The sequence below is a fragment of the Dioscorea cayenensis genome, chromosome 12 (genome assembly GCF_009730915.1).
Source record: "Dioscorea cayenensis subsp. rotundata cultivar TDr96_F1 chromosome 12, TDr96_F1_v2_PseudoChromosome.rev07_lg8_w22 25.fasta, whole genome shotgun sequence".
NCBI lineage: Eukaryota > Viridiplantae > Streptophyta > Magnoliopsida > Dioscoreales > Dioscoreaceae > Dioscorea > Dioscorea cayenensis.
Window position 1 is genome coordinate 15981362 of NC_052482.1, and position 144179 is coordinate 16125540.

The 144179-nt window shown below is 33.7% G+C and overlaps 8 protein-coding genes across 11 annotated transcripts; 4 read left to right on the plus strand and 4 right to left on the minus strand.

The window, feature by feature from the left end:
* The first annotated feature begins 3514 nt into the window (after positions 1-3514).
* LOC120274113 (DDT domain-containing protein PTM-like) lies at positions 3515-15963 on the plus strand. Of its 2 annotated transcripts, XM_039280873.1 has the most exons (10): positions 3515-4690; positions 4778-5377; positions 5725-5867; positions 6051-6832; positions 6953-7235; positions 7323-7447; positions 7552-8018; positions 8870-8898; positions 14250-14867; positions 14973-15963. In XM_039280873.1, the coding sequence occupies exons 1-10, from the start codon at positions 3663-3665 to the stop codon at positions 15167-15169; spliced, it is 4272 nt and encodes a 1423-aa protein (XP_039136807.1). In that variant the 5' UTR covers positions 3515-3662; the 3' UTR covers positions 15170-15963. The 2 variants fall into 2 exon arrangements, with proteins under 2 accessions (XP_039136807.1, XP_039136805.1); XM_039280871.1 differs by having other exon boundaries at positions 5725-6832.
* Positions 15964-41488: 25525 nt separating this feature from the next.
* On the plus strand, positions 41489-43310 carry LOC120274171 (polyadenylate-binding protein-interacting protein 2-like). 2 transcript variants are annotated; one of them, XM_039280942.1, is made up of 3 exons: positions 41489-41633; positions 42551-42876; positions 42964-43310. In XM_039280942.1, exons 2-3 carry the CDS (start codon positions 42564-42566, stop codon positions 43125-43127), a joined length of 477 nt encoding a protein of 158 aa, XP_039136876.1. In that variant the 5' UTR covers positions 41489-41633; positions 42551-42563; the 3' UTR covers positions 43128-43310. The 2 variants fall into 2 exon arrangements, with proteins under 2 accessions (XP_039136876.1, XP_039136877.1); XM_039280943.1 differs by lacking the exon at positions 41489-41633 and having other exon boundaries at positions 41958-42876.
* Positions 43311-49610: 6300 nt separating this feature from the next.
* LOC120273206 (uncharacterized mitochondrial protein AtMg00810-like) lies at positions 49611-50144 on the plus strand. The gene is made up of 2 exons (XM_039279840.1): positions 49611-49737; positions 49843-50144. The coding sequence occupies exons 1-2, from the start codon at positions 49611-49613 to the stop codon at positions 50142-50144; spliced, it is 429 nt and encodes a 142-aa protein (XP_039135774.1).
* A 2300-nt stretch (positions 50145-52444) lies between these two features.
* LOC120273437 (ubiquitin-conjugating enzyme E2 20) lies at positions 52445-54831 on the minus strand. Its single transcript, XM_039280065.1, has 6 exons — positions 54555-54831; positions 54339-54366; positions 53194-53421; positions 53049-53112; positions 52884-52943; positions 52445-52789 (listed from the first exon to the last, which is right to left on the minus strand). The coding sequence occupies exons 1-6, from the start codon at positions 54683-54685 to the stop codon at positions 52740-52742; spliced, it is 561 nt and encodes a 186-aa protein (XP_039135999.1). The 5' UTR covers positions 54686-54831; the 3' UTR covers positions 52445-52739.
* A 22520-nt stretch (positions 54832-77351) lies between these two features.
* LOC120273420 lies at positions 77352-81889 on the minus strand. The gene is made up of 9 exons (XM_039280050.1): positions 81691-81889; positions 81538-81611; positions 81389-81458; positions 81232-81289; positions 81086-81147; positions 80025-80332; positions 79838-79871; positions 79624-79743; positions 77352-77841 (listed from the first exon to the last, which is right to left on the minus strand). Exons 2-9 carry the CDS (start codon positions 81583-81585, stop codon positions 77651-77653), a joined length of 891 nt encoding a protein of 296 aa, XP_039135984.1. The 5' UTR covers positions 81586-81611; positions 81691-81889; the 3' UTR covers positions 77352-77650.
* Positions 81890-82772: 883 nt separating this feature from the next.
* On the plus strand, positions 82773-86939 carry LOC120273829 (ribosomal RNA-processing protein 17). The gene is made up of 4 exons (XM_039280549.1): positions 82773-83002; positions 85060-85165; positions 86196-86313; positions 86431-86939. The coding sequence occupies exons 1-4, from the start codon at positions 82869-82871 to the stop codon at positions 86664-86666; spliced, it is 594 nt and encodes a 197-aa protein (XP_039136483.1). The 5' UTR covers positions 82773-82868; the 3' UTR covers positions 86667-86939.
* Positions 86940-89853: 2914 nt separating this feature from the next.
* LOC120274033 (hexokinase-3-like) lies at positions 89854-98763 on the minus strand. The gene is made up of 9 exons (XM_039280778.1): positions 98404-98763; positions 97032-97182; positions 96773-96952; positions 95077-95151; positions 93136-93291; positions 92949-93047; positions 92723-92850; positions 90424-90505; positions 89854-90333 (listed from the first exon to the last, which is right to left on the minus strand). Exons 1-9 carry the CDS (start codon positions 98673-98675, stop codon positions 89980-89982), a joined length of 1497 nt encoding a protein of 498 aa, XP_039136712.1. The 5' UTR covers positions 98676-98763; the 3' UTR covers positions 89854-89979.
* Positions 98764-119270: 20507 nt separating this feature from the next.
* On the minus strand, positions 119271-126623 carry LOC120273759 (pentatricopeptide repeat-containing protein At4g20740). Of its 2 annotated transcripts, XM_039280461.1 has the most exons (4): positions 123771-126623; positions 119964-120390; positions 119724-119850; positions 119271-119607 (listed from the first exon to the last, which is right to left on the minus strand). In XM_039280461.1, exon 1 carries the CDS (start codon positions 126586-126588, stop codon positions 124432-124434), a length of 2157 nt encoding a protein of 718 aa, XP_039136395.1. In that variant the 5' UTR covers positions 126589-126623; the 3' UTR covers positions 119271-119607; positions 119724-119850; positions 119964-120390; positions 123771-124431. The 2 variants fall into 2 exon arrangements, with proteins under 2 accessions (XP_039136395.1, XP_039136396.1); XM_039280462.1 differs by lacking the exons at positions 119271-119607; positions 119724-119850; positions 119964-120390 and adding an exon at positions 122933-123536.
* Positions 126624-144179: the final 17556 nt, after the last annotated feature.

Sequence of the window (144179 nt, forward strand, 5' to 3'; positions counted from 1 at the left end):
GATAGTGTTATAGTTGAAAATTCAAAAATGTCCAAACACTGTACAAAATTTGAAAAACAGAAATATGAGAAATCAAATGACAGAAGGTGTTGGAATTTCATAAATAGAATAAATTTTTCAACAAAGTGTATTAGCAAAATTTTAATGAAGAACAACAATATAATTTAGAGCTGGTTTGTTGATCACTTGAATTAATGCTCAAAATAATAATTATCGTGGATTTGATTCTTTCAATATGTTATCAAAAAAGTTATGAAATATATCATTGCTTAATTACATTGATTTTGCCTTTTTATTTATTTTCAAAATATAAATTTCGTTTTAGTTTTGGGTTGTTTTCTACTGGGTATTTTTTTTTCATTTATAGTTACTTTGTAAGTGTTCTCTTACGTATTCTAAGAATAATATGATAATTTATTTAATTTAATTATTTTGTTTATATTATATGTTTATATGCAATATTGCCAAAATTCTATATCAGTTTTGTTTAATTTTTAATTGTTTTGTTACTATTACTTGCATCATTTTATTAAATTGTTAATTAGAAAAATTTTGGGTTAATAATATAGAAAAAAATTCTATTAAAATTTATATTACAAATAAAAATACATATCTTAAAATTATTACAATTGCAAAAATCCCACCGCATGATGAGAGAATCTAGCTGGATATAAACATGCAATGAAAACTATAGAACTATAATTAACTCCCTCAAATGGAAATTGTTGGCATATCTTGATTTTGAAAGGCCTTATTAACATTTATTGCATAATTAAATTTTTTCAATTAAAAATATCATATTTAATATAAACAAAAAATTGATTAACAATTTGCTCTTTTCCCTTCAAATTATTTATTTTATGACTAACAAATTATATGATAAATAATTTATAATTCTAAAATAATATTTAAAAATATTTTTATTAGAGACGATTGAACCATTTAACTCGAGACTGATAGCCTAAAAGGGTTTGATGTTTGAGCTATTCTAAAAACTATATATATATATATATATTCCAAACAACATACAAACTATTGGTATACATTGTCCCACAAAATAATTTTTTAAATAATTATAATTGGTTTGAAATAATTTATGGAATATTTATTACAAACAAATAAATAGAATTTAACATTTCCCATGACTAATATCACATTTAAAAATCTTCCTTTAAACCCTCAATGTAAATTATACAACTACTTTAACTATATGTGGAGATATAGATATTTTAAACAAGCCCATTAACACTATTTTTAGAAAATAAATAATGAAAAAATAATAGACAACTAAGGGCGTGTTTGGAAATGTTTTAAGTTTTTTTTTTTTATTTTTTACCGTCAAGCGAATGATACTATGATTAACTCTTATACAAAAAGTAAGGGTTTAACTCCCTGTTAAAATATGGTTGAGGATTATTTACATGATCCCCAAACCCTAAACCCTTAAAAACAACTACTTGTCTATTAAAAAATTATATACTTTGAAAAAATTATTAAAATATAAATCACACATCAGAAAAATTTATAAAAAATACACAACAAGAATGTATAGTTTTTAAACAAATAGAAAAACCGTGGATTCAAACCCTCCATTATGATTCATTGTAAAAACGAAATAGCAACTCTCATATCAAGGATGGTAATAATTTATGATTTCATTTAAATTATGATGACAATAATGATTTAAATAATAAAGGATAATATCTTATTGAAACATTGTGCTTCTTACATTAATTAATTCATTATGAAATAAAAATTTTTATATTAAAAATAGAAAATAAACTTTTACCAAAAAAATTCATATAAAACATTTTATATGTTTATATTAAATAAAAGGCAATATGTTATTTAAAACAATGCTTTTTATATGAATTAGTTCACCATGACATTGAATATTTTATATTAAATAAAATAAAAAGTAAAATTTTTTAAGAATAAAATAAGTCATGAAATATTTTCATTAGTATAAAAAAAATTTTAATCAATTTTTTAAAAAATGTGCATACCCACAGATTTCAACACTTAACTTTTAGCTCACAAAGAAATAAAATACCAATTTTTTTTATTGCAGAGATAGTTTTAATTTAACTTTGCTTTCAAATTTTTAAAATAATACTAGATTCACAATAATACATCAATCTAATCCATTCTAATATTTTTATACAAAATTCATAAATTCGTATATGTAAAATTTCATAAACTTTGTAAAATTGAAGAAATCATAGTAGGTTGCTATTGAAATATATTGTGTTTAAATACAACTAAAAAGACCAAATTTTTTTTGTTTTGACGAAAGAAATTTTTTTATGATTTTGTAAACATTGCATGTTTGTTTTTTCTAAATAGAGAATGAAACTATTGTGCCAAACACGTTACATATTTTTTAATAAATAAATAAATAATAAAAGAAACAACAACAATACCGAACAGATCCTAAGATTCATTGAAAAACTAGAAAAGTAAAGTTTTTATTTTCTAGATAATATGGGGAGATCAATTTATTAAAAAAAAAAATCCAAAACAAAAATATTGTTTGCGTGTTGTTTCAAGACAAGAAACATTCTAAATTATACAATAAAATATAACCTAATAAACAAAAGTTATCAGTGGACTACTACAACTACAACTACTAATACTATTAAAAGACAAAAAAAGAAAACAAGTATAAGAAAGCTATCCCCCTTAACTTCCTTAACTTCCTTTCCCTCCATGCAAATTTTCAAATGGATTTCCCACCAAAACCCAAACTCTCTCTTTTGCCTCAAAAATTCTAAAACCTCCAACTTGCCCTCTCTCTTACTATTCTTCCACAAAAATCACAATTAATTCCTCAAAAATCCAATTTCCTCCTTTTTCTTGATACATATATTTATAAACTTTCAAACTGGAGAAAATTAAAACATCTAATTCCACAAATTTTCAAAATTTTCAACACCTAAAATTAATAAAAATAACGACATCTATAAATTACATATGATTATACTAAGATTTAGCTTAAAAAACATAAAAACGAAAGAGAGATAAAATAATTTAGTACCTTGAAAAAATTTATGTGCTTGTGAATATAATTTTTATGACTAAACTTGTCGATAAATTTATAAATATACTGAAAATACATCTTGATTAACTTTTAATAGATAAATGATTTACTTGCTAAAAAATAATAAAGAGCATCAACCTTGATTCAAAAATTTATATTTTACATACTTACAAATATATTTATTATTTAGTAACAAATTTCAAAAAATAAATGGTAAAATCAAACTGTTGGAAGGGAGAGATGCAAATAAAAAAAAAAGGAAAAAAAAAAAACTCTGAAGCTTCTTCTGAGTACCCTCCCCTCAATTAAAGTGTTCCGCAATCACATCTTAAGAAAAACAGGAACTCATTAGATTATCTACACGTGGCATCGTACTTCACAATTGAATTATCACTGCAGTTGGATAAGGGTATCGGATAAGTCTTATTATGTTTCTGCGGGACAATTTTAGTGCCCGTTCCTCCTAATTGTCCCCGTTTGGCCATCGGATCACGCCTGCAAAAAGACCAGCAGAGAAATCAACGAAGCGAGAAAAAGAGTTCCAATTCGTGTTTCGTTCGTCGAAGCTCCAAACCCTAGCGATTCCCTTCTTGGATCGCCTCAAACCCTAGCTCTGGGATCGATGGAGCTTGTGGGGAGGACGCTGAAGAAGGAGTTTGCTGGCTTTGGGACCTTCACCGGCGTTGTGGAGTCGTATGATTCGGCGGCTGGGTATTTTAGGATTGAGTACGAGGATGGGGACTCCGAAGAGGTGGATTTTGAGGAGATCGGAGAGATTTTTAAGGGGATGGGGGAGGCTGTGCCGGTGGGACAGATGAGGAGGAGTGCGAGAGGGCGGCGCCCGAAGAAACGGCGACGGATCGAGGTGGGTTCGGGGGGGTTGGGGGTTGTTGATTCTGTTGAGCTGAGTGGTGCCCTAGATGTTGTGAATGCTGGGGTTTCTGACGGGGGTTTGAGGGAGAATGGTGATTTGGGGAGTTTAGGAGAGGGGCAGATGGATATTGAATGTTTGGATGGTGAATTAGTTGGGAAAAAGCTTGATTTTGATGGTGATGGGGAGTTAGAGCAAAATGCTAGCTTGGAAAAGGGCGACTTTGATCACATGGGAGAGGGCTTTCGAGAGAACGGTGGCAATGAATTGGGATTGGATGGGAATCATGGCGGTGAGAGCACTTCTTGCAGACTGGAGATGGAGGAGCAAGTTCCCAGGAGGAAAAGGGGTAGACCACCAAAAGTTGCTTCTGTTACGCCTTTGAGAAGGAGTGCTCGTAAAGCTTCTGTTGCTTTGCAATCTCCTGATGATCCTGCTGTTGCTAAGGATGGACCAGTTTCTGAGCATTCTGCTTGGTATGGGCTACAGAATGGTGTACTTTCTGAGGAATTGAAGCCACTGTTGCCATCTTCGTCTAGTGATTTGGGTTTAGATGGGCTCGCTGTGCTTGATTTCTTCTCCGTTTATGCATGCTTAAGGTCTTTCAGTAGGTTGCTGTTCTTGAGCCCCTTTACTGTAGAAGCTTTTTTGGCAGCACTGAAATGCACTTCGGCTAATTCTTTGACTGATTGGATACATTTCTCCATCTTGCATTCTCTGAAACCACATTTAGAGTCTCTCGCGCTAGAGGGATCTGAATCAGCAACAGATTGTCTCAGGTAGGCTCTTCATTTTGTTCTTGTAGATGAATGAGATTTAATGTTTTTGTGAATTCATTATTAGTGAAACTAGCCTTGCTTTTGTAGGAGTCTCAACTGGGAACTTTTAGACATTGTTACATGGCCTGTTTATCTTGCTGAGTATTTACTAGTTCATGGTTCACCTTTGAGCATGGGTTATAAGCTTACTGATCTGAAAATCTTGAGTGAGGGATACTACAAACAATCTCCTATGGTAAAGCTGGAAATTCTTCGGTGTTTATGTGATGATGTGATTGAAGTGGAAGGCATAAGGTTAGAGCTCAATAGAAGGATGATGGAGTTTGACCTAGACGTGGATGCTGACAATAAAATGAGCATTGATAGACAAACGAAAGATTTTATGAAGACTGACCCATTCACTCGTGAGGCATCCGAAGAAACAGCTGATGGGAATAGTGATGAGTGCTGTCTTTGTAGGATGGATGGTGTCTTAATTTGCTGTGATGGTTGTCCTGCCGCTTTTCATTCTAGATGTGTGGGGGTGGCGAAAGATCTCTTACCTGAAGGAGATTGGTACTGTCCTGAGTGCATGATTAAAAAAAATGATGAATTGGTTAAGCTGGTCAAGCCTTTCCATGGAGCTGAGTTCTTGGGAATTGATCCTCATGGGCGACTATATTATGAGAGTTGTGGCTATCTTTTAGTGTATGTACTCATTCTTATCTTTTAAATTAATTCGGTATATGCCTATGTCATCATAATTCTGTTTTTATGTTTAAGACTACTTTGCCTGAGTTCTTATATTATTATTATTATTTTTGTCATTAACATACTTCATGGAGCTGTTTCTACATTGCCTGCTATCGTTCATCCTTAGTTCATTTGTTTTTCTAGATGATCTAATTCCCTGAATTTTGTCAAGTAAAATATTCTTTTAGTCTGTACATCCTCGGACAAACTTGCCTGTCTGTTGACTTGAGTTTAACCTCTATTTTGTGAACTTATTGTCAAGATTAATTTGTCTTAAATTATAACTCAGGTTGGATCTGCAGGTCTGAGTTAAATAACACAGTTCCCTCGTACCATTATTACAACAAGAAGGATGTTGCTGCTGTTATCAGAGTGTTGAATGCATCTCATGCCTCTTATTTTACCATTATAAAAGAAGTAGCAGCCTATTTTGATGTTTATACTGGTAAGTCTTCTCCAAGCCTTGATCATGAAATTCCCAACATAAGTGATGCATTGAATGTTCAGATGGTCTCTCAATCTTTGTTAAATTCAAAGGTTGAGTCTATTAATGATGAATTATCTGAAAAGATGGCAACTGTAAATTCTGCTCAAGAAAATTGCACTTTGAAAACCTCCAACCTCACAGATCTGCCCCAGCCTGTAACCTCAAACCAGTATATGAGCATGGCCCTGCCTCCTGCTGGTATAGGAACCTCTGCAGAGATCACTCATGATGCAGCCTGTGATAAAATCCCTCAGAAATCTGGTGCTGACTGTTCTGAGGATTCTACTAGCCCTGCCAAGGAAGTTGTCGCTGTAAAACCAATTCACCTTGCTGTTGGGCAAAAAAAATGCATTGGGTTTCCAGGAAGGGGCTTTAATTCAGTAGTGAATGAGAAAATGGAATTTGAATCTCGTCAGTTGAAAGCTGACCCTGCTTGTTACCTCAACTGTTATAGTTTTGGACGATTAGCTTCATTTATTGCAGAGGAGCTGCAGCATAAGGCATCTGAGTGCTATGATAAGGAGTCAAAGAAGCATTTGGATGATATAAAATCAACTCAGCTGAGGGCAATAGCAAGGAAACACAAAAAGTTTTTGTATAGCCTTCCAAAACTCTCTGTAGATGTGGAAAAAGAAAAATGTGGTTGGTGTTTTTCATGCAAAACTTCTAGTGATGACAATTGTATATTTGGAGTTGCTGATGATAAACAATTCGACTGGTCTAAAAATAGAATAACTGGCCTTAGATCTGAAAAGCAAAAGAAAAGGCATATCGTCTCTGCAATACATTATATTTTATCAATTGAAGATCGTATCAGAGGTCTCTTGTCTGGTCCATGGGATAATCCGTATTATAGTAAATCCTGGCGCAAGTTGGTCATGAAGGCAACAGATGTTGCCTCACTTAAATATCCACTTCTTAGTGTAAGTACTTGTGCTGGATGAATTTGTGAACCTACTGACATTTGAATCTATTTTATTGCATTCTTGGTTTCTCTTGTCTTACTCCCTGTAAACTGACTTGTCTGAACAATTTCTATGCAGTTAGAATTGAATTTACGGCGTGTTGTACTTTCAGCAGAATGGATGAAACCAGTGGATTCTGATCATAGAGTTGGCTCCGCTTCTCATGTCTTGACCAGTGCAGCTCATGACCGCTCAAGTAATCGGAGACATGCCAAGAAAAATTGCTCTGGTGCAGAATTTGATTTCTCCAATGATGTTTCATCATCAGGTATTTACTGGTGGAGGGGTGGGAGGCTATCACGGCAAGTATTTCGGTGGAAGATGCTGCCTCAGTCCTTAGCATCCAAGGGTGGTCGGCAAGGTTCTCTTATCTGTCTAAACAAAGTTTACAACCTTTTGATTTGGCTGTGTTATGGTCCTCAGTGTTCCTATCATATATTTTTTGCAGCTGGATGCAGAAAGATTCGTGGTATATCTTATCCTGATGGTCTAGAGTTTGCAAAAAGGAGCAAAAATATTGCATGGAGGGCTGCAGTTGAGATGTCGGAAACTATAGCGCAATTCATCTTCCTGGCAAGTATTTGTTTACTTCTTTAAGAGAAATCCTTGTAGTGCCTGCAACACATTTTAGCTTGCAGTTTAGAACTCTTGATTAGTTTTCTTTGTTTGTCTTTCAGGTAAAAGATTTCGATTCCAATATAAGGTGGACAGAGCTCACCAATACGCAAGTTTTCTCTCAGTTAGCCAAAGAACCCAAGAAATCATCAAAGCCCTTGAAAAAGGTGACAATCTGCAAAAAATCAATGGAAGGTTTGCAAGTCAAGTATCTACTCGACTTTGGGAAAACAGATGCAATTCCTGCTATTGTCAGTAGATATGGAGCCATGTCGGATGAATCCACTGATGGAAGGAAGAGATTCTGGCTTAATGAATCTCATGTTCCTTTGAACCTTCTGAAGGTTTTTGAAGAGAAAAACCTAGCCTGCCTATCAAAAAAGAAAGACTCTGACATGGTTTTGGAGGAGGAAAACAAAGATAATGTGAAGAAGAGAAAACGATCTGATGGGCTTGCCTACCTCTTCATAAAAGCAAAAGGATTCGAAAAACAAATCTGTGGGTACTGTAACAAGGATGTACAGATCAGGTACAATGCTATGAAACCCTCAACATAAGCATTGAAGTGATATATCTAGCTGGTGCATGAGAAGAATTGTTCATTAACTAGTAGTAATAGTCTTTTGATTCCTTCTCTTGTTATATTAACATTAAATGTAGGGCTTTTCTTTAATTTATCAGAGATAAATACTTGTTGAACTCCCAACAGTCACAGCATTTTGATTGTTCTGTAATTTGACACTGGTATAATATTATTTATAGAATTCTTTTGTGCACTATTATAATGAACTAATTGTATCTATTATCAATCGGCTCATTTATATATATACATATATATATATATATATATGATTAATGTGTTCATCAAAAATCATATATTTTTCAGTTTCGGTTTCTTTTTATCTGTTGTTTTCTTTTTAAAGAAATTGAATTACCCTTTTTTGGTCACTGCTTGAACTCATGAATTTTCACTTGGAGAGCAAATGGCCCACTAACTCTTCTATTAGTTGTTGGACAATTTCTAAAACTTGACATGTGTACTTTCTAGAGTGCCATTGGCCTTTGCTGTGTCCAGTTAGTCAAGTGCTTGATGTTTAGTTTGATTGTGATTTTTGCAGCCCTGCTCTATTACCTTTTTTCATTTATTAGAGATTTAGGCATGTAGAGTTTGTGTGTTGTGATCCCATTTCTGTGTATGCACCTTTAACATGGCTTATATGTGTTGGACAAAACTTTATTTAGAGAATTAGTGAAAATAGAAAGGCTTTTGCTTTCTGATCTGCTCTTATCTTTCAGTTTCTAAAGTGCAATTATTTATGTGTTAGATATTTCTATTTGTTTAAACTAATCATCTACTAAGTACGTCTTTTAATGGCACAGGGACGCTGTGAATTGCCAACACTGTGATGGTATGTTTGTTGATTTTCCCTTACATTCTATTTATATTTTTATAATCATGCCAAACTTTTGTAAACATTAGTTTTTAGGTTGCTTGATACATTTTTGCATGTTAATAAAGGTCTTGATACAACAATTTGCTTATTTGATATGAGTTGATATAATTTTTGGTAATTGCTTTGAATTCTTTAGATCTTTTGTGTACTGTTGCAATGATTTCAAGTTTATTATGTGATATCTATAAATGCAATGTTGTGCATTATTACTTTTCATCATGTTCTTTTGCTTTGTATTCATCATTGTAACAACAATGCTATAATTGAAGTTAAGTGAGATTGGTTTGGTGGTGATACATGGTTGACTAAATGCATAGCATTTTGTCGTGTTAGGTGTTCATAGTGAGACTTCAGTAGAAAAATTTTATTGGCTGATCATCTTTAGAACTACATGCTATCATTCTTATATTGACTTATTGTTCGTTATCATGGAAATAAGCCTTCTAAAATATTAATTTTAAACTAAATTTGCCAACTTGTAGATGGTGTGGAGTTATACTCAATGCCATGTGTTGAACAGCTTCTATTTAAAATTAAATTTTTTTTTCTTGTGGATAACAGTGGACTAAATATACCCAGCATGGCATTGTGGCTTTCTAGTTTGGGCAGAAATTGAGCCATTTCATTCTTATTGAATGTGTAATATAGTTTTGAAAAATTAAAGTATGAGTGATGCAGAATATGGGCTGCTATTATTTTTTGCATGGTTTAAGTTTAGAAGCTGTCTAAGAATTAAAATCACATGTTTTTTTTTGCCTTGTATGCCAAATTTGGTGAGTTTGTTTTGAATTTTATTATAAGTTGAAGTCATCAATAAGCGTAGAAGTCTAGATTTATCATATTTAAAATCATTGTTCGGACAAGATCTCTAATCTTTAGAAAAAGATAGGTGGATTTTAAGAAATCAATCAATGAATTATTCTCAGTTTTCTTGGCTTAATACTATGTTTTGAAGTGTTGGTTGTCTTTCTTATGAGTGTGATTGCTTAGATTCTCTAGGTGTGATTCTTTAGAAACCCTCAGTGTGATTGTCTGTCATATCCTGTGCCATTGAGATTAATTGAAAAATAAAAAAAAAAGATTAGAAAAGGGAGACATGTATAGATGTAAGAAAAAATTACATAAATAGGGAATTGTGGTACGGTACTCACTATAAATCATTGATAATAAGCATGGTAATGTGACTCTTGTTTGGGCTGAAGCTGGAGCTTTTCATTCTTTTTGATTTCGATTTTATGATATATATTTTTTTAATTTTTAATAAGACTATGAAATATATTAAGAAACAACATTGTTTAAAGAAAGGGGAAAGTTTTATTTATAGTAAGGAAAAACCATACTGGTGCTATCATTGATAATGCTTAAATATTATCTCATTCATGTGCACTAACCATCATTCCAGTTCAAGAATTAACATTTAGAGCCTGTTCGGTTGCCAAAAAAAAAAATGTCATAATTTTATTATGTAGGAATTGCAATTGATTATTACAGAAATTATGACATATTTTATTCTTACAGAATGAGTGTTTGGTTAACAAAATAAAAAAAATTATGGATACTGACTGATCGGTGACCGGATTGCCGGTGGACCGGTGGCCGGTTGCTGGAAGCAAGCCGGACGACTGGCTTGTCATCAGAGGTCGGCAGGTCGGTGGACTGATGGCCGGTTGCCGGAGGCCGGCCGAACCACCGGTGGACCACCGAAGTGCCACCGGAGGCTGGTCGACTGATGGTCGGACCACCGATGGACCAGTGGCCGGTTATCGTAGGCCGGTCAGACCACTGGTGGACTGTTGGCGTATCTCCAAAGGCCTGCCGGTCGGTGGTCGGATTGCCGGTGGTCCTACACATTGGAGGCCGGCCGGCCGATGGTCGGGCTGCCGGTGGACCGATGGTTCATCACTGGAGGCTGGTAGGACCACCGGTGGACCACTGTTGTGTCATCGGAGGTCGGCCGGTCAGACCTCCGGTGGACCGCCGGCGGGTCGTTGGAGGCTAATTGGATCGTTGATGGGCTGATGGCTGGTAGCTGGATTGAAAAGAAAGACTTTTTACAATAAAAAAATATTAAGAGTGGAATATTTTTTTATGCTATAATGCCTATATCATGTCATAATTTTATACTCTAAAATAAATACTCAAACAACCAATATAGCATAATTCTCAAAAAATGTTAAATTATGCCATAATTTTGGCCTATCCAAACAGCCCTTAGTAATAATGAATCATTCCAACTCATGCAGAATTCAAGATGGTTTTACTTAAAATAAAATATCACATACATGGGCAGGCGTATGGACAAGTTCTGTTGTAGGTAACAAGTAACAACCATACTTCTTATTAATCATTGATAATTCTCAGAGAAAATACTATCTCTTTTCCGTGCACTAACCATTATTCCAAGTTGACACTTAACATTTAGTAATGAATCATGCCAATTACCTTAGAATTCAAGAAAGTTTTACCAAAGGGAAAATATCAGATGCAAAAGCAGGTTTATGGAAAAATTCAATAGTAAGTAACAACCATACTGCTTATTAATTCATAAAGAAAACGCTATCTCGTTCCCGTGCACTAACCATCATTCCAATTCAAGACTAAACACTTAGTAATGAATCATGCCAATTAGTGTAGAATTCAAGAAAGTTTTACCAAAGGTAAAATAACAGATACAATTATAATAATATACAAGTAAGAATTCAAATAGCCTAATTATGTTAACTGAGGACATGATCCTAGCTTTGAGAGGCTGAGAGCTTCCTCTTTGTAGTAGTCCTAATATGAGGCGGAGAATGTGAATTTTGGGGAAGAGTGATGGTGGACTAATAAGCCAGGGCCATCACCTTAGCAAGGGTAGAAGTGTTATAAAATCAGAAATGTGTAACAAAGTAGATTGTGATACAGTGGGAGTTTGGGACAAGAGATGGGATGTGAGGAACCATTTATAATACAAGTTTGGGATGTGGGTGTTGCTAGAGCCAGGTGGGAATTACGTGTTGCTTGCGGAAGATGAGGTGACATATTGGTTGATTTTGGGTGCTATTAGAAGAATTTGTGCACTTCGGTCCTGAAATGTTTGCAACAGAAATGGTTGTGCTTGGTAGGGTTGGAGCTGATCTATCCCCAATTTTCTAAGATAAAACACATCAAAATTAGATTATTAGCAAACTGAACTAGTTTAGGTTGAATGAATTTTGAAACTATGTTTAGGAACTTTGGTGGATTGGTTGTCTATATATGGGATTCACAATAGTCCTCATGAGGAAAATGTCCAACCCAGTTGAAGCAGAAAGAACATTTAGAACTTAATGTCTAGCGACTGTGTTATTATATTTATTTTGTCTTTTTTTCCTTTTCTTTTTGAGAAATGTGGGATTTTTTTGGTCACAACATGTCTCAATTCTTCAACCTCTCACTTGGAGTGGGGTGTTTCACCAACTCTTCTATGAGAAGGTTGGTCCAAGAAGCAACATTTTCTAAATTTATGGTTTGAAACTCTAAGCGAAGCAGTGATATTTCTAGTTTGATAGGGAACCACCTTGGGACTTGTTGGATTGATTGAGTTTTGCTGCTCCTTTGCTTTAAGAATGATGGAAAATTAAGCGTTGCTAAGAGAATGTATGGGAAGCTAGGACGAGCATCCTTTGATAAATGGCCTTTAGAAAACTTGCTGGTGTTGGTATCCACCCTTGGCCTTAGGATATATGCTAAAGCCTGAGTTTTGTTTGTAGTACAACGCCAGTTTGACACTGCTGTTAAGCGCCATTGATTTCGTAACCTTCATGCTGGAAATGCAGCTCATTTTGCCATTTTAACTAGCATAAATACTATATATATATATAAATAACTGGCATTGGCCTAATGCCAATAAATTAATATTCTTGAGTATCTAAATTCTGCTGCACAGTTGTTTAGGCAGTTTTAGTAGCTCTGCTAAACATGGAATAAATAAGAACATACTAGTTAGGTGGTGTTTCTTGGATGGAAAAGCCACTACTTCTGTCTAAGCCTCGTTCAGGATCCGATAAATACATGGTTTTTCTCATATTCAATAACTTCTGAGAGATTTTATGGAATCACAAGCTCTTTAAGGTTATTTCGTGATAGTTCAGGGCTGGAAGGTTTGTTGATTGGTAAGTCTGATATTCAACTTTTGTATAAATTGGGAAATTCTCTGATTAGCTTCTTTCCTTAGTTATTTTTTGTCATCAAGATTGCATACTTGGGGTTTCTTTACTAGCATAGTTTATATTTCTAGATAATTACCTAAAAGGACCTAGGGAGGAGCACTATCTCTTCCCTGCCAGTTGGCATTGAGGTCTTGTTCAAACAGTTTATTATCTCCGTAGAATGGGAGGGGATTGTACATGCAAATTCCTCTAATCTCTCTTCCATTTTGTTTGTTTAGAGGAAGGGTTATTCAACACCCTTGTATTGGTTATATTGTAAGTCCAAGACAGATTCTGCATCTTAGGTTTAGAGCGCAGAGAGATGGTAACATGTCATTTCTTTGATAGGACTGTGGAAGGCACATCTGGTCGGACCTTCAAAGGTCAATATTCAAAGGATTGCCATCTAGAGCAGTTTGTATAGCACGCAGAGGACCCATTTATCCCTTAGTGCTAGAGTACAGGGAAGATGAGATATGACAAATGAATGTCTGGGTGTTCATGTGAGAGCCCCAGGTATGAGAAATGGGGAAAGTAGATTTGAGGGAAAATTTGTAGTCTTTATCAGCTAGGGCCTTGCCAAGCTTGTCCGCAGTAGGGTGAAATTGGAGTGATTGTACCAAGTAGAAGTAACAACCTCTGTTGGGAGATCATCCTAGCTATAGTATGCAAGATTCAATCATTGAACAATAGGTCTGATGGTCTTCAATATTGAGGCCTCCTACCTTTCATCAGATTATTGAGGTGTTGACATTTCCTTAGACTTCTCCAGGTACCAGATATAGATGCATTGAGTTTAACACACTGGGGATGTCTCTGTGATCTGAATCATGTCTGTTTGATAATAGCTGGATAAATCGAAGTTTACCTATTTCTTTTAGATAATTAGTGTTTTTGAGCATATCTCTATCTATTGTTTCCTTTTTCTGCATATGATTTTTCTCCTGGAAGTCCTGTGCAAACACTGAAATCAATCAATAATAAGGTTTGCTTTGAGGAATCTGTATCTGATTCAGGTGGAAAACAAATTTCGGGCATTTTAATTTTTGGCATGCATTTTGTTTGAGGTATTCTATGTCTTATGTAAACTGTTTTTCTCTTTACTATTTCTTCACATGGATTGCAATTCGGCTGCAGGTCTTTTACACAAGAAACATTTTAGAGTGCCTAAAGGTGCTATCACTACCACTTACACATGTACCAGATGCAAGGATAAATCTTCTGTGAAGGCAAAAGCTCAAGATGGCAAAATAACCAATACAAAGGCAAAAGCCCAAGATCGCAAAATAACCAATGGAAAGGCAAAAGCTCAAGATCCAGTTATAACACATGTTAAGGCAAAAGCAAATAATCCTGTGACTAGGCCCAAAAGAAGAAAACTTTCTTCAGGCAAGCAGTTAGTGGTAAAGCCAAAGAGAAAAAAGAATGTAAGTCAGAAAAGTTCTAAGAAAGGAAAGAGAGTAATTTTGAAACATAAGAAGAAGCGTCTTGGTTTTGAAAACTGTGAAGGAAAGAGAGAACCAATTGACCCTGGCATGCATAAGAGGAAAAGAACAACGATGCATTTTTCATACTGGTTGAATGGCCTTCTGTTTACAGGAAAACCAGATGATGAGCGAGTGAGGAAGTTTAGAGAAGGAAAAGTTTTGCTGCCTTCCCAGTCTATGGAAGTCCCTGATATGCAACCTCTATGCTGCCTTTGCAATGAGAAATATAATTCAGGAGCTATTTATATTTGTTGTGAAAACTGTGAAGGTATGCGCTGGTTATGTTTCAGCATTCTGTGGTTGCTTCTTAATTACTGCTTGATAGTTTATATTTTGCACTTTTCTTTCATCTCATTTCAAATGTGCATTGCAGATTGGTTTCATGGAGATACCTTTTCACTTACACTTGAAAATATCAATAATCTTATTGGTTTCAAGTGCCCCAAATGCCGAATGAGAAGCATCCCTGCGTGTTCTTTTGGTGAAGCTAGGTTAGTTGCTGAGAGTAAGCCAATGAAAGGCAACTCCAAAGAAGAGGTCTTGGTTGTTAAAGTACAAGGGCAGTCTTGAACATTGCAACTCTAAAGGCAGTGTTCTTCTCATAATTTACAAAAGGGTTCACTGGTATGAGGAACTGAATTGGTAATGCATGCCCTAATGAACAACTCTTTGCATCATGTGCTGAAAATTTTGTCTTCAAGATAAACAAGCAGTCACCTAAAATTCTAAGCTGAAGCCAAGCCTGCTCGATTACAACATCAAACAGGATGGGCTCGGAAAAACCGGTAGATTTCCAGAAACTTCTGTTTGTTCAAGCACCTGGCTAGCTAACATTTGACGGACTAACTAGTAACTTCCCTGAACATTTCTTTCCTAGCTACTGCTCGAAACAAATTTATACTGCAGACTGGAGGCATTAGATTTTATCCAATTTCATATTCCAACTTTATGCAGAAGATTCTTGATTTGAGGGTAATCATTTGTTACAACTCCTATTTACTTCTTTGTCTAGATTTTGCAGTGTAAGATGAAGACACTACTCCAGTGTTGTTTTTTTTTTCTTTTTTGTTTTAGATGAAAGCCTCGGTGTTGTTTAGTGCTTTCAGTTAGCTCAGTTACATCGTACTGCTTTCAAATGTGAATCTTAAGGTTGAATGTTGTTCAATGGTGCATTCTGGTCTGTAAATGAGATTCCATTGTTCCATTCAGGATTTCTGACCATGTTGTTACAGGAGTTTATTACCTCACAAAGTTTTAGGAGGCTATGAATTTGTTGAGGTATGTTGTCTGAAAATGTTCTGGGCGGTACTTTGGCCCAGTCTAATGTAACCAAGTGATTATAATAGTCATTCTAGTTCTCTTTATCTTGTTTGTTTTTTGTTGTATGAGTCTCTCTGTTATTTTACACTCTGGTGTGTTAGAGATAATTTTGTTTTTATTTCATGTCTATTTTTGGTTCAGTTTCTCTGATTTATTTACAAATTTCTGATTTTTAATATTTTATTTTATTTTTAATTGTAGCCTCATTTGTTGTGTAATGCTTTCTTTCATTTTCTCTTGTAGACTGGTTCTTCTTCTTCTTCTGATTGTGTGAGTAGTCTGCTTAATGTTTTTTAAGCATTTCAATTAATTATGATTTTGAAATTTAGATACTAAATGTTATTATTTTTGCTTGAATGGCGTGAGTATTAGTTTAGATTATTTTCTTGGAATTTTTATTTGAAGAGAGCAGCTATAGTTTGTGTTTATTAAAAATAAAGCTATATATATAAATATACTTTTAAAATAATAATTTTTTTTTCTAAAATTTTTAAAAATATACTTATGAAAATATAATATCATTTTTCGTGTATATGCCATTTATATAAAAGCCATTTCTATGTCAAATGAAAATAAACAAAATAATATATATATATATGTAACATATTTAGATATTTTAAAATTAACACATGAAAATCAAGATCCAAGGCACATTATTTTTCTGTCTTATGTGCAGATCTGAAAACATGGACCTATTTCTGATGTTACTGGACTTATCCAAACAACTTTGTGCTTGTTTCTTCTTGTCTTTGGCAGATTTGGTTACAAATGCAAGAATTTTATTAAATATTTTCATAATTAAATATGAGATGAATATGATGGTAAGTAGATATCATTTACTCTAGTGAAAATTGTCAAAAAAAACTTCTTAAGTTTGTAATATTGCCAAAAACACCCTCTTAATTTTGTAATCCCTAAAAACCCCTTTTTTTTAAACTCTATGTTTTTCAAACCCTTAAAGCATGTAACGGTGGTTACCGGAATGATTTTTAAATTTTATGGACGAAAATGCCCTTGCATGAGGAGTCGTGGCTATAGCCATTTCGGCGGTTTGAGAAGAAGTGGGAGGTTTTTCTTAGGGTAACCCCAAGAGACGAATTTACTGGAGCCGTATACTTGTTTTTTCTCAACTTGCGTCTTCAGCTTTTCCCTTTCCGAAGTTGTCTCTACCGGCACATTCTCTGTAATTTCAGCTTTTCCCTTTCCACCGGTGTCTCGAACGAGAAGTCCCGCGCAAGTATTCGGCATTTCATCAGTTTGCAATCTAAGGTATTGATTATGGTTTTATATTAACTATTCAGTTACAAAAAAAGATTTTTTGGTTTTGTTTTGTGGTTTTGTTTTTATTAGAAGATATTGAAGTCTGCAAGGGGGATTTCTCGACTGGGGTTTTGTTAGTTTGCAGGGCAATTTCTCGGCTGGGGTTTTGTTTTGTTTTGCATTTTCGTCTGTATACACTATCGAAATAGTTTTTTCGATTGTTATAATTTGTGTAATGTTTATAATGTACGTTTCCCCTTTCATTTGATATGGTTGCAGTTTTACAAATGAGGTTTACGTTTAATAAATGAGAGGTTACCGTTTACATATTGTTGTCTCTGTTTAAGAAACTATGATATCTCTATTTAAGAATTGAGAGGTTACCGTTTAAAACCTTATATTTTCGCTTAAACATTTGTAAATACTGCTGGCTAAATGTGTTGTTATTGTTGCAGGCTTATGATTATGGCGATCAACATAGTTAATGGGTGATGCTACTTGATATCGCTAGTGGAGACCTTGGCTGAATTGAAAGTTCACATGACCCCTCGACACTGGGAAATCATCCGAAGGACACTGTTTGCAGCATTTACTGAGCTGGAAGCTATATTCCAAGAGAGGGTCCTTCTTAATTCTCTATTGCAAAGGTACGATGGCCGCACTAATAAATTCAGGATCGGAGAAAGCCTGTTGAGTTTCAGGCCTGAAGATGTGGTCCTCGATCTTAGTCTGCATTGTGATGGAGACGTAGTCGTGTTTCAGAAGAAGAAACACGCTTAGCTTTCGAAGAGAGGTATTTATCAAAAACCTACGAGAGACACAGACTCCATCAAGAGCACTCTTGAGCAACTCGTTGGACAGAGGGGAGAATAAGAAAATTTTGCCAAACTCCTGATGGTGTACCTCATGCTCGGTTCCGAACTGGATCATTGATTATGTCGATGATCTACTTGGCATGGGGCGATACGCATGGGCACGGGGACACACAATTGGCTTATGGAGGACATTCCACAAGCAGCCGCTCGAGTGTAAGCTAGATGCACGGGGAAAAAGACCAATACAGGGTATATTAAGTGTTGCTCGGTCGCGCTTAACATCTGGTTTTATGAGCTGACCGGAACCGGAAAGAAAGTCCGTTTGAGCAAGATCCCAAAGATGCTGTGCTACGGTCAAAATACTTACCCGAAGTAAGCGACGATAGAAACCAGTTTGTCATCTCTCGAAGGAAAAGAGGTAATAAATAATGAATAATGTGTTTAACAGTAGTCGTTAATGATTAAACATATTATTTAGCGTTTAACTATGTTTATTTACTGTTTAAAATGTATTATTAAAAGTTTAAACATTTTGTTCTCTGTTTACGTTTATGCTATAATGTTTAAATATATAAGTTAAATGTTTAAATTTAGTTTTTATTGTTTAAACTGAATGATTTCGCTAAGATTGTTTGGTTTACATATGTTAGTTTCCTGAGCTGGTTCCGGCGAATGCTGATGAAGATATATTTGTTCGAGCCAACCGACATGTGGATGCTATTGCTCCTTAACCACTTACTCGAAGACAAGATGAGAGGGCAACCTCTTCCGTGCGCGCTCAACACCGTTCTCCTTCTTCTAGCCCAACACGCGCACGCATTCCTCGACGCCGGAGAAACCCTCCCCTACCCCGCCAGATTGCGACACCCCCCGACCACGATAACGACAATCCCTTTTATCGTGGCAGCCCCGCTGAAGGCACTAGGCGACGATGTCACTGCAACTCTTATGCAGGCGTGCCAGATATTGATGACTGGGTTTCCTCGGCTTGTCGCTCGGGTTGAGGCATTGGAAGGACGGTCACAGTCGACTGCACCGTTCCTCTAAACAAATGAAGCACCCGGGATGAACGAGACATCAGAATTTGACGACGATGACTTCATCAGGATGGTTATTCCAAGACGTCCACGTTTGAAGAGACTTGCAAAAAAGAGGAAAAAAATAATGCCTCTGTATCCACCACCGCTGATGATGAAATAACAGCAGCACCATTGGCGGTTGATGCTGTTACCTTTGATGACATGGCCGTCACGATGGAGGAGATCGTAGATGATGTTGTCATTGCCGCGGTTGATAAGATCGTTGACTCTATTGTTAACGAAATCCCCGACCCGGTGGAACCGGCGACCGATAGTGCGGCATCAAAGATGGACACGATTCCTGAAGAACAAGAACCAACTAAGATTGTGTCTCTCGTTGATGTTGTTACCGTGGTCACGGTTGAGGAGATCGTTGACTCTATTGTCAACGAAATCATAGTCTCGGTGGAACCAATAGCCGACATTGCCGCATCGAAGGCAGACACAATGGCAACGAAGGAAGATGCTGCTGGTGCTAAATACTGACAACTGTTAACAACAGTGTTGCATGATGATCCCAAAATAGTTGTTGACGAGGGAACACCACCGCAATGGCAATGAAAGATATGATCCTTGCCAATCAAAAATCAGACGAAGTTCGGAAAGTCTTTATTCCGAAGAAGAAAAAATATGTTGGACAATCGCACCTCAACAAATACGAACAGGAGTTGATAAGGATCTTCCTCAACTGCCTTATGGAAAAGTAAGTTTGAAGTTTTTATGTTATTGTTTAAACTTATATGTTAATTTTTAATTTATATATATACCGTTTAATTATTTGCAATATCATTTAAACATTTGCTATATCAGTTAAATAGGTACAATATAATTTAAGTATCTCTGTTACTATTTAACCGCAGCATTGTCGTGTGGAAGAATGACTCTCTCAGCAACACACGGTCCAGACTATTCACTCTACTTGAGAGGAAGGAGATGGTCTCAGACGATGTGATGGACGCTTTCGTATGCATAATACAAAAGTCACTGAGTATAGTGCCATATCCTTATATGAAGCGTGCCTCCATCACACGACCACTGGTGCTGTTTAAGTCAAAGCAGGACGACGCACACGAAACCATAAATGACCACTTCCATGTTGTGGTCCTTGACAATAACAATCAAGAATACATGCATTATTCTTCATGCCAAAGCAAGGAGTAAGATAAAGACGCGTTAGAAATGGTAAGTTCTTTAATAAATTGTGGTTGATTAATGGTGTTTGGTAAATAATTAGTATTCTAATCTCAACTTGTATATCTCCAAAGCGGAGGCTATTCGACATTTGTATCGACATTTGTATCCCATTAGTTCACGATATTGAAACCCCACGACATAAACAGGGAAGTGTCGACTGCGCCGTCTATGTCATGCGGTTTATTGAGCAATTACTCGTCGATAAGAAGCTACGGCTACCGCAGACGGACGCCCCTTATCTAAGATTAAAGTATGTTTCCCGCATACTTTAGGAGGGGAGGGCAGCTGACATCACTAACAAAGCGGCGTCTTCGAAAGTGGGTTGATAAAATTCCTTGTTTTTGTTTGTTTTCAAATGTAAACCAGTTTAAATTCAATTCATTGTTTTCGAAGAACATGACAAATTTTTTCAATGTAAATTTACTAGTCTCTATACTTATATACTTGACTCTTTTTTTTTTAACTTTAAATTTCATTGTTTGACTTACAGTTTCATTGTTTAACTTTCAATTTCATTGTTTAAATACCAGTGTTTTCGTTTAAAATAATGTAGTCACTTGTTAAAATAAGTATTGTCTGTTTAAACTGACAATGTCTCTATTTAAATATATGTGTTAGCTGTTAAGAATAAGAGTTTCACTGTTCAAAAATCAGCTTATTTACAATGGCTAGCAGCTGCAATGTAACTCGCGGACATCAAAGACTTGCGACTCGACCCTTTTTTGTCTAGGACGCCCAGGTTGCGTTCTCGTCACAGGCGGTCACAGACGCAGTTCACGATTTTCGTCCATAAGCTTGTCATCGTCAGGTATGGGGAATATAGCTTCCTTATATGCCAGTTTGTAATTGTTAACGGTGAAGTAGCCGCTAATAGATCGATGAACATTGGTGTCTGTCTGCATTATTGCAGCACAAGCGTGTTTACACGAGATACCATAAACTTGCCACTTGCGATATGAGCATGTTCTGATGGCAAGATCTACAGAGTTGCTGCACTGGTTAATCACTTCATAACGATCATCGACACAACAACTAACATGAAGATTTCGGGTATACTCAACAAGTATCTCTACCTTCAAATGTATGTCCGGGCATAAGTAGGTCTTCCATTTGTTCGCTTGCTTATGGTGGTTGCATAACATGCGCATCAACTTGAACCTGTACAACGTAGAACACAAATCTCAAACAAGCTTAAGCAAAGACATTGATAGTTTAACATAAACACATTTGGTTAAACACTATTATTATAAGTTAAACAATGAGGTCGATAGATAAACACAGACAATAATATATGAACATTTCTAAAATGTTTTAAAGGATAAGACTAATTCTTAAGTGTAAATCAACATTCGAATACCTTATGGAGTCGACCATTTTTGTCACCAGTAAATGCCGAGCTTGTTTGATCCAAGCATTGAAGGACTCTGCGACATTTGAATACATCTCACCCCAATGTTCACCTCTGAATAGATAATTCGACCAATGTTCCATATCCGATTTATTAATCAACCAGTGATGGGCTTCGGGTGATGTGGCCTGCAGTTCATTCATGATATCATTGAATTTTTTAGCCGTGGATGCCCACGCAATACGAAAGTATATAGACTAGCACGCCTTGCTCAATGCCTTCCCAAGTCTGATGTTGGCTTTTATAAAATTGGCCTTCAAGTGACGAAGACAGTATGCATGTGGAGAAGAAGGGAAGACTCTCGCAATAGCGTTCACAAGGCAATTGGACCTGTCCGACACGAATGTAATTATCTCATGATAATCTCTTTCCTCGTATATAGGATCACCTAACTTGGATATGAACTAAGTCTAATTGGCATCGGTCTCGTTGTCGACAATACCGAAGGCGACGTGGAAGAAACCATTGTTTCCATCTTTGCCTGTGGCACCCAGTAGAGTACCCCGATACTTTCCAAGGAGGTGGGTACCATCAATAAACAGCAGCGGCCTGCAAGCCCTCTTCAATCCCACAATACACGCTCTGAAAGAAAAGAATGCACATTTAAAACGATCACCGTCTCTTTTCATAATCGCAATGCTTCCGGGGTTTATCTCAACCACCTTATCCACGTACCAAAGCAACAAATCATAGCTAGAGATGTCATTGTTGTCGAGGACCACCGGGGCATACTCTTTTCCCAACCAAGCCTGCTTGTATGGAATTTGGATACCATGTTCCCGCAACATGTCCTTCTGAATGTCGATGGCTTTGTACAAGGGCCGGTCTTTGAGTTTCTGAATCACTCGAGCGCTTACCCATTTTTTGGACTCTATTGGATGTGAGGCCGATCCTAGTCCACCACTGCAAGTGTGTGAGGGGTTGATTGTCTTTATTCTGAAAGCATTTTAATTATATTCTTTTGATGTATGAAGGCGCCATTCACAACCAACGGCAGCGCATTCCACAGTCACCCGGTGTTTTTTCGTTCTTTATGAATTTGAAGTCAAAATTCCGTTTGATTGTAAAATTTCAAAGTGCGTCCCTGAAATGTTCAACGCCTTCAAAACATTGTCCGATATCCAACGACAACACCTCAGAATGATCTGACGAGGAAAGAATGCATCCTACACCGTCAGGATTGCCATGGGGTTGACCTTGCGCGCTCGCAGAATCTGATTTCCTGGCAACATTTCAGTTTAAACGAAAAATATCAACATTTTAAGTAGAGATAAAATGTGTTTAAATGATAAAATCAAAAGTTAAATGTTAATACAAATATGTACATAATGGCAAATAAATTAAACGAAGAAGATAAAGTTTAAATGAAAACGCAATATATTTAAACAGAGATTAGAAAAGTTAAACACTAATGAACTTATACAACTAGATAAACATAATAGAGGAGAATCTTATAACGAGAAAAACTCATTTTCAGTAGGATTCGACAATGGCACATCGTCTGTCTCGACAACAAGATCAACTACAGCGCATTTGAAGATGGAGTATACGTGACACATCCGCTGGAAGTCGACATCGTTTTCTACTGGATAAACCGTTTTATATCCATCGAGTGTGATAAACTTCACCCTCACACGGGAAACATCGAGACCCCATCGCTCACATATCTCAGCTAACACCAACTCCCAAGAAGTAAGCACCGTGAACATTAGTACTCTTCCCTTCTCGTTGTATCTAACAATAGCACAAAAACTCTCCATAATATAACGACAGAACTCAAATCGAACAAACCAAATGAGGAGAAGAAGAAGAAGAAGAATAAGATGATGTAAACAGCCTTCTAAACTTTGTTTCACAAAAAGCAAGCAGAAAGACAAACAAAAAAAAGTTCACAATTGTATGCATAAAGGTCAGATATGATGTGATTGGGTGGTATTTTTCCCACCATTTTCAAGGGAAAAAAAAGGTATTTCATAACATCGACCCACATGAAGTGGCCGAAAAGGGGTAATCCCAAGAGACAATCATTAATGGCGCCGGTTATACTTTTCTTCCTCTTTCCAACACTTCAGCTTTTCTTTTCTGCCGGGCATCCTTGGCTCGAAGTTCTTCTTCGCTTTCCATATTGTCATCGCTCGAAGGAAAGTTCTCACCTTATCATAAGTCTTTATTTAAATGTCAAACTACTATGTTTAACAAATGTGATTTAGTGTTTAAACTATTGGTCTACTGTTTTTGACTTTTTTATATCGTTTAAACACATATGTAGACCGTTTAAATATTATCATTTTACTGTTTAAAAATATATGTTATTGTTTAAATTGAATGCTTTTACTGACATTGTGTTCATTGAGCAGCTTGTTCACTGTTTAACTAGTTTTGATATCATATAAAGAGATACGTAATGTGTTAAATATTTTGATTTAACTGTTTAATGTTATTGTTTAAATTGAATGCGCCCCCGACGTTGTTTAAATGTCATTTTCATTGTTTGATTTTTAAGTTTATTTGTTGAAAAACTTTGTCTCTGTTTAAACAAAATGTTTAAGTAAAATGTTAAGAGAGAATGTCTCTATTTAAAAATCAAAAGTTGACACTCAAATAAGTTTGTTTCATTTAAACTAATATACACATTTACAATGCCTCTCTTTAAATATCAAAAGTTGACACTGAAATAAGCGTGTTTCATTTTAATATTTAAACATTTACAATGCCTAGTCGGACCTTGGACACTTGCGACTCGATCCTTTTTCGTCTATTAAGATCATCGAGACCACGGCTAGCATGAAGATTTCAGCTTTCCTCAACAAGTATCTTTATCTTCGAATGCTCACGGCGGTTGCATAACATGCGCATCAACTTGAACCTGTACAACGTAGAACACGAACACTTAAACAATGTTAAACAAAGACACTGATAATTACATAGAAAAAAGTATATTTAAACGAAGAGCGAGATAGTTAAACGCCGACAACGATGTTTGCACATTATGGAAAAGATTTTAAAGGATAAGAACAAATCTCAAGTGATAAATATCAATTCTGTCTTAAAGGATGTGTCACGGTCATCCTCTTTTGGAGAATCTTCCGCAATGAAGCAATAGTGAAAACTTTCTTATCTTGCCCAAGTCGAAATGACCGCTTAATTGCTTCCCCGTCATCCTCCGCTGGGGAATCCTCCGCATTCAGGCAATTACGCGAGCATTTTGATCTGGGCAAGAAAAGATAGTTCAAGTTGTTGATCTCAAAAATGTGGTCTGGCTGAAGCGAAAATCCTGGACACATGAAGAAGAAACTCCTTCGAGAAGAAGCAGAGGAGGAGGAGGAGGGAGTGTCCAGGGGAAGGGGTATTTTTTCTCATTTATGGTGTGAAGTCCACAAGCCGGTTGACGCTTCAGATCCGAGAAAAAAAAGGGAAACGCACGGGGGATCGAGCTTTCCTCATTAACGAGGAAGGGGTCTTCCGATATTTATGTTAAGTTTAAGAATATTTAATGGCGTCATTAATTCTTGTGCATGGGATACCATATACTTGCCATCTGTCACCTACCAACACTTCAGTTTAAATGGAGAAGATAAATATTTTAAGCAGAGACATAAAGTTCTTAAATAGTAAATTATCAATTTAAACGTTAATTCAAATAGTTACATACTGACAATTATATTAAACGAAGAAGACAATGTTTAGATGAAAACGTAATATATTTAAACAGAGAATGGCATAGTAAACAGTAATGAACTTATACAACTAGATAAACATAAAAGAGAAGAATCTTATAATGAGAAAAACTCGTTTTCAGTAGGATTCGACAATGGCACATCGTCTATCTCGACAGGATCGACTACGACGCATTTGAAGATGGAGTACACGTGACACATCTGCTTGAAGTCGACATCATTTTCTGTTGGACAAACCATTTTATATCCATCGGGTGTGATAAACTTCATCCTGCATGGGAAACATCGAGATCCCATCGCTCACATATCTCAGCTGAGCTAACACCGATTTTCAAGAAATCAGCGCCGTGAAAATTAGCACTCAAATCGAAGAAATTCTCACCTTATCAGGAAACCCGCAGAATTCAAATCGAACAAACCAAATAAGGAGAGGAAGAAGAAGAAGAAGAAGAAGAAGAAGAAGAAGAAGAAGAAGAAGAAGAAGAAGAATTGACAAAAAGCAAACACATGATGTTATTGGGCGGTTTTTTTCCAACCATTTTTAACGGCAAAAATGAAATTTCATAACATGGACCCATTTGAAGTGAACGGTAGGGAGTAAAAGGGAACTTAAACAATAATGAAAGGGGTGTCCGGAGTTTGGCAAAGTTGGAGGAGCTATTTAGGAACATTTGAAATTCACAAGGGGTAAACAGTAATTTTTCCTTTACTTTATTGTATTTCAACTTACAGTAAATTTAACTATAAGTTGAAATGTTATAAAAGTGGATGAGATGTAAGTCTACTTGTATGTAAGTGGAGTTTTTACATCAAACCAAATAGTCACTTAAATGTAAAATCACTTACATTAAAATTACTTAAGGGTAACTAAACAACCTTTTGATTAATTAATTAATTAATTAATTAATTTAAATGATATTTTTACATAAGAATTTTTTTATAATTTTTCAAAATGACGTGGATGTCATATTAGCATCTATGTTAGAATTCATATCATTCTCTCTCTTCTAATTTTTTGAAAAACAAAAACTTAAATTTTCTTGATTAGTAAAACTCTCCTTGAACTTTAAATTAGGTTTGCAGTTTAAGTCTTAAGATTTAAGGTTTAGTATTTAGCATTTGGGATTAAGAGTTTTATAATTTGGGTTACATAGTTTTATAGCATTTAAATTTAATATTATAAGGTTTTTCAAATTGAATTTGAAGTTTATGATTTAAACATCATTTGAAAAATCTAGTATATAAATATAAGATTGTGTTAATAATAATAATAATAATAATAATAATAAGGGAAAATTACTGTTTATCCCTCATGAATTTCAAATATTTCTAAACAACCCCTCCAAATTTTGCACACCTCGGACAACCCTTCCGTTATTGTTTAAGTTCCCTTTTACGCCTATCAGTTACTTCAACTGGGTTCATGTTATGATTTCATTTTGCCCTTGAAAATAGTGAGAAAACAGCCACCCAATCACATCATGCCCGACTTTTATGCATACAATTTTTGCATTTTGCCTTCGTGCTTGCTTTTTGTTAAACAAAGTTTAGAAGGCTCATCATATCCTTTTCTTCTTCTTCTACTCATTTGGTTTGTTTGATTTGAGTTTTGCAGGTTTCCCGATAAGGTGAGAATTTCTTCATTGCTCTAACTTTGATCATTCTGCGGGAGAGAGTAACAATTTATAAAAATACAGGTTTATTATGGAGAGTTTTTGTACTACTGCTAGATACAACGGAGAGGGACGAGTGCTAATGTTCACGGCGCTGACTTCTTGGGAATCAGTGTTAGCTGAGATATGTGAGCGATAAGGTCCCGATGTTTCCTGTGTCAGGGTGAGGTTTATCACACCTGATGGATATAAAACGGTTTGTCCAATAGAAAACGAGGTAGACTTCCAGTGCATGTGTCACGTGTACTCCATCTTCAAATGCGTTGTTGTCGATCTTATTGTTGAGACAAATGATGTGCCATTGTCGCATCCTATTGAAAACGATTTCTTCTCGTTGTAAAGTTCTTCTCTTTTATGTTTATCTAGTTGTAGAAGTTGATTATTGTTTAATTATCCCAGTTTCTATTTAAATATATTAAGTTTCCATTTAAAAATTATCTTCTCCACTTAAATTATTCTATTTCTGTTTAAATATTTGTTTTAATGTTTAAATTTTCTAGTTATCGTTTAAAAATTTTATGTTTCTACTTAAAATATTGATCGTTTTTGTTTAAACTAAAGTGTTGGCAGGAATTCGGATTCTGCGAGTGCTTCTGTTCCACCTCATGGTGACCCTGACAGTGTTGCATGCCTTCCTTCCTTGTCAGATCAATCTGCAGTGTTGTCATTGGATATCGAACAATGTTTTCAAGGCGTTGAACATTTCAGAGACGCACTTCAAAATTTTGCAATCAAATGGAATTTTGACTTCAAATTCCTAAAGAACGAAAAACACTGGGTGACTGTGGAATGTGCTGCCGATAGTTGTTAATGGCGCCTTCATGCATCAGAGGAATATAATAAAAATACTTTTAAAATCAGGACAATACATTAGTCATACACTTGCTGTGGTGGAATTGGATTGGCGTCACTTTCGAAAGCATCCAAAAAATGGATAAGTGCATGAGTGATTTAGAAGCTCAAGGACCGGCTCTTGTATAAGGCCATCGACATTCAGAAGGACATGTTGCGGGAACTTGGTGTCCACATTCCATACAAGCAGGCTTAGTTGGGAAAAGAGCATGCCCGGGTGATCCTCAATTGTAGCGACATCTCCAGCTACGATTTGTTGCATTGGTACATGTGGATAAGGTGTTTGAGACAAACCAGACAGTATTGCGATTGTGGAAAGAGACGGTGAGCGTTTTAAACGTATATTCTTTTCTTTCAGTGCGTGTATCGTGGGATTCAAGAGGGCTTGCAGGCTAGTGCTGTTTCTTGATGGTATCCACCTCCTTGGAAAGTATCGGGGTACTCTATTGGGTGCCACAGGCAAAGATACAAACAATGGTTTTTTCCATGTCGCCTTTGGTATTTCGACAATGAGGCCGATGCTAATTGGACGTAGTTCATTTCCAAGTTAGGTGATGCTTTATACGATGAAGGAGATTATCAAGAGATAATTACATTCGTGTTTGATAAATCTAAGGTCCTTGTGAACGCCATTGCGAAAGTCTTCCCTTCTTCCCTGCATGCATATGGCCTTCAACACTTGGAGGCTAATTTTATGAAAGCTAATGTCAGACTTGGAAAGGCATTGAGGGAGGAGTGCTGGTCCATATACTTTCGTATTGCATGGGCATCCACGGCTAAAGAATTCGATGATACCATGAATGAACTGCAGGCCACATCACCCAAAGCCTATTAGTGGTTGATTCATAAATCGTATGTCACTTTGGTCGAATTATTTGTTTAGAGGTGAACGCTGGGGCGAGATGCATTCAAATATCGTAGAGTTGTTCAATGCGTGGATCAAAGAAGCTTGGCATTTACTGGCGACGAAAATGGTCGACTCCATAAGGTATTCGAATGTTGATTTATTTAACGCTTAAGAATTGTTCTCATCCTTTAAAAAGTTTTCCTTATTGTGCACAAATCATTGTTTGTTTTTAACTATCTGGCTCTTCACTTAATTCGTATCCTACCATTTAAAAATATTTGTTTTTGTTTCAATATCAGTGTCTTTGCTTAACCTTATTTAAGTGTTCGTGTTCTGTATTGTACAGGTTCAAGTTGATGTGCATGTAATTCAACCGCGTGAGCAAGTAAACAAATGGGAGACCTACTTATGCCCGGACATACATTCGAAGGTAGAGATACTTATTACGGAAAGCCGAAATTTTCATGTTGGTCGTTGTGTAGATGATCGTTATGAAGTGATTGACCAGTACAGCAACTTTGTAGATCTTGCCAATAGAACTTGCTCATGTCGCAGATGGCAAGTTTATGGTATCTTGCGCAAACAAGCTTGCGCTGCAATAATTTAGACAGACACCGACGTTCATCGATTTATTAGGAGCTACTTCACCGTCGACAATTACAAACTGGTGTATAAGGAAGCTATTTTCCCTATACTTGACAATTAAAAGCCTACGGACGAAAATCACGAACTGCGTTTGCGATCGCTTATGACGAGAAGGCAACCTGGCCGTCCTAGATGAAAGATGATCGAGTCGCAAGTGTCCGAGATCCGCGAGTTATGTTGCAGCTGCTGCCACTCGTCCGGTCACAATCATAGATCTTGTAATGAAATTGTCGCTAAATAAACAAATATTTAAAAAGAAACAAGCTTATTTGAATGTCAACTTTTGATATTTAAACAGAGACATTGTCTCTTAAACATTTTACTTAAACATTTTGAGAAACAAAAACGACATTGTAAATAAACAAAAAGTTAAACAGAAACTCTTAGAATTTAAACAGAGACAATGATATTTAAACAAAAACAATAATATTTAAACAGTGAAACAATGTTATTTGCACGGTAACTCTGAAAGATAAACAGAAAATTAAGAATTTAAACAGAGAAACTCAGATATTAAATAGTAACAATGATATTTAAACAAAAACAATGATATTTAAATGAGATACAATGTTATTTACACTGGAACTATGTTTTGCATAATTACATATTAATCTTTTTTCACCTCGGTCGACCAATCCCCTATCTCAGTGATGCCGACTGCGCTTCCTTCCTTAAGTATGCTGGTAACATACTTTAAGCGCAAGTAAGGGACATCCGCCTGCGGTAGCCGTAGCTTTTCACCGTCGAGTAGCTGTTCGATACACCGCATGACATAGACGGCACAGATGACACTTCATCGTTTCTACCTTGGGGTGTCAGTGTCGTGAATAAGGGGATATGTTATAGTCGCCGACTCGCCGAGGTCCATATCGACACAATAGTCGAATAGTCTCTGTTGTCGAGATTTAAAATTTGATGTTAGAATCCCGACTAAGAGAGCGCTATTTATAAAACTCTAGTTATCAAAGCACTTACCATCTCTCCGGCGTCTCTGTCGTACTCCTTACTTTTAGCAGAAGTATAGTGCCTGTATTTTTGCTTTTCGTTATCAAGAACGACCAAATGGAAGTGGTCATTCATGATGATTGGTGGAATGATTATGTCAACATCATATAGGTTACGCGTGGCATCCCCCATCATAGTGAGAGCCGTTTTATTCGCGTCCTCCTGCTTAGACATAAATGGTGCCAGTGGTCACGTGATGGAGGCGCGCTTCATATATGGATATGGTACTCTCATTAGAGATTTATGGATTATGCAATTGAACGCGTCCATCACATCGTCTGTCACCATTTCCTTCCCGTCCAGCATCGTGTATAGGTTGGCTCGTGTAGTGCTGACATAGTCATTCTTCCATATGACAGTCCTGTGGTTAAACGGTAAAAGATAAACTTCAATGGAGACAAAATAATTTAAGTAGTAACTCATAAATTTAAACGGTAACTTAAATATTTAAATGGAAACTAACATAGTTAAACAGTAACTCATAAAGTTAAATGATATCATATATATTTAAAGTATAACAGAAATACTTGATACTTACGAGTCCATCCATCAATTCATGAAGATCTTTAGTAACTCCTCCTCGAACACGTCGAGGCGCCCCTGTCCAGGCTATCATTTTTTCTTCGGTCAAAAGTTCGTCCGCACTTCCTTGTATTATTGGTTGGCAAGGACTATACTGTCAACCGCAGCACTGGTCGTTATTTTTTCGCTGATGTTTCCTTGCCCCTCGTCAGCAGCATCTTTCGGTTCATCGCTAGGTGCTGTTGTTGACGGTTGTGGGAGAGTCTCCCTTCGATGCGGCGGTAAAGTTCGCCGGTTCGACCGAGACAGGAATTTCATTGATAATGCTATCAACTATCTTGTCAATCGCAGGCATGACTGCAGCATCAACCGGAGACACAATCTTTGCTGGTTCTTTTTGTTGAGGGATTGTGTCTAGCTTCAACGTGGTACTATCGTCCGCTGGTTCCACCGAGATGGGGATCTCTTTGGCCATCGTATTGACTACAGCTGCAGCTTCTTCCGGAGCAATTTTCTCATACACTGCGGTTGTAGCCGGCTGATCAACTGTAGGTGGTGATGCTATTGTTTCATCATCGGCCAATAGAGGGAGAGACATTATTGTTTTTCTTCTTTTGGTGATTCTCTTCAAACGTGGTCCTCTTCGATCGGCCATCCTAATGATGTCTTCGTAATCAAAATCCGACGCCATCCCACTCACGTCCTTGGTTGCATTCGAGCTTTTTCGGGTGGTGTCCGTGTCGGTGCTTCATTTGTTTGTAGGAACGATGCATTCGATTGTACCCATCCTACTAATGCCTCCATCCAAGCAATAAACCGAGGGAATTCGGTCATCAGTGGCTGGTACGCTTGCAATAGACGTGCGGTGACATCATCGATTAGGGGGGCCATAGGTGTTGGGGGGAGGGACTATTGTGATTGGAGGGCTGTTCCGGTAGAAGGGGTTGTTGCCGTCTAGGGAGGGGGTGTTTTGGTCGGGCAGGATAGGGCTGGGCTCTTCTGGAGGCGAGGAATTCATGTGCGGGTTGAGCTGACATTAGGTGAAAGGCGCCGAGGGCTCCTTGAAGAGGATTGCCTCTCTTCCTGCCTTGGAGCCAGTGGTTCGGGAGCAATAGCAACCCCCCGGTGGATGGCCCAAACGAAGATTTCTTCATCCGCATTTGCCGCGACCAGCTCAAGAAACTAACATAGTTAAACAACACAATATCAATGAAAGCATTCAATTTAAACAATAACAAATGGTTTTAAATAGTTAACTCAATTATTTAAACAGTTTACTTAAGTTTTTAAACGATATCTTAAATATTTAAACAGAAAACCGCTATTTAAAACACTAAAACATATTTTTTAAACAGAAACGTTTGATATTTAAATAGAGACTCATGATTTATTACCTCCTTTCCTTCTAGCGATGACAACATGGTTTCTATCGATGTTTGCTTCCAGTAACTATTTTCACCATAGCACAGCATCCTTGGGGTCTTGCCAAATCATACCTTCTTTCCGGTGCCGATCAACTCGTTAAACCAGATGTTCAGTGCGACCGAGCAACCTTTGACGTACCTCGTGTTTGTCTTCTTCCCGGCGCATCTCGCTTGTACTTGAGCGACCGCTTATGGGACGTCTTCTATCAGTCACTTGTGCATTGCTTGCGCCCATGCATATTGTCTTATGGCAGATAGGTCATCGACATAGTCAACGATCAAATTCGGAACCGAGCAGGAGGTGTTTGGGTAGAGAATTGTACACATAAGGTACACCATCAAAAGTTTGACAAAATTTTCTTCTTCTCCCCTCTACTAAACAAGCTGCTCAAATGTTCTCTTGATGGAGTCTCTATCTCTCGTAGGTTTTGGAAAAATACCTATCTTCAAAATTGGAGCATGTTTTCTTTTTCTTCTGAAATACGACTTCGTCTCCATCGCAATGCAGCCCAAGAACTAGAGCCACATCTTCGGGCCTGAAACTTACCAAGATTTCCTCGATCTTGAATTTGTTGGTGCGGCCATCATATCTCTGCAGTAAAGAATCAAGGAGGGCCCTCTCTTGGAACACAGCTTCAATCTCAGTGAATGCTGCAAACGGTGTCCTCCGGATTATCTCCCACTGTTTTCTACTCATGTGAACTTTCAACTCAGCCACAATCTCCACTACCGGTGTCAAGTAGCATTTGCCATTAACTAGGTTGATCGCCATAATCATAAGCCTGCGACAATAACCATACATTAAACAATATTTAGATAAATTTAAGCAGAAAGTAAAGTTATTTAAACGGTAACCTAAATTCTTAAACGGAAACATAAATTTTAAACAGAAACAACAACTCTTAAACAGAAACATCAAATATTTAAATAAAATCCCATTACTTAAACGGAAACCTCATTTTTAAAACTGCAACCATATCAATGTAAAGGGGAAACCTATATTGTTAATATTACACAACATAACAATCGAAAAATCTCTTTCGATCGTGTACACAGACGAAAATGAAAACCAAAACAAAACCCTAGCTGATAAATCTTGTGCAGACTTCAATATCATCCAATAAAAATAAAACCACAAAACAAAACCGAAAAATCTCTTTTTTCTAACATTATCGTTTATATAAAAAAAAAAATCATAAACACAACTTCTTTAATGGCGTCCACCTCGGCTCAATACCTTAGACTACAAACTAATGAAATGTCGAATACTTGAGCGGGAATTCTTCTTCGAGACAATGGTGGAAAGCGAAGTTCTTCTTCGAGACAAGGATGCCCAGGCAGAGACAATTTTAGAAATGGAAAAGCTGAAGAGGCGAAGAGAGAAAAAAAGTATAACCGGCTACAGTAATGGTTGTCTCTAGGGATTACCTAAAAAAATAACCCCCACTTCCTCTCAAACTAGTAACATGATTGTACTGCCACAACTTCCCATGCAAGGGGCAATTTCGTCTATAAAATTCAAAAGTAATTCTGTTAACGCCGGTTATAACCTTTGGGGGTTTGAAAATCATTGACTTTAAAAGGAGGGTGTTTTTAGGGATATACAAATTAAGGGGTTGTTTTTGTACATATTACAAAATTAGGGGGTGTTTTCTGGCAAATTCCACTAATAATAATAATAATAATAATAATTATTATTATTATTATTATAAACTTAATTTGTGCCATTAAGAAAATGATGGCAAACAAAAGACGACAATAAGCAAAGTTTTATCCATGTTTGTCAATGGAGAGGCATGTGTGGTGAACTCATCATACATCACCATATATTTTATATATAGGGAGAAAATATCAATTGCGGACTTTCGTAGAACGTACGGAGTTGAGCACAGTAATAATTGTGGAGAGCACAAATGCATAGACAGGTTAATTAGGTTTAGTTTGAGATAATTAATTTTGGTTTTGGTTTTTGTAAAGTTGTTGTGGTTCTAAATGATTCAGATGAAAATATTGTGAATTTCATTTTTACTGTGTTAGTATTCATAAGTATAATAATACTATTAAATAAATAGTGCATCACCGTTGAATTAAAATCCAACGATTGATATGAACTTTCGTAGATTTTGAATCTACAAAACATGATACCATATATATATATATATATGAGTGATTTAATAGTGAGCATTGACCAAAATATTTAATAAAATATAAATATTGTGTAAATAAATCACTTATTAATCCGGGAAGATTTGCTTAAATAAGTCATTCGTCATTCACTGATCTTGCACTATCATCTCATGCAATGTAATATATTCATGACTTAAATGTATTTAGGATCGTCTGTGTATGAAATAACAATATTATTAAAAATTTATATTAAGCTTATATGAATGTGAAATATTGTAAAAAAATCTTTTATTCTAACATACTATTAGTTTTTTAAAATTATTATTATTATTATTATTATTATTATTATTAAGGCTCGTAGTCTAAGAATGGTTTTTAGATAACAAATCTAAGTCATTGAATGATGGTTATAAAATTCAATATGCGCTATTATTATTAATATCATTATTATAGTATTACATTTAATCTAGATCCAACGGAACATTAAAAAAATATGAAGTTTCTGGTAATGAAAGGTTCATGGGAAAGAAAATTTTTATAAATAATTCTTGTTAGAAATATCAGAAGTTTCTGGAAAGCTTCGAGACTGCAAAAAAAGTATAATTAATTTTAGCTTCAATTATATATATATTGATTAAAATATTATCATATGATTTGCCATTTTGTTGATGTCAAAAAAATTATTTTTCTTTATAAATAATAATGAAGCTTTCAATAATTAGCCTAAATTAGGTGTGCATGGGCCCACCACCAGTGCATGAACAAGGCCAATTCTGCCGGCTTATTGCCACATTTATGGGCATTAAATAACTTCAATAATGAAAATTAGACGAAAAGACACAAAAGTCCTTTTGAAAAATCAACGGATTTATAGGTCCCTGCAAAATTTAAAATTTATGTGTTTTACTTGACAAAATTATCTATAAATCTATGTAATTTTTCTTTCTATCCGGGCCCTTGACAATTTAACATATTTTTTTCAGATTTTAAAGTTGAAAGCCTAAGCCTTAAATGTTGATAATTTGTAAGGTTGTGTCACCTAAATTCCACTTAACAATAATGATACAAAATAAAATAAGTGAGTAGAATAAAAAAGAAACAAAACACTAGAATTTATACATGTTTGTCCATAAATGCGATATGTCATATTTTCTGCTACTACTGCAGCATCCACTATGAAGAATTGTTCAAAAGTACAAAATTACACCTCACACACTCTCTTTTGTGTGTCACATCTCCGAGAATACTCAAATGATTTTACAATAATTTTGCTCAAGAACTATCCCACTCATTCTCTTTTGATTTCTCCCTTATGTGTTAATAAGAACACTTATGAACTTAGACACACTTCATCATCTAAAGATCTTCCTTTTTTATAAGCAAAGATTTTAAATGAAAAACACATGGGTGGCTCCTGCTACACGCAAGGGTGGCTTCAAAGTCAAGAATAATGGCTGCGAACCATTAACATATCTTCAAGGTTAAAATTAATGTCTACTAACCATTAACATGAGTGAGTTTTTTTATTTTAATTTGAACACATGGGCAACTAGATTTATCTCAATTTTTTAACATTAAACTCAATCAAACTTTGCTTCTCTTTGGGGGCCTTCTTCTTTTCTCCTAATTTATCCATAATCCCCAACTTTCTATTCTTCGTATTAAAAATCCGTAGTTTCTTACATTACACCTTTCATACTAAACCTTTGCTGAAAATAATCTAGCCTTGGGAGTGTCGGAGGCATTTATTGAGTTCGAGCTTGTCATTGAGCTTTTTTTTTCCTCTTCATATACAATTGATCAAATCTCAACCATACAATCCGAATTAAATCTCATCGAATAGTGCATGTCCTCCTCTAGGGTATTTTAGTCTCTTTCTTATTGAATTAACAGTGTTACCGGTTATTTGAATTAGTAAGTATATATATATATATATATTTAATAAGAAGAGGTGAATTAGAGATATAATAACAATTATGAGGATCATGTGGGAATTCCATTAACTTAAAAAGGGTTTTTTTTATTACTTTCCTCTTTTTACTTTTTATCTTTTGTGTATAAAAAAACTTGATCACCCATTAGCATTTGCCATTGCGGAAGCTTACCATGTCCTCAGGCAAGCCATGAGTAAGCTCACCCTAGCTTGCAGGTGCTCTTTGACATAGAGGTTTCCCACGAGGTCAACAAACTCTCTTGTCCTCAGTAAGCTATGTGTGGTTTGTTGCCTTCGTCAGACTATGCAAGTTTACTTTATGGGGCTCGGTGAAAGTGTTGTCTAACCTTGTTGAGTGAGTTTGTTAGGTTAGATTAACTTTAGCTAGCCATGTGGGTCCCATTGGGACAAGGTGGAACCCCATGCTTAGGGGAGCATGCTCATGACTGGAGAAAGCAAACGCCATTCCAGCAAGCCTTGTGTGGCTCCATAGTGGCAAGGCGAGTCTGCGTGGTTATGTAATTTCATGGGACAAAGTGGTTTTCCCTTAGCCTCTTGTAAACTATGTATAGCTAAGTGAGTCTCATTGAACTCTATTGGTCACAAAGAATTCTATTGGTTATTGGGAGCTTACAAAAATAAGAAAGAAAAATGAAATAAGTTTAGGCTTTTTTTTAAGAAATAAAATAAGTTTAGTTAGAAGTGAAATAGTAATTTATAAGAGAAAGAGAGAGAGATGTTTGATGTTGTACTTTTATTTTATTTATTTATTTATTTGACAAATAAGCGACAAATACCTTTTTTAAGAGAAACATTTATTGGATTCGATCTCAGGTATTCTTGGAAATGAACCGTGAGCCCCACCCCTTAATTAAATCCTAGCCGTTGATTTTGTTTTTAGTTTTGAAACCCTAGCTGTCTTCACCTCTTTTGGTTTTAGATCATTGTTTAGGGAAAAAAGAGAGAGACCTAGCATCATCTCTTTCTATCCCTATTTGCGGGTGGTGTTGGCGGCGAGGACGGGAGACAGCTAGGGTTTCACTGCTATTGTTGAGGTTAGGTTCTGATTTATTTTGCTTATGCTCTTTCTTATGATTGCTTGTGACATGATACTAGTTAGGGTTAGGGTTTGGTTTGGTGAGAATTTTGATTTGATTTAATTTGAGGATTCAGAAATTTGTTGTTAGTATAGCAGAGATCCCTCTTTAATTTTGGGAGACCTAGAGATTAATTTTGGAGAAGATCAAAATACATAATTTGTAGATATTAATCTATAATAGTTTACTACAAAATTTTAGAATTTTTGTAGTTGTACCCTGTAAGATATAGACTTTAAATGCAGGTGCCTCGGGTAGGATTTCTGTGCAGGCCTTTAAGTGTTTTTTATTTATGTTATGGTTTTTGAGTCTAATTTAGATTTAGATTTATATAAGAAAGTTGTAGAAGATGACTTTATATTTATCTCTGCCAAAGTTTAGAATTTTTACCCCTGTAATTTGTGAGATATGATTAAAATTTCTGTAGATGTGCTTAATAGCATTTCTGTAGGAAGTATGAAGATTGATCACAGAATTTGAGGATCTTAGAAGTTGAATCAGGACAAATGTTTATTATGAAAGTTGTATATTTTGATGTTATCTAAAGACATGAAAATTTTCAGATTTTATACGCTTGTAGTTTACGAGATGTGAGTTTATTAGTAAACTATCTTGGATGGGATATCTGTTCAGAACATCAAGATTGATGGGTATTTTTGATGGTCATAAAGATTGAATTGGATAAGGTGAAAAATAGAAAAGTTGTTTATTATTAAGTTATCTGATTGTTAGTAAAATATCTCTAATTTAGAGTCATAGATTGAGATATATGCATGTTTGAAAAGGGTATGTCGGAATTGCAAGTCTGCAGGAATAGCTGAGCATTCAAATAAATGTTATGCATAGAGTAGTGCTCTAAACCATGTGAATTTTGGATATGTCATAATCTTGGTTGTCTAATATCCTTAGAATTTATAATTATATTATTTGGGAAAAGATAGACAAACTTATTGTTGATTTAGTACTCATGGGTCATGATAGAATTTTAATATGACCCTTGAAAATAACCAATATTTGGGAGAGCAAAGTGATAGCTTGATCTTTTGCATTTTTATCTTTCATTCAATTTTTTTTGCTTATGTTAAATGGATTTTTGATATCTTTGGAAATTATTTTCAAATATAGGGTATTATGAGGAAGGCAACTTGTTAAAAAAATACTGATTATTTTGATTTATATTTTGAATTATTTATTTATTATTATTATTATTATTATTATTATTATTATTTTGAGAATTACTTTAAATTATTTGAAATTTCGAGTTAATATATTTTTATTTTGGATTAAAATTATCTGGAAGGTTTAAATATTTAAGTAAATTCGGATTATTTAATTTTTAAAAGTTTATATAGTTTATCTAAATATGTATTATTTAAATTCTGAATTTCAGATTTTTTTTACTTAATTTTTGATTGATTATTATTATTATTTTTAAATTATCTGTCAAGTTTATTTTGATAGGTGGACGCCCGACTTGTCATCCACATCCTCATCCACGTTATTATTATTTTTAAATAAACTTCAAAATTTAAACCTTAAAAATCTTTAAATTCTTAAAATTAAAAAAAAAATTATAAAACTATATTTAGAATCTTAAACCCAAATACTACAAAATCTATATCCTAAAAATCTAAAAACTTAAATCATAAATAATAAATCTAAACCCTAAACCCAAAATCCTAAGCCCTAAACCCTAAACCCTAAACCCTAAATCCTATGCCCTAAACCCTAAACTGGAGGGGGTTTGTGATTTCCAGTTTAGGGTTTAGGGCGAGAGTTTTAGGTTTATCATTTACAAGTTTATTTTTACAATTAAATATTTAAATTTAAGATTTAGATAATAAAGAAAAATTAATTTTTTTAAAAAAAGAAGAGATAAAAGACAGAATGACGTGGATGCTGACATGATGCCAACTTGACATCCACGTCATTCGGGAAACATATTCGGAAAATCTATTTGGTAAAAATATCATTACTCTTTAGTCATTATTATGATAATCGAATAATTAATACATCTTTATTATTGAGTATTTAAATAACTTTTAAAAATAAAATATGATATTTGTTTGCTCTCATATAACCTACTAAGGCATACAAGCGGATATTATGTTTATGAATATTGTAGGCATGATTTTTAAATTATAAGGATAGAATAGTACAAAAAAGTGCAAATAGTTTCGTTAATGCTTTTCAATTCTAACTAGTAAATAATTGAAATATATGATTTAAATTATAATAAGATTTGTATAAAGTTCATATTATAAGGACACTAACTCTCTTCTGTCATAAGCTTTTGGTTAAAGGCACTGGCTCTATTTTCTAAAATTTAATTTATGATATTTTTATTATTTGAGTTTAAAACTGTTGGCTACGGTGGTGCTAAAAACTATCCTGTGTGAGAGTGTAACTATGCAATTCAACTCTTGTATCATCCAGTTAAAGCGTATGATTGGATGCTTAATTCTTGACCATACACATACTTTTAATTGTATATGTGCTTATTACAATTGTAAAAAAAAAAAAAAATTTCTATGCCAAAACTTAAAAAAACTAATAGATCAAGTCTTTTTTTCCAACATTCATTGATTAAGTTGAGTGACTACTTTATAAATAAATAAATATAATGAATGACCAAAAACATACCCAACTTTCACATGAGAAATTTTTTTTTGTTACAACGTATTTTTCTTATAAAACCCTCTAAATGTTATGTAGAATATGCTCTAAGATAAAAATAAAAAGATAATAATTAAACCATTTTCTATATGTTCTTATAAAAGCTAGAAATTTTCACCGACCACTGATTTTAGGTTGATGCATTCATTTAATTACATATATATATATATATATAGGGGGGGAGAGAGAGAGAGAGAGAGAGTGTGTGTGTGTGTGTGTGTGTGTGTGTAAATAAATGATATATGATGTGATGCAAAGGTGGTGGGAGATGATGAAAATGAGGCGCACGAAAGAGATTGATGATTTGAGCCTTTTTTACCCACTCCAATAATACAATTCTCATTCACAAATCATTTTTACCAGTTTTATAAAAATTACCATGAAAACATCTTTTCTAATTAATTTCATTCTATATATGATACTTCTCGTATGAATTATCCTAAATAAATTTAACTTAAAAATTAAAAGACTGACATATTTAATAATCCTCATAAAACATTTCCCTTGATCTTTCCATATGAATCAATATCAAGGAAAAAAAAATCTATATATCCTAACGGAGACATGAGGTTAGTCCAAATAATAAAAAAAATAAAATTATTTAAATAAATAATTTAGAGTTGAAATGTGTGAATATAAAAAAAAAAACACTTTCATAAAAGATTTATTTTTTTTACATTAAACTCTTAGTTCTTTAACTCCAAAATAGAGTTTATGGTACTTAAATAGTTTTGAATTTGAATTTTGTAATATAAAAAAATAATTTTTTTTTCTAAAAACTCTATCTTAATTTTAGAACTCCCAGTACATGATCTTAAGTAGTTTAAAACCTTTAGTTTCTAGGAAACAAATGAGCCGAAGAAAAAAAAAATCCATATGTATATATATATGAAACTATTAAAATTATTATTTCTAATAATAATAAGATACAAGTCCAACAAAAATGGTGATAGACTTAGAAAGATTATTAAATATCTTGGTCATTAGGACCACTAATCAACCCAACAACTACTTTTATCATGGGAGACCATGTGGAGATCTTATCTTAACTCATCCATAAACTTTTCTCCTTTTTATTCCCCTTTTTCTTTTATAAAAAGAGAATAAAAAAAAATCTTGTCCATTAAAATAAAAATTTTTGAGAAAAAAATACAGTAAAGATTATTTGCATAAATATATTTGATTCTCCAATTTTTTTTTTTTAAATCTGATTTTTTTGGTTTTAGGATTAATTGAACATAAAGTGAAAATTAATATGTAAAAGTGTGGGGCCTGAACTGAAAAATAACAAGTAGCCGTTGTTTTCGGAGAACAAGTAACCAAAGCTAGAGCTTTGGAATCTCCGAAGCTAAACCTTCTTATCAGTTTCTTCTTTCTATATAACTCTCTCACACTGCCTTTGCTTCTCTTCACTGCTTTTCTTCTGAATCTTCTCCTTCTTCTTTTGTTCCTGTTTGGAGGAGCTGGTGTGGATCATAAGGTGGTAATTTGTGGTTTATTTGCTACAAACTCTGGAGGATCTTTTTGCCCATCTAAATACTAGTAGAGATTTTGAATAAAAGAGGCTTTTTTATTGGTTTGTTGAGTTTTCTGGTAGATCTATGAGAAATTTATGTTCTGTGACTGGATTTGTGTTTTTTCTATGTGATTTGAAGATAGTTGTTAATAAAGTTTCTGTCTTTTTGTTATTATTATTTTTTTTATTTTGTGTTTTTCCATCTCTCTTTTGGAAGTCAAAAGTGAAGGAAATGGTCATTTGTTGATTCTATTGGGAAAAAAATTCCTCCTTTTTACTTTGATGTTTTTTTAGTGAGGATCATCAGATCTTTTACCTATGGAATATAACATGGTATTGTTGCATCTCTTAGTTTCTTTTGTTCTTAGTTTTGATCTTTTCCAAGATGATGATTTCCAGCCCCTTGCTTTGTTATGACTTTTTTTAGTTGTTGTTTATTCTTGTGGTCATTCATATGTGTTTCACTTGGTTGTGTACATATATTTTGCAAGATGATTTGAAGAACTCATCATCCTTTGATTTCTTTGATTGAAACATTAATTCTCTTCATTCTTAAAGTCTCTTTTTTTTTTCTGAACATGATGGTTTCAAGACTCTTCTCTTTGAGATCTCATCTTTATATAAGTTTATTTATCCTATTTGTTGAGGTATTATTCCTCATCCTTGAAGTCAATCATAAGTATTTTCCTTGAATTTCATGGATTCCTTGATTAAAATCAGAGTGCTAAACATTGCTCTTTAAATCATCCATCCTTGAACTCATTCACAAGTGTTCTCCTTGATTGTTCTATGAGTTATTATCTCTTGTATGAATTTGCATATATAAACTATATACTTGTTAAAGCCATTCATAATAGCTGTTAAATTGTGTGTTTGATTAGAAACTACAGCAAGATGAGTACCATGGCAGTGGCCAATGGAGGAGTAAGGTCCACACTAAACCCGAATGCGCCACTCTTCATCCCTGCATCATTCCGGCAGGTGGAGGACTTCTCGCCGGAGTGGTGGTTTCTAGTGAAAACATCCCTGTGGTTCCGTGATCATTGGATCAATGAACACCAGGATCAAGAAACCTTTGATGGTGGCAATGAAGATGATGATGACACTGAATTCTCAAGCTTAGAGGAAGAGCTTGAAGAGGTCATGCTTGAAATGGAAGCTGCAGAGCAAGCAACTTCTTTGGCTTCTTTGAAGAAAGACAAGTCTGGTGGGTGTTGTCGAAATTGTTATTACTAATTGTATAGGGTTGAATTGAGGGGAACTAATATGTTTGGTTTGCATCCAACATTGACAGATGCAGATATTACGGCAATGGTCAAAAGCTTAAGCTTGGAAGTGCCCGGGAATGGTAGAGTGTCGCCGAGGACATCGTTTGAACCGGCTAAACACAAAGAGAAGCCATTGAAGTGTTTGAGCCCAAAATGTAGCCCTCGGCGCATCATTCAGCAGCCTCGTTAGATTTGCTTGTTTGTGTTGGTTCATGGATGGTTTTCAGGTCACTTTTGTATAGAATTAAGATGTTGTAGGGTCTAGTGTTGGAGTAGTGAAAGAAATCCAGTGCTTTTGAGCTCTGTTCATCCTAGTCTTTGTTAATGGTCTTTTGATGATTTGAATGGAACTTATTTTGTAGTACTTGTGTTAGATCTTGTTAAGGATAAGGATAAAATATCAAAGAATAATTAAGAAGGATTAATTGGAGAACCTAACATTAAGCTGTCAATCTTTTCAGGGCACTTTCACAAATTTTATAAAAATAAATTTTTTGACAAATTATAAAAACAAAATTCTTGTACAATGACATGTTTAGGATTTCTATATGACCAATAATAAATTTACATACTAAGAATTTAAAATAATTAATAATAAAACAGCACCTAATAAATAGAGTAATTTGGTTTAATTGCAATACTGCCTCTCTCTCTTAAACCATGCATGTTCTTTAACTTTATCATGCCATCATCATCTTCTTCAGCTTCTAGAACACAGCAGCTTTGATTAGATACATAAACAATCTACAATTTGATTTTGTGATGAGCAAAACTCCAACTCAATTTCTTGATCTTTCATCAAATCATGGATCTTCTGTTGCTTGATCCCAATGTGATTGCTGAGACCATGAAACAAGGACTTTTTTGACATAGCAATTGTAGCCATGTTATCACAAACAATTTTTTGTCTTCTTTTATTATTAGTGCCACAACTCCAAAAGTATCTTTCTTAATTGCAATGCTTGTGTAGCTTTCTACTTATTGTTGTACAGTCACTTGAAACCAATGTTCCTTTTTTTAAAAAAGTAATAAGCTCCCAAGTTCCATTTTTCTTAATGGAACATAATCCTTCCACAGCTTCTTTATACAATCAATTTGCAACTAATGTACAATAAACTATCTTATCATAACCATCATCAAAGAGATTATTGTCTTACCACCAACATAATCCTGTAAGTACATAAGCAATTAATGTTGACATTATGGATGACTAAAGGCTTCCTCGACATTGTACTACACACCATCTTATGCTATTATCGTGTCTCTATTGACAAGTGGCGTTGTTGATGATGAAAACAACTTCTTTTTAATTGACTAATCCAAAACTACATTGTGAGGGAAGGTAATATCCATGTTAATAATTACTTCGTTAAACTTTGGGTTATATAACCTTACCTCTGTCTCATGACAAGGTCCAATTAAAATTCGCTTTTCTACCTTACCATTCAGTTTCTACATTAACAAATTCAGAATATCTTTGTTCCTTACTAAATAATTATGGCACTAAGTGTCAAGTAAACATTGAATTTGCATCTCCAGTCACAGATGTATGGCAAGCCAACAAAAGTGGCTTTTTATTATCTATACCATGATTTGCAACCTTGGCATAATGTTTTGTACTTTCTTATTTCTCAAAATAACATTCACAGATGTATTGAATATACCTCATGTAATTATAGCATTGAATATGAGATTTACACTCATGATGATATTACCCACATTTTTTTTTACACTAATGGCATTGAACATTAGATTTGTCTCACTTCTGATTAGAATCATTATCTCCTTCTTCTTGTGTATAATGCGTTCTAAAATTTTTGAGATGTTTGCCTCCTTTGCCTTGTCTAACTTCAAATTAATCAATTTATCTTAACACATACTTAATCAAATTGTTGCTTTCTCATTTAGACATTGCTCATGTGCTTCCAATGGTCATCACAATAAGATCATTTGACTCCTCAATAAGCTGCTACCACATGATTAAGCCTATCAATCAATGTCTAAAGAACTTTCTCTATAACTTTTATTAGCTTTAAAATACAACGGTTTCTTTATTGTATTCTTAAGAGTTGGTATTATTTGTTTTATAATTAATTAAGCAAATTTGATGGTGGTATGAGGTGTATATCCTATTTTGGTGGTTGAAGTATTTTAGTTGATAGGTGCAAAACTAGGCGACTTTTAGATTGATTGATTAATTGATTGGAAAGCTAAATTAGAATGGAGTCTATCTTTGGTTGATTGGTGATTTAAATTGGGCTAGAAGCTACTTATGGAGATTTGGCACCTCGATATAGACTAATCACATCCTGGGTTGAAGAAGGTCTAAGGTTTCGGTCGTTCGCCAATGAAAGTGGTACATGTCAAATGATGGCTATCTTTGATTTGAGCTATATTTGGCGAGTGCTAAAATGAGTTGGGTAATTGAAGATTATTGTTGATTGATTGACGATTATATTTAGTTAACTGGAGATTACATTGAAGATGATTGAAAGCTATATCGGGCTAATTGAAGAAACACCAAGTTTGTGTGTTTGATTGAAGACCATGTTTGGATCCTACTGATGTGTTTGGTGGGTGAAATTGTCTAAAGGTTTGGCCAAGATTGAATGGAGATTCAGTTGAGTTAATTTGGATGCAAGCTCAACAAGGAGGTTTGGTGTGTGTGTTGCACATGTTGAACCTATAATTATGACCCAACTATTTTCAGTAGATGTTCACAACTCATATCTAACAAGGCTTATGACACTAGATCCGGAGCTACTAGAGATTCAAGACAAATGAGGAAGGTTTGAGAGGCGTTTCATGTAGACAACTATATAAGTCTTTTCTCAGGGGTTTGTGATGCAAGAGAAAGGCCAAAGGGAAAGGTGTGAGAGCATTGGTAGATCTTAAGAGAGATAGCTTATTTTCCATGGTGATCGTGTAGAGGTCTTGGGGAAGCCAACGATTGAGACTAATAGCAGGTTAGTTAATGCGAATCTTTTAGTATAAGAACTTATGTTGACCACAAATATCCTTGTAAGGGAAATGTGTATGTATGTGTCCTTCCTTGATTTGTAAGACCGTTGTATTATATTTTGCCTCTTTTATTAGTGGATTGATTCTCTAGGCTTGGTATCATAGAAATAGGCACATGATACCAAATTGCATTACCAATTTCCGTGTCTTCTTTCTTAGCATTCGCCCTTTGTGATTGGTAAGCTAAAAATTTGATAATTCACACTGACAAATGAAACTAACAACTTGAGTCTCTCAAATATTTCACCATTATATCAATGTTATTGACACATGTTTCTCCAAACATAGGAAATAATCTACTGTAGTTCCACTCTTTTTCTTGCTGCAAAAGTTCATAGTGTTCCTTGATAGGATTTAAACATCCCAGGCATCCCTTGGGGTTATTGGGTTTATACTGTTCTAATAAATTGATAATGTAGCACATTCATTGATATAATGGAGAGCCTCATAATTCTAGTATAACAAACCCCTTTTCTATGATATTCCACACACAACGTTGAAGAACGTTGAAGACTTTTTGTAATTTTGATCTCAGTTCTTCAAAATTATTCTTCCCATCAAACTTGGTGGATGAGCACTATATATGCTAAACCTTTCAACATCTTTGGAATCACCAAAACACATATGTAAACAATTAAAATACCAAGAATAATCAAGATGAATTAATTGGAGAACCCCAATAATTAGTCACCAAACAACGCTCTTTCATATAATAAGAACTAATAGTTTTGTATTGAGAGGTTTGATTAGTTAATGGGCTATATTAGGCCTATATCACAAAACTCTAATATTTCTCTATATATACCTTTTATACTCTTTTCTTGATTGATATCTAAGTTATTTTTCCTATTCTCACATGGTATCAAAGCACTGGGTTAAAACCTAGCGGCCATCCAAAACCCTAGCTGCAGCCACTCCAAACCATAGTCTTCAACAGGCCACTGTCACCTCTACTGCTAGTCGCCACTCATCTCTCGCCGTTTCTGTTGTTCTACTGGCACCTGATGATGTTCCTCAATTCTCACTAGTGATGCCCTTGTCTTGTTGTTTGTCTTTTCATCGTCATGTCTTCGTCTCGTGGGCGTGGTAAAAGCCCCTCTCATGGTGGTTGAGGAGCAGGTTATGGTGATTCTTGGGGTAGGTTTGTGTGCATTTTTTGTCGATGGACGGGCCACATTGAGAATCGTTGTTAGAATAAGTATGGTCATTCGGTAGTGGCCAATGCTAGTACAGAGTTGGCAGATCAGTTACTTATTTTTGGTGCTTAACAGTTAGTCACTATCTCTCAGGCTGACTTTGCGTGGTTCCAGCAGCTACATGACACAGTTTCTCACGCCATAGTCTCTTCTCCTATTTTCTCAGGTAATGACTTTCTTACTTCCAGAGATAGTTCCTGGATTATTGACTCCAAGGCCTCCTTTCACATGATAAGTACAAAATCCTTTTTCCAAAATCTTTCTCCATCTGTTTTTCGTTCTATGGTAATTGCCGATGGACGATCTTGCTTAGTGTCCGAAGAAGGAGTTGTCCAGGCTTCCTCTTAGCTTAAACTAATTGATGTTCTTTTCATACCTGAATTTTTTGTTAACTTGCTATCCGTTTCTGGGATCACTAAACAGTTGAATTATAGTGTGACTTTTTTCTCTTTTCATAGCACTTTTCAGGATCTGCAGATGGAGAAGATGGCTGGTTTGGGGCGTAATCGTGGTGACGGTATGTATACGTTGGTGTGTGATGATATTCCTTGTGGTTTGGCAGCTTCTATTTCGGACACCGAGTCATCACTCATATGGCACTGTAAATTGGGTCATCTTTCTCTTAGTCGTCTTCAGCAGGCTTTCTTGAATTTGGGTCGAGTCATTGCAATGTGAGTCGTGTTAGTTGGGTAAGCATTATCGTGCTACCTTTAAACATTCTACTCTAGTGTCAAGTTGGTTGGGTCATTTGATCTAGTTCATTGTGATGTTTGGGGACCTTCTAAAGTCACGTCTATTTCTGATCATTATTACTATGTTGTGTTTGTTGATGATTTTTCCCGAGTGTCGTGGGTATATTTGTTAAAAGACCGTCGGTCTATTGTTGATGTCCTTAAAACATTTATTTTGGAAGTACAAAATCAGTTTTCCACTGTTCTTAAATGTCTTCGTACTGATAATGCTTTAGGATTTGTATCTTCTACTATAAATTCTTTGTGTGCGTCCTTTGGTATTATTCATCAAACAACCTGTCCACACACCTCTTAGTAGAATGGGGTTGCTGAAAAAAAGCATCGTCACATCTGGGATGTCGTGCGCACTCTCTTAGTAAAGCGTAATGACCCTAGGTATTTGTGGTCTGATGCTATCTTAACTGCAATATATCTTATTAATCATATACCTTCTGCACCCCTAGGGGGAGAGGTCCCTCTATGTCGTCTTCTACCTTATACCGAGTTGTTTCCCTTATCCCCTCGTGTTTTCGGTTGTGTTGGTTTTGTTCAGGATTTAACTCCTGGTTTGGATAAGTTGTGCCCGCGTGCACTTAAATGTGTCTTTATCAGATAATTCCACACCCAACGTGGATATCGTTGGTACCACCCGACTAGTTGGAAATACTATGTGTCTATGGATGTCACGTTTTTTGAGTCTCGATTTTTTTTTCTGACTCGGGTTCTCATGATTTGTTGATTACGTCATTTGATATTGTTCTCCCCATTCCTGTTTTGGTCACTACGCCTGTACCTATGGCTAGTGTGATGCCTCCTCTAGTAGATCCCAATGATGGCTGTTTTGGACAGGTTTATCATCGTTGCCAACGTGTACCACCGCCAGATTCGCCCTATCCGGTCGTCTCCCCAAACGATGCAGACTTGTCTATTGATCTTCCCATTGCCTTTTGCAAAGGTATTCATTCTTGTACCAAACATCCCATCTCACTTTTTATTTCTTACGATAATCTTCACCCGTCCTTCCGTACCTTTACTCTTTCCTTGTCTACTAAGTCAATCCCCAAGAACTACCAGGATGCACATCTTCTTCCACAATGGCAGATGGCAATGGATAAGAAAATGGAAGCCTTGAGATCTCATGGTACATGGGAGCTCGTACCTCGCCCTGCTGATGCCAGCGTCATCACTTATCGATGGGTCTTCTCTGTCAAGCACAAAGCCGATGGTACAGTTGATTGCTACAAAGCCGGGTTGGTGACCCGTGGTTTTACTCAGACTTATGGTGTCGATTATGCTGAGACTTTTTCACCGATTGCTCGTCTGAATTCCATTCGCATTCTTCTGTCGGTAGCTATGAATCGATCATGGGCACTCTGTCAACTCGATTTAAAGAACGTCTTTATCTATGGAGACTTAGTTGAGATAGTGTTTATAGAGCAACCTTCGTGGTATGTTGCTCAGGGGGAGAATCTAGTTTGCTAGCTCAAGAAAGCGATCTATGGTTTGAAACAAAGGCCTCGTGGATGGTTTGAAAAGTTTAGTGTAATTGCAGTTGCAGATGGTTTTCGTAGGTGCAATGTGGATCACTACGTGTTCTATAAGAACACTTTATCTGGATGTGTTGTACTTGAGGTATATGTTGATAAAATCTTGTTGACAGGTAGAAATCGTCAGGGCATTCAGAGAACTAAGGAGCATTTAATGAAGCATTTCGTTACATGAGATATGGGACGACCCAGATACTTCCTTGGTATTGAGTTTGCATATGCCAGAGGAAAGATGACGCTCTCACAGCAGAAGTATGTGTTGGACTTACTTGAGGAGACCGGTTTATTGGGTTGTAAACTAGAGAGTATACCTATTAAGCAGTCATCACCCTTCTAGGAGACATCATCCCCATCTCTCAAAGATTCAGGTTAATACTGGCGTCTGATTGGCAAGCTCATTTATCTAACAGTTACTCGTCCTAATATATCTTACGCAGTTGGACTCCTGAGGCAGTTTATGCATGAGCCACGAGAAGTTCATTGGCAAGGTGTTCTGAGGGTTCTTCCATATGTTAAAGGAGTTCTCGGCAAAGGTCTTCTCTACAAGAATCATGGTCACCTGGACATTGCATCCTATTCTGACTCAGGTTATGCTGGCGATAGAGGTGACAAAAAGTCTACGTCGGGTTTCTGTACGTATGCTGGTGGAATCATAGTTACTTGGCGAAGCAAGAAGCAGAATGTGGTTTCAAAATCGAGTGCCGAAACATAGTACAGATCAATGGCACAGATAGCTTGTGAGATGGTTTGGGTGCAATCTCTTCTATCTGATTAGGATTCCCCATCACGATACCTATGTAGATGTTTTGTGATAATCAGGATGCCATCTTCATTGCAAACAATCCAATATTCCATGAACGTACCAAGCATATTGAGGTTGATTGTCACTATGTTTGTGATATTGTATTGAAGGGAGTCATCTCTACGCCATACACCCAGTCGTCTGAGCAACTGGCGGATATCTTCATTTAAGGGTTTAAGTGTTAAAATTTTTAGTAATTTATGTAATAAGCTAGCCATGTTCTATATATATGCTCCAGCTTGAGAGGGAGTGCTAGAGTTTAGATTACTTAATGGGCTATATTGAGCCATACCACAAAACCCTAATATTTCTCTATATATACCTTTGTACTCTTTTCCTTATTGATGTCCAATTATTTTTCCTATTCTCACATGGACAATGATAAAATTACATGAGTTAAATGAGGGTTTATCTGTATTTGAACATGAAGAAAAAGGACCTTGGATGTGTTTCTAAAATATGTAGTTCTTTTGTCGATGCTACAAGTATAAGTTCATATCTTGTGCCCTTAAAAGGACCATCTTTATATAAACAAATTATTTGATAATTAATTAATATAGAGACTAATCAACCATAATAAAAATATATAAAAAAAATGCTAATTAATGAATCAATAATAATTGTGATTATTGAAGATCTTATCATTTTTTGATGTTCAATCGATATTTAATGACATGGAAGGACAAACTCAAAGAAATCAATAGAAACTAGACTGAAAATTTATAATAAAAGAAAACAACGTAGGAAATATTTATTAAAAAAAATTCACAACTTTCATTATTACAATGGTAAAATTCTTTTTCACAAGAAAAGAAAACTACTTTCAGTGAACTCTTTAACATAGACAGGTTTAAGGATAGTTTAAGATATAAGACTCCTTCTAATTAATGATTGAAAACAAATCATGTGGCTTATCTTATCCAGGCCTTCCATGATATAACCTAACATGATCACACATCTTTTTCATATTGATTCTTTTCTTATTAAGCAAAGCATCATATTTGTTTAAGTTCAAACGTTATATTGCTAGAGTGTTATATTGCCTCATTGAACAAGACTTAAAGTTATTTTATATCTTGTTTTTTTTTTTTTTTTTTTTTTTAAATAAACAATAGAAAATAACATTTTAATAAATAGGTATATTACGGAATTGTGGAATTTTTAAATGTCAAGATGTCATTGAGATTTTGTAAAAAGAAAAAAAAAAGAAAAAGAAAAATGATGTTATTGAGAGGGATACAAAAGACTGAGATGGATGAACCATTTCAGTGAGTAATTTTTTTTTCCTAACAAAGTGGACAAGTTATGTTAGGGACATGCTCAAACCAAGCTCAATCCACCTATCTCCTTACTTTACATGAGCTAATGTTCAAAATATTTCTTTTATAAAAAAAACGAACACTCTACACAGAGATTAGTACTAATAAACCAAGAGGTCATTGGCTTAAAAAACAATGTATAGTATGTCGCTCATCTCATCTATGAAACTAATGCAATTTATTGGCAACATAATGAAAGACTCCAATAATTAAAATAAAGGTTAGAAAAAAAAGAAAAAGAAAAAGAAGAACCAAAAGAGAGATGAGTAAGTTTGCTTATGGATGCCATTGATGCTTTTAATAAACAAAGCTCACATGCCCACAACATCATCTTGTTTTCAACTAGAAAAAAAGACAATTCTAATAATAATAATGCTAGTACTTGAACAATAAACTCCCCCCAATGCCTTCATTTCCGACTACACTTGTTCCAACCAAAACACACACACCATCTTCTCTCTTTCCTTTCATTACCCTGCAAAGTACCCACACCACCTTCTCATAAACAAAGACAATGCTAATAATAATAATAATATTAGTACTTGAACAATAAATTCCCCACAATGCCTACATTTGAATTCACACCCATAATTTGCACTCTCTAAATTTGGAGGAAAATCTTGCAACAGGTAACTTCTACTCATAGTTCAAAAGTTTTTTTCTTTGTTCAAAAAACACAATCCACTGAAATAAAGTGTATGTGTGCACTTCGATTTGTCAACATGTGAAAATCACAGCCATAATTTGTACTCATTTTCCTCCAAAATTTAAAGAAAACCTTGCAACAAACATGATCACATGGAACCAAATCATAGTTCAAAAGTTTTTTTGTTCAAAGAACATACAATGTATGTGTGGCACTTCGTTTGTCTGTATTCTAACATGTGAAAATCACAGCCATAATTTGTACTCATTTTACTCCAAAATTTGAAGAAAACCTTGCAACAAACATGATCACATGGAACCAAATCATAGTTCGGAAGTTCTTTTGTTCAAAGGAAATAAACCATTGCAACAAATTGTATGTGTCCCCTCAAGTCTGGCACTACATATGATCAACGTTCAATAATAACAAAAGAGAACATCAAACCAAATTTGTCACAACAAGCACTTTTGGAATATAAAGTAATATTCCTTTATTCGTCTCAAAGGCTCAAACAAAGATTTGTATATCCATGTTTTTGTATTAAGATTGTTGGGCAGGCTTGTACAGCTTCTCCACCATTTTTCGATACTCTATATGTGGGGAAAAAATAGAAGCTTATAAGATTAAGGAACTACTAAAAATATATAAAAAAGATCATCATCGAAATCAGCAAACAATACAAACCTTCTTGATTACCCCATAATGCTGCTGCTTGAGTGTTGAGAGGAGAGTCATTGTTTGGTTCTAAAAAACAACCATTAATGATATATATTAGCACAAAGAATTACTGAATGTAGAACAGTAGGAAAAACAAAAAATAACAGATGAAAAGAAGAAGGAGAAAAGCACCTCCCAAGAGACTCTGAATGGAGATAAGTATGGTTCTTACATCATAAGCAGAAGACCACTTATCCTGAGAGTGTATGAATGATAATTAGTAAAAACTAGCCAAGAAGAAAGAAGAATAATGTTTGAATTGCTGCAAAATAGATACCTGGAGAATGTCTAGGCAGATGTTCCCATAAACATCGACATTGGGATGGAAGCAGGAGGAATCAAACTTAACTTTGGGAGGCTTGAAGGGGTAGTCATTTGGGAAGGAGAGGGCGAGCTTGTAAACCATTCCCTCATACACTGTGTCCTTACTTCCAGTGATAGTTCCTTTCCAGCAGAAGATGTTGTCACCCTCAGGGAATGCAGAAACCCCTGGGTCTCCACTCATCTGAACACCATCAACAGATCAACTTTATTCACAAGAATTCAATTTTGAAACGCTAATCTGTTGTTTATTATTAAGCAGATGCATGTATAAAAAAAAACAACATTTTCATATTGTTCCTTGCTGATGTTTTAGATTAGGAAACAAATTAACACTGTTGAAAAGCAACCAAATAAATAAAGAACTAATTAGACAAGCGTTCATGCAATGTATTGCTTGTTTTTCATGCAATTTATAGCTTAATGGTCAACATTGTTAGCAAGAAGAGAACAATTAAACTACATTTTTTTTTTCACTTTTTAAGTTTATTCATTAATGCTTACCATTAAGCAAATCAACAAATCAACATTAATTAACCAACTATTCATCCTGTTTATTATTGCCTGATGCTCACCGTCAAACAGATCAAGATACAACATTGTTAGCAAGAAGGAACAACTAAACTAAAAGAATTTTCCACTTTTTATGCTGTTTATTCATTAATGCTTACCATTAGGCAAATCAAGAAACAAATCAACATTAATTAACAAACTTTTCATCAATGCTTACTATTAAGCAGATCAAGATACAACATTGTTTGCAAGAAGAGAACAACTACACTAAAAGAAAATTTTCACTTTTTATGCTGTTAATTCATTAATGCATACTAATAGGCAAATCAAGAAACAAATCAACATTAATTATCCTGTTTATTGCTTCATGTTTACCACTAAACAGATCAAGATACAGATCAATAATTCTGTTCACAAGAAAACAATTACATGGAGCACAACTTAAGTAAGTTTTCATGCTGTATATTGCTTAATGCTTGCGTTAAAGAGATCAAGACACAAATCAAAGGTTGTTCACAAGAAGAAAACAACTAAACCAAAGAAATGATTAATTAACTTTTCATGCTGTGTCTATTGCTTAATGCTTACCATTAAAGCCATGAGTTCAGACTGCAGCCTGCATAGAAGAAAAACCAAAACAAGAAAATGTTAGGCCATAACCAAGAAAACAAACAACCAAGAAAAAAGACACTTCATTTCACCAGGAAAACAAAAGAAAAGAAGAAAAACAACAAAATGGAATCATTAAAAATAAGAAAAGCAGAAATCATCAAAGAAATAAGCAAATCCAAAGAAATGAAGGACCTTTTAAGCACGGATTGAGCGTCAACAGACTTGGCGACAGGGAGAGGCTGCTTGGCTGCAGATTGAGGAAGAGGAGTGGGAGCAATGCCTGGGATGTTATCTTGAACATCTTGGTTCTCTCTTCTAGGCATCTTCTCCACTTCCTTCCAAAACTCAATCAATCAATCAATGAATATCGAAAAAGAGAACGAGAAGCAAAGAAGAAGAAAGAGAACAACAATGGAGTTCTTTGATCTCTTCTTCTTCTTCTTCTTCTTCTTCTTGGCGAGAGAGAACGAGAGAGATTGAGAGATTGAGAGAATGAGAGAAGAGACGAGTTTTGTTTGGGGGTTTTAAAGTGAGTATATGATTTTATTTTATTGTTATTAAATTTTTTTTTGACCGTTGGAGGACACAAGCCCGGGTCACTCCAACGGCTATATTTCAGATGTGGGCCCGAGCTTGGGCCCAGTAAAGAACTGTCTCAGCTGGTTGGCACGTGAGACATATATAGTAAATTTATTATTTTAATTTTTTAGAAATTAAATCATGTAAATATGAAAATTATAGGATTTGTTTTGAAGATTGAATTTTTTCCTTTTAAAAAAAGTGAAGATTTTAAAATGTTATTGTCTAATTATATGGAACTGAACTGTGATTCTTATAGTTTAAAAATTTTAAGCATTCATTTTTAAAATTTTCTTTTTTTTTAATCTATTTTCTTAATAATATTGAAAAAATTTGTTGATAATCAAGAATATTATGATCAAAATATATGACGATAGTCATATGACTCTTAAATATTATCGACAAAAGAAATAATTTAACTAAAGTGTTAGAAATAATTACCGACAAAAGGATTGCATGATCAGTGATGTATTTTTTTTTTTTAATTAAAGATTTTATGATTGTCGTGAATATATAGTTGTTGTATATATAGCATTTTTTTTAAATAATGTATATGATTTTTTTTTATAGTACTCATTAAAGTGATTGGGATCTTTTCCATCTCTTGCTTAACCTTCATTCCTTCACATGATATGTTGGTGACACATAATATCTCCCACAGTAACATCAAGTTTGTTGGCTTGCTTACATTTGCTTATCTGACCATGTTTGAATTTCTTTTTTTGCAATATATTTGTCTGTGTGTTTGTATACTTTTCTGGCCTGCTTTATCTGTTCTATATTTTTTTAAAAAAATTAGAAAATCACTTCCTCACAATGTCATTAAATAGTGGGGATAATCAAAGGCTCATAGTTTGACAGTACTAACCCATTGTAAAAAAACAAGTATAAAACATTTATAAAGTTTTGAGTTCAAGTCTTGACGGACGTAATGATGGTAACCGATCTCCGGTTGGGAGTGCAGATTTACTACTAAGTCTAATATCGTTTGATTGGTGAGACTGTGACAACGTGTGTAGGCTGAATGATCAATTCTCAACCTACACGCATGTCTCTGATGTATATAGAGCTTGTTATTTTTGGAGAAAAAAGATAGTGTGAATATTTTTATTTCTATTTATTAAAATTTTTTATGCATGATTATTTTAATTTTTATATCAATTACCATGTCAAAATATTACATTGGTTAGTTAAATATAATCTAATATTAAACCAAATATATATTTGATAAAATGAATTTTCTGTTGATTTGAATTTTTCTTGAGAGCGAGGCATGGTAAAGTAGGTTTAAAATGATGAACAAAACAAAGACAAGCCTTTTGAAAAAGGAAGACTTTAGGATTTCAATGCCATGAGGAAGCAAAAAATATAATATACAAAAACTACAATTTACAAATCCAGAGCTGTTTAAAATTTTTTAAATCCAAACCCACTATCCTCGTCATATTTAATATTTTAATTTAAAAAATTAATAATATATTTTATACAGTTCTAATTACTAAATGAAGTCAACATAAACTTCTAAAATTGTACATGCCATGATCATAAAATAAAATCATGGACTCATTTCAAGTTGTTTAGAAACTAATAAATATTGTCAATAAACTAATACAAGGTAAAATAATAAAACATATATTAAAAAAAATAATTTCACAAAACTCAAAGAAAATTAAAAAAAATTAAAAAAATTAAAACTTCAAACCTTATCCTCACAAGAAAAGAAAAGAAAATGATTTTTTTTTCTATTTTTAAGTTAAATAGAAAAAAATTCACATTTTTTACAAAGTGAATAAACTACATAAATTAATAAAGAAATAAGGAATACACAACAAGTATAAGAATGAAATACTATAGGGTACAAATATTGTCTGAGCAAAGCAACAAATAAAGCCACCAGTCGTGGAGCATACAGGTGAAACAAATACCACATAAAATTGAACATTACAAAAGCTCAACCTAAAGAGGGGGAGAGATCCCTAGAAGAGCTTGAGGGTACTAGTGCTGCAAAGTGACGCATCGGGTTATCTTTCGTCCATTAGGGGCTACTTGGCATACCTTTCATATGTTCCGCAAACTCCAGGCTTCTCTTGATCTTGATGATAAACTCCTCCAACTTTTGCCATTTTTACTCTAGCACTACAGACACCCAAGAAATAAACATATAAGAAACTGTACAAATAACTGAATAAGCAGGACAAAAACATGCATAAAAAATTCGTCGATTCCTTTCATCTAGATATTCCAGAGTATAGATCTAGTCAGGGTATCCCAAGTTTCCTTTTAGGGCCCTCTGAAGCATTTCCTCCACGGGCCCCACAGATCAATGAGAGAAGTAGGAATATCTGTTGGCCCAAGGTGCCGACAAAAGTGAAGCTAGATTTGCATTGCAAAGGAACAATAGAGCAATAAATGGTTTGAGGATTCAATATTTGCATAACACAGGCGCAAGTAGCAGTTGGGAGCATGTTGCATCTTCTTTTAGCAAGGTTCTCCAAGGTGAGAATCTTGTTATCCCAAGCTATCCCGCTTTAACCTTCCTTGGACCTATACCCTTTCAAATATTCCTACTGGAATAGAAGCGAATACCGCCATCCATCAAGAAGTTATAGAAGGATTTTATATAGAAAATACCACTAGAAGTGTGCCTCCAATGTTTTAAGTCCTTGGACTCTCCATTCAGCTCCATTAGGCAGTCTTCTATGAATACATCAACTTGTCTTAGGGTATTTAGGAAATTTGAAGCAATAGCATTTACCATTCCAAATGGACATGGGGAATCAACAAATGCCTTAGGCTGCAAGTCTTTGGGTGCACGTTCTCCCATCCATCTGTCACACCAAAAAAGAGTGGAGGTGCCATCGTGGATGGAATTGGGGGATACACATCCTGAAAGCTGATAGGAAGCTAAGGAGAACTCCCCAGAAGAAGGATCTATTTGAAGGTGGATTTTGGAAAAGGTTTCAAAAATGATTACATTAGAAGTAGTTGAATTGAATCACCAAGGATCCACACCACTTAGCTCTTATAAGATTTTCCACCATCACTTGCTCAACACTACAACAAGAAACTCAATTTGCGACACATTTTTGTGACATAAAAAATCCAAAATATGTCGCAGATCGTAATTTGCAACATAATCTGCGACACAATAAAATGTGTCGTATTTCAGATGTCACAAATTTTTGTAACAATTTTGAAGACTGTGTCGTAAAATTTGTGACACAAAATAAAAACGTTGCAAATTTAATCGTAATTCATGGATCTTCTGAAACAATATTTACCATTCAATTTGCAACGATATGCGATAATTTATTGCGACACAATTTTTGTGTTGTAATAAATGTTGCAACATTCTTTGCGACTTATTTTGATTATCGCAAAACTTTATGCGTCGCAAATTGTGTTGTAAATATTGAGTCTTTTTGCAACAAATTTTGTGACTCATTTTGTTTGTTGCAAAACTTTTTGTGTCGCAAATTATGTTGTAAATATGTGCGATGTTTTGCAACAAAATTTGAGACACATTTCGATTGTTGCAAATTGTGTCACAAATTGTGTTGCATCTTAGGGAGATATTCTGCGACACGATTTATTGTCGCAAATTATGTCGCAAATTAATTATTTATAACCATGATTATTTATAATAATTTTTTAACTATTTTCACAAACATATTTTAAAGCCTAATTTATAATCCTGCACAACAACTTTTATAATATTTTTCAAAATGAACATTCCGATCTATAAACATCCACAATAACAATGCAATATAAAATATAATAGTTCAAACATCTAATACAACAAACAAATACAAAATGTAATAGTCCAAACATCTAATATAGCAATCGACAAGCTGAGGCTCTTCAACATCCTCCGAAGTATGAGGGGCATGGGAAGCAGACTCTCCAGTCCTAGCAAGAGCATGAGAAGTACAAGGAGTTATCTCAAAGTTTACCTGAATACCTCGAGATTCTAATAGAGCAGGATGTACTGGTTCTGCTGCTTCTGCTCCTTGTATGCTTTCTCTAAAAATTCCAGCTTACTCATAACCTCTGGAGGCATAGAAGGAATAGATTGTTGAGCTCTCAAAGTAGACCACTGCGATTGCGAATGAGAATAATCAGAAGCTATCTCCTCAACGAGGTTTCCCATGCCATAACATTGATTTTTTGCTACCCCGAATATATCCCACTATAGTTTATTGTCATCAATTTGTACCCCCTGGCCTTCTCGAGCTAATATGTCTTGGCCAGCTTTGACAAATTTCTCCTACATAATATAAAGTTAGTCATTATTTATATGTTATGATAAACAAAGTATTAAGTAATTAAGAATAAAATTTAATTTTACACATACATGTGCTGATTGGGCCCCCTGCTCATTCCAACTCCCATCATCCTTTTGATAAACTTCTTTAAAAGCCTCCACCATGGTATATACACACATGTGTAAATAGTTAGCTACTAGAAAATTTTTAAATGTATATATTAAGAAAAAAATGAAAAACTATCTAGTCTATCTCTATGTTCAATCATAGAGATTGAACCACCATGATAAAGATCCCTCAATTTTTGACTGTCAGCTTTTTTTATTCTTCTCACAGTATTTTCTATATTTTGCATCATTCCAAATCAATAGCAACTGCTCCCAAACATTGTGTCAAATCCATTCTGGTCTCTTTCGCTTCTCCCGAGCACGACCTAGATTTCTCCTCAACCAAGCAGCCTTCTTGTTAAACATTTTTTCCACTTCTCCAACATCATGCGGTTACCAAGTAAAATGGGACTACAATAGATAATTAAACTTATGAGAAGTTAATAAATTAAAAAAACTAATTAAAAAATACTTAAAAAAGAGATATATCTGAAACTGCTGCCAAAAACATAGGTAGCCATCATTGGACACTTCCTTCCATGTGTTCCAAGGTGCAGTGTAGTACTTCTTTATAATTCTTTTCAAGATATCAAGCACAGATTTCTTACTACAAAAAAAAAATTATAAGGTTTAAATATATCAATAAAGCCTATATAATAATAAAATAATAAATAAATGATCTTACTGTAGGCTTGACGGGATGATGAAAGTTTTCTGCATCGTTCCACCATCATGTGCCTCTGTACCCTCCTCAAGGGATTCATCTGTTTCTGAGTCAGAACCATCTTCAAGATTCATTTGAACACCATCAGGGGTCTCGTTAGTAGGTAGAACCTTATTGTTTGGAGGTGGGACATATTTTGGAATAAAGGCTCGTGTATCAACCTATTGCGAGGAGCCTCGAGAACCTGTACGCACATGAGCAACTGAAGAATGAGATCTTGAGCTCGTAGTTCGCCGGGAATTTAGAGGTACTTTCCCAGTAGATGGACGAGAAAATGATGGAGTCTGAGAAGCAGTATTTCACATAGAATTAAAATGAAAAAAAATGATGCAACACACTTTTGTCCCATTTCCCTATAAATAAACATAATCAAGTCCATAAAATATCATCAGCTAGGAAAGACCATCAAATAATAACTCAATGAAAATAACACATAACCACTATCTAAAAACAAATCCATGACATTTAAATAATTATAACAAAAACATCAATAAGGAAAACTAAAAAAACACACTGAAAGAAAAATTAATAATTAATTAACAATGCTGCATATGACAAAAGCGTCATAGATTGAGTTGTAAAAATTATACCTACTATCTGACAGTTAATTGTGGTAGTTTTTTTGCATTTGTGAAGTGTTTCAAATTTGAGCACATTATAAGATAAAATCAAACTCTACTCAGTAGGAGATTATTAATCTTAAGGAGTGTTAACTCTTTATCCTTGAAACTCTGAAAACATGTCATTTTATTACTGCCATTATTGGTTTTTGTTTGAATATAACTGAAATGTTTGATATTTTGTTTAGTGGATGAACTCCATTTAGTATGATTTAATGGAAGTTTATTTCTTTATTGCTTCATGGAACCATGCACTTCATTTGGATGACTTATAAATTTGATTGCTACTTCAAAGACATTATTAACAAACTAGCATGATCCAACATTACATTTTTGTTGCTCATGAACAAATCTCTCTTGTAAAGAAATCTGAAGGTAGTCTTCAATTTAACAAACATCAATTGGACATATTTAGTTTGATCAATTTCCTCAAAGTGCACAAAATGAATTAAAAAAAAAAAGAAAAGAAATAATAATAATAGTAAAATTTAGTAATTGTAGCAAGAAAGTTAGCAGATTGGACTACCTAAGAACTTACTATGTTAATTCCAGTGATATTGTAACATTTTGAAGTTTTGCAAAGCTAAATATGTAAGGCCGAATCGTTCGAAAGACACTTATAACCATAAGAAATTGCTACCTCAATTTTTATTTTTTTCAATTTTTATGTCTAAGATTAACTCAATGTCCACTATTTTTATTTATATACATAAAAACATCGAGGCTAGGGAATTAAAAATAAAAGAATACCATAGATAAATAAGTGACCACGCATGTATCCAACCATCTATGCTCATTAATAATTATTCAAAGTGGTACCTTACATCAAATGACCTATCACATCTTCCATCCCATTGACTCACCATCAAACTTCACCAAAACATTGGATAGCATCCAACATCTCTTTAAAGTAACAAAAAGGTTCTCTTTACCCACTAGACTACTAACTGTTGCTTGTGTTTTATATCACTATTTACCAACTTTTTCAAGTGTTATATATTAATTTGTGTCTCTGTGTTAACATTTTAGGCCATCCACAGCAAACCCACAACCTCTCCCATCTGTTCACTTAATGTTCTTTCTCAATATTCATAATGTTTCCCATAATCCAAATGTAAGACATGTTACAGAAATGATTAAACCATAGTTTATTAAAGTTAAACATGTGAGGTAGTTGCTGGTATTGCCACTAGAATTTATATCATTGCATGTCTTTTTTCTGTGGTGGATGAACTTCAGTTAGTTGATTTAATTTCAGTTTAGTGTTTTCAATGCTTATATTGATGTTTTTGTTATAATATGAAAACCAACAACAAATCTCACACCTGAAAATTCTGATTGCTTAGGCTTTTGCTCGGGCTAACATATGCATCTCAGTACCTCCTGGGTGGTGTCCTTGAATGGCAGCATGGTGATATGTGATTAATTGGTTAAATAGTAAGCAATGTTAATTAATAAAGCAGCATTCGTATAAAGAAAAAAATAACTAAAGCAACATTGAAGATTTAGGTAGAAAACTTCTGTTAGAGAAACAAGTTTTGTGAAGATTCAGCCAATCATAATATTTTATAGGTATGATACAAGTAGTTGAAAGTTCCAAGTGTCCACAACTTTATTTGTAAAGCATTGGAGATCATGAATGAACACTGACCCAAATTTTTATGAAAAACTAAAGTTGATATTGAAAACCAGCTCATTGTAAAAAAGGTATGTACTAAAGGCTAAAGGTTGAAGGGAATAACACTGAAGTACATGCACAAGAAGAGTACAGACTAAATGACATAGATTTTTCTCTTTTCCATTGAAAATTTAAGGACAAAAGAGTTTAGACTGAGAAATGCACCTCCTCCTCTGGTTCCTGATATCATCTCATGCAGTGATGCAGAAAAGTAATTGAACAGGCAAAATTTATGTTCCATTTCTTAATGTGAATTTGTATCAGTTTCTAATATTTTGTAACAAAAAAGCATGATGATCAAGTTAAATAAAGAACAACTAATTCACAGGAATAAAAAATCTATTTCACAAGTTCTTAAACAAGATTCATGCTCCATAAATTTAGCTGTGAATTCATGTAAGTTTCTAATATTTGTAACACAAACATGATGATCGAGTTAAATAAAGAACAACTAATGCACAAAATCAAGAAAATCTTGTTGAAACTTAAACAAAAGATCAAAAACAAACCATGTAATCAATAGATTGACTTGTCTGCTCTTGAAGCGCATATGGATGGAAATATCAAGATTGATTTGTTTGCCTTCAGATAACCCATGTGGCCCTGTGAAAAAATGAAATAGAAGTCATCAAACCAACCTCATATTAATATTAAAAAAAGGCTTGATTTTCTTTTATTAGAAGACAAAATTCATAGTAGTTAGCATCTCCAGTGCTCTCCACAAACTCTAGATGGATTGTTGATGAAACTGGCAAGTATGTGAAGTTGGCATGTGTGAATTGGGTCTCTCACATGGAGCCTATGTTGGCTAAGGGCTTAGGGAAGTACCCATTGGAGGCCATAACAAGAAGGATAGCTTCAATGGGTTTTAACTGTGTCAGGCTCACTTGGCCACTCTACTTGGCCACCAATGACTCTCTGACCAACTTAACTATTAGGCAGTAATTCCAAAGCCTTAATCTCTTCGAGTCCATCACCGTTATCCAAATCAACAATCCTTCACCGTTATCCTTCACTGTCAAACCAAAAAAGAGTGGAGGTGCCATCATGGATGGAATGGGGGATACACATCCAGAAAACTGATAGGCAGCTATAGAGACCTCCCCAGAAGAAAAATCTATTTGAAGGTGGATTTTGGAAAAGGTTTCAAAAATGGTTACATTAGAAGTAGTTGAATTGAATCACCAAGGATCCACACCACTTAGCTCTTATAAGATTTTCCACCATCACTTGCTCAACACTACAACAAAAAACGCAATTTGCGACACATTTTTGTGACACAAAAAAATCCAAAATGTGTCACAAATTGCAATTTGCAATATAATCTGTGACACAATAAAATGTGTTGTGTTTTAGATGTTGCAAATTTTTTGCAACACTTTTGAAGATTGTGTCTCAAAATTTGCGACACAAAATAAAAATGTTGCAAATTTAATTGTAATTCATGGATCTTCTGAAACAATATTTGCCATTCAATTTGTAACGATATGCGATAATTTATTGCAACACAATTTGTGTCACAATAAATGTTGCAACTATTTGAGACTTTTTGCAACATTCTTTGCAACTTATTTTGATTGTCGCAAGAATTTATGCATCACAAATTGTTTTGCAAATATTGAGTCTTTTTATAACAAATTTTGTGACCCATTTTGTTTGTCGCAAAACTTTTTGTGTTATAAATTGTGTTGCAAATGTGTGCGATGATTTGCAACAAAATTTGAGACACATTTTGATTGTTGCAAATTGTGTCTCAAATTGTGTTACATCTTGGTGAGATATTCTGCGACACAATTTTATTGTTACAGATTATGTCGCAAATTAATAATTTATAACCATGATTATTTATAATAGTTTTTTACCTATTTTCACAAACCTATTTTAAAGCCTAATTTACAATCTTGAACAATACCTTTTATATTATTTTTCAAAATAAACATTCCGATCTATAAATATTCAGCATAACAATGCAATACAAAATATAATAGTTCAAACATCTAGTACAACAAACAAATACAAAATGTAATAGTCCAACCATCTAATATACCAATCGAAAGTTATAAAAGTATCTACTGCAATAATCCAAAACACCACATTCATTTTGTTGCAATATCATCGACAGGCTGAGGCTATTCAACATCCTCTAAAGTGTGAGGGGCATGGGAAGCAGACTCTCCAATCCTGGCAGGAGCATGAGAAGTACAAGGAGTTGTCTCAAAGTTTACCTGAATATCTCGACATTCTAATACAGACAGGATGTACTGGTTCTACTGCTTCTGCTCCTCATATGCTTTCTCTAAAAATTCCAGCTTACTCATAACCTCTGGAGGCATAGAAGGAATAGATTGTTGAGCTCTCAAAGTAGACCGCTGCGATTGCGAATGAGAATAATCAGAAGCTATCTCCTTAACGAGGTTTCCTATGCCATAACATCGATTTTTTGCTACCCCGAATATATCCTACCATAGTTTATTGTCATCAATTTGTATCCCCTGGCCTTCTCGAGGTAATATGTCTTGGTGAGCTTTGACAAATTTCTCCTACATAATATAAAGTTAGTCATTATTTATATGTTATTATAAACAAAGTATTAAGTAATTAAGAATAAAATTTAATTTTACACATACATGTGCTGATTGGGCCCCCCTGCTCATTCCAACTCCCATCATCCTTTTGATAAACTTCTTTAAAAGTCTCCACCATGGATACCTTGCTGCCCAATTTGGCTTCCTAATATATATATATACATGTGTAAATAGTTAGCTACTAGAACAATTTTAAATCTATATAGAAAAAAAAATGAAAAACTTATTAGTCTATCTCTATGTTCAATCATAGAGATGGAAACACCAGGATAAATTGTTGTAGACCCCTCAGTTTTTGACTGCCGGCTCTTTTTATTCTTCTCACAGTATTTTCTATATTTTGCATCATTCCAAATCAATAGCAACTGCTCCCAGACATTGGGTGCCAAGTAAAATGGGACTACAATAGATAATTAAAACTTATGAGAAGTTAATAAATTAAAAAAATACTTAAAAAGAGATATACCTGAAACTGCTGCTAATAACATAGGTAGCAATCATTGGACACTTCTTTCCATGTGTTCCAAGGTGCGGTGTAGTACTTCTTTATAATTCTTTTCAAGATATTAAACATAGATTTCTTACAACAAAAGAAAAGTTATAAGGTTTAAATATATCAATAAAGCCTATATAATAATAAAATAATAAATAAATGATCTTATTGTAGGATTGACGGGATGATGAAAGTTTTCTGCATTGTGCCACCATCATGTGCCTCTATACCCTCCTCAAGGGATTCATCTGTTTCTGAGTCGGAACCATCTTCAGGATTCATTTGAACACCATCGGGGATCTGTCAGTATGTAGAACCTCATTGTTCGGAGATGAGACATATTTTGAAATAAAGGCTCGTGTATCAACCTACTGCAAGGAGCCTCGAGAACCTGTACGCACATGAGCAGCTGAAGAATGAGATTATGAGCTCGTAGTTCACCGGGGATTTAGAGGTACTTTCCCAATAGATGGACGAGAACCTGACAATTGGTAGCCCTTTTGGTTTTATAAGCAGCAGGACATACAACACAATTAGGATCATTACATAACCCCAAAGGACCAACTATTAAAAACACAATGAAAAACATATGTAAAACAAGTGACAGCAGAAGTTCAGAAAATGTCACTGAAAGTTACCTGTAGAGATAAACATGCCTTTTCAACAATTTTGACTTGTTCATCAAGCAGATATGTCATTAGTAGTTCGATTGAAGTTACTCAAGTGATAAGAATCATGGGAGTATTGCATTTTCATCAGCAATTATATGTTAATAAATATTGGCACCCCTAAAACCAAACGAGATGCTTCCTGACTGCAAAGTTAAGGGATCCATTGCCCCTCCCATTGCCCCACCTGTACACCCATTGATTCGAGGTCATACCATGGAGCATGCCTCAATGCATTGTCATAGAATTCTTACAATTATCATTGCCATGTACAAGAAATCATAGAGTTCATGCACCCATCATCTACCCTTGCAAGAAAAGAAAAAACAAGAAGTCATTTTAAATGCAAGTTAGGCAAAAAATATACATTGGCAAACTACAAATCAGTCCACCAAAATAAGTTACAAAATATAATGCATTTGTTAATACAAGACAAAACTATAAAATAAATTCATAAATAATGTAACTTACATTGGGTCTAAAATAATAATTCATCTTCATTGTCATTTTCCTCATCCTCCACATCTTCTTCTTCTTCGTTTTTATCTTCTTCTTCATATGTTTCATTTTTCTTCTTCTTCTATCACAGTTGTAAGAATTGGCTGACAACTTTGAGATATTTGGTCCACAACATCGGATAGGTCAACAAAGAGATCAATACTATTCAAATTATCATGTAATGATGGAAGAACATCAAATGTAGTAACATCATGTCTAACTTCAACTTCATCGCTTGTTGTGCTAAGATAAAGGGGGCATACTTTGTGTAAAACTGCTTTCTATTAATGTTGACCATACCATACTTGCGGTGAACCTTCTTTCCATGTATTGGATCAAACCATTGACACTTGAAGAGGACAACAAATTTTGGTGTGCTACTTGGAAACTTCAGTTGAATTATTTCTTCCAATAAGCCATTAAAATCACCACTAGAACTTTGGACGCATACACCACTGTTCATAGTTGACTTATTTTCACCATGTCCAAGGGTGTGGAAGTTATAACCATTTATAAAGCAACCTGACCAAGTTTTGACTTGACCAACTGGACCCCAAGCAAGGATGAGGAAGTTATAACCATTTATAACAATTGATCAGTAATTTGATTATCCGAGTTTTGAACCTAAAGTGATACTACCAAGATTAGTTAAAGTTAAGAATATCAATATATTTCGTGATTGAATAAGGAAGTATTCAATAAGAAAAAGATATCTAAGAAACTCACATAACCAATAAACCATTTGGCAAAATGTAGATCGACCATTTTTTCAATGAGTGTGGCATCTAAGTGTTAAAGGTGTGTGACAAGCATCCTACAAAATAAAAAAAAAAAATAGTATTAGTTATGATATTTAATTAACATGCATACTCATTTGAACTCACAAAATCACATATGATACTAAACATACTGGTAAATTGGTTGAGCTTCTTCACAATTTTGTAATATGTATGTATGTGATGCATGTAAATCTTCTTAAGATAGCCATCTTTCTACCATTCGGCCTTGACCTCGAATTGGATAGTTGAAGATAGAGCAAGGTAGAATGTTCTTATCGACTTCATTTCTTCCAACACTCATTCTCTTGTAAGATGGAACATCTTTTTCAAAGAAATGTTTTGCAAAGAATGACATCTCTTCAACAATGTAAGCTTCACATATTGAACCTTCCACATGAGCTTTATTCTTCACTTTTTTCTTTAGTCCATGAAGGAACCTAATATATGTATATATATATATATACATAATTTGAATTAATCTATGAGCTTCAATAATTAAATTGATAACATAAACACATACATTAACTCTAAAAGAGATGAGAAAAATATTACCTTTCAAAAGGATACATCCATCTATATTGAATAGGGCCTCCAATTATAGCCTCATATGGCAAGTGAATAAGTAGATGTTCCATGGAATCAAAGAAAGCTAGAGGAAAATTTTTTTCCAAGTTGCATAATAATATAGCCACATTTTTCTCCAATTCAAATCAAGCAGTGCAGAGCATATGATCTGAAAGGACAAAGTCACTTCAGTTAATGTAGACCATATGAAATCAGGTAATATTTCTCTGTATGCAATCGGAATAAGCCTCTACATAAACATGTGACAATCGTGACTCTTCATATTTTTCAACCAACATTCATTGATTTCAACACATCTACCAAGATTTGATGCATAGCAATCCGGAAACCTTAAAGCCCTCACCCAATAGCAAATCCTAACATTTTTATTTTTTCTCAAGTATACTTTGCCTTTGGCTTACGAGGCACTGTATTGTCAATAGAAACATCAAGTTCAGGGCGATCACAGAGAATAGGAAGATCTTTCCGTGCATTCAAACTATCCTTAGTTTTTCCAGGTACATCGAATATTGCGTCCATGATATTATCGAACACATTTTTTTCAATGTGCATGACATCAAGATTGTGTCGAATCATGTTAGTCCTCCAATATGATAATTCCCAAAAAAAATACTTTTTTTATTCCATTTGTGATCGTTGCCATAGTGAGGGGCCTTACCTCGTGAATCCTCAATGATAGTTTTATATTGTGACACACGGTTGCAAATCTCATCTCCAGTCAATCTTGGAGGTGGACGACTCATCTCTACTTTACCTACAATGAAAGCTGACTTATTTCTTCTATATGAATGATTCATTAGTAAAAATTGCCTGTGACAATCGAAGTAGCTAACTTTTTTACCATAATGTAGATAGAAAGCTTTAGACTTCTCCATGCATATCGGGCACCTAAGCAAACCAGAGGTACTCCATCCAGAAAGCATTCTATAAACAGGAAAATCATTAATTGCCCACAAAAGTGCAGCTCTCATGTTAAACTTTTTACCTAAGTTGATATCATAAGTTTCAACACTAATCTCCCACAAATGCTTCAACTCCTCAATCAAGGGCTGTAAAAAGACATCTATATTCTTCTTCGGATTTTTAGGCCGCTAACAAATTAAAGATAAAAACATATAAGGGCGCTCCACGCACAACCCTGGAGGAATATTGTAAGGTGTAGCAATAACTGGCCAACATGAGTAAGCTTGCCCATATTGACTGTGAGGGAAAAACCCATCAGCACAAAGTCCTAACAGAATGTTGTGAGGTTCTGAAGCAAAACTGAGATAAGTTCTATCAAAATGTTTCCATTTCTCTACATTAGAAGGATGGCACATGGCCCCTTGATTTGTTTCATGAGTAGCATGCCATGTCATATGCAGCGCCATCACTTTTGAAGCATATAACCTCTACAACCTTGGAGTTGATGGCAAGTACCTCAATATAGCATATGCAACCCTTTTATGCATAGGGTTATTAAGTGTCCTTTCCCTTTGTTTATACCTTGGCAACTTACAAAACTTACAGAATTCCTCATGTTCATCACTTTTCCAAAACAACATGCATCCGTCTCTACAAGCATCAATTTTTACCATAGGTAGACCCAAGTCACATATTAACCTTTTATAACTATAAAAATCCTCAGGCAATTTGTTTTCGCGAGGCAGTGAGTTTTTAAATACTTTAACATTCTCATTAAAGTGATTAACAGATTGGTTGTATTCAAATGTCAAACTTAGCATTTTAGCAACCATAGATAATTGCGTATAAGTTTCACATCCATCATATAGAGCTTTATCAACATCTTTTAGCAAACCAATGAAACTATCACACAAATCTGTTGTATCATCACATTGAGAACTATGAACTACCTCATCAACATATGGTTTTGCCTCTTCATGTGGTTGTTGGATACTTGGGCCAGCTTCATCATGCATTACAGATGGATTTTCATAACCATAATTACCAGCATCATCATCAAAGTCTGAATGTGCAGCAAAGCTACAACCTGTGTGGTCAAAATTTCTAAATCCTTGATCCCACCAATTAGTTTGTTGTGGCAATTGATTAACCACAGATTGTTCTTCTTCATGCCACATTGTCTCTCCATGACATGTCCAGTTGAAATAATTGGTTGTGAATCCTTTGCAACAAATGTGAAGCATTACTTCATCCGGGCTAAAAAATTTCAAATTATCACACTTCTTACATGGGCACCTTATTAACGACCCATCCATTTGCTCAAGTTGTGCACTTGCATACTTAATGAATTCAGTTACACCCGCAATAAATTCATCATTTAGTGCACCATAACTGAGCAAATTTTTGTTATATATCAATTTCCTTGATTCTGTTAAAGACATTGTTCCTGAAATAAAATATTAATTCAAATATGACTAGGTAGGGTAATATGCAGAAAATTGTGACACATTTTGCTAAATTTTGCAACACAAAAACAGTCGTGTCACAAAATATCCCAAAAACCATCGCAAACTTCGGGCCATTTTTCCAACTCTTGTAAAATCAACAGATGATCCAAACTAAAACAGTAATACTATAATCATCACTAATTTGAAACAATAATATATAACATAAGTCTATTAATGTGACACTCATAACTCAAATCATCAGAAATTTACTAAATATACTAAATGAAACCCTAAAAGAAAATTCAAGAGAGAAAGAGGGGAGGAGAGAGAGAGAGAGAGAGAGAGAGAGAGAGAGAGAGAGAGATACCAACTTAAATAACCAAGAATAAGGTTTTGGAGGCTTTAATACCAAATAATCATGCATAATTTGTCAAGAAATTTAAAAACTTGTGAAGGAAGTGAAGAAGAATAAAGGTTAAGGGCTGAAAATGAGGTTTTTATGGAGGAGTTCTCTTGCATTTTCCCACATACCAAAACCCACCTTTTTGGATAGGAGAAATATATTTTTTTTATTATTAAAATTTGCGACACATTTAGCGACGATAATTAATCATTGCAAATAATGTGTTACAATCAGTGTCACAAACCAATTTCATGTGCGTCCAAATTTTGCGACACAGTTTGCGACGCCAACAAATCGTTGCAAATAATGTGTCGCAATTTGTGTCGCAAACCAATTACATGTTAGGTGCCAACATTTGCGACAAATTTTGCGACGCCAATAAATCGTTGCAAATAATGTGTCGCAGTCTGTGTCACAAACCATTACATAGTAGGTGCAAAAACTTTTGCGACAAAATTTACGACATTCTTGGATGGTCATTTTTTTGTGACACAATTTGGTTATATCTGCAACATTTTTGGTTTTTTGTCACAAATGGTTGCAATTTGTGTCGCAAATCTGCGACACATTTATGTATCACAAATTTATGTGTCACAAATAGCATTTTTTCTTGTAATGCAAGTTCCCAACAAGGTAGATTTAAATTCTCAAATATTGAGAATCCCCAAACCCCCCAAGTCACAGGTGGGTGGGTGGGTGGGCGAGTCTAGTTTTACTTTGCCCCGCCCCGCCCTAGCTAAAAATTTGCATATATATCCTATATATATACAATTTTAAAATTTCTCACTTTATAAATCAAAGAAAATAAGATTATATTCACTCAATTATGATAGTTATGTATTTTAATTAAACTTATGTATTAATGGTTTAATTACAAAAATACAATACTTCAAAAATATAATTTGCAAATATTGCTATAACTTGGACTTATAAATAAATAGTGTATATTACAAGGGGTTTTATAAAAGCATTTCCTAAATTTCTATTTTTTAATCTCATTCTTCTAAATTTCTAATCTTCTCCCATTGAGTCACGGACCCAACCCTAACGGCTGAGATGAGAGCCTGAGATCCATCATCCATCCACTTCATCATCTCCACCACCTCATCACCGGAAGGCCCAGAACCCATCAACTTCTTCACTAGACTGCCACCCTCTTCCTCATCTCCACCACCTCATCGCCAGAACCCATCAACTTCTTCACCGCCATCGCCGGAAACACCAGCTCCTCCTCATTCTTGACCGTCGACCGTTGGAACTATAGTGGAGAATCAGTGAGCTTTTCATTCAATGGATCCTCTCTTACTTTTATTTTTTAATGGTGAGTCATGGATTGTGTTCACTGTTCCTATTTGATCCCATGATCTGGTCTTTGTTGGTGATTATTGCAGCATGATCAAAGAACCTGTTCATTCATAAAAATGCACATAATGTAAGAAATTCACATGCATGTACTATTATATAAGAGTTTTATCCCATCCTAAATATTTATAACTAAAGGTAATTGAACTCAGAGGAGAAAAAGACATTTATTTAGTTAGCTAGTCATGCAACACATTTTGCTTCAATGTAGTATGATTTTTAATTCAAAAACATGCACCACATTTGTCATGATGAGTCATGGATAACTGGACCTTCCAATGAAAATTTTCCTTATGTTTAAAATAAGAATAAGCTAATATTTAATTGAGTGTTTTTCAAGACATGCATTTACATAAGTAAGAAAAAGATTATGAATGGTTTCAAGTGGACACCGGAAATTAATAAAGGTCTGAGGATTATTATTGATGAAAATTATGGTGGTGGATGCATTTACAGGTCATGTTTCATGATGCTTTGATTTGATGTCCATAGCATTCAATAAACAATTATAATTTAATTCCTTAAAGTCAGACATGGTTTTGTTGTATTGTTTAAGCTATGATATTTTCTTTGTTCTAGTTTGAATTATAGTTTGATTGGTTTTCAATTGTTTTTAAGATTTAATATAATTTGTTACATTAATTTGTTTTTGTTCAGGTATTTTTTTTTTTTAAATCAAATTTATTATGGATAGTCAACATGTGGCCAATCTCATGGAAAATGAACATGAATCATCACCACCTATATTTTAAGATGAGGATGCAAGATCAACTCCTACTCCATCATCGGTGGATGCAAATCATGGGTTTTCTACCTCAACTCCAATTTCAAATGCTACTCCAATTTGTCCAACATTTTCAATGAATTGTGATGATGATACCACTTACAATTCAAAAAGATTAAAATCGGCGGTGTGGGAACACTTCACATAACAAGAAATTCGTGGAGAGTGGAAAGCAATATGTAATTATTGCAAAAGAGTGCTTGGTGGGAAGTCTAAAAATAGAACCACTCATTTGCATGATCACCTTAGATGATGTCCGAAACGAAAACACAAAGACCTTAAACAACAACTTCTATTATCAAAGAAAAACAAGGTGGATGGAACGACAACACTTAGCAATTATGCATTTAACCAAGCTTTGGCAAGAAATGAGCTTGCTTGAATGATAATCTTGCATGAATACCCTTTATCAATGGTTGATCATGATGGCTTTAGAAGATATTCCTCTCTTCTCCAACCATTGTTTAATATTTCTTGTCAAAACACAATAAGAAATGATATCCTTAAAATGTACAAAGAAGAGAAGTTGAAAACAGTGAGAATGATTGAAATGAATGGTAGTAGAGTTATAATTACAAGTGATATGTGGATAGCTGATCACCAAAAGAAAGGATATATGGCCCTTACCGCTCACTTCATTGATGACTCTTGGGCTTTACAAAAGTAATAGAAGTTGGACTATGTTTTCATTTAACTTAATTACTCAAGAAAGTTGATATGTGTGAACTTAAAAACAAGTTGCTTACTTGCTTTTGTATGGTTATGTTCTTCATGTTTTGATTAGTAATGTTATGTTTTTATTTGACTTAATTGCTTTTATTAGCATGTAATGTAATGTTGGACTATGTAATATTATTTTATAATAAGTATCTTTGAACTTTGAACAAAGGTTGCATTGGTATGGTTATGTTTTTCGTATTTTTATTAGCAAGTAATGGGATGTTGGACTTGGACTATGCTTTTAATATTTTTATTTGACTTAATTATTCTAATATTTTCTTACAATTTGAGGTGAATGGTCGTGGTGTGTTGTTATATTAATTGTACCATTTGTTATTTAATGTGGTATCATATCTTTTATAATTATTGATGTAAATGAACTAAAAATAGTGGAAATTTTTATTTTTTATTTATCTCAATTCTTGTAAAGGCAGGGAGGGCCGCGTGGGGCGGGGCGATTGTAAATATCCACAGGGCGATTATGGTATTGAAAACTTAAAAAAAAAATAAAAAAGGGGGCTTTGGCGGGGAGCGGGGCAACATATAAAATGGGCGGGGCGGGGACAGGGTGGCCCCGCTCCTCTGCGCCCCGACCTATTTCCATCCCTAGTCATGGGGTTTGCAAAAATGATTCCAATTAACCAATTTACAGCCCGCCTTATCAATGTGTGGTTCTCTCCACAAGAAATCTCGCCAAATACGATCAATGGCTTTGGTTACCCGGGTTGGAAGCTTGTAAACTGATGTCCAATAAATTGGAATGGAAGTTAGGAATGAGTTTACTAAGGTGAGTCTACCTCCTAAAGAAAGCATCCTCAACCTCCATAATGGGAGCTAGAGTTTATTTTGTGAATAAGAGATTCTCAGTCCTGGCGATTTGATCTCCTACCAGATATCGATATGCCTAGGTAGGTGAGAGGGAGGATGCCAAAAGAGTAGTTTAAGGTTCCATACACAAAATTTGAATCTTTGGAATATTAATCTAAAAATGATACTAGGGAAGAGTTTAAATTAAAGTAACATACATATAGGGATGCAAGTGGGGCAGGGAATCCCCATTCCCAGCGGGGACCCGCCCCAACGGGGCAGGAATTCCCCGAAATAAACCCCCCACGGGGCAAGGAATGGGGGAAAACCCTCCCCCGACCTGCGGGGCGGGGCGGGGACGGGGAATGTATTCCCCGCCCCGTTCCCTGTGGGGATACCCTTGGGGAATCCCCGCGGGGAGAAGGATTCCCCGATTTTTAAATTAAATATATATTATATATATTAAAAATAACTCATATGATTAATTTTATTTATTAAAAAAATTCAGTATTGATATAATATTATAATGACCAAATATTTGGGTTTTAAAAATTTCATTTTTGGTATTTATTAAAAAATGTTTTAGATCTTTAATAAAAATTAGTGTAACTCCAATGCAATACTTGGAGATAATTATATGAAAAATTGTTTTAAAAATTTTAATCAAAATTTTTTTATTTCCTATTATATAGATAAATATGTTACATTAAATTAAAATTAAATTAATTAATTTATCAACTTTATTGAAATCTCAACTTGTAAGTTGAACATTTCTTATAAAATCCCAACTTTCGTAGTTCCCCTTCTTTAGTTCTTCGTACTATTGATTACTACATACATAAAAAAATTTCAAATAATAATAATAATAATAATAATAAAGTAAGTATATGGATTAGGGGTGGGAAGAAAACCTGAAAACTTGAACCGAACAAATTGGGATAATGAAACTGGTCAGCTCAGGTCCAAATTAGGTTTTCTAAAAATTTTAATTTTTCGAGATGAGGTTTAGGTCAGGTAAAAAAAATGGGGGTGGATACCATACTAATACCTATTATAATATAATAAGGAAAAGTACAAAATAAAAAACCTTGTGACCTTATTGTGTTTTTTTTTTCCAATTATATGACATGTAATTTCTCAAATTTGAAAAAAAGAGGGAAAAATCATCAACGGTGTTAAATTTTCTATTTTTATTAGGGGCAAAATCGTCCATTTATGTAAAAACCACCAAGTGAAATTAAAAACATGAATTTTCAATATGATTTTGTTTGATTTTTGGGATTTAAGTTTATTTTATTTAGTGGAATTTTGGGAGAAATTCATAAACTTAATATATATATATATATATATTATGTCATATTAATCGGTTTTTAAATGAAATGACAATTTTGTTCATGTAAGTTAATATCATTAAAGGTTTGTTAACAGTTTTTTCTCTTTTTACAAGAAAACCATACTTCATAAAATCAGAAACTCTAATCTTATTTTGCAAAAGTCAAAAATTACAAGAGTTTTCTTTACTTTTTTTCAATATAATATTATATTATATAATAATTTATATAAGTTAGAAAAGGAAACCTAGATTTTAATAATTGTATTTTTATTTTCATTTAAATTTTATACCTATATATTAGATGAATGATCTCAAAAAAAATTTATTTTTTATTTTTAATATTGACTTTATTTTAACTTTGTAGTACATTTGTTTTAATTAAATTATGGATTTTTATTTAAATTTTCTAACGTGTTTAATAAGATTTTTTTTTTTTTTGGACAACCACACCTCAACTCAACTGTTGTGATGGTGAGTTATATCCCTCAATTTCTCCTTCAGTGAAGAAGGGAGTTACCATTTTTTTATTGCGAACCTAGCTCTTTGATTTAATTTTTAAATATAAAACTCGTTACATAATTTATAAACCACGTATTTTCTAAAAAAGGATTTGTTTAGGATGTAATTAATTTTAAAAAATTAAATTAATAAATAAAAAAAATGATTCAATCGGGTTACACGCATATGCACACATAAATCCCAAACCCTAATTGTTGGTTTGATTGCTAAATTTCGATCTAGCCCATTTATTATTAGTAATAAAGACAGGGGGGAAATGTAAAGGAAACCCTATACATAAATATGTGGGTATGAGAATGCATCTATAGTAAAAATTAAAAGCGTGGTTTTTGTTCTCTACGTCCATTGGAAGGAGGTAAATAAAGAAAGCATCACTTTTTTTATTGAATCATAATCAAATTAGTAAAATTATTTGGAGTAATCTTGGAGAGTAATTTCTCTAGTTTTTTTCTTGGTGATATCATTCAAGAAAGGGTTTTTTCTAGAGTTATTATTTGTATTTCTCCATTATTGGTGGTGATCTCAAATGTGCATTTGCTTGAGGATTTTTTTACTTGTTGGTTTTGATAGTGAATTTGATTCGGAGTTTGGCCCGTGCTTTTTTCCTCTGAACAGGAGGGCTTTCCACGTATATTTTATGTCTGCTTGATTAATTTCATTTATTGTTTAATTTAATACCAGAAATTATTCTATTTACATCAAGAAGAATTTGCTATGGAAAACTCAACACTAATGGTTTTGTATTTTTTATTCCTTATTTTTTACAAACCCTCTTAATATTCGAGATCGAATAGATTGGATACCCATCAAACTGATGAAAATTGTCAGTCTTTAGAGAAACAAAGAAATAATACTGACTTTAGCAATATGACTTATGTATATATACCCTGCAAATACTGACTTTAGCAATATTTATTTATAAATATTTTACATAATACCTGTTCTGCAATGTCATTATGTCACTTATTTAATTATACCAGTAATATGATTTTTAAGCCAAGTAAATTTTCTTGTAAGCAAACCTGAATCCACATCACAGGGACATGTAAAATTAATATCATATCAATAAAAGAGGAAATTAAAACCACTTTTTACAGAAATACTTTATTGTTTGTCAGGGTTAACCCAAAAATAATTTTTACAGGCTATATAATGATTAGTTACTGAATTTTTATGGGCTGTGTAAGAATTACAGGCTTTTGTCAAACTTATATATAACCACAACCTGTGCGAAACACTAACCGTCGTATAAAGAAAAATACAACAGAATATTTTCCAGTAGATCATATCCTTGGAAAAGGTGATTTAGGAAGTAAATTACAAAATCAAAAAGAAATCATCAATGGTACACATGAAGGCAATTCACTGTTTAGAAACTTGCTCGGTTGCTCCTGGCATTTCAAATCCTTCTTGATGCTGTAAATTTAGTCATCGATGATGACCGATAACACGGGATATTTTCTCGAAGAAAACAGGACACATTCTCATGCTGAAAATAATGTCCTCCTTCATCCACTCTAGGGCAACCCTTTCTAGAGTCCCCAATGAAGAAACACGGTACATCAAGTCGCCTTCACTTCCATCTTCATCCGCTATCCATGAGAGGCTGAATGTGTAGCCTAGTTATAATCACACGAACACAGATACAATTAGGTTAACCAACAAATTTTCTTCTGTAATACAACAGTTTAAATTTTCAAATAGAGACATCTGTCCAGCTTCAAAAAGCGGCATGGCAAACCTTAAAAGTTATTGGCGCAAAACGTGGCTATTTAGTTGTCAAGCAGGAAGAGTTAGACGCAAATCAAACAAATTATTTGCGCTCAATTCAACCCAAAAGTTCAACTGATATGAGACTACTAGTTAGTCTAAAATGAAAAAGGCAATACCATGTCAGCTCATATATTCATGGAACCAATAGCAGGTAATGTGATATGCTGACAAAATCACAATCCCTGGCTTTTAAATGTACAAAATTGTTCACTGATTTCATAAGGAGGCATAAAGATACATAAGGAATGGGTTCATACAATTCCAGAGATACAATTGATAATATGACATAGTGAAGCATTTAAAAAATCATGGTATATATACAAATATATGTGCTCTTTTTTTTTTCTTTTTTTCTTTTTTTTTGTGACAAAAGAGCTCAAGAGCAGGACACTAACAAAAAAAATCATGATTATTAATGAGGGGCGAAGGTGGATAGTTGGACAGCTAAATAAATTCTGATGAAAATAGTATATGTCATTGAGATATGGTCTGGCAAGTAGTTTATACGCAATATTCTGGCCTTAAGACTTTATAAATTAAGATATAATATTTAGAGGATTCATTCAGTTTATTATTTCAATACCACTACTACTTCATTATCGAGTAAGGTTCCTCACAATTGAACTAAATTCAATGTTCATAGCTGGCCGCAACAAGTGACTAGTGCATAATCTTCTCATAAATAAAGAAAATTCTAGTATTCCAGATAAAAAGGAGTCATTATCAAAATGTAGAAAGCAAAGAAAGCTAGGTCCCTCCCCACTTCATAGAATAAAACCCAGCAACCCCATTCTTCTTTTGACTTTGAGTTTATGAATTACTCAAGTTTTACACATTATTAGTTCTCTTCAAAGTTCAGACCTGTTATTTTATAGTTTCGGTGTCATTTCTATTTTGTAAACCTTAACATAGCCTAAGATATTGGATAAAGTGCCTTGTTTTTGCAATGTAGCAGTATGCAGGCTCAAGTTCATAAAACAAATGCAGAGCACAAAAAAAACAAGGAAGAAACATGAATAAAAACAATGAAGAATAAAGAATGACCTACAAGAGAATCATTATTAGAAAGAAGAAAAACAAGGTCACCTTGATTGATCATCTAATCCACATCAAAATGATAATAATTGTGTCTATAAATCAAACACGTTACAACTTGAAAGCATTCAATGAATAAAATAAATTTTTATGAGGGGGTCATCACTGCATGAAATATTGTGCAGAAATCCCCAAGATTTTTTTATATGCAGTAATTAAGTATTAGTGATTTCAAATGGAATTGATGTCGGATTGTCACCTTGGCATATTTAAAAAAAAAAAAAAGAGGAAAAGTGTTTCTCAACTGGGAAATACTCATTTAGGTGCTGATTTAAATATTGGAGTGAAAATGCAAATGCAAAGTTGCACAGTTCCTTTTAACTGGAGGCAATCTTTAAAAATATGTAACAACTTTTTAAGAACTAGTGTAGTGCGCACACACAATCAGATTAACATCTTAAGTCACCATTCTTATCAAGCAAGAAGAAATGAGCTAGAAATCACACATAAACCTTGCCAGAAAATTAAGAAATTGACTTGAAGAATGCTGTATCTGAAAGAATTGAGGATTGGACTTTGGTTAAGTTGTTTACCACTCATTGGGTGAATGACAGAAAGCGATAATCCTTGTCCCTGACTGCTAACCGAAAATTCCATGCCAACTATCTGCTCCAAAAAGGCTTGAAATACACAACTATGGTAACCTTTGCTTGCTGCATCTCCTCATAAAAGAGAAAATATATTAAAATTTGGTCTTGGCAGAATAGTCAAGTAGAATTATAACAAGATTCAAAAATCAGTACATACTTGAATGTATCAAGTTTCCTCGACAGCAATCTGGCTGAAAACTCCCATCCCATGGTCAAAATGGAAATCAAAGTATGAACAATCTTTCATAATAAATGAATCAGACTAATCCAATTGTCCTAGTCATACATAAATAAAGTTTAGTAAATGGAAGAAGAGACATTCTACTTGGATCACCTTGACTTACCACAACAGGCTCTTTTGTGTTATTATTGTACAAAGTAGCTGCTTCTTTGCAATGAAGATCAATTTGTTCAGGGCTTGAACTTCGTCTCTTTTTTGTAAGGGAACTATTATGTGCACCTCCAGACCTGGTCGCAGGACTTCCAAATGGTAATGCACGTGCGACAGTCTTTCCTGGAGAATCACCTGATAAATGCCTTGAGATAACAGCAGGACTTGTATGAGGAGATAATGGCAATGCAGCATCATTATGATGATTCCTTTGTGATAGCAGCTCCTGAAGCCTTCCAATTTCATTAGAAATCCCTCTTGCTGTTAAAAAAATTTAATAAATTAACACCCACAACCAAAATGAAAAGCATATTTCTGTTCACAATAGCATATATATGAATGTAATTAACCCTAGAGGATAAACCATGGAATGAAGTTCAGAGGAAATGCTTGCACATCCTCTAAGAACTAATACTATCCCAATGCATAAGTGTAACAAATAGTTGAACTCCCCAATAATTCAATTTTGAATGATGTGCAAGGTAACCCTGTGAAAGAGATTTTGTGCAAATTGCTAAACCAAATTTGGCTCTAAGGAAACAAAAACTTGCTTTCAATTTATAAGGAAACAAATTACAGATCAAAAGTTATGTAGAAGCAGGTGAAAGAAAATCTAAAGCTAACAGGGATTACAAGTGATGACTTATGAAAATGAATTCTTGAGTATGCATTTTTTCTCAAAATGAAAGGCATAGTGTGATATACAATCCAAAAGAAAGTAAACAAAGTTAGAAGCTGAGGGATCACATCTTTTGTATGATAATCAAAGATATCCCAAACATGTTTCCAAATTTACCTAAGTTATAGAAAAGCTTCAATCAATTTACCTTGTATGAAGCAGAACATTCAATTACAACCAAAAGTAACAATAGGTTTCAATTGCAAAACCAAAGCAATGAAATGCACACATTAAAACAATTAAACAAGGTTCTGAGAGTTAAAACACCATTAGCACCATAAATTATAAAGTACAAGTGAGAAAACCTAGACAAAAAGATGGAATTGGCTACTCACTCTTTTGTCTCTCTTCAAACAGAAGTTTTTGGCATTCATCATACTGATCCTGAATGGAAGACCTGCAACAACAATAGCAAAACGCTTCAGAACATACTGTTCAAGAATAAGTCCCCGAAAGCAACCATTCTTCTTATAAAACATACATTTGTGCACGCAGCCGGTTATTTTCATTCTTCAGATTTTCTATCATATCTTCCGTAGCTTCACAATAAAGCATCATTCAATCTTTTTTTCACAAGCACGAAAAACCAAAATAAATGAGAAGATACACCAAAAAGATGCAATTTTTAAGAAATTTACCCAATTTGCTCTTTCTCAAGTCGGACTCTAACTTCTGAAACCACTCCTCCTCCTCGAATCCCTTCCTCTTCTGAGAATAAATTACAATCAAGTTCAAGGGTGCGACGAATCAAACGCTGAGAAAAACATCGAACGGAATGGTAATACACCTTGAGATTCTGGTACTTGGAATACAGCTTGGCGTTGAGCTGCTCCATTTGCGCCAAAACAACAAAATAAAAACCTGAAAAAAGAAGCCATTAGAGAGAGAAATTCGAGTAACCAAACTAAAATAAGAAGGGGGAAGTTAGAAGTCAAAAAACCAGAGATGACGATGAAGAAATGCTTCGCCGAGTTAGGGTTTGGGGAGAGGGGAAGGATGAGAAATTTGGGGGTGAAAGGATGAACCCTAGATCTTGAAGAATGGAGAGCAGAGAGGATTGGAAGAGAAGGAAGAGTGAAACGGAGGGAGGAGAAGAAATTCGAAATTTCGAAGTTGAAATAGACAATGAGAGAAAGTGGTCAGGGTGATGATGATGATGATGGAGAAAGGGGTAAAAGTAACAGATAGTCCTCAGTTAAGTTGAACTTTAGTAAGGAGTCACTTAATTTTTTAAAAAACTTTCTTAATAATCCTTTCCGTTTTGGTTGAATTGTTTTCTGGTACATAATACTTGCAATAGCCGGTTTAAAATTGAAAAGCTCAAACATGCTCCTGGGAAAACCTTAAACCAAAAAGGAGTAAATATATTAAGTGGATAAAGTTTTGTGATTATTTTTTATTTTTAACATGGAACTGTAATTTATATTATTTTAAACACGCAACTTTAATTTATATTCATTGGAAAAGTACCAAATGAATTTTCAGGTGAGAATTTAATGACATGTATGCTGGATTTATCATCAGTATACAAAAACATGGCATGCCATCAAAGAAAGCCTTACTACGCTGTCACTTTTATTAACATATCACGTGTCACATCAACGTTTTTAAAATCATTTTTTTGATGAAGTGTTATATTCACGTATGTAGATGACACAACGAACTGAAGTTGGCATGGTAAATTTAGTGTGTATATTATCAAATTCTCTCTGGAATCTCTTTAGTATCTCCCCGGTGAATATAAATTAAGTTTGATCCGAAATAATACTTGGAAAACCAAGAGTGAAAAATAATTTCCCTATTTTTTATGTAAAAATATATAAGTTTAATTTAACATTTTTTTTTTTTTGATAAACTGACGCTTAATTTAAATTTTTAAAAATTTTGTGAGGTTATGTTTGATCAGGTTAATAAATTTTTAGTTGACCGTGCACCATGGTTGGCAAAAACTCCCATCAATAAATAATTAATCTCAAAAGTGCTGATCCCTATGCATTGGACGGCTGAAATTACAACAACAAGCCCCAATACACACACTAGATCACCACCGGACCTCAGGACTCCAGTGCAAGCAAGCATCAGAGAGACAAGGTTTGCGTTTTCCGGCGGCGGAGAAGGATGTCGGACTCGGACGACGGCGATGCCGGCGTGGTTGTCGGGGAGATTCCTCCGACGATGGTCCGGAAGCACATCAAGAAGAGGGCTCTCCGGAACAAGTCCCTCTCCGTTTCATTCGACGAGAAAAATCTCAAGTTTTTCTTCTTTCTTTTTCCTTGTTTGGCTTATGGTTTTTGTTTCAATGATTTTTTCTTTTTAATGTTTTTTAATGTATTCACGTTGTTTGTTAATCAATGATGGTGTAAAGTTAGGAACTTGGGATGAATTTGATTTATTTGAATTGTTTGGGGTGCATCGGGACTTGGAATTTAGGACTTTTTTTAATCAATGATGGTGTAAATTGAGGAGCTTTGGGATGAATTTGATTCATTTGAAATTGCTTTGTGTGCATTAAGACTTGAGATTTATTGATTGCTGAGTTTCATTGGATTTTAGGACTTTTTTGTCAATGATGGTCCAAATTAAGGGATTTTGGGACGAATTTGATTCATTTGAATTGCTTGGTGTGTGCATCAGGCACTGCAATTATTTATTGGTGAGTTTCATGGGAATTTAGGGCTTGTTAATCAAGTGATGGTATAAATTAAGGAACTTTGGGATGAATTTGATTCATTTGAGTTGCTTGGTGTGCATTAAGAATTGGGATTTATTGGTTCTGAGTTTCCTTGGGAAGTAATAATTATATTTTGTGTTGAAGTAAGTTATGTAATGTTCTTGGTGTTGTGTTTTTGGTCCTTTGTACTATGAGATTTGGATGCTATAAGATAGTGGAATATAGCAATCCCTATCTTAAAGACTCAAGCCATGAGTTGTTTATATGTTCTCTTTTTTTCTCTCGTTCATGTTGTTTTTTAATCAATTGCTCTGTAAATTGAGAAATTGAGTTAATTTAATTCATTTAATTTGCTTGGTGTGCATTAGGAGTTGAAATTCATTTAACTGTGAGTTCAATGGGGACCCTAGTAGGTGAAGTTGAACAAAATAACATGCCATGTGAGGTTTTTGGTGTTGTGATTTTGATAAGGATGCTGTAGTTTATGCCTTATACAATAAATCATGTTCCAGAATGCTACACATGCTCTTGTTTAGCTACCGCTTGCCTCAGGCGGTCTGAGGCTACCTGCATATTAATGTTACCCTGCTTGTGTCCCCTCCATCAGGCCTCCACTCTCACCACTAAAACACAAGAAACATTAGAAAGATTATACCATGTTGTCACATGATATGGTCATGTGCAATGAATGTGACTGCATGAATGATGGGTGTAAAGAACTTTGCTGATTTTTCTACAATTATGCATACCTTTGCTGAAGATTGCTTCTTAAGAATGCCAGGTAGACCACTTTGTGCAAGAGTTTTGGTCATACTCCAGTGTCATTATCTTTGTTTGAGTCCCATCCTATTTCTACTTTCCACGACGTGCAAATTTTAATTGTTATTGAAGCAAATTCCTGAGTTATAATCCAAATTTATCATTATTTTATCCCGCTATATTGTATTACTATCAATTGACATTGGTGAGCTGGACTTGTGCATTAAGTTATTTCAAACACTCTTATGAGAAATAATAACCTTTGGTATACTCTTGTTTGAAGGGACAACTACCTTCTTTCAGGAGTTAGTACGCTGAAATTGTTTATTGAGAAGAAAGGATGCATATGGGCAGAGGAATGAGAATAGTTTTGGAATGGAAAAGATTAAAGGTGTCAATAGAAAGGAACTTTTGTTGTTAGTTTGTGAGTGTGATGGATTCCAAAATTAGTCTCTACCAGTATGAAGTAATAGTCTCTATGTTCTTTCTGTATAGCAGTTATCACAATGTTCTTTTGGCCCAAACAAGGGCCTAGAGTTAGTTAAGAAGTCCTCCTTATGATTTTATTAGTCCTAAGCCATGCTTGTATTGTTTATTTTACTATGTACTCCTGTATCAGGGTCAAAGGCCATATCATATGATTAGATCTGGTTATGTTATGAAGCAGGCCTTGGTCAGGACGAAGTTGGTAAGACCCAATCACACGAAAGTACAGCACATGATACTAGATTGATGTTATGAGTTTGTTATCATGGCTTAATTGCTAGAATCAATTGTATCCAACATAATTTCTGTTGTTTGTTTACTCTTGAACAGTGTCTTTGCATCCAAAATTAAAACATGCAACCATTAGAACCTTTGACATACATAACATGGCAGGGACTTTGTCACTGGCTTCCACAAGAGAAAGAAGAAAAGAAGAAAAGAGGCACAGCGTCAGTTGCAAGAAAAGGTGAGGTTGAAACGAATTGAGGCCAGGAAACAGGTATGTTCTTTTATTGGACATAAGCTTTGTGTCTCTTCAATGAAAATAAACTGATTTTTTTTTCAGAATCTAACTTTATGCAATATAATTGTACAGTGAGAGAGTTGTTTGACTGCATTGGTCTGTAGCCCCTGCTCTCATTGCTCGCAAAAGTAGAGCAAACAGGGCTTTCGAGATTTATACCAATAATCTTGATACAACAATAAAGAATTGATGTTCATAGGGCAAAAGCTGACCATATTGCATGGAGTTCTATGCACATAGGTGCAAGTAAAGGAGACTTATGCAACATTAAAATATTTTAGGGTGTCATATCCATGTCCAGTATGATGGTGGTTCATTATTGATGCACCATTCTTACTGACATAAGTCCTTTGGTTGGTTAACATCTTAGAGGATCTGCTGGATAACTACCTGAGTACCCATACTATTACTAATTTTACAGTAACTAATAGCCCAACATGGCTTGAGTTAGTAAACATGAATTTGAATATTTAAGCTTTTGTGTTGAATCAACCACAGTTAAAATGTCTACTTGGCATCTAGCATGGTAATGGAGTGTGATTAATTGGTTGGTTTGCAACTTGGCTAGTCAAAAATAGACTCAAATATATCAAGGTATTGGAGTAACTAATTGTCTCACAGTGGTTTAGTTAGTAAATACGGATGTAAATATTTAAGTCTGGCACCTCATCCTAAAAGTTTTAAGCTTTTGTGAATCAAGCACAAAAAATATACTTTTGGTTGTATCTAACAACTACAACACCTCATTTAATCTAGTTCTTGTTACCAATCATCCACTATGATGTTGAGAGTGTGTGTTCTAAGATGGAAATGAATGTGGTCATGTCTGGTTATCCACTAGAAAATAAGCCTAAGTTCTTCCATCCAAATGTGCTTTCTGAAGGGAAAAGAAGGGAGTTGTCTTTTGCTGCTTACTCATTATACTATATTTACTGATATTGTTACACTAAATAAAGGTTATTTTCTTTGCTTAAGATATTTTATGTGGATTACTATTTTATTGCAGAGGAAGCTAGAAAGAGAGATGGGTTTACATGATGGGAACATAAATGAAGATCCTGAACCCAATGATGTTGGTGGGGATGGAGTAGAGGAAGGAGCTGATATAACTGCATCAGTGTTCGGTATGTCATTTAACTCCCAAATGAACTTGAAGTTTGTAATTTAGAACTAGACATACAAATCAGTGACAATGATTGTCTGAAGAATTTCTTTTTTTTTTCAACAATTTGTCCGTGCAGAAACAAAGACATACGAAACTGGCGATACAACCATCAGAGTTACTACCAGTGAACTGCCACGTGATGATGATGATTTCGGGTTAGTGAGTCAGATCCCCAAGCTGAGCAGCAACATCCAAATGAAACCGGTGCCGGTGAAGAAGAAACAGTTAAAAAGAACAAGCGGGCGACAACCACATAAAGCCGGCAAGGTTGTGTTTCGCAAGAAGGATAAGAGGAAGAGCAAAGTCAAGTGATAAGTGATAATTCCGTTTTTGGTATTTCTCTGTTGTTAAATATCATTTTTGACAAGAATGTGATGGATGTCCTGCTATTGCTTGTATGCAAAGGTCATTGATTTGATGTATTTTAACCTAGTATCAAGCAATTTGCATGCCTATGGTGATGAAGCTGTTGGAACATACAGCATAGTGGTGTTTGAGATTTTTTTTTTTTTGGCTTGTATGCCCCATGACAATGGGTAATTAGTAATCTATCCGTCATGATAAAAAACCATAATTGTTTGTGTACCTCTACAAATTAGTTTTATTTATTTATACATCCTTTCCAATTAAAAAGTTATAATGTCGATGTGAGAAGTGGTCATTTGTATCACATTAAGTGGCATATTATTTATTAATGTTGCCTGAGAGAGGATGAGCTACAACTTATAGAATTAAAAAACAAACTTTTAGAATTAAAAAACAAAAAAAAAACCTATTCATGAAATCTCTTTGTTGTTATATATTGGTAAAAACCCTCTTTTATATTTTTTTTATAATACTTAGATTTAATAAGAAAAATGATGGAACACCCTTTCTTTATAAAATACAGAAATTTTTATGGAGTTTGAGAATTTCTAGTGTTTTAGAGCTATCAAACATGTTTTTAAATTACATGTAAAAAAAAAAAAATTATAGGAGATGAAGCTAATATACGACAAGCTGTTCTCATTGAAAATTTTATCAAAGGGACAAACAAGTACGGAGTTGAAGGGGTAAAACCATTGTTTCTTCTACCGGAGACCCACAATGCATAAACAGTACAGAAGACCAATACTGTCTGGGAAGAATTCCAAACCTTGCCCTCACTCTAAGCACTCTTGTGTTATTTATTAAATTTTAAAAAAAATTAAAAATATAAAAGAAAGCAAATAAACAACCATATATATATTGGTTAAAAACAACCGTATTTTAGAAATACAATTAAATAAGATTTTTTCCTATTGTTTTTTTTTTATTTTTATTTTTTGGTTAAGGTCATAAAGTGAGCCGCATAGGAACAATTTTTCAATGTTGTAAAAACTAGACCGGATCGGCTGATTCAACTGGGAACTGGTTAATAAACCAGTCCGGTTAAGCACACAAAACACAACTGGACCACCCGGTTCAACCGATTCAACTGGTGAACCGGTTGGACCGGACCGGCCGGTTGATTTATTTATTTTAAAATTTTAAAGTTAAACTCATTCAAAAAACAAAAATCAACATATTATATATTTATATTTTACTTTATTTCTCATTTTTTTATTTTTCTTTTTGTTGTTGTATACTTATATTTTATTTAATTATTTATTTTTAAATATTTGGTTGTATCTTTATATATTTGTACTTTGAAAATTTTAATTTCATATAGAGTTGACACTTTATGACCTTTCTAAGGCAATATAACTTTGCAATATGCAATTTTATATTTTTTTATTATTTTTTAAAATAATTTTTTAAATTTTTTAAAATTTTTAAATTTTTAAATTTTATTTATATGAAAAAAAATTAAATCTGGTTGAACCGGCCCGGTTCACCCAATTCAACCGGTTGGACCCTGAATAAATTGCCTAACCGAGTCGACAACCGGTCTGATTTTTAAAATATTACAATTTTCAGCATTGATTTTTATCCTCGAAAGTTCTCTGATGATCTATTCATCTGTTGGATTCAAAGAAAGGGAAGGAAAAAATATAATTAAAAAGATAATAAATTTTCTTTTATGCTTGACTGACTGAAGAAAATACAATGAATAATTCATTTCCAAACCTTCCAACTTCAAACTGATTAGACGTAAGCATGAATATAACCAGGAGACTTTGTGCAGAAATAAAATTTATATCGCAAAATAAATTTGCAACCCAAATTGTTATTTTATTTTATTTTTTTAAAAAAAACAAGGCATTATTATTTGGAAAAAATTTTGCATACCCTGCAAAACCATGAAATTACTTAAATACCCCCATAAAAATACTATTTGCTTGCATACCCCCATAAAACTAACTTTTTTTACTTATATCTCCCTACCGTTAGTTACCGTTAGCCACCGTTAGGGTTTATGAAATTAACCATAGTTCCCACTTAACCCAACTTAACAAAATTACCCAATTACCCTTAACATCATCCAATTACCCTTAACATCATTTAAAATTACCTAATTACCCTTAATTATAGTATGAAATTATTTGTTATATATTGTTACATGTCGTAATTTTTTACCTATTTTTAGGTTGTGTTTGTAAAGAGCATGTAATAATGTAAAATTTTTTAGAGATGTTTGTAAAAAAATTTTAAAAAATGAATTTACTCAAAAATTCATGATTTTTAATAATTTTTAAAAATAATTAAAGCGTAAATAAAAAAATTACATTGATTATCTATAATTTAAATAATTTAAAATCTATAAAATATAATAAAAAAATTTGATGGGTATATTAACAAACCCATATTAGTCATTTGTTGAATGAAATGAGTAATATCTACAAAATAAGAAAAAAATTATAGGGGCATGTAAGCAAACCCATTTTAGTAATTTACCCTTATTCCATCCATTGATTTAACACCATTAAGAGTCTACTTAACCATAGGGGCATATTAGCAAATATAATTGATTTGTAGGGGTATACAAGTAAATATCATTTTTATGAGGACATTTAAGTAAATTCATGATTTTACAAGGGTATGCAAGTAAAAATCCCTTATTATTTAATTTTATTAGAAGCTTGCACCGGCAAATAAAAAAAAAGTCTGCAAATAAAAAAAATATGTAAATTTCATAATGATCCTCCTATTTTGTGTTTTTTGCTTTTTTAATCCCTCTAATATTAAATCCACCCTCTTGATACTTATATTTATACACTTTTATTTTTTACTTGTAAAATTCACCCCTTTGATCTTTCTATTTATACATTTTCATCTTTTTTAAACTAAAGAAACATATTAATCAATAGAAAAGATCAAAAAAGACAAAAATATACAAATACGAAGACAAAAAAAAACTGATTTTATATTAGAGAGACTAAAAAGACAAAACACAAAATAGAAAAACCATTTTGATATTTTGACCAATAAAAAACCAAAATGCTAATAAAACAAAATCACAATTTCAAAGTTCAATCAACCACAAATAAAAATAAAATAAAATAAAATAAAAATAATTGGACAAGGAGACACAGGAACATGAAACAAATATGAGATACTGCACAACACCTTTACACATATAATTTAATGCCAAACAAATTCTTTTTATCATTGCTCCTTCCCTTTTTTACATTTGCAGAGAGATTTATATATGTATACCCAACCTTCATCGATCCGACGATAGTGATGCAGCAAGTAACGCGGCGCCTATTCCAGACCCGTCCTCGAATACTCTGAGTACAACATTTCTGGCAACCTCGGCACCTAATATTTCCACCACTGCCTCATTTAGATATTCCCTGAATGTAGAGTAACCAGCATAGAGACCACCCTCGACAGCCACCACCGTTCGCTTAGGTTTGCCCCTCGCTCTTCCGCTTGCAACACCGCCACTCCCGTCTCGTCCTATTTTCTTCAATATGCCAACTATACCTGCAGCACCCAACCGGGCGGCCCGTTGGGTTACCACATCACATACTCTTACTACCAGCCTCCGAGCTTTGAGACTTAGGTCAGGCATCTGAAAACAAAAGGATATCAATGCAGTTATGCCTCTGCGAGAATTGAAATAAATTTATCATGTATCGGCCTAGTCACTAGAGTACAGTACCTGCAAATTTTCTTCCAGTATCTTTCCCACCTCTTCCAAATTTGGGGTATCATCTTCCCGCATTGCAGCCATCAAAGGCGTCCTACAGCATTGAAACATGGAGGAGTTGAAATGGCTGCTTGCTTATATGGACAAAAATTCTAAGAGGAGCTCCTCTTTGAAAAATATTAAGGTGGTCATTGTACCATACACAGGTTGCTTTGATATCAGTAAACTACATGATAAGTTTAATTTATTAGTTCTTGAATTAAATTATACACTTATCTTGCATGGTACAACTGCCCTCCTTTCAGAAATTTTGTCCCTTAAAAATGGTTGACATACAGTGAAAAGCTACTTATGGGTCATAAAATGATGTGATAATCAAAACGTCCATGAATAAGTGTAATTAAAATTCTTGAACAGATTGTCAATGTTAATGTTGCATCAAAAGGATATTGTTGGAAAATCTATGACAAGTGTTCCCAAAGTTCAGAAAATCGGATGCCAAGCATTTTAAATGCCTGTCATTTGTAAGGTAACGTGATCATCTGTGGAAAAACCAGGAGAGTTGAGCCGTTCTCTTTCCTTGATGAACTTCCTAGTCACTTAAGCACACAAGTATTGCTAATCATGTCCCACTGATCAACTTCCCATCAATGCTTTACTAAAACATTTTAGTTAGGTTTTGGATAGTACAGAGTAGAGGTTAAATCGCAGACAAGGTTTTTGGCATGTACCACAGTACAAGCCTGAATCAGATCCTCTTATCTTCCCTACCTAAAAGACGAGGGCATGAAGAAAGTGTCTGCTTCTAGGTAAAAAAAATCAAAGAAATAAATCCCGCTTGCTTTTTTCACAATTCCCATGTCTAAATAGGTTCACTATAAAGACAAGCTTGGATGAGAATAAATGATTCATTGAAATAATGAGCCATCCCCTCTATTGATATCGACACATCTGAGATCAACAAATGCTCAGCAGTTCCTCAATTCAATCCTTTTACTTCTTGTTGCTCAATATCACATCTGTATATACCTTTTCTTTGTTTTCCAAAACTATCTATTGAGTTGCAAGTTAAAGATGATGAAATCTTTGTGATTCCATCATACATGATTGAGTTGCAAAAAGTTCTGTAAGGTATCTAAACATCTGAACTAACTTAGTTGGGAAAACTTCTGTATAGGTATCTGAACTGACTAACAAAAAAGGGAATACTTGACTGCACATAAGAACCGTTCAAACTCACCAGCAGAGTAATCCAAGTAACTCTCTACACAAAATAGACAATAACAACAGCGAAAAAAGAAAAGGAAAATCTAAAACATGCAGCGTCTGAGCAAAAATGGACAGCAACATGTTCTTCTATAGTGGATAGATTATCTATATGCAGTTTGTCTTCAAAATGTTCTTGGTGACATAAAAATTACTTCGGCCTTCCATACATTTATATCAGGACAATCATAGTTGTACTTCAAAATCATGCATAAGTATACAGAGATCACAAGAAATTTGTTCAGTATCGTACTTCCTCAGGTGTTAGCAGGGAAGTGGTTGCCATTTTCAATGAAATAAAATAATCCTCTTGAGCACAAACTCTGAATGATTCAATAATTAAATGAAGGGCTTACATGATGGCATGGCACTATCACAATAAGGAAGAACACCGTCTTGGTGACAACGTTTACAATGTATAAATGTCATCATAACATAAGATCTTACATTATCTAGCATTAACTACACTATTTTAGTATAACCTGCATAAGTAGCAACAAACTATTAAGGGTTACACTTTTTGTGCTAGGAAAAAGTGAGGGTATCATTACACAACTAAAAAAAATTGTACGCTTGAATGTTATTATCACAGAAGGTAAACTCTTTAAGAATTTTCATGATCCATGTGATCAAAAGCTGCATTCTGTTAGAAATTAAAAATGCAACGCTGAGGAAACCAACTACTTAAAAATTTTTCATTTTGCTACCACAGGAGATGATATTTAACTTCCACACAGCAGCTTATAGATTAGGAAACATAGATTACAACATCATCAGAGTCACTATTAACACCATCAAAATAAGGATCATAAGATCACCTCTATGGCATGGTGGCAACTGAACTATCTAATAAGAAGCATACAGAAGACAACTATCAAACATCTAGAAAAGGTATTGGTACAAGCATGACTGTGTGGAACTAGCCATCATACATACATTAGGGTCAATCAACACTGCAGTTAATAATAGTCATTTTACTAGTTGTGTCAAAAAGAAAACTCATCATAAAGAAACTAAAGGTCATAAAATAAGCATAGCAACATACCCCAAGATGAATGGTATTGATAAAGAACGAGCAGAATTCCCAAGGACATCAGATTCTAGTGCTATTCTGAGAAGCACCCTCCTAACAATATCACCCAAATACATTCCTGAAATCATTTTCTCAAATCCCTGAAATGAAGTTAATATTTCTAGGTTAAAGAGTTTCTCACTAGAAGGTAGCAAAATAAAACAAAAAGAAATACACATCATTGATCAGGAAAACTTGCCTGATCGTTTCGATTTAGGGTTTCATCATCTAAAGCAAAATCATAAGGTGTCCTTGGCAAATGTGATGACCAAAAACTTCCCCATTCCATGTTAATCACCTAGTCAGCAAAACCCATAGTTGCACATGTGAGGAACGATACAGTAGCATATGAACTACAAAAAAAAAATCATACAAATGAAAGATACCATGCCTCCAGAATTTGTAAGAAGACCTTGACATTTAATTATAGCATCAGTGCGTTCTATGTAACAGGCATTCGTGCCTGTTCCAATAATTACTGCAGCAACAGTGTCTTCATCATAGTAATGGCCAAGGGCTAATGTTCCAACAGTATCATTCACCTGGTTTCCCAAAAAAAAAAAAAGTTCATGGAATCTCCATTTTCACACTTTGCTCATTCATACTGCATATTAATAACACCATAAACAGGGTAGAAGTCATGAAAGTGGAAAGAAAATCTCACTAATTAGTCTATTATTTGACCAATTTTGATAAGATTAAAAATCACTGGCAACCCAAGAAAATAGAGGTTTTAGGATCTTTCCTGGGTTAAATACATCACCTACCTCTCTGACAGGAAAAACCCATGACATACTCATCTAATATAATCCATTTATAAATTTTGTGGTCAGCAAATGTAACATGCCAAACATAGCAAGAATTTAATAATTCAGAAGGTAAATTTCAGGTGTGATCCAACTATCCATCTAAGTGAACAGCATCTTACATAGTTCACAGGCTTTGATTTTAAAGACCATAAGACGGCAAATATCTCATACTTCTTCACTATAATATCAACAAAACATAAAAAGCTGAGCCGTGGTCCCATCCTAACAACATTCTCTATTACTTAGATCTAAGTTGGACACCTGGCACAGGAATCAACTAATGAAGAAGCCACATAGAAATAAAAGAGGGATCGAATAAATGACTAGAAGTTTTCACTTTCTCTTGAACTTGCTTGCTTGATAACATGATCTCAAATGTCTACAAGTCAGAGGTATTATAGACTGAGAAAATCATCTACAATATTCTTCACCATATTTCTAATTGGGTTAGGACTAATGTGCAAGACATCTAATAAAATAACCTTGTCTCCTCAGACTTCTTTCATCAACAAATTTATCTTCATGTGTCTCTTTGCCTTCCTTAAGAATCCCCTTAAAAAACCTAAGCTAATGCAGCTTTCACTATTATTTTCCTAAGCTATTGACAAACCTGCAACTACAAACCTATTACCAACTCCTACATTGCTGTCATTGAAGTTAAAAACCAAAGCATTCAACTATCTTCTGAATTTCTTACCAGTCTAACATCATGACTGGATTCTACCCACTAGATATTCTTATACCAAATTATAGTTTTCTGTTCAATTCAGAGATGAACAACATTGGTTTCCATTCCGATTCTTTCCACTATTTATATCAATAATGTTACAAATTTAATTTTTTACAGAATTGCAAAAACATTGAATAACAGCTTCCCAACATATTATATTTTTAGTAGTCTCGTTCAAAATGCAAGCTGATAAAAAGTGATCATTCACCTTCTTAACTTGGTAGTCATGCACTCATGATGAGAAAGATAGGGGATTCTGACTGCCCCCTAATCTAGTGACAGGTATAAATTGATAAAGAAATCAAGAAAGGAGTCAAGGATTTTATGTGATGGTTATCTTTTAACTCTAAAATCAAGCTCCAAAATGTGTTAGGTTCAGTTTCACATATGCCAACCCAGACAATTTCGGCCAAAACCAATTTGATGTCACCAAAGTTTAGATCATCACAATACCACAACCAATACAACCAATATCATATGGCAGCAAAACAAACAGAAAACATCAAACAACTTATTGCTTTAAACAGTAATTAATATTTGCTAAACCAGACAATAATACAGAACTGCTGTCTAGGTGTTTATTTATAACTTTTGCCATATCGATTGAAGCAAGTCCCCATATTTACTACTTGTTTATTTCAAGGGATTCTCCTATGCAAGTAGTCAGAGAAGTGTTTTCGTGTTTCATGCAAAGTTAAAAAAAGAGACGATTACTTTAGAACGTCGAAGGTAGCTCCCACAAATGTGGAACTTTAAGCTAGAACAACCAGAGGACACTCAAACCGTACCAATGCTGCCACCTGCATATCCAATCCCCTCTTTGTCAGTGCTTCTTGTAGGCATTGAGTGACATCCTTTCCAACCTAAATTACACAAGAACATATCAGTTATTTCTGGAGTGTGTAACAGCCAACAACGTCAGAAAACTAACAGAAAAGGGTCACATTAATGAAAAAATTTTGTGCTGAATTTCATGTGCTAAAATACTGACTTCTATCAACGAGACCTGCAACAAAATAAAGATGCATGGATAAGGAATTTGGTATATAGATTCCTATAGCAGCTTTCCAAATTAGATGTTAAAGCCTAGGGAAGGAAATCATGGAATAAGGATTTAACAAGCATACGAAGTACTCCAGGCTATTATACCATCACTCGACATGACTTCAATATCTGGTCAAAAGAGACCTCTGTAATGTAAACAATATGTTGAACTTAGGATGATTCACGCTAAAATACTCCCCAACTTGACCTATGACAGTGGTGGGAGATCAGTCTAATTGCTTTAGATAACAGTGTACAAATATACTCTAAGCTTATTAATGGAAAAGAAAACTTCGAATATACACTTCACTAAGACAATCTAATTGAATGTAACCATGGCTCAGATTCCCAACCATAAACGATGCAAAATCATCCAAATTTTGGTAGTCTAGCCCTGATTTTTGGTTTTGAGCCAAACAAGTAGAAGTTAGATGATCACGTTTTCTTCCTCTAATCAAAGTTCACATCCAAATTCTAGATGTAGGGAGTAATACTGAGTTCGATGTGAACCTAGTATTAACCCCAGTGATGTCCCTGTCCCTGTGTTGTCATATGTTAGCCCCATGGGGAATATACTTCAGCAGTTTAAGAGCTTTGACTCAAACTAAGATTTTTAGTTCAAGCTTACTTTCTAGTTGGTCATGCACTAATAAAAGACAAGTGACAAGACCTTTGGTTTTCAACCACAAATCTGATTGATTGTGCACACACCACATTTTGATTCTTCCAAAAATCATATTAATATGCCAAGGTATATGGAATAATTAGCCAACACACATACTAAAGAACAATAACTCCAAAAAATAGTACATATTTAACAGCTAGGCTCTATGGAGAAATTGTATAGTCTTAGGATATTATGAGATATTATGAGCACAAATAAGACAGAAGTTGGCAAAGCTTTCTGTTTCCTACAGCTGATTAGATCGCTTGAGGACACGACATTCTAATTGGTTTCCAAAAATCATATTGAATATACAAAGGTAGATGGACCAACGAGCCAATACAGAAAGTCAAAATATGAGAACCACCAAGAATAGTTCAAATTTGTAGGTGAGGCTGTATGGAAAACTTCTAAAATCATAAGATATAATGAGCTTCAAAAAGGTGAAATCAATCATTCATAAGGATTGCTCTTGTTACAACAGTTTGGCAGAGCTTAGACAGCAAGGAATCCCAATCTCCTAGGCACCATCTACACGGATGCCAAAGTGACTGCTGGTGTAAATTAGAGATCTAAACCAATGGGTGGCACTTCAAAATAGAAAAACCCCTAAGTAAAATATTGCCCTCAGTTTCCCAAATCAAAATACCCTGTTGAAGAATATGAAACACATCAAATGACTGGAGAGAAGACTAAGCATAATAAAAATCATGCTTGCCCCACTCATATTTGCCTACCAAAAAGTGAAACAAATCAGCTAACAAACAAGAACTCACTGTGTCTCTGATGGCAAATCCTTTCGTCCACTTTATAAGAATGCCTGAAGAAACAGACAATTGTCTAACAGGAAAAGGAAATGTCAATCCAAGCTCCTTTCTTTTATCTGATTGTTCAAAGCCATCATTGTTTCTCTCAACAAAGTTTTTCAATGTCATTGCAAGAAAATCGAATAGATCCTGCACACATGATGCTTGTATTAGGTTTTACTACCAAGGAGAAGACATTGAAGAAATTAAAATGAAAAGTGGAGTTCACCTCACTAGTGCTACTCACTAAAGCTGGGGGAATCGTATGTTGTTCAACCTGACGCCACAAGATCCTTGATTGTTTACCACCTAGCTGAATCTTTAAGACTCTGAAAGTAGCAGCCCCCAGATCAAGAGCATAGAAGGTGCCTGTTTCATTCCTGATAAAAAAAATAATAATAAAAAATAAAAATAAAAGCAATAAGAAAAATTTCGCGATAGATGAGAATGTAAAAGGCCACTTAAAACAGGAACCACCATTACATTCAGTATCATTATGTAATGTTAACACCTAGGCAATCAACCAAAATTATTCCTCCTGATATCAAAGTTGCCTCATTTGCAATAAATGACTAACACAAACCGGACAAGATTGGGTGAAACCACCTCTCCATAAAGTCATTAAGCGTTAATTCTAAGTTACACCTCAATGCTGGATTATCAATCAAGCAACGGAAGTAATAGATTCAAATAAGGCTGAATTTCTTCAAGCCACAGCAAATAAGTATTAGGTAACCAAGTCACAAGTTAAAGACTCTTCTTCTGGTCTATCAAAATGTTGTTTGCCAATTAGATACACTGAATTAGAAGGAGAATATCTACCAACATACAATGAACTGTTATTAGGGGGGGCAGCAACCATGACCAAGGAGATTATTACATGAATCAAGGGAATCTTACCAAATGATATAAGAACGCAATCACTCAATAATTAATCATCTCTTGCTGTGCCGTCATTGCATTATTAGGTATCCACAAACATCCAGCATGGCGTGGTAGGTAATACAGTTAACATTAACACTGGCTCTCTTAAAATAAATAAGAACCTAGCATCAAAATCAATAGTATCCAGACAAAAGCCACACTAAATAAACAGCCAACTCGAATTCCAAACCTTCCGTTTTATGTCAATTAAGATAAACATCCAAAATACTCCAATAATCATCTGCCTACGATAAAAAATTAAAAGAGGCCTCAACCTGCTTAAACACCCTTGTACAACAAAACTATAAATCACCAGAACCAACTCCTAATCTTAGCATCAGCAATATATGGGCAACACAATCAACGCATCATTTCATTCATTAAGGGAAACGGGAGGCAAAAAAACACTAGTAAACCTGTCACGGTGTCACCCCTAATCAAAGCCTTCAACATCAATAAAAGAAAACCACTAAAAAGCCGAATACTCAAAACAATCCAAAAAAAATTCACTTGCTCCTCAAAACTTTGCATCAAAAAGGCTTAATTTCAATACAACAGCAAACAAAACACTAGAAACACCCTAAAATACTCTCCAAACCAAATCATTCCCTATCCGGACAAAACAATTCTCAAATCATAAAACCAAGAATCAAAGAGTAGTCAAAGAGGCAAAATACCCATCAGGAAGGGCATCAACGAAGGTGAGGAGCATCTTAAGCTTGCTACCACCATCAGACGCCAACCCAGCATGCATCTCAACAGCCATGGCATCAACGACCTGGCGCAACCTGGAATAAGGCGTAGCGCATCCTTCCTCAAGGTCTGTAACCACAGCGACAGCCCTCGCCCAACTCCTCCGACTCTTCACTCTCCTCCCCACAGCAACCGCGGCGATCCCGCACGCCACCACCGCGCACCCCACCGCCAACCCGAGCACCACCCTACCCATCCCCCCAAGCGCGCAAGGCCCCTCACGCCATCCACGAGCACTAGCCGAAGCGCAGGAGAGGTGTTCGACGAAATAGCTGAAAGCCGGAAAACAAGGGAAAAGGAAAAGAAAGAGAACACGAAGTGGCGAAGGGGTTGGGATTTTGGTTATAAGGAGGTGGTGAGGGGGGTGTGGGGCCCACAGTGGGTTGGGGTGGGATTAAAAGACGGATTTGGCCTTGATGATGTGAGAGAATGACGGATAGGGACGGGAGATGAGGGACGCGATTTTGACCCGTGTCGGTTCTCTTCTCTCATTGAAAGGGACATCACCCAACGTTTTTATTTTTATTATTATTATTATTATTTATATATTCTATTAAAGTAATGTATAATTTATTTTGAGAGTGTTTTAAAAAATAATTTTAATTTTTTTAATAATATTTAAATTTAAATTTATATTACTTATAATATTAATAATTAAAAAATATTAATTACATTTAATTATTTATATAATAAATGTCCATAAAATTTTTAAAATCTAAAGTATAAAATAATTTGAGTTATTTAATTATATTATTTTATATATGATATTGTCTCAAAATTACTTACAAAATTTTAAAAACTATTATGCCAAATTAGAAAAAATACTTAATTATTATTATTATTTATGGTTTTTGCTTTTTGTTATTATTATTATTATTATTATTATTATTTAAAATCAGTCAAAATAGATATTTGATATTTACTTCTTGACCCGGAAGGGCTGTAAGGAGCAACACCACTATTTTTTTGGATTTTATTATTATTATTATTATTATTATTATTTTAACTCAATAATTATATACATATATAGAATATACATACAGAGATATGGTCTTTGACCCAGCAGTCTCTTTAGAGTTTTTATTATTATTTACTCTTTCGATACAGTCACAAATTCATGTTTTTTTTAATCTGTTATTATTTAACATTAAAAATTATTTATTTAATTTATTTAAATTAATCTTAACACTTTATTCACTTCTTTTATTGGAATTAATTATGAGAGAAATGTAAAAATATGAATTATGAGTAATTTTTAAAAAATAACTAATTTTTATAAAATTTTGTAAAATTACTAAATTTTTTATTACAAGAGATTCAATTAATCATGACAGATTAAGAAAACAAAAAAAGTATGATTTTAATTTATTTTTTTTATATTTGATTTTGACGCAATAGTTTCTCTAGATTCATATAAGGCATTAGCTCTTTGAGTGGATATTTTTTTCATAATTTTTTAGAGATATATAAAGATTTAAACTTAAATGCACTTATTTAAGTGATTTAATCTTAAACCTCTGTTACTGAACCAACCTGATTAGTAATAAAAGTATACTTGATGTAACAAGAAAAATACATAATTTTTTATATAAAATTATTGATATCATGCATCTAATATTTGGTGATATGATACCAAAGTAAAAATATATATTTAATACAATAAATAATTGATATTTTATATAATATTATTATATTGAATTCAAAAACTGATGTGGTATCATGCCACTGCATGACATGAAAGAGACACTATGATATTTTAGAATTCATAATTTACTTTAATTTAATTTTTCCATCTCTAAATAACTTTGGGTGTTTTAGCTTAACTTATAACTTTTCTTTTTATATGTTTTGTTTATATAAATTATTTAATTATATTATAATATATACAATAAGATGTTTCATAGAAAGATGACAACGTTTTTTATTTTAATAAAAATTACAATTTTTTTAAAAAAAAATAGATAAGTCACATTGATTGCTGAAGAGAAGGGTTACAAATAAGACAGTTCATGATCCTGACAACATGCAACAAAAAGAGAGAAAAAAAACATAAGGTAAAAGCAAGAAAATACAACACATCAAGACCATATTTCCTAGGAGCTACACTACACAAAACTACGAGTAAAACAACATGATTGCTCTCTGCCTGCTTAAATGATCACTTCTCACTTAGCTCTGTTTGCTTCTCAAGGAACTCCCAACTGCGCTTAGTTATAGCCGCGGTTCCTTCTCGTCTAGCTTTTCTTGCTTCTGGGATTGCAATAATCCAAGACAATAACATATGAATTATCTTAACAATTACATAAGGACATGTAGAGTAATTATCATGAAAAATGAGCACATTCTTTTTATAGCCAAATACTGTGAGTTATAGCCCGTAATGAGATCCCCAACTTCTTTCGCTCGAGAAGGAAGCTGAGGTCTCCAACGTCCTCATAGCTCTCGTAGGGACCCCAAGTTTTCTCACTCAAGAAGAGAGCTGAGGTCTCCAACGTCCTCATAACTCTCATAGGGACGAAGGTGGGTCAGGTAGTTTGAAGACATTGATGAAGAAGTGCTAAATACGGGCATGGAGAGCAATTTTCATGATTTATGAGTAAAACCAATCATAAAATTCTATTTAATTACCAGAGGAAAAATTATTTATTAAATATAGAAGCAACAAATTTTAATTTAATTTGAAATTTTAACAGCTTGGTTCAAGTAAAATATTTCAAGTTTGAGTTGTTTTATTGTTTATTTATTTATTTATTTCCAAATGATTAGGGATGATTTTTTATTTTTCATAAAAATGATATAGTATTTTAATAATTTTTAAATTTGAAACGTTTGTTTTGTAGAAAGAAAAGTGTTTTGTTTCGGTTTAAAACTGAGATAAATTTATTAATTTAAGAATGATTTTAAAAAAAATTGTGACAAGTCATAATTCAATATTGAACTTCAATTAAGAAAGGGAATGAAATATCAAATGATGGCTATATATTTTTTTATCACCATCTTAACTATTTAAAAGTTGTAAGAAAAAAGAAATGTGGGATTGCGACTTACAGCGGCCTTCTTCTTCTATTTTTTTAAATAAATTATACATACATATATATATCAGCTTTTTCAAGGAATACATGTGGAAATGGCCTTATTAAAAATAATATATTAAATGAACCATAATTTAAGTTTTTACAAGTGGTGAAGCACATTTAACGCCATTGTGCAAAGTGATCGATGAACAAAAGGAGTGATAGCTCAAGTGATATGGCTTTAGGAAATATAAAAGAAACAATTAAAGGTCATTATATATAGGGAAAATTACTGTTTACCTCTCAGAAATTTTAAAATTTTCTAAACAACTTCTCTAAGTTATGAACATCCCGGACAGCTATTCCTTTTGGTTTCACTTCATTTTTGCCCCTTGTAGCTCACTCCGTCTAGCTTTGTTTGAGCGAATTTCAACCTTACCCTTGGCAGTGGTGGGAAAAGAATTTCCCAATCACATCATCTTTTTAAAAATTGTACTTTGAACCATCTTTCATCTTGGACTCTTAGAGTTTTACCGTTCCCCACTTTGTGTTTTGGAGTTTTTCATCCATTTGGTGTCTTGGAGTTTTTCTGGTTCCCTTATAAGGTGTCTTGGCATTTTTCCATTTCCATCATTTTGGCCATTTGTGTGACCTTGGCGACCATCTCTTCCTTTCCAAGTTGACACCATGGAATACACACATGTAAGTTTGCATAACAAAAGACAACCACAGAAAGGATCTCATTGAACACAACATTTTCGTTTTGGGTTACGTACAGATCATGCACATTCTCATTATTGATCTTCTTTATCCATTCCCAACTTGTCTCCCTACCTTAGAGCATGACCTTTGACTTGCATGGATTGAAACGAGTCTTCAATTTGTAGCCAGTGTGCGATGGGAGTTCTCCTATTTCTATTTAAGTTTACGCGTTTTGGTGTAACTTTGGTCTTTTCTGTTTAAAAAAACTTGTTTCTATTTAACAATATTGGTTTTTGTTTAAATTACAGGGTCCCGATTAAAATTATTATTTCCAATTTAAGTTAACATGTTTACTTTTATCAAAATATGTTAATGTGTTTACTTAAACAATAACCAATATAGTTAAACAAAAATAAATTATCTTAAACAGAAAAGACTAAAGTTACATGAAAACGTGTACACTTAAATAGAAACAAAGTTTTCTAAACAAAAACGACTTATGAGACACATGTTAACATATAATGTGAAATTATAACACACATTTTCAATGACCTATTGCTGACTAAGCATGAATGATTAGTTATGTTGGTTACAAATGCTTTTGTTGAGCATTTTTAAACTATTGAATGTATTTCATTAAATATATTCAAAGTAGTTAATGTGTGTTGGTTAAGTATGGTTTCGTCATTACGTATGAAATCTTTTTAAACAGAAATAACTAATGATAAACACAAAAGGCTTATATTAAACGATAACAACATTATGTAAATAAAAATACATATGAATAAATGAAAACATAATATATTAAGCATGTAATCACATAACGTTATATGGCATGATTTGAAGATCAATCAATCACACCTTCTTCGATATGATTGAGAATCAATCAATTAAGCATTTTTGTTATGATTAGAGGATCAATCAATCATACATTTTTTGGTATGATTGAATCATACCAAGAATGTGTGATTGATTGATCGATTCTTAATCATACCAAAGAAGGTGTGATTGATTGAATCATATAATATTTTTCTTGCCGACTATCTCTTCCTTGCATGACTCTCCTTTATTTTCACATTGTTTGTACACGTTAGGATTTTCTGTTTTCGCTCAATTAATGCAGTTTTCACTTAATATTTTATGTTTGTATTTAATCTTTTATTTTACCAGGGATTCAGATTCAATTTCTGCGTTAACTTAAACAAAACGTAATAATGTTAAAAGGTAACACCTAAAATTAAACAATAACCAATATTGTTAAACAAAAACAAATTATTTTAAACGAAAAAGACCAAAGTTACACGAAAACACATAAACTTAAATAGAAACAAAGTTTTCTAAACAAAAACAACTTACCAGACACATGTTAACATACAATATGAAATTATAACACACATTCTCAATGACTTACTACATACTTGCCTGAGCGATGACAACATGGATCCTAATGACGCTTGCTTCCAAGAAGATCTTACAATAAACCCTCATCCGATCAATCTGAAGTTTCGTTGTTGGATATTGGACACCAACGATTTGTATGGACATGGATTTGTTCTTGCGTATTTTATTAGATTTTCTTTTAATTATATTTGATAACGCTTAACGTACATCATTTTCGCTTAAGAACATTTGTTATCATTTACACTATTTATTGATGCTTAAATTTTAGGTTCTTCGCAAGCGTCCGCTGTAGTCGCTACCACGTGGCTGGTCAAAACCAAAGATCTTGCATCCTATTGATGACTAAGTAAAAACAACGATAGTTAAGTGACATGTTAACTATGAAACACAAAATAATTCTAATTTAGCATGAGAGTACGTGCATAACTAGAAATAATAATTGTTAAACAAGAACCAGAAAACTTAAACAAGAACCAATATTGTTAAATAGGAACAAGTTTTCTTAACAGAAAAAACCAAAGTTACATGAAAACTCATAAAATTAAACAGAAACAAAAATTGTTAAACGAAAATGACTTACCTAACACACACAATGTAACCATGGCAAATTAAAGGTGTAAACATACATTATACAAATTAGACATCACCATAGAGGAAACACACATGTGAGATTGCATAACAAACGACATGTCCAAAGAAAAAAATCTCCTTAAATACAATTGTTAGTGCAACCGCACTATTTATTTGGCATGATTTGACACCAAGGCAAGATGACGTGGCAACCATGGTGACAAGGCATAATTGATGACATGGAAATCTTGGTGACATGGCAAGGAGACTTGGGGTGCAAGGCAAATCATCATAAATATGGTGGACTTATTTGAAGAAATATGTATTCATGGTATGAATGAAGGAGATATGATTTGAAGAATCCTTGATGATTGAATTAATTGATTGAAGATCTATTATTGGGAAGATTTGAGGACCAAACTTGGGTGAATTGAAGATCAAGTTTGGAGAATCTTTGAAGACCAAACTTGGAAGATTGAAGACTAAATTTGGCAAGTTTCATGAAGACGCACAAGGACGTGCGCCCCTTGCGAGGGGACTGCGTGATGAGGAACTGAGGAGGTAGGCTAGTTGCCGACAGTCGCGATCTGGAGATTTGGCTGCATCGACTCGGACTAAGCATGACCGGGAGGTTGATGGGTCTTGAAGTCGTCCGCAACGTAACCAGAACTCAATCAAGTCAGCAGTCAGGGCCATGTTGCAACTTATGTTACAACATGAGTTGCAACAGCTAATTTCGGAAGGTTTTTAAATTAGTAGCCGGGGAGATTCCAAAAGAGTATGTGCTATATTTGGGACGTTGAGGCGTCTATATAAGCTACCTTGCTCGTAGATTGTAAGTGTGACCGAAGCTAGAGAGTGTGGGTGCACAAGACAATCTAGAGAGGGTAGTGATCTTTGTTTGTGAGCGTTGAGTGACAAGTGTTTGTACTCATGTATTTTCATCTCTTTTAGTGGATTGTTTATCTCCGGGCTTGGCTCCCCAAACGTAGGCGAGTGGACGCCGAACTGGGTTACCCACGTCGTGTGTCTCTTTCTTGTTTGGTTTGTGTATGCTTGTATGAGTGTTTGAATGTTCCCTAAAACCCACAAACCACACCGGTGTAACTAACAACAATATTATTGCTTTGGGTTGCATATATAGAGAAAAAGATAAACAAAACCCTAGCCATGCCCAACTACCAGATCAACCCATAATCACACCATAAAACCGAAAAAATTTTCTTCGATTGCATTACAAATCAAACGGGTAAAAAAAACTAAAAATACATTCACGAGATCTTTTTCATTTGTTCCAACTTGCCTCCCTACCTTCGAGCGCAAACTAATGACTTGTATAGAATGAAAACCGGAAGTTCTCTACGGTCGATCAGCCGAATGAAAATTGGACCCAAGAGAAGATGTCCAGGAACGAGAAGCTTGGCAAAAAGATGAAAGATGAAGAGGCGAAGAGAGGACATTATCGTCCAATCAATCCAACCATGTGATGGTTGCCACAACTTCCTAGGCAAGGACATTATCGTCCAATCAATCCAAAACTAACTCCGTTTCACACCGTTACATACTTGAGGGGTTTGAAAATAAGTGGATTCAAAAAGAAGGGGATTTTAGAAATACTCAAAATTAAGAGGGCAAACTCTGCATATTGAAAACTTTTAGGGTGTTTTTGGCAATTACCACTTATATATATTGTTGGAGAACATTATTAACATATGGTCACGTTTATTTAATTTTTAATAATAATTTGAATATAATTATTTACTTAGAGTTCAAATAGAATTAATTAGTTTGAATCTTCATATGATCTGATCAATATGGTTTATGAGTCTGTATAAGACATCTTTTTATGTGATTTTTATGTGTGGCTAGGTGGTAGTAGTCTACCGTGTTGCATTAAAGCAATAAAAGCTCATCTATTTGTTTTCTACATTAAATTATATAGCTTGTTTTTTTTTTAATATATATGTTTTCAATTTTTCCAAAATTATAAACTGAGCATCCAAATTGATAAATAAAATGATATTGATGTGATTAATAAGATAAATAATTTTTTTTTTGAAATATAAGAGAAATAAATTACCAATAGATGGATGTAAATATCAAATATAAAATATAAGATCTCTATATTAAAAAATTTATTGTTTTAGTGGAGATAGTAATTTATCAGTATTTCACTCCTATCTTATAATTCCAATTTTAAATAAGAAATAAAAGTGGATTAAAAATATGTTATTAATCAAATAGCTAATATTTTTATTGAGTTATGACAACAACTAAGGGGTGGTTTAGCATTTTTTTTATTTCACTTTTATTTTGTTTTTATTTATTTTAAATTTTTTTGAAAACAAAAACATGTTTGGATACATTAAACTGTTATGTATTTTAAAAGTTGAAAACAAAAACACGTTTGGTTAATAAAAAATTATTATGACGTTTTTTTATCATTATTATTTTTAATTCATATTTTCAATTTTTTTATTAAACTTTATTTTTCATATTAGTTTGATTGATTATATTATTAAATAAAATTAATAACATAAATTGTTATTTTATGGGTAAAAAATATCTCATAAAAATTGTACTATTTGAAACTAAAAAATATTTTGGGTTTGCCTAAAAAAATTTAATAGCTCAAACAATAGATTTTCACAAATATTTTTTCAATATATATATATATATATATATATCCTAGTATATGTATTTATATGTTATATCCTAGTTTATAAAAAAATCATGGGTCAAACAATAATGTTCACAAATATTTTTTCAAAATATAATTTTTATTCTATATCAACTAATTTATAAAATATCAACACCAAATAATACATGTTTATGAATGTTTTTTAAAAACATATATTTTTTGAAATTATTAATATTAATTTATAAAAAATTGATATTTTAAAAAAATTAAAAATTAAAAGGAGAGAGAGAGAAAGGGGGAGAGAAAATATAAAAATGGTGTTTTTTTTTTTTTTTTGAAACATGAGAATTGTTGGCAAAATTTTTGAAAACAAAAATAAGGTACCAAACATATTTTCAAAATTTTGTTTCCAAAACATAAAATTGAAAACAAAAAGCAAGAATCGACAATAATACCAAATGACCTCTAAATTACCAAATTTCAATGTAAACTTTTTTTTTTTTACAAAAGAGCTAAAGAGGTGGACACTGGCGTGTTTGGTTCGCCAAAGTGGAGACCGAAGTGACGGAAGTGGGAGCTGATGTGACACTTTCACTTATTTGGTTCACTGAAGTGGAGGCCGAAGTGCGGAAGTGGTCACTTCCAAAACCTTCCACTTCACTCTTTGACTTCGGAAAAATTTTGGCTGAAGTAGGACTTCGGTGTTTTATTTTCGCCACGTGGTTTCCTGTGAGTGATAAAATCACCCATTTTTATTTATTTATTTTATTTATATTTTATTGTTTTCCTATGGTTTATTTTTTATTTTTTATTTTTTATTTATTTTTTTAATCTTTTATTATTTTTATCATTTTTTTATCATTTTTTATCTTTTATCGTTTTTATCATTTTTTTATCTTTTATTTTATTATTTTTTATCTTTATTGTTTTAATTTTTTATCTTTTATTGTTTTTTTAATTATTTAATTATTTTTTATTGTTTATAAAAAATATTTTTTGAAATTATAATGTTAAATAATTATAAGGTCAACCCAACAAGGACAAAGAAGTAATCTTATCCCATGATGAAGTGGTGAGTAGAACTTTATTTCCATTATTTTTTAAATTTTCACTTTCACTGACAAAAAAAAAATGGTTAATGATTTGACACATCCGCTTTCAACCAAACACATGGAACTAAACATTTCAACTGAAACTTTCACTTCAATCGAAATGGCACTTCAAGACTTTCACCACTTCAGTGAACTACTTCTGAACCAAATGCAACCAAAACTCACAAACCGCTCAAAAAAATGAAACCGGCTTCAAAAGCAACACCTAAGAGCCATCTCGGAAGGTCTAATACGATGTGAAAAAGGTAAGAGATGGATTGCAAAAAATATATTTCTCATAAATTCATTTGTAGTCTTTGGAATGGTGTTGATGTTCACCCTTGAGAAGCGATTTAACCAAAATCTATTAGCCCGAACCTTATTTGGTAGTCTCCAAGCCACAATACAATCTTCTTGTTTAATTATCTCCACCGGTGCATTGTAGTTCGTTAAAACAGTATTGGGCTTCAATTCTTCTAGAAAGAAAGTTGCAAAGCTTTGTGCAAAGCAGTTGCTTCAACATGAATACTAGAATCCTTCTTAGCAACCCAAGTTCTTGCAAGAATAATATATTTAGAGCTTTGATCCTCTATGCACATTCATAGATTTATAATCTATGAACATTGCTGCAGCCCATTAGATTTCAATTCAACGGTTCTGCACTATTGCATAAACAGTAACACTGTGCTTATGAATACTGCATAGTAAAAAATGAGATGTACAGTGTTTTAATCTAAACTATTTAATCAATCTGAGCACAGCACCAGAAACAACTTCAGCCGTCAAAATACATTTCTATTAGACCTACAGTGGAGAGCACAAAATCTTAAATAAAACCACAGAACACCACTCACCAACCCAGTTGAAGCAAGTACCATGGTTGGTCACTGTTCACTGTACTGTTCATCTACTGAATTATTCCTATCTCTCTTCTCTTAACCCTTTCTCTTACTTTAAATTATTTAGGGACGGTCTATGAACGTCCGCAGAGAATACTTTCTCATATATTTATAATTATAAAGGATCACAAAACCATTACGTACCATTGAGTAAACTTTCAAAGACCCTAGAAGCATCACTAATTATAGTGACACTAAATGCTTGAGGGTAAGAACAAAACTCAAGCATAGATACAAAATGAACCATGTAGTGTTTTAACGTATAATGGATACAAAATTAAGTTATGCTCAATTCTTGCATATTAAGCCACTAAAGTCAATATATATTAGATTTAACAATGGTATATTACTTGGATAGTGAATAGGCTGACTTAGGGTCAAATCCCTAGGTCGGTAGGACTGTTATAGTAATGTGCACATATTGTAGATATTGTATAAATATTGTAGTCATACTGTTTATTCACTGTTCATAGGTCCCCTATGAGAGGATGTCGTTTTTCTCTCCTCCAAAGTTGCAAGGCGGGAGGATTTATTAACTTGGTTTGATTCTTGAAATATTTTCTGGGGCATGCACATGATAGGAATCTAATTGCCCCATGTGATGTCTAGCTGAGTTAATAAATTTCTAGAGGTCATTAAGCCACCGTAACTGGTGCACCTCCGTACCTGTCTGTCACTTGACATTCTATTGTGGGGCGGCGCTTGTCGCTTTTGTCAATATATATATATATATATATATATTAGATTTGTAACATTCTTAGATTAAATGCTCAAGGGTTTCTAAAATCAAGACACAAAAATGATATTCCATAAAAGGATCAAATCTGTATAAGTAATCAAAAGTCGGGAGCTTGCTACAAAAAAGTTCCATAAAAATATTTTCTTTGGGGCAATTTTTAATCTCCAAATAACCTTCCACACCTCCCAAGTATTCTTTATAAACTTATTAACAAAAAAATTGGACATTGGTCAATGGTGTCATTTAATATAGCATGATGTATTAAACTATAGTAGATATATTATTTTTTATATTAAAATATAATATTATATACTTATATTATGTTTTAGAAGTTTTCTTATTATTTTAATAATGTATAAAATGACAATTTATTTATCTCAAATTAAAAAAAAAAAAAAAAACAATAGCCGACATGATACGTTTGCATGTGGAACAACTTGGGATAACTTAATTCCAAGTTATTCCAGTCTTCAACCAGCCACTTTTGCATAATGTGGTTAATAAATCATATTTTCAAATTTATTACATATGAGTCATATGACTAATAAATACCAGTGATCAACTCTTATAATACAAAAATATTAAATTAAATTCTTATAATACAAAAAAAATTAAATATTTATTCTAAGTAATGTAAAAAAAACCAAACTTAGTATTGAGGAGATTTTTGTCTTAAAAATAAATTTTATTAAGAATCTTATAACTTTTCTTATTTTCAAATGATATGAAAAATATGAATTTATAAGGCTAATAATTAATTAAAATAATATAATATACATTCTATGGAAGGGAACTTCAAAACACCTTCAAAATATAAAACGAAAACAAGGTTTATTTGAAATTAAAAACACATCAACCAAGATGATTTAAAATTAAAAATTTGAATTATTATGTGATAATGAATTTTAGTGATAATAGGCATTAATTAAGAAGTAAGAACAGGCAGGGACCATATTTGTTCTTGGTACATTTTCAATTGAAGATAACAAATAATCACAAATTGATGCTTTAAAATATATTGACTCCATATTGTGTAAATAAGTATTGTCTACATATGATGGAACAAATTGTATCGAGTCATTGAATAAACATAATTTAAATTTTTTATATATGTAATAATATAATTAAAAAAAAAAGTCTTTGGTCCAGCAGTATTAGTTTTATTGTAAAAGGTATTAGTGCAGGAATCCATTGTCTAAATTTGACACCCATTAGACGCATCAATGGCAATGAGTTTCTGGTTATAAGTGCAGATTTGCAACCAAAACCCCTATCATCAGGTGAAGACTCACAGTTGGATGTACAATTCTCGATTATGGAAAAACACATAACTCTTCATTTTTGGGATGATATCTAAAATGTATTATTGTTATTGTTATTTATAAAATTTTTAAACATATGATTAAAAGTTAAACAACAAAAGGGGAAAGTTGAGTCATCCACATGGACAAGCTTTTACAATAATCAAACCTCAAGCTTGCCTTTTTTATTTTTTTAGAGATTAATTGTTTATTGAAATTGCTTTAGCATGAGAGTGACAAGTGATGAACAGTAAAGTCAATTCTTTATTGAAATTGAAATGGTGTGACATAAAAACTTGTCAAGTAAACTATTGTTTTTTGAAGGCATAGTGCAAACTTGTATTGTGAAGTGACCATCAACAATTACTTAAATGTTAGTATCTTCAAATGAATCAAAACCCAATTGTTCATTGTCAGGTCAAGTCATCTTTAATAATTCACAAGTGAACAACTTGTAGGCCCTTTTTTTGTTCATTGGTGGAACAAAAATTATTAAATATGCTCTTTTAAACATTAGAAATCTTTGTCGATTTATCACGTGTTTGTTTGGTGTGAGGTGGGTCTATTGGTGTTTGACTAAAATTCTAATGCATATTATTATTATTATTATTATTATTATTTTATTTTTATTTTTTAATGTTTTTGTGTATGAAGATATTTTATCATTCAAATTGTTGATGAGTGTGATTGTTTTGAAACAGAAAATTCAATAATTTGTAAAGTTTAATTTTTCTTTGATATCTTTGACCCATAAGTTTTATAGGATAAGTTAATGAGAGCAGGGTAGATATTTTCCGAGCAAAGTTGGTTTGTTTTCATTGCTTTTTATGTAGTTTTTTTATAGGAGTATTTGTAAAAAAAAAAAAAATTAATAACTAATGATAACTAATATAGGTTTTTATTAAGTTATTTAATTTTTATAATAGATAAAATATTTTTTATATTTAAACAAATAATTCACCATTTTATGAAGCAAATAAAATACAAAACCTATGGACTCACATAATAAGTGAGGTATGTGTCATTTATGTTGGTACAAACAAGCACCTAACAGAAGTGTGTTTATTTTTCAATGTTATATTTGCTTGCACACCCTTGTAAAAGTTAGTAATTGTTTATTTATTTTTGTAAGAATAATATTTAATTTTGCAACTCTTTAGAATCTTTTTTATATCGTTAAACTATAAAAGATATGTTTGTTTTATATTTTTATATTTTTTACTTGCTCAGAATATACGAGTTATTTGTATATATAAATAAATAAGATTTTTATAGTGGTATATAAATAAATTATCAATTTTTACAAGAGTAAATAAGTAACAAGGCTTAAGTTTTGAGTGTTTTTATATTCGTTTTTTTTTTTCTCTCTAAAAAATCTAAAACTTAAGAAACAAGAAAACAAAACACTTAAACACCCAAACACTTTTTTTTTCATAATAAGTATTATAACTTTCATAGTGGCCCTTGCAACTTTAAATATTAACAAAACAAAATCAAAAACAAAAACAAAACAAAAACAAAATAAAAATGTATAAAAATAAGAGATGATGAAAAGCATTGATGAATATCACTTTGTGGGATTTGATTGCATTACTATTTTTACTTTTTATGTTTCTTTAAAAGAAAAAAAAAAAACAAAAAGACAAAAAAGTTGTCACCCTCAAACTCCAAGCAAAATAGTTTGGTGCCACAAAGCACCTTTACATGGCACCTTTGAATATTCCCAATAGCCTCCAAATTAAGGCTTCTCATTGGCCATGATTGAACATGTGCCAACTAGTTAGGGCCCACTAATAATACTACATATTTTAACCTTTAATTTTTTTTTTAATTTTAATTTATTTTATTTAATTAGATTATATTTTAATGTTAAATAAATTGATGCATAATGGGAGGAGAGTAGATATTATATCGCGTTTCTTGTGTAGAGTGTTCGGCCCAAGAGAAGGCACGTAATTGAACCCTTAAATCTACGCAATATTAGAGCATGTATATTTAATAAGTATACTTTATAAATGTGCGCATCTCTGATTTCTCTTCAATGGATATGCTCTATTTATAAAAAAATAAAAAAAATATTATGCATAGCTAAAAAAATAATAATTGTTCCCTATTGCTTATTGAGACCCAAATATTTCTAAAAATTTAATATTTTTTTTATCATGTTAATATCAAATATATATATATATATATATATATATATTAATGTTAATTCTATTGAAGTTCCAGTTAATATAATAATTTGATAATGGCTAGTGTATTAAGAAAGTACAGGTTAGTTTTTATTTTTTATTTTTATTTTGATTGATTATTTTAATAAAAAAATAGTATTTGTCCCACAAAACCTTTATTCATTTTGATCTCTTAGCAGATAATTATTTGTTTTTGTCGCTTAATTAGGTATTTATCTTTTTCCGCTTTAGTCTTTTAATCAATTTCTGTGACTAATACCATCCCAAAAAATACTTACAAGTTTAATTAGTTAAGGCTTTGCTTACGGAGATATAAGAAGGTTTCATAAAGTAAAGTAAAGTTTGATAATGAGAGATAGAATGAAGTTTTAAACTTTTCTTTGTTTGGGACAAGACAAGGTAAATGGAGGTTTTGAAACCTTGTTGTGTTTGGTTTTAAGGTAATTTGAGGTAAGGTTATATAGTAATATTATTAAATTACTTCTAGGATGAAAGACAAAAGTTGTAACTTTATTTACAATTATATGAAACTTATACATGATTCTCTTCATTATTTCCATAAATCTCTCAATTTATTAATAATGATATTAATTAATATAATAAATATCATTATTAATATTATTATATAATAATATTAATAATGATATTAATTAATAATATCAATATTAATTAGTATAATTAAATAATAATAATTAATATAATAATATTAATCAATAAAATATTATTAATTAATCAAATATCTTGGAATTTTTGTAAATGAATATGGGCATTTTGGTCAATAAAAAAATATTGACACCCAAAACCTCACAAACCCTCCAATTTGGAGGGTTGAGGGATGAGCGAAAAATGGAGCTTTAAAACCTCCATCAAACTCTCTCAATTTTTACCTTTCTTTAAAACCCTTTACTCAAGTATGGGTTTTTAAAAATTCTTCCTTTACCTTACCTCAAAATATCTCTATCCAAGCAAATCCTAAAGTGGCACTTGATGAATGATGATGTCAATGGTTATTTGTGTCTTCTTATTAATATGGATAATCATCATTTTTTTTAAAACAATTTACCTTATTTACAAAGTTGGTTGGCCATGTCAGCAACACAATATATATATAATATATAATATTAATATGTTGTTGTCTACATGGCATGCATATCTTATGCCGCATAATTAGTCTAGTTGGACATATTATATAACGATTAAAATGAATAAATATGCTACAATAAAGATGGAAACCATTAATCAAGAAACAAAAACAAATAATAACTTTAGTTTAAGAATATCTGTCCATATAATTCTGCTAAGTCTAGTGATTGTTCATTTATTATAATAAATATTCAAACGATCACATTGAGTGGTTGAGCCAACAAGCATAATAGTAATTGGTAACTTGACTCAGTATTGTTTATTAGAACTTACTTAAAGATGGTTTTTTACTTCATCTTAAAAAAAAATAATAAAGTTTTAAAAATTGTTAAAAATAAGTAAGGGTAAAACAGTAATCTTTCCAAAGGGCCAATATATAAAAAAAAATTTATGCGATCCATCAAAATAGATTTTTACTATTTTTCTAAAAATAATTTTTTTATAATATATATGCTAATTGCTAATATTTTTTTAGTCGGATGGTAAAGACATTTGGCTATGCATGGATAAACACGAATTCAAAACCTTGCACATGTGATACTGTTCAAATAGATTTCAGTGAATCTTCCATAAGAGGAGACATATCTCTTCTTTCTAAAGTTACATAGTAAAAAAATTTGTTAACTCGATATGATACTAATTTAAAAAAAAAATCAAAAGTTTGACTTCTTTAGCCCCATTTCAGAAAACCAGTATATAAATATCTATGTATAATGAAGAGTGTCTTGACACACCAACAAGAGAAAACAGAGAAATACAAAAATGTACTTAAAAATAATAAAGACATTCACATTATACAAAAAAGGAAGGCCATGGTGACCATTTTCATGAATTTTCATGCCAGTTCTGCATTGAAGTCTTGAAAGAGTTCATCCATTGATATCAATTGCATGAAAGCTCCATTTTTCCCCCCTTGAAATTAAATGACTTCCATTGATGCGCCTCTGCCAACCTTTGACAGCACGTGACCATTCATTTCATTCAATGCATGCAGATCTATCAACATCTCATCTAATACTCCACATCCCGATGCAAATCCAAAGGCCAGCAATGACCCTCTTTGTTTTTTTATAAACCCTTTTTTAATTTTGCATGTCAGACAACATGCAGACTCACTTTAGCGTGACACGTGTTTCAGCAGGTGTGGTGGGGACCACTATGACGCGTGTCGAGTGTTGAATGGCTGGGAGGGTGACAAATGATTGGGAGGAAGCACCAGGGTAATGGAATGGGCTGTTGCGGGGCCCACAAACACCAGCACGATTCCCCGCGTGTGTTGGCACGTGGGGGCCCACACAGCGGGATTGCTCGCTGGCGAGTGGGCCCGCCAGCGTCAACTGCCAGTGACCGTGGTGGGCCCGCCCTCTCTTCTCTCTGCTCCAAGTGATCAACAAACGCCAAAAGTGGGATGGAGTTTTTTATTCATGATTTAAACATTTTTTTTAAAATAAAATATAAAAAGAAAATTTTATTTATTTTTTAATATTTATAAAAAATTTCTGTACGGGATCGGCGCTCATTTGATTTTATTGATATTGAATTCTTTACCTAGAATATTCATCGTGCTAATGAAGCGAGTTCAAATCTAAGTTCATATAAATAGAGGATACAAAATAACTATTTTAGTTTTAAGGCCCGTTTAGAACTTTGCAGAGAATGATTTTACGTGCAATTACTTTTTATGCAAAATAAAATTACAACCATTTGGTTATCTCTACAAAAATTGGATTGCATGCAAATTTTAGGTGTCGTTTGGCATTGTTGCCAATTCCTGTTTTTTATTTTCAATTTCATGTTTTGGAAACAAAACTGAGAAAACATGTTTGACAACTTGTTTTTGTTTTCAAAAATTTTGACAACAATGCTCATGTTTCCATAAAAACAGAAAAAAAAAAATTTGTATATTTTCAACTGTTTTGGAAACATTTTTAAAACTTTTCCTCCCACCATGAAACCTTTAAAACTTCTACTTCTTTTTCTCTCTCTCTCTCCTTTTAATTTTTAATTTTTAATTTTTTTTTAAAAAATATCAATTTTCTTACAAATTAATAATAATAATTTTAAAAAATATATTTTTAAGATAAGTATTTATAAAAATTTATTATTTTTGCTTGAAATTTTACAAATTAGTTTATATAGTATAAAAAATTATGTTTTTAGAAATTATTTGTGAAAATCATTGTTTGACCCTTGATTTTGATAAACTATGATATAATATAATATATATATACATTGAAAAAATATTCTTAAAAATCTATTGTTTGAACTATTGACTTTTTTTACTTGATCTCATTTATAACTATGTCTCTATATTGCCCCTCCTCTGCCTTTATTATTATTTTATTAAATCTAATGAATATAATTTTAATATATATATATATATATTTAAGGCAAACGTCAAAATATTTTTTAGTTTCAAATTATGCAATTTTTATGAGATATTTTTTACCCATACAATATTAGTTTATGCTATTAATTTTATTTAATAATATAATCAAGTAAACCAATATGAAAAATAAAGTTAAAAAAATTAAAAATATGGATGTAAAAAAAATAAAAAAGAGCGTTATAATAATTTTATGCTAACCAAACATGTTTTTGTTTATAGCTTTTTAAAATACACAATAGTTTGTGTATCCAAACATGTTTTTTGTTTTCAAAAAATTGAAAATAAAACAAAAATAAAGCAAAAACAAAACAAAAGCGAAACAAAAGAAAACAAATATTCTCCCATAAAAATATTATCCAAATAAAACTGAAATCTTTTTGCTTTGATTAAACTAAAACAGGAATATTGCACCAAAAAAATATAACCAAAATTTAAAAATTAAACACACATAATCTAACTAGGGGTGTAAAAATGATACACTACTACTCGTAAGCTACTCGAGTTTGATTCGGGTAAAGTTCGAACTCGACTCGCTTAGGGTCGAGTCGAGCTCGAGCTCGAGCTCGAGTAGCTCGAGTAGTCTAGCGAGCCAAGTTCGAGCATCTTAATACTTGACTTGAGTGCTCGTGAGCTTAATCGAGTAGTTGTATTTGTGTGTGTATATATATTATATGTTAGTTAGTTTTATATATATAATTGAGTTCAAGCTCGAGTTACAAAAATAAAACTCGATCGAGTTCAAGCCGAGTATCGAGCAGCGAATTTTCAACAGAGCTCGAGCTTGAGTAGCTTGCTGCTCGGCTCGAACTCGATCGATTACACCCCTAAATCTAACAAGCTTGAAAAAAAAAAATTCCAGAATTGCTCCGATTCAAAAGAAGCAATAACTTTCTGCCGAATTGGAAAATAAGATTGAGTTAGGGTTTATTAAAAGAAAAAAGAAACAATGAAGTTTTATGTCATAAAAGGTAATTTAGTAATTTGACTATTACTAAATTTTCCCATCCAAGGATGTTTCACACCACCCTCTTTTGACTCACTTTTTTTTGGTCAAAGGGCGATTACAAAGAGAATATATATTTTTTTTAAGGAACCAAATGATTGAAAAGGATTCACCCCTTTTATTTCGATGGGAAAATTATTACTTTACATCATACTAAATGGGCCCTTAGTGGCATTGGGTCTCTTGCATAAAGTATTCATCTCTAAAAAAAAAGGTGAGTTCAAGTCTTAACTAGTATAAACAGAGGGTACAAAACAACCATTTTATCTTATTGACATCAAGTCTCTTACATAGAGTATTAATCTTATTAAAGATGTGAGTTTAAATCTCAGCTCATGTAAGTAAAGAACATAAGTGTTATAGAACTTAATACTTCATTTGTGTTTATCCCTGACACATGATTTATGAGGTCCTTAATTATGAATACGGCGTGCAAAGCAGTGAAGGGTCGGAGATGGAGATGGAGATGGAGAGAGAACGGATATATAATTACTAGTGTTTGGGTAGTGTTGGCACTTGTCAGGATGAAGTCCACAAGGTGGTCTTAGACATAGAGGGTGAATCTTTTATAGAGAGAGTACCACTTTGTCTAAGTATTACTAAGGTCTACTTTGCAGGACTCTGTCCCCCACCACATTCATGTATGGCTTGGATTGAATTGTATCCCTGTTTGTGTGATGGAGAAGAAGGAATCCAAGCTATCTTGGTTGAGTTATATAGCCTTATAGGTGAAGAATTTGGAATTAGAATATAGTATTTACAGGTGTTTGATAAATTTATATTTGATGAAAAAAACATTATTTATGATATTTTGTATAGAAGAGTCAATCATGTATTATTAAGAATATCTAAATCTTAATAGATTTTGTAACAAATATATATATATATATATATATAGATAAACATACTCTCAACTTTTGAGTTGGAAAGAACATAAAATGCTAACTGCCCCTATAATTGATAATATTTTTTTATTCTTCCACCCATTGTAAATGGACCATGGTTTTTTCACTTCAGTTTCAACAATTTCAAAACCGTCCATAATGAGTTATTTGTAAATTTCAATTTGGGCCCCAAAGTGAACACCTACGAGAACCTGATATAACTTATGGACCTGAAACCTTTTCTTTTACCAATCTCAACAGCTTATCAAGTTCAATTTGGATTCACTTAAAACCTACGACACAGACCTTCATGGTCCAATATGTTATGTCCACCAAACACTTCTTCTCCAACCATCTTAATCTTAGACCTGTCCCCTTCTGGAGCAAATGAACCGAGCTCGAGCCGAGTTGAAGCTTGACTTTTGAGCTCGAGCCTCAAACTACTTGGCTCATTAAGACTTGTGAAAAGCTTGATACTGTACCTATGATACTTGTATTACTTAGCAATTATTGTAACTAACCCAAGCCGAGCTCGAGCTTCACAAAAGAAGCTAAAGGCTCGGCTCGAGCTCGAGCTCAAGCTTGGTTCAAATAATATCGAGCCAAACTTGGACATAACAAAGCTTGGCTCGGCTCGATTGCAGCTCTACCAATGAGTCTCAGTGTACATTTGCAAATTGCAATGAATATTTAGGAAGACAGAACTCGGTTTAAATTAGTTCCAATGTCTACAGGAAGATTATGTTTCAAGTCAAACATGGAAAAATATTAAAGTTTAACACTCTAGAGCTTGAGTCATAAGAGAATCAAACCCAAAAACAACCATTCACGCTCTAAATGATTCCGTCAACAAATTGAAGGTAGCTCAATCAATATATTGTATATAGGTTGAATAGATTACACTTTTAAAGTTCTGAGAACTCCTTCGAAACTGATATTTTTTTCTTTTGGAGACGTTTTAGATTTTTTTAAAAAAAGAGAGAATAATGCATACCGGTTGAATAGCATGGCATTCACACATATTTTCAATGTATTGTAATTTAAGAGATATCAAAAAGATTGCTAGTGTTCTCCTACCTAGAGAAATGCCCAGCCTGTGACTTTTGCCTTGTGACCAGCCAAAGTATTGAAAGGCTTTCACATCATGCAAAGACCAAATCTGATATCAATCAAAATCTCATGTCAGTAAGATAATATAGTGAATGAACTTCAAGTGTACACATATGGATAAATATATATGTATATATCTAGGAGTGAGCAGTTGACAGGAAATACCCTTCCTGGGTTCAAACTTCACTTGTGAATAAAAGGACAATGTGTTGGTATAACAGGCTCGGCATATGTTATCTGCGGTGCCAGTGGTAAATGTTTAGCCATCAGGAGAAAAGCTGATATTGATTACCTGCATAGATATAATAGAACAGTAATTAAACATTACTTGCAAACCATTTTGAGTACTAATGGACAATGTAGATCAAACATGCAAACTGTCGTTCGAGCAGTTAGCTAACTTACAGTTTTAACATGACCTTCAAACGTAAGAATGCTCATTCCAGCTCGAAAAAGACCACATGATGTAGCTAAAGATCCATCATCGTGGAAACTGATCCCATAAACACTTCTGTTATGGATAAAGTAGAAATTCAGGGCCAGTATTAATATCCTAGTTTCCAAGTCCTGTCAAAACTAGCAGTTCCCAAATATTTTCCAGATGGATGAAACACAACATGCAAGAAGATCCAGGTGAGCATTTAAGGATGTCAAAAGGGATCCACAGCATTCTGTAGTTTTGCAGTCCCATCAGCCAATGTGGTCGCTGAACTGTTACCCATGGGAGAGAATGCCACATCAGTGGCAAGCTCTGCGTGACCTTTCAAGGTGGCAACTTTACACATGCATGAGGCATGCTTTGTATCTTGGCAACTCCACTCCAAGCACTAAACTGAGACAGTAAAGACAAATTAATGGTATTAGGTTAACTATTCATATGAAGACAAGAAGAAACCTACCAGGTCAAAATTGAACATCAGAATTAAAAAAAAAGGAGAAAAAAGAAACCACTAATCAATACAAAGACAATCTTCAAAATAGAGCATAAAAAGCTAATGAGTTGCTCTATATGTAATGAAGCACTTTCTTTAAAGAAGAACATAGTGAAAACAAAAGGCATCCTCAATTCAACGGATCTCATCAACAGTGATTATATCTGATGCATGGATCTAGCCTTGATATTCTATCATTTAATTACTAAATCATCTAATTGATGATGAATTTTGACACAGAAACCTCGTAATGGAGCTATTGAACTCTCTATCCCACACAGATCCAAAACATCAACAAGAAGATGTGCAGAAACTTTGAAGGAAGTCTGATGCTTCTCCCAGAAGTTCATAATACAATAGCTATTGGATGACAAAACCAATGCTATGGTGCCCGCAAATCATAAAGTCATTTTTCTAGTCGGTTGAATTCACAAGATATATATAACAGTAGCATCATCAACCATCAGCAGGTCTTCATTATAATCATCCACACCGCATTGTGGTCACCAATTGATGTCTTCAACGACATAAAAACAAATAGAGTTTCTAAATGATTGATTTCTTATATTTTAAGGGCATGATTGAAAAGCTATCTCAACTCAACCATCATTTGATCAAAATTTCCATCTGACATTATCAGAACAAGCAGAAAAAAAAAGAGGGAAATTTCACAAGACTTGTTATGTTCTTAACTTTACTGTAAATCAAAGACTGGGATTTCAACCCATTGTCAGCAAAACCAGTTGTATGGTTGATCTTTTGCAAAAGAAAGTGTATATCGAAAAACATCTGATTTGCAAATTACTAACAAAGGGAAAATGAATTGTTGACGTTAAAGAATGTATTCACAAGCCTAGGAAAATTAATCAATCACTGAAAGAAAATAGAATAACATGAAGAAATAAAACAAAGACAATCAGGAAACAGAATACAACGGCCATAATCATGTAACATCTTAAATTGAACCTACCATACCCTCCACACAGCTAAGGACCAATAATCATGAAAATTCAAAGTAAATGAGTGGAATTCAAGAATTCCTAAACTAGAAACTTCATTCATGGTAAGATATCAACAACCTAGCTACTATAAAATAGGAATCTTTCCAACAATAACCAAAGGGGGCTTTGAATTATATCAGTATCCAAATTATATCAGATCTCCGGTTTCTACAAAAACCACAACAACAAGGCAACTCAAAATACATGAATGCACAGACAATTTTATTTATTTATTTATTAATAAAAGTCTAGACAAATGTAAATCACACATTATTTGTAGTTAATGCACCACAATGAAGGTTTGACAACTGCAACATTTTTCCTAGTTAAATTGGAAATCCTGCAGCCTTGATGAATGCTTAAAAACTCTTTAAATTCATTCATTCATATATAGATAATGCTACCCTGCTATGGATGTGAAGGCATCTAAATGAACTTATACCTTTTAACCTAAAAAGCTTTAGCAAGTAAATACACAAAGGTCCTCCTATAACTATAAGTATTGCCTCAAGGCATGAGAAAGCAGAATTTGATAAAAGCCTTCAAAATAGAGACAATATTGGCAACAAATACCACTAGATCATAGGCAATTCCAACAAAATAACAAAATAACAACATAACCATCAAAAACATCAAAGGTCATCCATAATATTTGACTCCACACTCGTGTTCAGCACATATGAATGGAGATCCAATGGAATCTGTCACTAACTTTTTCAGATAGGAAGTAGCAGCTTGATAGTATGCAAGAAACACAGTTGACTGCATGAATGTACATTCATGATTGTTTCTTAAGAAAATAGCCAAATGGGTTCCACTTGGTCACAAGAAAAGACAACAATACATGATTACTGGAACAAATTAAGGATACAGTTAAAACAGATGAGGATACAGGAAAGCCTTGAGTGATTGGCTACAATAAATAGATCAAGAGGCCCGCTCAAATGAACCCAACTGCTTCAATAAATATTGATGGGATATTGCCCATTAGCATGATGATTTTAAGGACTTATAGTGGAGTTGGAATAAGATCATTATCCTCAAAGCAATGTAATATTTTAAGTTGGAAGACGCTTGGATTCAGAGGCGAATACTTGATCCAAAGTAATAAACATCTGTTCAACATATGAACTAAAATATTATAAAAGAGGTAGATAGGGAGTTAAAAAATATCAGAAGGCAAAATTTAGTCATTTAACAAATTTGATTAGGCTAACCACCTCCTATTTTATAATGAAATGCTGAAACAAATGGCCAGAAAAAAAAAATGTCAGAAGGAAAATTAAGTCAATAAGATTCCATTTGAATCGTTTGATGCATCTGCAAAGCAATCCATTATAATCTTTCGAACAGAAAAGTCATCCAAAACATTCAAAATTGAAAATACAAAACAAAGAGAAAAATAATCCCTAGAAGCACAAGATTCATGCTAAGTAAAAGTATGATTGCATCAACTCCCCTTACATGGACTTCAACTTGAGATCAGTTACAGTGATCATTGATCTAGATAACTTTGATAGAATCGCCTCAAATGGATGAACATTTACAAGACCCACATCTTGTAGATCCACTAAGTTATGTGCTAACAATCAATGGAATTAGTGGCCAGAGCTAGATGACAACCACAACTAACAATGATCTAAATTTTTGGTATGATAGATTCGAGACTGGTGATTATTAATTTCGATCACAAAGTTTTGATCTTTAAAGGGTTCATCTATAATTTAACCTTGCAAACTATCAATTTTACATGTTCATACAGTTCGGGGACACCTAATCACAAAACATATAATTGATAATTTCTTTCCCTTCTTTGATCTAAGTAAAAAAGAGCAATATTTCACATTAATCACACATGGCTACTTAATGCAAATGTATCTTCATTCAAGATGGATAAAATCTCATCAAGTTGATCGGGAATCCTTTCAGAGATAGATGCATCAAATCACCTCCACCATCCTATTGCCAAGTTCCACAATTGCAGCTTCTTATTTCACTTTCCTCTTTGCATCACTTCATAGACGATCTTCTAGGATAATTTTTCCCTGATACAATTTTATGCCTGACTATTTAATTACAACATTCACAGGCATTAGAAATGAAGATATTTATGTGAACACAAAATTATCGTTTCTTCAAACAGATCAGCTACGTCTCAATATACTTCGCACACATCAGGATTGAAGTTAAACAAAAAAGATTAAATTTCTAAACTCCAAGTTCAAGGCGACAACACTTAACTTCTAAGACAAAAATCATCATTAAAACAGAAACAATACCTGGTAGAGTGACAACAGAGTGGCCAATCATCACCAATGTCACTGTTATCCAGAACAAACTCCTTGGCTTGCTTCCAAACATATGTTCTGTCAGCTCCCACATCCTCATCAGGGTCAGTCCACATTCTCTTTGCCCCATAAAACCTACCTGCTGCTCTCGCAATTGAATACTTTGCAATCAAACCATAGCCTCCAAAACTGCTTCAATTCCTCAATATAGAATAGGCACTAATTGGGCACAGCCTCCTCATCTTCAACTGAGGTTGCCATGGTCTGCTCATCATTGTGGACACCAAGGAGATAGTTAAGCTGGCCCTCAGCATTGATTGAGATGAACCATGATGGAACAAAGGCAGTCAATTTGAATTGCTTGTGATTTCGAGTTGGACTCAAAACCAAAAAATTTCAAAGCGTAGAGGTTTATGAAAGGCAAACACCATCACTTCATTTAGCTATCCAAAGTAGGTGCCTGATGTATCATCCTGGCGCTATGCCTGTTCTTGACTAAGAAGGCAGAGAAGAGGACGAGAGCAGATTGCTGATGAAGGGAAGGTCTTTGTGGTGGGGTTTGCAGTTCCACACATTCAAATCACCCTAAAAAACACAGGAAGCTTTAAAACCAACTCAAAATTGATGGGTTTGTAAACCTTCTTCAGCATTGTCAATCTGAACCGCTTGTCAATTTCAATTTGGACTCCAAACCGAAAAACTTCAATCCAGACATAATCAATCCTGCAGTCACTTTCTTCAAATGTTCATCCAATAACTCCTCATACACAATGAAATTAGCCTCTGTGAGAAGATTGCGATCTCTCAGAACTTCAAAGACTTTTTTAGCTTCTGCTGTGCTTGCATGCTTACAGAACCCATGGATGATCGCACAATATATAATTTCCTCCAACAAAACACCTTCTCCGATCATCTCATCCAAGATTTCTATCACCTTCTGTGGATCCCCAGTTCGACAAGCATTGATAACTGTCAAAGTGCACTTGAATTCCAATGGCCCATTTTCAACATTGCCCAAGCAATCCTTAACAACTGTAATTGCAGCATTAATCTCCCAAATCTTGCAAAGCCCCTTCACCAGACACACATAAGCAGCAACACTCGGTGTTGAGGACATCTCCGTCATCTTATTATAACAAGAACATGCTCCCTCTCGAACATCTCCATCATCCACAAAACACTGAATCATAATATCATAAGTAGCAGAATCAGGCTGAAATTCCTTTGATCCCTTCATCTCCTCAAAAAGGGACAATGCCCACTTATAATCCTTGATCTTATAGAGAGATTGGATAAGAATGTTGTACATCTCAACACTAGTATAACTTCTCTGCTTCAACAACTCAAACGCCTGCAATGCCTTCAACTCCCTCCCTCCCTTCCCTACAAAGAACCTGAAGAAATGGCTCAAATGATCCATTACCGACAAACCAAGCTCACTGATGCTATCGACCAACTGAAAAAACCTATCCCTCTCATCTGCATCCACATAGCAAGCGAGCAATGGAGTCATAGTCTCAAAGCTTGGCACAAGCTCCTCCTGCATCGCAAACTGAAAGAGCTTATAAGCTTTATCACCCTTACCAACCTCACAGAGACCATTGATCAAACAGTTGTAGTGCATTAGATCAGCTCGGTAGCCATCATCAATCATCTCCTTGAAAAGCTCGCAGCCATTGCCAACCTTCCCTTCAGCCACAAACCCCTCAATGAGAGCTCCATACACAGCTCGATCAATCAACAAGCCCTTGCTCTTCATGTCTCGGAACAACTCCATCCCCTTTTCCACCCTCCCGACCTTGCAGAGCCCGGAGATCAATGTAGCATAGGCCATCACATCCGGCTGCACGCCATCCATCTTCATCTGGTTCCAAACCTCCAAGCATCCATCCACGTTCCCCTCCGCCGCCAAGACCTTGACCATGGCCGTATAAGCGAAGACGTCAGGCTTGCACACGTCTCGCCTCATCTTCTCCAAGAGATCCAAAGCAGCATCGATCCGGCCAGCCTTGCAGAGCCCTTTAGCGAGGATGGTGAAGGTAATGGGCTCTTCCTTAACGTCGTTGCGGATCATGTCATCGTAAACGGAAAGGGCGAGATCGAGGTGGTTGGTGCGGATGAGGGAGTCGAGGATGCGGTTGTAGAGGAAGACCCGGGGCTTGATATTGAAGATGGAGGTCATGCGCTTGTAGACGTGGAAGAGGCGGAGGCCGCGGCGGGATTGGGAGTGGAGACGAACAAGAAGTTCAAGCTGGGTCTCGGAGGGCGGTTTGCCGAGGGCGAGCATGAGATCAGGGACGCGATCGGCGGCGCGGGGATGGCCGGAGCGGTAAAGCGAATGGGCAAAGGCGTTGAAGGAGGAGTAGGAGTGGTGGAAGCCCTTCTGGCGAGAGGCCCAGTGGAAGAAGCGGGTGGAGAGGGAGGGATTGGGATTGAGATCGGAGCGGAGAACCTCGGCGACGAGGTCGGGGGAGACGCGGCGGAGCTTGGAGAGCTCGGAGAGGAGGGCCGGGGACCAGTGGCGGTGGCGGCGAAGGAGGTCGGAGATGAAGCGGGCGAGAGGGGAGAGGCGGCGAGAAGGGAAGGGAGTGGAAGGGGAGGGAATGGACGGTGGATATTGAAGGGAGGAGGAGGATGAGTCCCAATGGCGGAAATCGACGGTGGAGATTGGGGGAGGAGATGGACGGTGAGGATTGGATGGGAGGGCTTTGCGATTGGTGAAGAGGCCGCCATGGACGATCGGACGGTTTTGGGAGGGTCGGCGATGGCCGTAGAAGAAGTAGTGTTTTTTTTGGGGGGAACTTGACATCTGAGAAAGAGGGAAGAGGAAGGGGGTGATGGAAAGGTGATTAGTGTTTGAAATTTAGGTAAATATTTATAGGTTCTTCAAATATATATATATATATATATCTAGATTTTTTCTAAAAATATTTAATTAAATTAAATAAAATTCTGAATGTTGATTAAAGGTTGAATTTCCTGATTGGTCCCTCTACTATTTCAAATCTGTACATTTGGTCTTTCTACTAAAACTTACACTGATTGAGTCTTTTTATTTTTTAAAATGGGAAATCTCGATCCACACATAGACACCCATTCTCTTTGTCATATGTGTGTGTTGACGTGGTTTTTCTTTTAATGGAAAAAATAGACGTTGAACTGAGCTGGCCTTTCCTCTCCGTTTACAAATGCTGAGTTGTCTTTTCTCTTTTAACAAAAGGAAAGTAGATTGCCCGATTATAGCCATCATCCTGCCCTAGTTGCCTCGTATTAGACTACAGTCATGGCTGGCCTCGATTCTCTCAATCGACGGTCGTAAACCCTCTCCCCCTCATACCCAGTGAACCATCCCTCCCAATCTCGTATGAAGTTCAAGGCTACTCCATTAGGGCGGTATTGTTTGATTTCTATAATTTCTACATCAATGAACGGTTGTCTTTCTTGGTGAAGTCTGCATAAAAAGTAGAGCTTGTATTTTCTAAGAATTAGGATTTTATGTCACTGGACCACCATACATATGTATCATTTAGCCATTTGTCTTGTATAGTGAGCAAGAAAGATTGCAAGAATGAGTAGGATTCAGAGCACTTATCTTAGAAGTTTGCATGAGGGACCACATATGTGGACTTGTGTATTTGTGTGTGTGTGTGTGTGATATGCAGAATTTTAGTTCTATAGTTATGTATTTTAGGGTTAGCATGTTTATTAGCTCATTTATTAAAAAGGTTCCAAGAGGGACCACAGATGTGGACTTATGTGTGTGTGATATGCAGAATTTTAATTTTATAGTTATGTATTTTAGGATGATATGTAGAATTTTAATTCTATAGTTATGTATTTTATGGCTTATCATGTTTATTAGTTCATTTATTTTATAAGATTGCAAGAGGGACCATAGATGTGAACTTGTGTTTGTGTGCATGTGTGTGTGATATGCATAATTTTAATTTTATAGTTATGTATTTTAGGGCTTAGCATGTATACTAGTTCATTTATTTTAGAAAGCTGCAAAAGGGACTACATATGTGGACTTATGTGTATGTGTGTGATATGCAGAACTTTTATTTTATGGATATGCAGAACTTTCATTGTGAAATTAGGATGTTTATTACAATGACAATTTTAGGGCTTAGGTTTATGTATTTTTGTTTAGATCCAATAGGCTGATGAATTTTATTTTTTCAATTCATAGTCACATCTACTAATAAAGATGATATGCAGAACTTTTTTTAAATGGATGTGGACTCAAGGAAATTATCATGTTTATTACAATGACAAATTTAGGGCTTTAGCCTATGTATTTTTTGTTTGAATCCAATAGGATGACGAATTTTTTTTTTAATTCATAAATACATATACTAATAAAGATGATATGCAGAACTTTTTTAAAATGGTTGTGGACTAAATGAAATTAGCATGTATACTACAATGACAATTTTAGGGCTTAAGGTTATGTATTTTTGTTTAGATCCAATAGGCATGGGAATTTTTTTTTTCACTTCATAGTCACATCTACTAATAATAATGATATGCATAATTTTTTTTTAAATGGTTGTTAACTTAGTGAAAACATCATGTTAAGATCCAATAGGCAGGGTTATTTTATTTTATTTTTTTCACTTCATACTTACATCTTGTGAAAGAAGACATTGTTACTGACTAATTAGATGGTATTGGTCCATTGTGCAGCAACATGGAAGAACACATTGTGAAGTACCACCATGGAGGGACAATAGAAAAAGATGGGATGGTGAAATATTTGGATGGATCAATTACTGAATTGGCTGTTGACCCTGATAAGCTTTACTACTGGGATTTGTTGGGTGATTTGAAGGAGTTAGGGTATGACATTGAGAAGTCTATAAATTTGTTTTTTGCGGATAATGGTGGGTCATTGAAAATTATTAAAGATGATGATGGAATTCTGGATTTAATTAATCAATTAGTGAGCCAGTCCATGGTAGATGTATATGTGGAGTGTTTTGATGGTAACCATGGAGATAACTTGCCAGACACCTTAACGTGTCATAATAAATTGGTAGATACTTCAGTGGTTGCAATTCATGATGATAGAGATTTAGATGACAATAAATGCGACAAACAAGATAACATCTCAGAGGATGATGATGATGAGGATATACTAGTAGATGTCCCCATAGTGGGGTCAGATGTAGATGATGAGAGGGACTAGGACAAGATTACACTGAGCGATATGTGTAGTTCAAGAGGGCAGTGCATGAAGATGCTGATGCAGATGACAATGAACCTAGAGATTGAGGCAGTGTTGGTGATACTACTGACAGAGGAGAAGCAAACTGAAGATGGTAAAGTGGTTGGATTTGAAAGTGATTACATTAATTCATCTAATCCAGGTAGTTATGAGGAAACCAGCTTAGATTCTGATACAGATGATGCTACAAGGCATAGGTCCAAGAAGAAATATTTCAATCCTAATATCCCATTGCCTGACTTCTCCTTAGATCTTGGGTTTAAAGACCTAAAACAGTTTAAGAGTGAACTTGTGGACTTCTCAACCAGACAGGGCTTTGAGTTTAGATACATGAAAAATGATGCACTCAGATTAAGAGCTATTTGTTCTGCAATAGGATGCCCATGGTTGATTTTATATTGTTGGTGTAGTGGCAGAAAAATGTATGTGGTTAAGCATTACATTGCAGCACATTCATGTCTTCTTCATACAATAAAGAATAGAAGGGTAACAATTGGTGTAGTTGCAAAGAGATTTGGTGATTTAATCAGCAGTATGCCTTTTATTAAGCCAATTAATCTAAAAGCAATTGTTAGGAGGGAGTAATGAGTGTTTGTGACAACTAAGGTGTGTAGAAATGCCAAAGGTTTGGTGTTGAAAAAAATTGAACAACAATTCAAAGATGATGTCAAGGTGATTATCAAATATGCAATTTAACTAAGGAGTCAAATCCTGGCAGTACTGTAGTTGTTGTATATGAAAGAAAAAGGGAAGCTGAGCTTCCTATTTTTCAGAGAATGTACATATGTTTGTCTGCAATTAAAGAGGGGTTTATTGCTGGTTGTAGAAAACTAATAGGCTTAGATAGATGTTTCTTAAAAGGTCTGATGAAGGGACAGTTACTTGTGTCAGTAGGCAGAGATGGGAATAATCAAATGTTCCCAATTGCTTAGGCTGTTATAGATAAGGAAACAAGTGAGACTTGGAGTTGGTTTATTCAGTTATTGAAAATTAACCTGTGTCTTGGAGATGGACTAGGATGGGCAGTTGTGAGTGATATGCAAAAGGTTTGCAACTTCATCTTAATTATTTTTTCACATTAACTACTGATGTATTTTAATTGCTACAATTATTGTTCTCAGGGTTTAATCCATGCAGTTAACCAACTTTTGCTCTTCATTGATCTTAGAATGTGTGCAAGACACATTAATGCTCGATGGGGCAAGAAATTCCAAGGGAAAGATTTGCAAATGAATTTTTAGAACACTGCTAAGGCAACTAGTCAACCTGAAATGAACAAGTACTTGGAAATAATGAGAACCCTAAAAGGGGGAGTTTTAGCTATTGAAGAATTATTGGAGAGGTGGTCAGTCAATGGTTGGTGTCAAGCATTCTTCAGTGATATGATTAAGTGTGAAAGTGTTGATAACAACATGTGCAAGACCTTCATTGGAGTGCTGCTAGAGGCCAGAAGCAAGCCCATCATTGGCATGCTTGAAGAAATTCGACAGTATGTGATGAATAGATTAGTGGTCAAAAAGGATTATACTTTAAAATAAAAAATGGTTTGTGCGCCCAACATAGTTGCTAAAATGGAAAAAGAAAAAAAATAAAAGTGTGAAGTGGAGGGTTGACTGGAATGGTGGGGCAAGCTAGGAAGTGTTCTAGGATGATATAGTGCACCATGTTAGGGAAGGCTATGTTGTAAGACTAGAAAATCATTACTGCTCATGTGGAAAATGGAACAAAACTGGATTTCCTTGTGAGTATGCAATGGCTGTCATTATTTTCTTTGGTGCAGATCCAGTGAATTTTTTTGGCTAAATGGTTCAGCAAGGAAACTTACTTGCTAGCCTATAGGTTCAATGTTAACCCTTTGAGAGGAAAGATGTATGGCCAACAAGTGTTGAAGGCCCCCTGCTACCACCATTGGTTAAAAGAATGCATGGCAGACCTGCGAAAAAAAGGAGGAGAAAGCCATTGGAAGGGAAGAATACAAGCAGATCAAAACTTTCAAAAGCAGGCAGAGTTATGAAATGTCGGATTTGCTATCAAGAAGGTCACAACAAGCTAAAGTGCCCAAAAAGAATCAACATTGTAAGTTTGTATACTTGAATTAATTTTATTATTAATTGCTGACTACCATGTTCCTTAAGTAATCCTAAAAAGATTTTCTGATCTTGCAGGTCAGTAGTGATGGGTCAGGACATTCAAAATGTGATGTTGCTTAACAACAAAAAGGGAAGAATATTGCAAGAGGATCAAGGGTAAACAAGAAATCATTGAATGCTTCCACCCAGGGAAACGTAAGAGTTGTTGCTGTTGCTTCAGTCAATATATAAAAGGTAAGGGTTAATTTATGAGTGTCATTTCCTGTTGCAATTAATATAGTGTGAATGTCATTTTTTGTTATAATCATTGTTATTTATGTAGGGTGCCCACACTAAGGAGCTCATTGTTGGCAGGGAAAATCCACAAGCTTCATCTTTTATTACTACCTCCCAATTAATGGTGACATTTCTAATAGTTTATTTACATGAGTTTTGCTCATGATTGATTGTCAATTTTTTGAGGATATTCTTTGATGCCCATGAATTTTGTAGGCAAGAAGAGATAAGATTATGAGGAAAAGGCAGAATATAGAGGAATCAAGCCAACAATCATCAACAGCATTTGACCATCTAGAATTCTTATCAACACAACAAAGCATGGCTAGGGTTGCAAGTGCAGAGGATCACCAAATTTGATGCATGTACATCGCTTTTGTTTTTTGTTTAGAATGGTGTATATTCTATCTCCTTTTGTGTTTTAAAGATACATGTGCAATGGAATGTCATATACTGTTGGAATATTTTCTTTTTTTTAATAGTAACATGGTAGATTGGATTCTGAAACATGTATGGTGGAACACAATTTTGTAAACTGGTATTTTCATACAAAAATGAAATTGCTTGCTATTTGAATGTAAATTTTTGTAACTTTTAATTGTGCAAATACTTTGCAGATTTTAATTGTGTACAGATTTGAAACATGTTTGGAGGAGCACAATTTTATAAATTGTTATTTTCATCATAAATGAAATTACTATTTGAATGTAAAGTTTTGTAACTTTTAATTGTGCAGATACTTTGCAGATTGTAATTGTGTACATATGGAGAAATTAATTGTGTGAAGTTGGAGATTGACATCATTCAAAATCAAATTATATGGAGAAACCAAATCATGTAAAGTGTGAAGTTTAATACATGAATGAAATTGGTAAAAAAAATAAAAAAATAGTAATTGCAGATTCCAAGAAATTGTGTGCTTTGGATTCAATTAGATAACTGAATATTCCAATTTAAAGTTTTGCAAAGATTAATTGTGCATATACATGTTAGATTGCAGATCTTATTTGTGTGAAGATGGAGAAATTATGTCAATATGGAATTTGACATCATCAAAACCAAGTTGTGTTTTCCACTTTATTCTACATAATGACATCATTGAAATCCAGAATATGTAGTTTAATCAAATTGATAAACACAAACTGGTACATGAAAACTAAGAAAAATACACAGCTCAACACCAAGTTGAGTCAAAGATAAATTTATCATTGGAATCCAAAATCACTACTTTTCAGCTTATTTATTAAGCAGAAAAGTTGAATACAAACTGTTACATATAACCAACTTAGATGTCACAGAGAAACAAAAAAACAAACAAAATACAACCAACTTAGGTATCATAGAGGAACTTATTTATTATATTTGTTGTATGCTTGAAGCTTGCAAAACCAAAAGGGCCACCTATGAAATTGAAACTAGATTGGACAATTTTTGATAGGGCTTCAGAGATGGTAACCTGAGAAGACTTCTCATGGCTTTGATGGCAAGGGTTCACCACCACAATGGATCGGCAAGCCATCATGACTGAAGATGGCAACTAGGGCATGATTGGTGACAGTGATTGGGCTGATTAAAGACTCCAATTAGGAATGATAATGGCGGTTATTGGGGAAACCAAAGATGGTAACTAGGGCATGATTGCCACGGTAGTTGGATATGAGGCAACTAGGGATGGTGGCTGTGATCGAACAATCTACTTTCCCTTTGTTAAAAGAGAAAAGCCAACTCAGCATTTGTAAATAGAGGGAAAGGCCAGCTCAGCTCAACAGCTACTTTTTTCCATTAAAAAAACCACGTCAGCACACACAAACGACAAAGAGAATGGGCGTCTGTGTGTGGACTAAGATTTTCCAGTTTAAAAAGTAAAGGGACTCAATCGGTGCAAGTTTTAGATAGAGGGACCAAATGGCCAGGTTTGAAATTGCAGAGGGACCAATCAGGGAATTCTACCTTAATTAAATAAATTCAGATAGAATCGTTTTGGGGAAGGGGGGGGGAATAGACAATGAGGTAAAATTTCATAGTTATGTAACTTATTTTAGCAATATATCATTAAAAAATATTTATTTGTATATATATAGAGGACCAGTCTACTAGGAATGTATTCGCAAATAACAATCCTATGGATAAACAATGTTAGCAACCATTGTAGAGTGTTACCCAGTCTCTCTTAGTCCATCTCTCTCTATCTCTTTTTAACGATTCCTCTCTTCTACTTTTTGTTATTTGCGAAAGCTCTGTGAACATCCGTGATGAACGTATATATATAGCATAAAGGTGTCATTATATATATATATATATATGTATATATATATATATATATTTTTCTTCTAATAATATACTCCTTTAGTTCTATTTACTTATTCACTTTAGCCACATCCATTAATTAAGGTAGTGTTTGGATGACAGTAATGGAGTAAGGGGGAATGAAGTAATGAAAGAGGGGGAAAGGAATGGGTAGGGGATGGTAATGAAAATGGTGTTTGGTTGGAGAGATAATTCATTGGGAATGGGAAAAGAAAAAGTGGGGTTATGCTAAGATTACATTTTTACCCCTTGTATAAAAAATGATATTTCTTATAAGTAATTATTATTTATAAAATAATTAAATATAAATATTTTTTTATTATTATTAATCAATGTTTAATTAGAAATTAATTTTAAATAGTTAATTTCATTCCATAACTAAATTTTTTTAATTAATTTCAAATAATATTTAATTGAAATAATTATTATTTCTAAAATAATTAAAACATAAATATTTAATTTATTATTATTAATTAAATTTAAATTAGTAATTATCTCAAATAACATTTTTACATTCCGTACTAAGAATTTTTTAATTAGTTTCTAATAATCTTTATTTTAAATAATCATTATTTATAAAATAATTAAATCATAAATATATATTTCATTATTATTAATTAATGTTTAACAAGGGCATAATAGTAATTTTGTGTTTCACAAGGGCATAATAAAAATATGAAGGGGAATACTTTATTACCCTGTGGGAATGTGTAAGTAATGGTTCTCCCAAGGGGGAACCATTACTTCCATCCAAACACACACTAATTGTTATCAAAAACTTATAAAGAATTGTATCAATACTTTATTATCTTGTGGGAATGTGTAAGTAATGGTTCTCCCACACACTAATTGTTATAAAAAACTTATAAAGAATTGTATCAACTTTCCAAAATTATTTATATTTAAAAACCCATTAAAATTTTATTAATTTTAATTATATTTTTTATTCTTTCTCTCAGCATTATATTTTAGTTTTTAAAAAATATAAAAAAATAGTCGTATATTAAAGATGAAAAATAAAATTAGAGAAAAAAAAATTTATTTAATGTTTCATAAATTTTTTAAATAAACATGTAAAAAAAGTTTTTAAAAATAAAACAGATAAAAAAAGAACTGAAAAAGAGTAATATTTTTCAAAAATTACCACACGTACGCAAGTTTATGAAATCCCAAATATTTTTTTTTGTTACCCTCAACCTCAATCAATCTCTATTCATAAAATTTTACTTTTCAATTCAAGCTCTTATGAATACTGTTGGCAGCAAACCACCCTCAAGGAACTATTTGAAATTCAAATTTTATATGAAAACACACTTTGACATTAATCTCAGTACTTCTAGCTCTTTAAAAAAAAGGGCCACAGTGAGCCTTGACTAAAGGTGGTTCATGCCCCCAAAAAAGACAACGCTAGGAGGAGATCTGTTGTTTATTTTATTTTATTTTATTTTTGTTCCACGGGTAGTGGACTATTGTTGTACCCTATTTTGTTGCTTTCCTTTTTGTTAATAATTGTGATTTATTCATTTTTTCAAAAAAAAATATTTTTTTTTCACTATATTTGTTCTTTTAATAAATAGGTGACAAGTAATTTCAATTTTTTTTTAAAAAATTAGAGATGTCCTACATAAAATACCCAAATATTAATATATTAAAAAACTGTTGGTATTTCTCCATCTCTTCACTTAAAAAAAAGTTATTTTCAAAGTAAAAAAACTAGAATGAAAAACATATGAAATTTTATAATTCTATTTTTTGTTGATAAATGTGAAAAAACCACGTGTCAAAATGGACACATAGAAAGAGTTGAACTCTATAACACTTTGCTTTTAATTTCTTTGAATTCACCTGCTCAATAGAATAAACACCTTATGTAAAAAATTTGGTATCAATAGACCAAATGATTGTTGTCAATTTTATAAAAATTTTATGAAAAAATATTACAAAGTTTTATAAATAATTTTTTCATATATATACTTACTTTTAATTCTATCCCCTAAATATCTCTACTTCCAAATTGATTTGTGTGAGGACATTTGGCCCTTTTTGATTCGTTGGGTTTGTTGGTTTTTATTTAAAATTGTAAAACCAAAGCATTATCAACCGCTTATCTCTATCTCTTCTACCATTAATACTTATGCTGGCCCACGTTAACATCCTTTAGATTCCCATGATTTAGTCAACGGGCCAATGAGAAGCTGGAAGCGATACAACGTACACATTCAATTTAGTTAACCGACCAATGAGAAACTGGCAGCGATAGGCCTTAAGTAGACTTGCGGGTGAGCATACAAGGGCACATTGAAAAGCCCCTCTAACCCTAGCTCTCTCTAATAGACCTGTCCAAGGACCGGGCTACCCGCCCAAACCTGAAGGCCCGCCTGAAAAATGGGAGGGCTTGGACATATATATAGGGCCCGATGTCCGGGCCTTGGACAAAAAAGAAGCCCATTTCAAAAATGGGCCATGTTTGGTTTTCATTGTTAAAAGCCCAGCCCGGCCCGAATTATATAATATATTTATTAATTAGTTTTGTATAAACTTATATATATAATGGTTTGAATTTCCATTGATTATTTGTTAATTAGTTTTGTATATACTTATATAATACATATTTATTATTGATTGTCATTGATTATAATGGTTTGAATTTTAGTTGTTATAATTGTATAAATATTTGCATTTGGTATTTTAATTTTTAAGTGTTTTGTTAAATAATATTTGGTCATATTCACATATTAATATTATTGTTAAGATTTTTATATAACTTATATATTATTTGATGAAAACCTATTTGGGTGGGCTTGGGCGGGCCTTAGGTAGAGATCATTAAATTTGGGCGGATTTTGGCAAGGGTTAAGGCCCAGGATTTTGGGCCGGGCCGGGCTTGGACAAATTTGAATTTTAGTAATTATGGATAAAACCCGGCCCGAACCCGGACCGGCCCATGGATAGGTCTACTCTCTAAGCTCTCAAACTGGCCGCCGACCCCGCAAACTCCAGCCCTTCGCTCCACTGTGTTTCAGATCGAATCTTTTTAGATGAAAGCGACCGCGAAGATAGAGCCTCTCAGGAGGATGAGCAATGATGGCTGAGAGAGCTGGAGAGGGTTTGTAGTGAGGGCTTGGAGATAAATTTATGGAGGGTTTCCTCTTGCTTAGGGTGACGGGATTTGGGCTCCTCTCTTTTTCGTTCTTTTTTTTTTCTTTCTCTTTGTGTTCTTTAATCTCAGCGGCGGAGATGATGATCTCTACACTGATAAGAACCCATCTTGAGCCCTTTTCCCAACTCTTGCACTGGTCTTCCTTCTTTTTTTCTTTAAGGTCATCTCTCTGACTCTCTCTATTTGCCTCTGAGGATTTTTTTTTTGAGTTTTTTTATGTTTTGATTTTCAAGTCTGTTGCTTTGAGGTTGTTGGTAGATCTGGGAAGGTAATAGATTTGTCTCTCTTTTCTTTATCTTTGGTTTTTATTGGATGTTTTATGCTTATTAATTTCACATTATGAAATGCATGTATTGTTTCTTTGCTTTTCATTGATTTTTTTTTTTAAAGTTTTTTTTACTTATATTCAATGTTATTGCAGATGATTCCATACCCAAATCCCGGACGGTGATGGCTCGCACAACCTTCGAGTTATCTCGCCAGATCGGGAGCCCTATTGTCAAACGCCCCCACGACCAGCGCATCGAGATCGAGAATAGCATCGGTGATCCAAAGAGCGAGTTAGAATCAAGAAAACTCTCAAGGCAGCGATCGGATCCTGTGGAGGCAAATGACCAAATGATCGAGGATAAGGAACTGTCTCAATCCTTTGTTGAAAGAGCTGCTCAATATGGCGATCTCAAGGCCCAGAGGATCTACGATGGGGACGGATGAGGAGCTAAGAAAACAACAGATCCTGGAGCTGGAGGTTTTGGCGAAGTGGATTGAGATGGTGAAGGAGCAATTGAATTGAAGCTGGCAGAGCTCAAATCCAACAAGGGAGGACGATGATGATGATGATGATGATGATGCTGCTGATGCTCACGTTTGGCGGCGTGTTTCCCTCCACGATCATTAATGGCCTCCATTAAGGGGCTGTTTGGTTGGCAGTAAGTAGAAGTAAGTAGGTGTGATGTAAGTAGTTTTACATGTAAAACTAACTTTTTGGTGTTTGGTTTGATGTAAAACTACTTTCATGTGAATTGACTTACCAGTAAACCCTCTTTTGCAGGATTTCAACTCACAACAAAAGTTGCTGTGAGTTGAAATCCTGTAAAAGTTATTGTTTACACTTACCTCCAAATATAAAACAAAGGCAGAGAAGAAGAGCTAGCTTGCAGCAGTGACATCCTCCACCGACTCACCGGTGACGGCCTCACAAACCTGAGCCTTTCTTGCAACGGTAACGGCCTCGCAAAGCCTCCGGCTCTCTTGTAGCGGTGATATCTCGCAAACCGTCGGGCTCTCTTGCAGCGGTGATGGCTCAAAAAACCATCGGATCTCTGGCAGCAGTAACGGCCTTGTAAAAGCAGCACTCATCGTGGTATGATCTGGCATGAGATGCTTAGATTTTTTTATTTCTTTTAAGTTTTCCATGGATTTTTTCAGGATCTTTTTGAATATTTTGACTGAGATATTGGATTTTTCTAGGCTCTTTTTGAATATTTTCAGTGAGATATTAGATTTTTATAGGATTTGATATATTTTGAGTTTTTGGAGATGATTAAGTTTGTTATGGTGGTTTTGATTGTTTAGTTTGGACTGATTGCATATTGTATATTTTTAGGGCATGGTTGTTTGTGATTTGGGATTTAAGTTATGAGTAGTTTTTAATTAAGATCTTGGTTGTATGTTATAATTGTTGATTTATTAGCTATTGATTAACTCTGTGTATGTGTGTAATTGAGAAAACACAAGCAAATTGGCCATTTTTTTTGGTAGATATTTGAAACTTATGAATGCCATACCAAACCTGTTAATAAACTAATATATCAAGATACAGTTGTGTTGAAGCTATTATGTGATTAAGACCATACGCTTATATGGATTGATGTCCATATTAGTGCTTCAGTTGTTTATTAGGAGGAGATGGAGGTGGTTGTGAAGTTGGGCATTGTTTGTTGTAGTTCTAGGCTAGAGACAAGGCCAAGTATGAGACAAGTGGCCAAGTATTTGAATGGAGACGAGTTTTTGAGTGATGGTTGGGTAGTTCAATTGTGTGAAAGTGATTCATCAATGGATTTGGGTTGTCATCATGGTTCTTCTAATCCTTATTCTACTAATCCTTCTACTAATCCTTCCACTTATTCACATGGAGTGGTTTCGTCTAGTTCTTTTTGGGGTTGGAGGTAGTTTTAGATTTGTTCTTAAAAGGTGGATGGATTGTTATTGTGTTTTTATTTATTAAGTTGTGTATTTTGCCATTATGTAAGATTAAATAAGATGTTAGGCTGTTTAAATGCATGTTTCTTTAATTGTTGAAACTGATTGATGTATTATTAGTGTCGTCTTGATTTACATTTTTTGGGTTGTCGTATGTACATATGTATATTATTACTTATATGTTTTTGATATTATTATTTGATAATCATTGATATAAGAACTTTATACATATATGTACATCAAATTTGAAAATAAGAAAACTATAATCTAGTTCATTAAAATTGTTAAATATTTAATATGTTTGGTGTGGACAGCTGTGACATTGATATTCACTAATAACGACCACAAACATTTGCATACTCTCATATTTTTTTAATAATGACCACAATATATATATATATATATGTATAAACCTATAGGCATATATATATATATATATATATATATAAACCTATAGATATATATATACCTATAGTCGCAAGATATATATATATATATATATATATGTAAAGCTTTGTTTCATAGGATCATGTTTGCATGAATTTGACGGGTGAGTTTGAGCTTGCATGCATGTGATTAAGGGAACGTATAATAATTATAAAACTATGATATCATGAATGTATAGTATAATAATTATTAAACTATGATATCAAAGGGAGTTTGAGTTTGAGTTTGCATGCATGAATCTGACAGATGTCTGTTAATTTTGAACTTCTGCTGTTCCTTTAGACATGTCATGCTAAGTTATATTTTAGTTAGCTTCATCATAACCAAAGGCTGCAAATTCCTGTCAAATGCATTCGTGGATTCCAGAGGAATGGTTGCATTCTAATCAGGCTCAACTCCCTTTGATTTATCAAATTTTGGCATATGGATGGGATAGATTAAAACATGAATTTATGCAAAAAAAAATTAAAGGCAGTTACTTTATTAAAAATTTATCTAAATTTTTGGCTACCAAGGTGATCATTGGAAATGATTTATAAAATCTAAAAGATAAAGATTCCTTCTGAGAGGATTATTGATATGTGGGAGCTTCATGATTGAAGCGTATGCTCTTTTGAGGTTAATAATGCGTTGTTTTTCCCACGGTTGCAACATTTAAGGGGTGTTTGATATGGGAATTGATCTAAAATTAGAAAATGCATATTTAATTTTTATTTTCGCGCTATGTCCTCTTTGATTCTAGGGCATAAGATTTTTATATTTTATATTTTTAACTATTTTTGTGTATTTTATTAAATCATGGTATTATTTGTAATAGTGGATTTGTTTGTTTATAGATGAGTACAAATTTTGAAGATGAATATGTTGTAGTTGCCTCCGCTGTGTTTGTTAGTATTTTAGCATTAATATGGTATAGTGGAAGAAGACTTAATTTGCCATGAGAGCCTTACTACAATAGGGATGAACAACGCACAAATTATATTTCAAGAATTATATGTAGCTCAGATGCAGCTAGTATTTCGATTCTAAGAATGAGACGAGCATCATTTTTTGGACTATGTGATATATTAAAGACGAAAGGGTTATTATGAAACACTTTACATGTAAGTGTTGAAGAGCAAATGGCCATGTTCTTTCACATTGATGGACATAATGTGAGAAATAGAGTTGTTGGAATGAATTTTTTACGATCTGGAGAAACTGTTAGCCGATATTTCCATCATGTGTTGCATGCTATTGGAGAACTTCGTGCTGAGTTAATCGTACCACCTAACACAAGTACTAGTTCGATCATAGCACGAGATTCAAGATTCATGCCACACTTTAAGGTAAAAAAAAAGATTATTTATGATTAAATTGGCAAGAAGAATTACTAAGGCTACTAATTTTTCGTTAACAAATAGGATTGCATTGGAGCACTTGATAGTACACATATTCATGCCTCTGTTTCTAATGATATTGTGGCACGTTTTCGGGGGAGAAAACCTTATCTCACTCAAAATGTATTAGCTGCAATTAATTTTGAATTACGATTTATGTATGTGCTAGCCGGTTGGGAGGGCTCAGCTCATGATGCACTTGTCCTCTGGAATGCTTTGGAGAGAGAAGATGGGCTTATAGTGCCCGAAGGTATCATACCATTCTATAAAAATTAAAATATTTAACCTAATACAATTAGGTAATAACTTGTAACTTTTTTATTTTAGGGAAATATTACCTTGTTGATGCGGGATATTCTACACGACCGGGTTTTATAACACCTTTTCATGGTGCCCAATATCATCTTAAGGAATTTAGTGCAGATTCTCCATCAAATAGTAAAGAATTGTTTAACTATAGACATTCTTCGTTGCGTACGTCAGTGGAACGAGCCTTTGGAGCGTTGAAAAACCGTTTCAAGATCTTGACTTCTAGGCCATTTTTTTCTTTTGAAACACAAATAGATATTGTGATCGCATGTTGCATTCTACATAATTATATTCTACAAGGAGGTAGTGACATGTACGTACCAAACCTTGAAGAATGGGAACCTAATCCAAATTTGCGTGAGATAAGAACACAATCCCAAGTCTATGAAGTTACAAGAGAATGGTTCGGAATACGAGAAGCAATCATGAATGACATGTGGAGTAATAGATGAAACTAACTTTTTATATTGTAGTGCTTTTGTTTTTTTTGTTTTTAAAAACATGTGTAACTTCATTCAATATTTTATTGCTCTTATGATTGTACATTTTGATGTTTACTTGTATGATACAAAAATATGTGTAACTTTTTCTATATATGTTTATTTACAAATTATTGTTTCCCCTTGCCTTTAAAGATGAGTATGTTGTTGTTTGTGAGTGTATTGTCTTCATTGATTTTAATAAATATTTATATTCATAAATAATTGTTTTCATGCTAATTACTTATTGCAGATGAAATCTCAAGATATGACACCAGAAATCCATAACTTGGCTGGGAAGAAAGCATCAACTAATGTCCGATGGACTGCAATGATGACACCTTTCATGTTAACATCTCTTGTTGAGCAAGCGAATCTTGGCCTTAAATCTTATAAGGGATTTAAGAATGTTGCTCTCAACGCAATTGCAAGAGCTATTAGTGCAAGGTTCAACCTAACTGTAAGTGATATACATGTCAACAATCGTCTTTAGCATGTAAGAAAAATATGGTTAATTATTAAGAAAATTAAGAGTTTAAGTGGTGTGTCATGGGATGATGTGGTGAAAAAAATAGTTATGGGGGAAGAGGAATACCAAATATACATACAGGTAAGTCATATATTGTGGTTAACGATTAATAGTTCATATTACATTTTGCACATTAACCCTAATTGTAGAATGTAATGTTTTTTATATAGGCACACCCCGGAGAGGAGATTTATATCAATAAACCAATACAAGATTATGATGAAATGACCATTGTATGTGGAAATGATCAAGCAACAGGGTCTTTTGCAAGAACAGGTGCTCAAAGTGCTAGGAGCCTAGGTGCATGCATGGATCAACCACCAACATCACCGGTAATTGATCTTCACAACCAAACACAAGGATTTTATGATTTTGATGACTTTGCACCAAGTGAAACTTCTACTAATAACACACCAACGACTCCAACTTCCTCGGCTAAAAAAGGTAAAAAAAGAGCGAAGCATGCTAACGCGGATGAAGAAATCATGCGAGATGTAAAGTTTGAACTAGGAAGAATTGCTTGATGAAATCATGACTTTGAGTGCTCACTATAGTGAGCACGACCTTGGACGAGCATACAACTATTTGCTCCAAAATCTTCCTTTAGCAAATGGATTTATGAATAAAACCCATTCTCTTCGGTGTATTTGGATGGATGACTTTCTTGATCGTTTAAGGGATGATCGCCGAGCATGAGTTAAATTGGTCAAATATTACGTTGTGCTTTGTTTGTTGTTTGGACAATATTATATTGTATTGTATTTTGTCATTTGCACAATTAATGTTGTATTTTATTTTGTCGTTTGGACAAATGTATTTCTGTATTTTAGTTTGTTGTTTAGACAAGTATTATATCATGTTGTATTTTATTTTGTTGAACTCATGGACCAATGTTGTATTTTGTTTTGTTGAACTCATGAACCAATGGTATATTTTGTTTTATTGAACTTATTATGATGCTAAATTTGTACTAATGTTGTATTTTTTTTTAGGATGTTAAATTTTGAATGAATGTTTAATGGTGCATTTAATGTTATATTTTGTTTTGTTGAACTTATTAATGGTGTTTATTTAATCAAATTTTGTAGCATATGTAATAACATGATTATAAAAATAATAATTTATGCTTTATTTAATTTAATATTATATTTTTAAAATACCAATTTGTATTTAATTTAGATAGGAAAATACTTTTATGGCATATAATTAAATTGTATTATATTTTTAAATTAATTAATTTTTTAAATTAATATTAATCCTAATTAATGCGATTTAAATAATTAATAGTTTTTAAAGATAAAATTGAATCATAATATATAATTAAAAAATTTTATAAATAATATTAAATAGTTAATGTTAACATTATATGATAGGGGTAATCTTACCATTTCACTTACGTGGTAATTATACCCCGCAACTTACATCAAACTAAACAAGGAAAAAACAAATACAACATTTCAAATTACAACAAACCAAACAGATATGATGTAAGTTAAAATACAGTATTTTCACTTACACTGTAATTTTACTTACATGTAAATTCACTTACTGACAACCAAACAACCCCTAAATCAAAGAAAATAGAAATGAGAATTTTTTTTGTATTAAAAAAAGGGGAAAAAGAAAAAATAAACTTTATCATTTGTTTCGTTAAAGTGTTTTTGATTGAGCTTTCTCTTGGGTTAGAATTTCGAAACTAAGTTAGTTTGGGATTGTTATTAGAGTTAGAATCAGAAAATTTAACTTTTGTTTCGTTTTTGAAAAGATTGTTTCTTTGTTTTTTAAAATATTTTTCTCACTTTTCTACTAGATATTATTATTGCTTCTTATCCTACTTTCTTTTTTGTAATGCACTTAAAATCTATTTTATTCGAAGATGTTCTGAGTTTTTATGGCGATATATCCATAATTATTATTTGAAAAAAATGATGTATATATGTGGCTATATATATAATTGGGAAATTGCTTGCATACCCCTACAAAACCATGAAA

Coding starts and splice junctions, on each gene's coding strand:
- LOC120274113 (XM_039280871.1), top strand. CDS start 3,663: ATGGAGCTTGTGGGGAGGACGCTGAAGAAGGAGTTTGCTGGCTTTGGG. Junction 5,378..5,724: donor AGTTGTGGCTATCTTTTAGT/GTATGTACTCAT, acceptor TTGGATCTGCAG/GTCTGAGTTAAATAACACAG. Junction 7,236..7,322: donor ATCCAAGGGTGGTCGGCAAG/GTTCTCTTATCT, acceptor TATTTTTTGCAG/CTGGATGCAGAAAGATTCGT.
- LOC120274171 (XM_039280942.1), top strand. CDS start 42,564: ATGAGTACCATGGCAGTGGCCAATGGAGGAGTAAGGTCCACACTAAAC. Junction 42,877..42,963: donor TTTGAAGAAAGACAAGTCTG/GTGGGTGTTGTC, acceptor CAACATTGACAG/ATGCAGATATTACGGCAATG.
- LOC120273206 (XM_039279840.1), top strand. CDS start 49,611: ATGGGACGACCCAGATACTTCCTTGGTATTGAGTTTGCATATGCCAGA. Junction 49,738..49,842: donor ATTGGGTTGTAAACTAGAGA/GTATACCTATTA, acceptor TTTATCTAACAG/TTACTCGTCCTAATATATCT.
- LOC120273437 (XM_039280065.1), bottom strand. CDS start 54,685: ATGCCTAGAAGAGAGAACCAAGATGTTCAAGATAACATCCCAGGCATT. Junction 54,367..54,554: donor GCTCAATCCGTGCTTAAAAG/GTCCTTCATTTC, acceptor TCTTCTATGCAG/GCTGCAGTCTGAACTCATGG. Junction 52,944..53,048: donor CATTCAGAGTCTCTTGGGAG/GTGCTTTTCTCC, acceptor GTTGTTTTTTAG/AACCAAACAATGACTCTCCT.
- LOC120273420 (XM_039280050.1), bottom strand. CDS start 81,585: ATGGAGCAGCTCAACGCCAAGCTGTATTCCAAGTACCAGAATCTCAAG. Junction 81,459..81,537: donor CCAAGTACCAGAATCTCAAG/GTGTATTACCAT, acceptor ATTTATTCTCAG/AAGAGGAAGGGATTCGAGGA. Junction 77,842..79,623: donor TGTCATTCACCCAATGAGTG/GTAAACAACTTA, acceptor GATTATAACTAG/GCTACACATTCAGCCTCTCA.
- LOC120273829 (XM_039280549.1), top strand. CDS start 82,869: ATGTCGGACTCGGACGACGGCGATGCCGGCGTGGTTGTCGGGGAGATT. Junction 83,003..85,059: donor TTCGACGAGAAAAATCTCAA/GTTTTTCTTCTT, acceptor ATAACATGGCAG/GGACTTTGTCACTGGCTTCC. Junction 86,314..86,430: donor TATAACTGCATCAGTGTTCG/GTATGTCATTTA, acceptor TTGTCCGTGCAG/AAACAAAGACATACGAAACT.
- LOC120274033 (XM_039280778.1), bottom strand. CDS start 98,675: ATGGGTAGGGTGGTGCTCGGGTTGGCGGTGGGGTGCGCGGTGGTGGCG. Junction 97,183..98,403: donor GTTGATGCCCTTCCTGATGG/GTATTTTGCCTC, acceptor TTTTTTTATCAG/GAATGAAACAGGCACCTTCT. Junction 95,152..96,772: donor GATTTGCCATCAGAGACACA/GTGAGTTCTTGT, acceptor TGTGTAATTTAG/GTTGGAAAGGATGTCACTCA.
- LOC120273759 (XM_039280461.1), bottom strand. CDS start 126,588: ATGTCAAGTTCCCCCCAAAAAAAACACTACTTCTTCTACGGCCATCGC.